The sequence below is a fragment of the Canis lupus genome, chromosome 9, assembly GCF_011100685.1.
Source record: "Canis lupus familiaris isolate Mischka breed German Shepherd chromosome 9, alternate assembly UU_Cfam_GSD_1.0, whole genome shotgun sequence".
In the NCBI taxonomy this organism is placed as follows: domain Eukaryota; kingdom Metazoa; phylum Chordata; class Mammalia; order Carnivora; family Canidae; genus Canis; species Canis lupus.
Window position 1 is genome coordinate 43,193,323 of NC_049230.1, and position 129,701 is coordinate 43,323,023.

Below are 129,701 nucleotides of genomic sequence, written 5' to 3' on the forward strand. Positions count from 1 at the left end.
TTCCCAAAATCCATTTGCTTCTTTTCCTAATCTAGTCAGATCATAGATATGGTGCAAAACATATAAAAATTTATTAAAATGTGGAAACTCTTTGACTCTTAATCCACCTCAAATATAATTTGCCTGGATGGTGTTGAACCTTAATATCCTTTTTGAGTTTTTTGGTGTTTTTTTTTTTAAACTGTCATAGCTGACTTTTGATATCTAAAACAAATTCTATCTGCACATTTAAGTATTCCACTGGGAGATTTATGTCACTGACTTCAATTGCAAAGCACACATCCTTTTTTGGAATCTCCCTCATGTATATGACCCATCACTAGGGTTTACACTACAAAAGACTCAATTTCTCTGTGAAATTCCTTCTAAACAATCTAGCCTCCTTGTTAACTCCAAAATGACTATTGCTCTGGAAATCACTCCTCCCAGATCAAATCCCAGAGAACGGGGTCTGGATTTTTCCGTTATACTGTAATGAAATTAGACTGAGGTGAATATAGCTTAATGTATGCATTCCGGGCCATGTGGAGCTGTTACTCATAGTGTTGGCACCATATGCATGAAGCACAAATGTGATAATGTATGGAGGATGTTCTGAAAATTGTAAGGAGCAACACAAATGTAAGGTTGACATTTCCCCCCAAAATGCCAAGAAGCGTTTCCTTACTTAGGCCAAGCTTTGGTGAATACCATGCACACAGCCATCAGAGAGGAGGATCGTGACAGTGATTCTTGGCACTCTTTCAACTCCCTTTATCCCCTGACAAGGCCAGAGCAGCTGGGAGATGCTTGGCCCTTTGCTAGAACCAAGCTGAGGATCCTTTTAGGATACACATCACCTCTTGGAGCCTCAGGGAGAGGACATTGCATGGTTGTGATAAAGGTTAGAGGACATAGTAAATGCTCAGCAAATGGGAACATAGTAGGTGCTCAGCAAATGGGAACTATTGTTGATTTCATCTTCCTCCCCATCCCGGGGGTCACTACTGACAGGCGACAGGTGGGAAAAGGTACCCCTCATTGGGAGCTTCTGCCAAGGACCTCCAAGAGCCCTCAAAAAGGCGGGAAACAGTAAGGTCGAGTGGCTGACGGAGACCGGTCCTCACGCAGAGGGAATCCTCGAAGGGCAAGGCTGATGGGCTCGGGCCAGTCAACCGCTTAGGAACCTTCCGAGCGATGGCAGTGGCTTCCTGGCTTCGCGGAGCTGCGGGAAGACCCTTCGGGCGGGGGCGGGAGGGTAGGTGCTCTGCAGGCCCAGGGCGGGCAAATACTATATGAACATGTTAATACAGGGCTCCGGGCGGATGGGAGGGCGCCTGCCCGGACTGGCCGAGCCCCCGGGGAAAACCCAGAGGGCGCGGGGAGAAGGCGGAGGAGCAGCCGAGCCGCTGGACAGGGCCAACCCCAGACAGACAGACTCGCCCGGGGAGAGGACCGCCTCCCCCAGCGCCCGCCGCCCGCCGCTCCCGCTCCCTCTGGCTCGTTACCGAGGGGGATGAAGGGGGGGGGGGGAGGAGGGTCTGCGGGCAGCAGGGAGGGGCTCCCCCGAATTTAGGAGCCAGGAGGTTCTTGCCAGCACGACCACCTTGTTTTACAGTTGAGGACACTGAACCCGAGAGATTAAGCCCCTTCTCCCAGGTCTCAGTGCTAGCGTCAGGAGCGCTCCTGTAAGCAGGTTTTGGCCACTTTTGTATTTTGTTTTTACCACGGCACGTGGCCACGACTTCTGCAGGTGAAAACGCAGCAGCCCCAAATGCAGCAAAACTTGGTGCATTATCAAGCAGGTCCTGGGTGGCCCAGCAGGCTGGGGGATTTAGTATGGACTACTTCCTGGGGAAGGATGAAAGGAGTTGGGGAGGCAGCCAGTAGCAGCAGCAGGCAAGGACAAATTACCATAGGTTGGTCTGGAATGTGTTGCTATGTAGAAGGTGGGGATGAGTTCCAGCTTCCCTGAGAACCAGCTCAGAGGAAATGAAAGGGGAGCGGGAGGATTATGGTCAGATTTCAGGCAGTCGTTTCTCTGAGGGATGACAATGGGGCCCTTTGTTCAGGGGCCAAGGGAGGCTGTGGACTCAGCCTCCCCCCTCCCCCGTGGGAGGCCTTTGGGAACCCATTTTCCTCTAGTCCCACAGAGCCCAGCACGGAGGACAGGGATTCATGATTCACTTTGAAAAGTTCCCACCGTTCAGGTAGGAGATCCTTCTCCAATGGGCCTCCTGGGCTCTTTGCTGAGGATGAGGACAGCAGAAGCGCAGGCTCGGGGGCCCTGAGGGGAAAACAGCAGTCATGGCATCTCTTGCTACATGCTCACTGCCAAATTGATTCAAATTGGCTTGGATATGAACATATGATTAAAGGAGCTGCGCGATTCATTTATCAGGAGAGATTAAAGAGCTGCATCTGCGCAGCCTAGCCGGGGGACAATTAAGGAGCAAATCGCTAAGTGTCTGTGCCACCAGGCATGGGGGCGGGGCATGAGGGGGCACAGCTGGGATAATCTGCCAAGAGGACACAGGACAAAGGAGGGAGTTCAGGAGTCCCTGTGGGCCGCTCTTGTCTCTGGGCATAGCCTGCGCCACCATGGGGAGCCTTTGGTCCTCACCTGCACCTTTCACCCAGGAGTTAGAGCAGTCCTGAGGGTCTGAGATGACAGAGGAGACGCTATCAAGGCAGCTTTGAGCCTGGCACAGGGGCAGATTTGCTGCCTGTTTTTTGAGAATCATTTACATCTTAGTGACCAGAGCTGCCATGAGTGTACAGTGTACAGGGGAGGGCTCTGAAGGCGCACGCAAATAAAGTTGGGCTTTGACAGCCCTGCAGGCACCTGGACTCCCCTGGGGAGTTGATGCTGAGGGCATTGCCTCCTTCCCAGCCTGGAGCCTAGCACCCTGGCCGAGGGGCTTTGTGGCAACCTGAAGTGTTGGTCATGTGAGGCTAAGTCCGGCTTCCTTAGAAGATCCCTGCCTGTGGAGATCCCTACCATCTTTTCCTGCCTCAGGTCCTTTGCTTAAGCTCTTCTTTTTTTCCAGTAGCCCTGTGGAAGTGCTATCCTTTCTTTAAGCCCCAGTTCAAAATACCAGCTCCTTTTAGAAGCCTTCCCATCCTCCTCCACCTGAACCCCACACCCCATTCTCTCCCCATAATATGCCCAAAGCAACTTTTTTCTCCTTCTGTTTTCTCATGTAATTATTTCCACATGGGTCTGCCCATGTCCACAAACCCCTAGATGACAAACACTATGATTTACTCCTCTCTACTCACCCAAAGCCTGCACATATTATATTAGTAGGTGCAGTACCTACCTATTTTGTATGTCAGCATCTCCACTAGAATATCTGCTTTATAAAAGAAGGAAACTCATTGGTCCCCAGCACTTAGAACAGTGCCTAGGCCATAGCAGGCAGTTATGAAATATTTGTCAAGTGAATGAATAAATTAGTAATATAAGTTCTCTGACTTGAATAATAATAATAAGCCTTCTGCCCCTAGACTACTAGATAATGATGATGGACTTTCCAGTTAGCCAGAGGCCTGAGTCAGTGTGGGTCAACAGAATTGGGATCTTGTCTGAAGGTGGGAGGTACTTTGTCATACTAGTTCCTGCAAGAAATAGAAAACACACCCATCTAACTTGAGAGGACAAGTAAAAGATGAATGTGAGGAGCCAGCAGTTAAAAAAAAAAAAAAGTTACTTTTACTACCTTCTCTATTCAACTGGAGCAGTGGAGGGGGAAGTCTCTTTCATTCAAGATGGATCCATTTGACACTCCTCTCCCACTCATTCTGGGGGACTTTCCTCCCTCCTTCCCTTTCTTGACCCTTTCTGGGTGGCTGACATCACCAGAGCCTTGGCATTAGGGCTGTCTGATACCCTTTCCTGACTATCTGTACAAACCAGGGGAGCCTGACTGACCAGCTGTAAAAGAAACTTTATGAGTGCAGGGATTATAACTGGTCACATTACAGAAGGTAGAGGAGGAGGAGGAGGAGGAGGAGGAGGAGGAGGAGAGGGAGTCATTTGTTTTTGCCTTTCTGCAAGAGCTGCCTCTTAGCTGTCAGTGAGCAGAGTAAGGGTGGACTGAGGCATGAAGGCAGGGACTGAGTGGGGCAGAGAAGCCAGAACTCCCAGCCTACTCGAGTTGCCCTATGGCCAATGGGGTTGGAGGCCAAGGAGAGTTCTGCCATGTTTTGAGCAAAAAATCATATTTGGAATGATTAAAAATAAATCTAAAAATTTTGCCTAGTAAGGACTTGCATCCAAAAAAAAAAAAAAGACAGGATCTCTGATTTAATAACCAGAGGGATGTCCACATTTCTGAGTGGAGGCCAGGGTAGGATGTGGTGTGGATGGCTCTGATTACAATCCACAGGCTCTTAAAATAAAAGGAGGGGTTTGTCCTCCTTGATCAACCTTTTCATCCTTCTACCTTTGCCTGCCCCAAATGACCTGCCAAAGCTGTGAGTGGCACCGGTCTGGTGTGGGAGTAGGCTAGAGACCCGGGCACTTCCCCAAGTCCCCAGCAGAATCCTGATTCTGCTCTCCAGTGAGCACCCAGGACTTAACCTGAGCCTGAAGGAACAAGCGGGAAAATTGGCAGAGCCAGGAGGGAAAGGGCATTTATTTCCATACATCAGGTAAACAGGGAAGAGAGAGCACAGCCCAATGAGTACAAACCAATTGCGGGAGAGAAGGGGGGACAGCAGATGGGAGAGGCACCAGGCACTGCCCTTGGGCCCCCAAGCCTGGTGGTTGGTGGGATGACCTGTAGGGTGGGGGCTGGGACTTTTGGGCCTCATGTTGTCATGTCTGGAGTGAGCGTGTGGGGGCAGGGCAACTGGAAGAAGAACAATGACTTGGGCTCAGGACACATGTGAGGACTGGTGTCTAATACACACCAGTACTGACCCAAACCCCCATCGTCAGTTTTTCTGATCACAAGCCCTCAACTCAAGGCCTTCCCTCTCAAGTTGGGCCTGTGGTGCAGGAAACTTGGACAGAATGGCAGGGAGGCAATGCTTGGATAAGCCCTGAATCGGTGTAGGTGGAATAGGTTTAGTCTTAAATAAATCATTGCACGTAACACACTGATGAGACGATGGGGGGTGGGGGCTGGAACTGCTGGATAGTACATATGCACCCCTGTCTGTGTAGGCATGCTCAACCCAAATCCAGAAACACCTGAGAGCCCCACCTCGTGCTGACTTAAGAATCTGGACCCAGCTCCACTTACTGGTCTCTCCAGCTGCACAGAGAAAGGACTGCTCTCTGAGGAGTGAAGATGGAGATGAGATTCCCCTAGTCATTCCCGCAAACCCCAGCTGCCACCACAGCCCCCTCCCACTCTTTCAGGGATGCAGCTGTGAGGGAGAGGTTGGCTATTTAAATTAAAAGGAAAAAGACAGCAGGCACTGAGAAGAGAAAGCCCTCAACCCAGGGGGCGGGGGGGAGGGGGGGTAGAGAATTGCTGTTCCTGCCCCATCCCCTGACTCTTCCCCATGGACCCAGCAACCTAGAGTGTCCCATCAGGCCATCTGTCCATTGTCCCTGAGCAGGGGGCTGAGATGGAGGTCAGCTTGCTGGCTCCATGCAGTGCCAAGCCACCTGCCACTGCCCACAGTGGCCCAAGGTAGAAGCCAAGAGTGTGGCATTCTGGAGGCAGAAGGAGCAAAAAGTTCTCTTTTCGAAAACTCCTCTCCCCCTCCCCCCCACCTCTTTCATGTGGAGACATCAGACACCCACAGCTTGGAAAGCCCCCTGACCCAACGGGGCTGGGTGTTTCCCATGCAGATCAGCAGTCAGGTGGGGGAGACCTGTGCCCCGCCGTTTCCTGGGAGAGGCGCCGTGGCAGCAGTAGCCATTGGGTGCAAGGGGTACAGACCACTCCCCTGGGCTATGCGTTGGTCTCTGTTGGTTTGGCCTCTGTGTCGCTGTCACTCAGATAGTTATGGGAGTATCGCAGCCTGGAGGTGCTGTCCAGAGGGTCGTGCTCATCATCTGACCGGTCAGGGGCAAGGGACTTCCAGTAGCTGGTAGGGCTGCAGGGAGAGAGGCACAAGGTCACTGGAAAGATGATCTTTACCTTCAACACCAAAGCCTTTGGGTCTGGGGAGGCTCCCAAGGCCCTGTCACAGCATTTCCCAAAAGCCACAGATTGAAAAGCAAATTCAATCCCTCACACTCAGAGTAGTGAGAGAAAGGAGCATATTGTCTTGATTCTGAAAACTTTTGAAACTCCCAAGAAAGCAGTGCTATAGGGTATGCGTAAGAACTGGCTACAGACTCCTGTGTTCCTCCCCAGAGAAATTCTGATTTGCTGGCTTCTGTGTGGGACTGAGGAATTTTGCTGTTTTTTTTTTTCTTTATTTATTTATGATAGTCAGAGAGAGAGAGAGAGAGAGAGAGAGAGAGGCAAAGACACAGGTAGAGGGAGAAGCAGGCTCCATGCACCGGGAGCCTGACGTGGGATTCGATCCTGGGTCTCCAGGATCGCGCCCTGGGCCAAAGGCAGGCGCCAAACCGCTGCGCCACCCAGGGATCCCGAATTCTGCTTTTTCAATTCCTCCCCAGAAGATTCTGATGCAGGTGGTCCATGGACCATGCTGACAGGTCTCGTAGATTACAGGGCACCAGCCTGCCTAAGGTAAATTTATCCCTAAACAGAAATCCTTCCCTACTGGATACTCCCAGACCTGAACCCTTTCCCCTCAAGTTTTCCTGAGGTCTCTGAGACTTTCTGCCCTTGACCATGGCATCATCCATTCATCACAAGGAATGGAGGCTCAGGTTGTAGGGACTGGCAAGACCTCTGTTTTGGAGTAGCACAGGCATCCCTTCCTTGGCACCATAACCCAACCCTGGAGAGTTTTCATCAGGTCGCTGGGAGCCTCCAACTTCCCCTCACCAGGAGGTGAAGAAGCATTATCCCTGGAAAAAGCAGGCTCATGACATTGAGCAAGGATGGAAACCTCTTGCTCCAATCTCTTTTTTCTTTCTTTCCCAAAGCCTCAGGGCTGCCTGCCCCTGCCCCTCCCACCTCTGTTGCCTTTGCAGGTTCAAGTGCACCATAATTTCAGCACTCTTGAACAAAATGCAGCTCAGAGGCGCTCCACCCCTACCAGTGCCCTGCACTCAGAATCCCTGCCCACTCCGCTCCCGAGGACACCACTCTGCTTCCAGATCCTAGAGAGCTTCCGCCAGGATAAACAGGAGTTTGGTAACTCTTCTGCTCACAACTCTGCTTTAAGAATCTGAGCGGGGACCTTGTTTACTGGCCCCTTCGAAGTTCTTCTATCCTCAAACCAAAAGAAGAGGAAACAGGGTTCTGCAAGAAAGAATCACATTCTTAGCTTTTCCAACTGTGTCTGAAGAAAGGGTTTGGCTATTGAGTACTTCCTGTGTGCGAGACTGTCCCAGGCACTCTGGATATGTGTCTTACTCTTCAGGACAACTCTATGAAATGTCAGCGGGAAGTCGGTTCAAAGAGAGGAAACATCTCCCTCAAGGTCACACAGTCAGTAAGTAAATTTGAACTTGGACTCTTAAACCTCAAGGCCTTTTGCTGACTCCACCCTGCTGCTAGATTAGGTGACCTGAAGAGAAAAAGTGAACAAATCTGAATGCTCCTCGCTGACCGGGGTGAGAGCCCAGGGGGTTTGTAAAGATAGGTCTCTCTCTCTCTCTCTCTTTCTCTCTCTGTCTCCCTGGGGAGAAGGAAGAGCCTGATAGAATACATGTTCAATTATGCAGAATGGTTCAGGAATGGGGCAGTCTGGTTAATAGTTATCATATTTCTCATGAATGAATTACCATTTTTAAAGGAATCAGAATAGCACAAAACACATTTAATACAAACTAGACTGAACATAAATGAGTCTTTCTTTGATGGGCCAAAGGCACTTAAGGACTCTAGGGTATCTCAGGGACAAAATTATAAAGCTCAATGATGACTGTGCAACATAGAAAAAATTGGGGTTATTTTAGCTTTTGGGTTGTTTGAATTCTAAATTAGTGGGAGCCTGGTTTTATTTTCAATGTTTGGACAGAGTTTCTGGGCACCCAAGTGCAAAGTTCTGCTGTTGGGCAAGAGGACTTTGTGGAAAAACAGTAGGGTTATTTTGGGGGCAGACAGGGGGGCAAGGTGGATGCCAGGGCTGCAATCCAGATGTAAACAGGGCACCACAGGGTAGGGCTGGTCTGAGATCTTTTCCATTCTCGTGCTTCTCCTGAGTGGGGCGGCAGCCCCCACTCCCACATTCCTGTGCCTGCCAAGCAGATACCTGGATAGATGATAGCCAGGTTCTAGCACTGCTCCAGATGTGGGACAAGTGACAGAGGTGGCTGGAGAGGGGGCCAACTCCATGCTCCTCTCTGGAGCTCCAGGGAGCTACAAAATACCTTGCTCCTCGCTGGGTATGCTTCAGCCAGGCTCCTTGGTGGATTCACAGTGCCACAGCTGAAGAGCCAACAGCAGGCAGCTAGCCTCCTCCCCAGGGCAAGAGTCAGGGCTGGCAATTTGAACATTTTAACCAAATTGTTCAAAAAGCTTTCCTCCCCACAAGCCAGCCGTTTCCTGCACAATGCTGTCACAAACAATTTGGTGTATAAGCTAATTCATGCTGGGTGAGCCCAGGGTGGCAGCCCCCTCCCCTTGCCTTTGCTATGGATGAGTTCGCCTTCTGAATTCTCACCGGTCCCCGCCTTGCCAGATGGGAAGCTAAGCCACCACTCAGCCCCTGCCCCACACTTGGCAGTTTCTCTACCCACAGCCAGTTTGTGCAGAGCCCGGCCAGGTCGTCCCTTCCCTGGCCCTCCTCTTGCCGGCTCTGTATTGGCCGGCTAGCTTCTTCTGGCTCAGTGCCCACTCTCCCTGCAGTGAATCCAGTCCTCCTTGGTGGTGGTGTGTAGGGTTTCGGGACTACTCCGGTTTTCCTGGTGGACAAGAGGGACTGTGCAGGTGGCTGGGGGAAGAAGCAGGCATCACATGTTTTTGACGTTGGGCTGAAAGCACTGGGTCTGAAATACACCAGTTGCTGGGTAGCATGGGAGGGCCTGGCAAGGCCGGAGGCTCCCTCTTCAGGCAGGGGTGCAGTGCTCAGAAGGGCCTGGCCTATCAACTCACTTCCTGCACTGGGGGAGCAGGGCACTTGGCAGGGCTGCTGAGGGGAAGGCTGATGTGGTAGACACAATATTGTGACTCCTGTCTTTTCTCACTGTGGGGTTGAAAACAGCTCCCTAGTGCAACTGAGATGTTTCCGCTCTTCCCAGAGCACCCTGCAACCATCTGCCACACAGGGGAAGCAACAGAGGTGTGCTGAGCCCAAAGACTTGGTTTCAGAGCAGCTCAGGGTTTGAGGAATCCAAGATGGCCATGAGCCTGGTCTAGGTTTAAATTCCACCCTCTCCCCACCATCCCCTCACCCATTTCCAAGGAGTGCAGATAACATTCACTTCTACTTGTCCGTTTCTTAGATCATAACTGGTCCCTTTGGGTAGAACTCCACCAACTCGCTGTTACTTGCTCAGAGGCTCCAGGGCACTAGAGGCCCAAAGGCATGCAACAGGTGTGTGTTAATTCATGCACCTGGGAAGCAGTGCCCATGCTCCAGGTGGGGGGCTGCACTCTGGGGTCATACCTCCTGGGAAGCAGCAAGCTTGCTCTGGGAGGTACCATGCCGAAAACAGCTTCACATAACCAGGGTGATCCAAGTGTCACCACCCACCAGGGAAACTGGCAACAATGGGATTCCAGTGAGTCAGTCTTTGCCTTTCTTCTGAGGTGGGGGTGTGGGCATAAAGGGCCTAACTGCTAGATCTCCCTTCCCACAGAGAAGGCTGGGGGAGGCAGGAGAGCCAGGAGGGGGCTGTCACTCAAGCAGCTGGTAATTTCTATTCATTATAACTTTTTAAGATGAGCTGAGACGAGGTGACGCCCATGTGTGGGCTTCAGGTGGGAGGGATGGGGAGGGAGTCAGGCATCTCTGGGTTTGATGGAGGGTGTGGTACTGTGGGGGCTGCAGCCCTGTAAGCCTTGCACTCTGAGGCTTGAGCTCTGTGCCGGGGAGGAAGGTGGTTTTGCAGGGCAGGGAAGAGCTGAGCCAAAGGCCTCATAATAGATGATAGCCACTAACGCACCAACTCACACCCAGGAGGTCCACTAGAGCCCTCTCCCAAGACCAGCCTGTTGGGGCCATGGACAAAAAGCTCCCATATTGGTGCTGCCAGGCACACACAGCAAACATCTCACCCATGTGCTCTGCCTTGGGCCATACAGAAGAGCAGTCAAGGGTAAGTTGAATAGACTCCATTCTGATCCCAGCAACATCACTTCCCAACTATGTGACCTTGGCAAGTGACTTCGCGTCCCTGAGCCTCAGCTTTCTCTCCTAGAAGATGGAGCTAGTCAGACCTTTGTTACAGAGTTAGTATGAGGATTAGGTGAACGAAGTGTGGCAAATATCTAGGAGGGCCCCTGGCCTGTTATTAGGGACTTAATAAGTGTGACCAATCATCCTAAGCACCATCAGGTGACTGGGCTCGGAGCTCAGATGGACTACCTGGCCCCACTCTCCACGGTAGCCAGAAAGCTCTCGGAGGCCAGGCTGGCTCATCTGGATGGGTTGGACGGAGAGGCCCAAGCGGTGAGAGGTGAGGTGGGGGCACATTAGTTAGTTCACACCAAGGGGCACACTCCATGCTGCACTCCATGCCGGGTGCCACCTACTGCACTAGTCGCTCTCAGGTCGGTACAGGTACCGCATCATCAGGCTGTCCACCTCCTTCTTGCGCTTCTTCTCCTCCTTCCGAGATTGCCGGCGTGCCTGCCCGGCCTCCTCCTCTTCCACAGCTGGGCCCTTCTTCACGCTTGAGCGGCTGTGGCCTGACACGGTAGAGCCACTGGATGTTGATGAGGACTCTGACTCTGTCTCTGTTCTCTTTCTTCTCGATTTGGACTTCTTCTTGCTCTTTCGAGAGCGCCCCTTCTTCCGCCGCTTGTGCTCCGAGGAATCCTCGGAGCTGGAGCTGGAGCTGGAGCTGCTCCTCCTCCTGCTGCGGCCCTTGCGGCCGCCCTGGGCCCGGGACACGTCAGCGGCAGAGGCCGAGCGGCGGATGCTGGTGGCCTGCGCTGGGAGGTCCAGCTGGACGCTGCGGACGCTTTGGATGCTCTTGCGGTCGTCCTCCTCAGAGTCGGGCTCCAGGCTGCTCCTCTGGAACGGGACGGGTTTGTAGCTCAAGACTTCGTTGATGGCGGCCTCCAGGTCTGGGTCCAGGTAGGAGCGACGGCTGGCAGGGCGGATGCCAGAGCCTAGAGGCTCATCGGTGACAGAGGCTGAGATGCGGGGCCGCGGAGGCACCGACAGACTGCGGGCCAGTGACGGGTGGCTGTACTGGGAGTGGGCCTCGCTCAAGGCCACGCTGGCCGTGTCATCCCACGCATCCAGGCAGCTCTGGCCCAGGGACAGGTGGGAATCAGGGCTGTCCCGGCCTAGGCCTGAGGCCCGGCTCAAGGAGGGGCTGAGGGTCCTGGACACGGACAGGGTATCAAGCCGGGAGGTGCTGCGCCGGGAACTGGGGGAGCCCGAGAGCGAGAAGCTCATGGAGGAGCGGGCCCCGTCCTCACCAGAGCCCCGGGAGCCACGCCGGGTGGCCGAAGAGGCCCGGCTGGTGGGGGCAGAGACGGTGGAGGCCCGGTCAAAGTCTGAGCCCCACCTCTTCTCCAGCCCCCGGCCAGTGCGGCGGCTGGGGGCCTCGGAGAGGGTGGAGCCGCGTTCATCCAGCTCATCCCTGGGCCCCGGGCAGGTCTTCCGGGGGGGCCTCTCGGGGGAGGCCGCCCGCTCGCTCAGGGTGGTGAAGAGCGAGTCCTCGTCCCCGGTGCCCCCGATGGAGTCCTTCAGGGTGAGCCGTTTCCGGTAGCTCAGGGAGCTCAGTGCTGAGGCCGGCCTCTCCTCCACCCCCTTGCCCTCTTTCCCAGAGGTGTTGAGGGCCGTCCTAGGGGAGGGAGGTGAGGCCAGGAAGAGAGAACCAGTAGTGGTTAGAGGCAGCACAGACAGAATGAGACAGGGAGAGAGAGAGAGAGAAAGAGAGGAGCCAGCATTAAACCCAGAGAATAAAGACACAGGGGGCGGGAGGAGACAGGAGGCAAAGGGAGCACCCGGCAGCACCCTGGCAAAGTGGCAGTGAGAGCATTGGAGGAAATGAAGCAAAATAATTTGCGTCAGTGAAAATAGCTTCATGGAGAATGTCATGTAAATTAGACCATTGTTCTATTTCATCACTTTTCCCCCTCTAAAACGTTTAGTTCAATTTATTTCATTGTCAACTACCTGGAGCCTTGTGCCATGCCATGGTGAACGGCAGTGGGGCGGGGAAGGCGGCATTATCTGCGGTAACAAAACGTTGTTTGGCTGAATAAATTAAGCCAATTAGAGGGGGCGGCTGGGTGCTTATGGTGTGGGGGCTGGACTTGGGAAGGGGCCTCAGGGGAGTTGGAGGAGGAGGGGGGATTACTTTGTTCTTCCAGCCTGCCAGCAGCCTCTGGGAGGGGGTGGGGAAGCAGGGATGGGGTGGAGGGAATCAGGATGGCTCTGAGTTGGGGAGAAGCTGGGAGGCTGCGGAGCCAGCAGGAGGCACTGGAGCAGAGGACAGAGGATCTCCCTCCCTGCTGCCACGCTGGCTGGGGAAGTGCAGGATGGGGAATGTGGAGCTGGATTTCAGGGGTAGGGTCTGCATGATGGGAAGACTGACCTGGCTGGACAAGAGAGGAATGAGTTCCTCCAGTGGATGGGTGCAAGCAGAAAGCGTGGGGTTGCGGGGAGGGTGAGGGGACGTGGTGAAAAGATCAGAGGAAGGAGAGAATGGGCAGAGAAAGAGGAATGTAGCTGTGTCAGGGGAGTCAGGGGGAACCAGTGCCTTTTCTGCTGCTATTCCCCTTAAGATTTCAGAGGTCCAGAACCGGCCCAAGCCAGCCCTGTCCAGGGTTGTGGGATCCAGAGTCTCCTTATGCCCCATTCCAGCCTTGATTCCAGTGCTCAAACTTGCAAGTGGTTCAACCAACATTTGTTGATGCATAAGCGGGGATGAATTCAAACCTACAGTAAACCAAAGCCCCAAGCCTGGTAGGAAAACATTTCCTGGGAAGAACAAGGGTGCCACAGACCCTAAGAAGACACTGAGACTCCTGTGCTCATTCCACATGTCAGGCAACAGATGCTGGGAGCATGAAGCCTGGTCTTTTTGGGATCAAGGCCCTACTCCATTATTCCTGGTGCATGAGGTGGCTTTTCTTCCCAGCTCAAGGCCACATGCTCACCTGGAACTCTTTAAGCTGCCATCATCGGAAGCTGCCTTGGAAGGCCCCTTGTTTTTGGACAACCATGACTTGACTCCGTCGACGCGGTCCTCCAGCTCTGAGTCCACATCTGAGTCCCCCTCGCTGTGGGATGAGGAGCAGAAAGGTAGGCAAGGCAGGGGAGGAAGAGATCACCCACTGCCCAGCAGGGAACGCAGAAGTGGTGGCAGGTTTGCCTTGGGTGGGTGTGGGGGTAGGATGCGGGGTGGCATGCACATCAGTGAGTCAGGGAGAACAAGAGAGGTTAGATGGGGCACACAGTTCACAAAGACCCGGCCCCACTCAGCAGGCCACACTGTACAATAGCCACCCCCAGGGCCCTGAGGAACACGGAGGCGCCTCCTATTCTATTTCCTGGGACAGGCTGGCTGTTCGGTCAAACAGAACCAATGAGGATGACAGGGAAACCATCCATTGATGAGTTATGGCTAAATGGCCGTCGGTTAAAAAGAGGAGTCCAAGGCCCTACAGTTATTCCCTGAGGTTGACTCCATCTCGTCTGCCCACTCCCAGAAATGGGGCCACAGCAGTGGCCATTTCCCACACTTTTGCTGCGAGAGCTAGACTGCTAGCCACAGGTTGGAGAAGGGCATCGTTATGCCTTCAGGTCAGCTTGGACTGGAGGCTCATCAGCCAATGGTGGCGCTAACCTGAGCATGACAGACCAGATCCCAGATCCACCCTGATACTTCCCTAAGAAACAGAGGAGGATGAGGACAGGGCATCAGCACTTCCTGAGGTGGTGGCAACAACTCTGGGATTCAAACTGGGCCCTGGAGATCCACTTGAGCCCAGAAAGTCCCAGACGACGCGATGGCTCCGTCTCTCCAAGTCTCCTCTTCCCTCCCTCAGGCAGCTGCCAGCTCTTGCTCCCAGTTGCACATCTGGTCTGGCCAAGCCAGCCTGAGCCCTCTCTACTTGCAGAAAAGCCCAAAGGAGTCAGATTCTGAGGCTGGAGTCATGGTGACTCCTTTACAAAGCAGTGAGGGCTTAAAGAGGGCTTCTGAATGAGAATGCTTTTAGAATTCTGCAAAATGTCTGCTCCCACATTCCCCTGCTATGGACATGCTAGGATTTCTCCTTGATACAAATCTCCTTTCATCTGTGTCAACAGGAGCAGCCCCATTCCTGAATTATGTTCTTGAATAAATAGCCGCACAGGCATGCGCGTGTGTGTGCATGCATGCATGTGTGTGTGTACACACATGCGCACACACACAGAGGAAACCACCAGACACTGTACTGAGGACTGTAGGGAGCATGACCTGTTGGGAAGGGAACAAAGCCCATATTTTATGGGTTTCCATCAAATACAGAATTAGAACAAAGACAAGGCTAGCTGATGCCCGGGGTAAACAGGAGTTTAGCAGACAGCCCAAAACCACTAATGCAAGCCCTGTGCCTGTCCAAGCCTGGCAGATTTACTATGGTACACAGGCCCCATGGAACGCCAATACCACCTGATTTATACACTCGTGCAAAAAACCTCCTTCTCTAGCTTCAGAGCCTGTAATTTATCACCACCGTTCATAACCATATTGATTGCCTTTAGAAAGGAGGTGCTGTATGCATCACAAAATCTATGTCTACATGTTAAAAGTGTTTCTGTATAAATCTCCCTTAATACTGCACTGTTTACTGCTTTCATTAAGGTTATGGCAATAACAACTGTATCTCTAAGTAAATCGAAACATTATTTTTCTGCCCACCTTAGCACACTTACGCGCTCGCTCGCTCAATAACTTGGACCTGAACCCAGCTGCTGAGGATGGAGCCACGGCCACCTCTGGCATCAGCAGGACTGTGGTGAGGACCGCATGCCCCAGCACACCTGTGTGAGTGCACGCGCATGTGTGTGTGCACACATGCATGTGCGCACATGCCCTTGCCTTGCAGTGGTCTAGAATATGATCTTAAATGTGCATTTTATCAGCCCTCGGAGCTCTCTACAGCCCAAGGATGGCAGGGCTAGAACGCGCAGGGGACACATAGTAGCGTACCCAGAATACGAATTTTCCTCCTTACATTCAGGGCAGCGAATGGGTTGAGAAGCTGGCCTCCCTGCCCTCGCCTTCCTTTTAGTTTCAAGCCTATAGATGATGTTTAGGTTCTTTTCCTTAAATAATCAGGCCCGTAAACAAACTCCAGGGGCAGGCAGGCTCAGGGGGCAGTTGAAATTTTAAATGGTCGGAATTAAACCTCGAGTCAAATACAATTTATGTCCAGGCTCATGTGCTATTAGTTAACTGGGAGCCGAATCGCAGGGGAACAAACAAACGGAGACAGAATGGCGGGGGATATTAATTGTGTGTGACAACCGGGCTCCAGCGGCCCTCTATCACTGTTACACACTATTACATTTATCATTAGCTCTCACGGAGTCCTCTGCGCTGCCGCTAGCCCATCCTGGCCAGGGGAGGAGGCCTGCCAGGCGAGAGAGAGCAGGAGAGGAAATCCAATGCCACACTAAAAAAACAACCTCCAAACAAACAGTCCTGGCGAACCTAACGGAGGATCACTCTGATCTGCCTGAAGGCCTGTGCATCTGCACCCGCCGTCCAGCTCCCGCCCAGAAAGAAGTAACCGAAGAGCGGGTGGATTTCCTGGGCTCGCTGCCACCTGACAAGACAGCACCAGCACGAACACCCGGGGCCCCCCCTCTGCCCAAAGTGCCCACAGGGAGTAAATACATCTGGCTGTGTTCCCTTCCCGGGCCACTGCCGGGCAGCCTGTGACTAGCTGGCTGGATGCCTTCTCCAAACAAGGAACTGCAGGGTGGCAGTTCCTCACCTCGCACCTTTGTCTGCCATGAGAAGGTGGGGGTCCTTTCAAAACGAAACGTACCTGCTTCTTTCTGGCAGCTCGGGCTCCAAAGGAGCCCTACAGTATGGACAACTCCAACCCAATCAGACTTTTCCCCCTAGAGAAAGAGGCCTGCAGAGGCAGCTCCTCTGGCTTTGTGAGGGAGGACAGGGCTGGCTCTCAGGAGGGCAGACTGTGGTGCTCCAGACTGAGGCTGAGCTCTTTTTTCTGCTGGAGGGCTGCTCTTCCCCCTGGTCCTGCCCACCCAGGGCGTGAAGGGCCAGCAGCCTGAGCCTCCCTGGGGGAGCATGCCTCGCTGCCCGCCCTCTACCTCTGAGGCAGGGCCCAGCCCCTCGCCTGGCCTCCCCTCAGGACAGAGTCAGCAGTGTTAGCATGAGACCAGCTGGGAGGAGGTGTGAGAGGCTGTGTCCATGTGCAGCATGCGGCAAGGGCCCTGGGGGGGGTGGGGAGCCAGAGTTAGGGGTGGTTAGACACCATGGGGAGAGGCAGAGAGCGCATGCGCTCCAGTCCTCACGGTTTATTCTTTCTTTTCTGATACTTTGTCACCATGTCCTGCAAACTGGAAACAGAAAGAAAATGGTAGGCAAGGGGGCCAGAAAGAAGGGGGGCAAACCAAAGAGGATGACCTCTCAGCTCAGGACCCCTTTTTCTTCAGCAAGAGATGGCTCTGATTGGCTGAGGCCAGCGGCAGTGGGGCCAAGTGACAGTGCTGTCCTCAGAGGGAGGTCTGGTTGCCCTGGGGCACCTTTTTCCTGCCCCAAAGGCGCAGGCACCCTGTGTGGGCCAGGACCCAGCCTGCAGGATGGGGCACCCGCGCTCACACAGGAAGGGGGCAGGTCTACAGGGCCTTGGGAGCTTCTCCAGGGCCCGACCCTCAGCCCCCTAGAGCCGATGGTCTACCTGCCTTGGGACTTCTTCCTCAGCCTGAGACTACAAATCTCTCTCTCCCTTTCCTGAACCATTCCCTGAGTGGGTTTTATGAGAGAAAATCTCTGGCACGGTAACAAGGCACCACAGGCCTTAAATCTCTGCCTTCCCCAGAGTGGGGCAGGCACCATCGGAAATGCAGCTAAACAGGAGAAATAACTCACTGTGAACAGGCAGAGCTGGAGAGGCAGGTTCCTGGGAGGCCCGGGGGAGGGAGGACAGGGAGGAAGAGGGCAGGCCCTAAGTTTTGTGTGTGACAGGACAGGGTCTGGTCTGTGCTGGGGTCTGGTGGTGAGGGAAAGGTGGGCTGCTGGCTCAGTGGCAGGGGGACAGAGGTCACAGTTGTTCTACCTCGTGGCCTGCTCCAGAGGTGGTCAGAAGGCCTCGGTGTGGCCACTGTGGCCACAGAGGCTGCCTCACCTGGTGATGAGGTCCTCATTCTCATCGCTCTCCATTTCATCCTCGATGGCAGCCTGCAGGTCCCCAATGCGCTTGAATGCCAGTTTTAGATCGGCCTGTAGGCTCTGGTTAGCAGCCTCCAGGCTTTCCAGATCCATCTCCTAGGAGGCAGAGTGGGCAGTCCAGTTCACAGGAGGGCTAGTCTCTCACCCAGATGCTCTAGAAAAATCCCGCTTCACGTCTCTCCCAGCCAGGCAGGAGCTCCATGGAGGCTACTGCAAGCCTGGGCTCATCCTTGGGTACCACCCTTGGCCCTCTGGCCTGCCTTTGGGACTTCCTGGACTGCCTCCTTGACATGTTCCTCTTCCTTCCAATGATCTAAACTCTGGTTTCTTGGTGGCCCACCCCCCACCAGCCCAGGGGGTAGGTGTGTGCATAGCAGCGACTCAGCCAGCCGCCTGCTTGGGGCCCTGGGGGTCAGGGTGCATTACCAGTTCATGCTTCTTGCGGCTTGCCTCAGCCTCCTTCCTGGCAAGCTCGCCCATCTCCTCCTTGGTGTCCCGAAGCTGCCGCTGTAGCCTCTTGTTCTGCTCCTTCTCCCGGTTCTCAGCTGCAGTGCGCTGATCCCGCTCCTCCGTCAGCTTCTCCATGTTTTCCTTGAGCCGGCTGGCCAGGCTCTGTGCAAGGAGGCAGGGAGGTGGGGGAAGAGAAGCCCATCAGCTAGGCCCAGACAGGGGTGTGGCTCTGACTCTGAGCTCTAGAGTCAGGAGGCGTGGGGTCCAACTTTGGCACCACCACTCACTGGTAGGTGGGCAAGAACTAGAGCCCTCTGAAGAGGCGTCCTTTGCCTTTCTATAAAATGGAAGAGTAACACCTACTCCCTCAGGGTCTATTAAAGATTGAATAAGGTCATGTACACGAAGGCAATTTGATGATGAAAGGTGCTATTGTCATCATCATCATTACCACCACCACTACCAAGGTTGGAGGAGTGCTCTGGCTACAGCTTGGGCCTACCCATACTGACACCACATGTGGCACCTCCATGGTCAGCAGGGCTTCCCTCAGAGACCCTGAACCCAGCAGCCCCAGAAGCTAGATCCTGTGCTCAGAGGTAAATGGTTCATTGAGCATTTCTGGATCAGGAGGCTAAACAGTCATCAGATTATTTTTTTTTTAAATTTTTATTTATTTATGATAGTCACACAGAGAGAGAGAGGCAGAGAGAGAAGCAGGCTCCATGCACCAGGAGCCCGACGTGGGATTTGATCCCGGGTCTCCAGGATCGCGCCCTGGGCCAAAGGCAGGTGCCAAACCACTGTGCCACCCAGGGATCCCCAGTCATCAGATTATAAGCACAAAGCCATCCCTCTAAGCCTGATGAATTTCTCTTCTTCTGGAAACTTGAACAAATTTTCTCCTAGCAGGCCAGAGGATGCTGGGCAAGAAATGACCGGGAGTTTTGGGACAGAGTGTGACGGAAAGACCTGCTTCTGGTTTGACCTCTAACTGGCCACGGGGTCTCCACTTCTTGGCCTCCCAACCTCTGTGTCTCTAAAATAACAGCACGAGGCTATCCGATCTCTAAGGGCCATTTGTGTTGAACATTCTATGCATCTAAATGACAAATACTGCCTTTCTGAGCAGAAGGGATACAGAGACAGGGCTGAGGAAAGGGATTGAGGCCCAGAAGAAAAAGAGACCTGTGCACTGATCTGCCCTGGGGCCACCAGCTCAATGGCTTCTTCTGCCCCTTGACAGCTGAGTAACTTAGGCAACCTCCTTAACCCTGCCCACGTGCAACAATGGGATCAAAATATTACCAACCGTTATGGGGTTGTGGTGGGCAGAACAGGAACATTACTAAGTCTCCCCTAACTCTCCCCGGCTCTCCTGAGGACTGGCACCTTGTCCTGGGGGGGGGTTTAGCCATATTCTCTTCCTAGGCCATGGGGACTAATGCCCTCTCGATGCCCACTGCCAGCCCCACGGTCACCTGTTCCCATCCCTACTCGGGTCCCTGCTTTGTGGCTTCAGGGGCTGCTGGGGAGGCAGTGGGGATGCTCCCCAGTTCATGCACCTGTGAACACAGTTCTCACGGAGAATGGCCAGTGCTTAGACACGTGTAAAAGCTCGAGTGGGAGGAGGAGAACTTAAAAATAGGACGAGAGGGGTGTTCACCCTGAGACAGTTCTGTCTGCTTCTTTCTTCCTACCTGCTCCACGGGAGAGGGCAGGGCTGCGCACACTGGCTTTGGGAAGCCAAAGGGAGTAGGCTGCATGCACTTGGAGTATGGAGGTTATGGGTGGAAGGGAGAATGAGAGAGAGCAGAAGGGGGGGAGCAGGAGAAGGAAAGAAGAAGGAGTGGCGGGAGAGCAGGGATGGCATGGGGAGAAAGAGAGAGGCTGGGAGCAGCTGAGGAGGAGAAATGCAAAGGGACAGGGAAGAAGGGAGCAGACATGGAGACAGCAAAGAGAGAGGAGGCAAAGCAGTGACAGGAGGGGCGGGAAGAACTGAGGAAAAAAAGGCAATAAAGAAGGGAAGGGAGAGAGTCAGCGAGCGAGCAGTGAGATGAGAGAACAGACTTCAGCCCTCACAGAAGTGGCGCCATCCGCTGCATATTTATGACCCTGCCAGAGAGCGAGTGAGGGGACCGGCGGGGGGAGCCCATGGTGGAGGAAAATATGAAGACAAAAAGCTAAGCTGCTCTGGTCCCTTGGCAGAAAGCAAGCACGGAAACAGAATGTAAAGCAGGCAGGCTCCACGGTGCCCAGAGAGCAGGCGGGGCGGGCGGGGGCGGGGGAGGCACCCGCCCCCGTCAGCTGGCCTGGCAGCTTGGCAGGGGCCTCCGAGGAGTGGCCAGGGCCTGCCCGGTGCTGCTGAGCATGCGCAGCTCCAGCTGCCAGGGCAGCTCTGCCCTGCTCTCGGCTGCGGACCAGGACAAGTGTGTGCCCACCTCCAGCCTCTTCACTTGGGTCCTTTCGAACTCCAGGCGGGTCTCCAGCTCCCGGATCTTAGCTTCCTGCCTGCTCACCAGGGACTTGTCCACCATGGACTGCTCCAGGAACTCCACTTGGCTCTGGAGGGCTTGGAGCTGGGGGCCAGGAAAAGAAAGAACTGAGCCCAGGAGGGAGGGGGCAGATGACCGGAAGGCTGAGGGAGCAGGGATGCACAGGGGAGGTGGAAGGATGGGGCCCTGAGCCAGAGGCATTCCCCACCTGTGCTCTGATGCTGGCACAGATTTTGCCCTTTGTAGAGAAAGGTAAAAGCCAAGGACCAGAGAGGGAATAGAAATGTGAAATGAGGCAGCTGAAGCCAAAATGTCTACTATGGTGATATGGCTCAAAGCCTAGGCCTTCACAGCTTTGATGCTGCTCTGGATTACTAATGACTGAGGGGAGCGCCTACTATCCCATGAGCTTGGGGGTTCATTCCCACATACAGTGGCCCCGCACCCTCTTTCTACCACGAAAACCCTGGTCCCCACCTTCTCCTGCAGCTCTTGCTTCTCCTTATTGGCTTCTTCTAGCTGAGCCTGGAGATCATTCATCTGCGCTAAGTCCCGCGAGGCCTGGGGAAGGAGTGAGCGCTGCAGCAGGATCCACCACGAACACAAACCCCAGCCAGCCACACTGCACACCGAGTGCTGTGCCGGGGCACGGAGGCTTGCCACTCCCAAAAGAAGTGGCGTGTGGGGGCCTGTGAGGAGGACCACAGGGACAGCGGGGTGTGGAGGAGCACCTGAGCCACAGCTGCCTTGTGCTTCTTCATCAGCTCATTCATGTCCTCCTGATCCTCTTCCAGCCGGCTTTGGATCTCATTCTTCTCACGCTGAAGACGGCTCAGCTGCTCCTCCAGCTGGACGGAGGCAAGACAGAGCAAAGGGCATCAGGCCTCAAGCGCCTGATGGCACGAGGTGGCAAATCTGAACCTCCCCACGCCACCTCCAATGGGAAGGGGGTGATGTCGGAGCCAGGCCCAGCCACTAGAGTGGCGTCCAGACCAGAGGCGCACAGGGAGCTGAGGGAAAGCTGTCTTTGCAGCATAGGCAGACCCTGGGCTAAATGACAGCTGCTTCCTGGCAGCTCTCTGAAGGCTAATGAGAAGGCAGAAAAGGTCTACCCAGAACAGAGCAGCCCGGGTGGCTCAGCGGTTTAGCGCTGCCTTCCGCCAGGGCGTGAACCTGGAGACCCAGGATCGAGTCCCGTGTCAGGCTCCCTGCATGGAGCCTGCTTCTGCCTCTGCCTGTGTCTCTACCTCTCTCTCTCTGTGTCTCTCATGAATAAATGAATAAAATATTAAGAAAAAAAAAAAAGGTCTACCCAGAACAAATGACCTATCATCCTGGCACCAGCAACCTAGGCCCAACCTGCATGCACTCTGCCCCCTTTAGGCCTTGGGGAAGGACCCCTCGAATGTGCAAGGCTCTCTTGGCTTGGATTCTCATCTCCCACAGGACAGCCTGCTCTCTGGCCACTGGGCCCCCCAGTCAGTTCTCTCCTGGGGGGAGGGGAGGAGACCGCCAACAGCAGCTTCAGGAAATGAATGAATCTATTAGCCTGTAATTCCAAACCAAAATGACTGTGTTGGCTCCTTCTCGGCCCCATCCATCTTGTTACCGGGCTGTGGGGAGCTGGGGAAGCCTCCGCCAAGAAATTTATTAACTCGGATTTAAATAAAATGGTAATTTTATAACAGCCTTTTTTAACACAATTAAAGAATTTGAGTTACTCACCTGAAAACTGCTGAGGAGCACAAATGTCACAGGGATAAATCAGGCCTGTGAGATTGGCATCTCTTCACAGACAGGTGACCGGCTGGGGGGGCCACAGAGCCCGGAGCCAAGCCCAGCCTCACTCCTCACCCCCACCCCCCACCCCCCCTTCCCCTGCCCAAGGAGGTACTGGTGTCTGCATACCAGTAATGAATTCTGGGCCAATGGATGGGCTGTGGGAGAGGTAGGGAATTAAAAGGGAAGCATTAAATAAAAGGTCTAATTAGCTGCCGCTTGGGCTTGTCAGTGGGCTGGCCAGGGGAAGGGGAGGGAACTGGAGCCATCCCATTCTCTTATCGGTGCTTCGGCTAATCTCTAGGCACCTGTTTACATCCCTCAGCCATATTAGCTGCCTTTATTTATGGTGTCGGGGCCTGTGGCCAAGCTCCCACAGGCAGGTGGTTAAATAGGGAGCCAGGCTCTTGCTGGCTCCCTCTTCCACCTTGCCCCCCATCCTATGCTTCTGCTCTGGGTGGGGAGAGGCCAAGGAGGGGTGGCCTGCTCTCTCTGCCAAAAGCCCTGGCCTGAAGGGAGTGGACCAGGGAAGGGCCCATATCTGGGGGGATGGGAGCTACAGTCATGGCTCTATCCTCCCTCGGCACTATCCTCCCTTGGCCCACCAAGCCCCGACCTGCACAACCCAGCTCCTCACCGCTGTCTTGGCTTTGGCAATGTCATCAATCTGCAGGTGCAGGTCTTCCATCTCCACCTCCATTGCTTTCCGTGCTTTCACGGCTGCTGCACAGGTGAACTCTGACTCCTCCAGCTGGGCACAGAGCCACCCCCACCCCAGGGAGGGGTGTCAGCCAGTCCCTGGGGGTGGGAGGGCCAGACAGGGGGCTCACAGGGGAGAGGGAGCCCAGGCGCTCTGGTCACTTCAGACCCCGGGGGCTGTGGCCTGCTGTGATGTATGCAGGCATCTCCTGTGGCAGGGTTGGCAGATGCAGGGACCCAGCCCCACCATCCTGGGGCTTGGCATTCAGGCTGTACGGCATGCACAGATCCTAGGAATCTGCTGGCTATGAGTGGCTTCTCCCCCTCCCCCGTTACCTTCCTTCTCAAGGACTCCAGAATCCCTGAGAGGAGGAGGCAGGAAGAGAAAGCACTGAAAAAATAAGCTTTGTTGCCCCTTGGAGCTGATGACTTCCTCTCTGGAAAGATACCTGGTTCTTCAGCTGGGCGATCTCCCTCTTGCTGGGTGCATTGTTCTTCAGGTGATCCAGCATGATCTGGGCGTCTGCCAGCAGGGCCTTGGTACGCTTCAGGTCTTTCCGGAGCCGCTTCTCAGACTCCAGGTCCCGCTGGCTCACCTGGATGGACAGCAGAAGGTGGGGCTCTGGGCTCTACTGCACAGCCTCTTCCTATCTTCCCCAAGCCTGTGGCTCACCCTTGCCCTCATCCTCAGGGTCCCCTGACAAGCAACAACAGAGGAAGTGCCGGGGTCATCATGCCAGCCAGTGAGAAAAGCCTGGTGTGCCATGTGTGGTGACACCCCCCATTCTACATGTGAGGATGGTGGGCTCTACAGAGCCTGCCCCCCACCCCCAGACCCCACTCATGGGCCCAGCTTTGCATTGCTGAGATTCCCCTCTCAAAGGCCGAATGGCATGGGCTGTGGGCCAGGCCCCATAGGCCAGGCCCCACCAGCAGGCTCTGCTCACCTGTTCGCTCAGCGTGGTAAGTTTGCTTTCCAGTTCCCGCTTCTCTCGCAGCACCTTCTGCTTATCCTCGTACTCCTCCTCAAGCTGCACTTCCATTTGTTTCAACTGGAGTGCCGTGGGAATAGAGGCCCATCAGTCCCTTCAATGCCTGGTACCAGCTGGTCCCCTTTCCTGGGGGATCCCATCCCCCCACCCGCCACCACCACCCTGGGCAAACTGGGGGCAGGCTGAGCCTGGGTGACCCAGAGGGGTCAGACTGAATTAAAAGTTCTCAGGGTTTCAAAGCAGCCTGGGAGGGAGAGCAGGTATTGTAGGCCATGCACAGCAGCCCCAAGCAAGACCTAGAGCTTCGTGGGAGAATGGGCAGGCCCCGCTGGGCTGGCCCAGCTGACTGCACAGAAAGCAGGGAGTATTCATTCCTCAGAGGACTGAGCTTTCTCTAGAGTCCCTGAAAGCACACATCCCAGTCAATGGCAGGAGCTTGAGCAGAGGTTGTTGGTCCAGAATGGCAATGGATGGATGGATGGATCATGTAGCTAAGGTAGGGCAACAGAAAAGCCCTTACTTTAAAGCTGTGATGAGGGAACCAGGGTTTGTACTGGACATGCTAAGTGTCCACTGTCCTACCTTCTTCTTTTTTTTTTTTTTAATTTTATTTATTTATGATAGTCACACACACAGAGAGAGAAAGGCAGAGACATAGGCAGAGGGAGAAGCAGGCTCCATGCACCGGGAGCCCGACGTGGGATTCGATCCTGGGTCTCCAGGATCGTGCCCTGGGCCAAAGGCAAGCGCTAAACCGCTGCGCCACCCAGGGATCCCAGCCCTACCTTCTTCTGACATGACTGCCGAGCCTCCTCCACCTCCTCATCCCGACTTTCCACCTCCTTGGAATGGGTCTGCCTCATCCTCTCCATCTCCATCTCTAGACGTAGCTTGGCCTGGAGGTGGTTGGGAGTATGGACTGGGTTCCTTTCTCAGCGGCACCCTGACCCCTGCCCACTGGACCCTGATGGCCAGTTCTCCCTAGGCTCAGGAGCAGAGAAGAGCTCTGCCTTGCTTGTGGCAGCCAGCTCCTCCAGAGAAGCCAAATTCCCTCACTAGATGTCTGACACAGGCCCAGAGAAGGCTGCCAGACATGGGGACAGTTCTGCAGACTTTCCATTTGCCCTTTAGGCTCTAGCTCTCTGAATTGACATGGTGGCTCAGTTGCAGGCTCGGTAGGCTCGTGGCCTTCTGGCTGCCACGCGTCCCGAGCCCCTCACCACTAGAGCTCAATCGAGGTTTGTTTTTGTGGAAGCTGCCTGAAAGCTTAATTATTTTCAAACTGGGGCTGGCACAGATCAGGTGCTCATTCAACACGACTGCATGTGGGAACGTGCCCTTCTCTGGCTACCCCCGGGTTAGCTGTGGGGACAGTGGTGCCCTCCCTTGGCCAGACCCTGTGGCACCTGCTCCAGCATCTGAATGGTCCCCGCCTGCTCATCCAGCTCCTCTTCCTGATCCTTCACTTTGGCCTCCAGGTCTCGAAGCTGTTTCTTGACCTTGGCTAGAGAGGCCTCATCCTTAGACTCTTGGGAAGAAATGTCTTGGAGCTCAGCCTCCAGCGAGACAACCTTCTGGGTGAATCCGGCAATGTCCATGTCTTTTTCCTGGAGTAAAAGAAAAGATGTTGGTCCCATGTTGGTTTGGGACCAGCTGTTGCCCGTGAGGAGGATGGGGCACGGGTGGTGGGTGGCTCACGCACTTCCAGTTGCTGCTTCAGGCTGAAGGCCTCAGCAAGGAGCGTGTCCTTCTCCCGCTGCAGCTTCTCCCGCTGCAGCTTCTCCCGTTGGGCCTCCTCATGCGCCTGTGAGAGCTCGCTGTCAAACCTATGAGGGAGCCAGGACCACCAAGGTGACTCCGTCAGGGGAGGGAAGAGTCTGGGTTTCCAGCACCCAGAGGCTGCCAGAAAGCAGGGCCATGGACAGGGACAGGACGCAAGCAGAGGGGGACTCACACAGCCCAGAAGTGAGGAATAGCCCAGAAGTGGGGGATATCCAGGATCCCAGGCCATTGAGGCCCTGCTGGCAACCTGGTCTAGGATGGGGGGGGAGCATCTCACTGAGTGGGTCTAAGGAACCCTTATACCAGGTGAGCCTAGGAGGGACCTGCAGACTGCTTTCAGGGAACAGGTAGACAGGCTCTCCTCAGTTTTTTCATTTCAAAAGATCAAAGAATGTAGGACCAGGGTGAGGGCAGAGAGGGCACTGGAATATGCAGAAATGGATGTCCTGCCTCATCTAACTCACTTTCCACAGTTCAATTTGGCAACTCCAGATAAGCAGCTGGCTCCAGCCCCCACCTCTGGGTGCCAGTCCCTGGGCAGGCCCATGTGCCCCAGCAATACCCGTGTCACCACCAGGACCCCTTCCCGCCACCCCTTCAACCAGGCCAGAAGCCAGCAGTCCCACTATGCCCAGCTGGCAGTGCGCATCGGCAGGTGCATGGTCCACAGCCATGGTCGGGGCCTCTTCCTTGGCTCCTCTACCTCCCAGCCTATTTCCCTGGCCCAGTGACTCTAAATAAGGAGCAAATTGCTGAAATGCCTCTTAACATCTTTTCTGAATAACTAATAAGGTTCATGTTGGAAAATTGGAAGGCTCCCCCCAACCCAATCCCACATCAAAAAAAAGGGAAGGAAACTCTGGGCAGCAGAAATGAAACCCAATAAGGCATTGCCCAGCAGGGAATGTAGTGAGATGGTAACTAGGCCAGGCTGGCACTGCCATGGGTGGGGGGGCTTGAGAGAGGGGTCCCACTAAGGGTGCCCCCCTCTACGTGAAAGGGAGGATGGGGGTAAAGACAAGAAGTAGGGTGGTGGAGAGGCATAGCCGTCTCCCCTCACCTTCTTCAAGTGGCACCCAGCTGGCAGGACAGCAGAGTACCAAGGAGGCCCAGGGTCACCGGAAGGACTCAGCTCTGCCCTGCTCACCCTCAGGGGTGGGGCTGTCCCTTCACGAAGGCACCTGGGACCTCTGCTGAGAAGCCCTCCCCTGCAGAGAGGAACCAGGAGCTCTTCCCACTCCCTGGGGCACCCTGCTGTTCCCAGGGTGTGTGGGTTCCCCGGTGTTGCTAATAAAGGCAGCCCATTCCCATCCCCAGCCAGGGAAATTAATTTAGATTGGATCTGATCCTGTGAGGGCTGCTTCCCCCTCGCCCCCCCTCCCCCGTGTCATTACCATAATGAGATGGAAGTGGCACAGTAGTTCAACAACATTAGTCAGGAGAGTGTGTTTGTGTGGCTGAGGCAAGCAAGATATGGGGGCAGGGGGCAAGGGGCAGGGGCACAGGTGCTTTCTGCATAGGGCTTGGTTGAAGCTCATCCTCACTGGGCCCAGGCAGGGGTGATGGGCACACACTGTGGGGAGCATGTCCAAGAGCAGAGGCATGAGCAGGCCTTCGGAGGGGGTGTGGCCAGAGTGCTCCTCAGAGGTCAGGGGTGAGACCTGTTCACATTCTGGGACAATAGGCCATGCAGGCAAGGCTCCTGGCCAAATTCAAGCCCTCTTTCCTTCTCTCTTCCCTGGCGGGGGGAGGCAGGGAGCCTTGTTTGGGGTTGTGCTAGGAAGTCTTCTGTGTCCAGGGCAGGGGATCCACCCACCTCCTCTGCTTCTTCTCCAGCTCGTGGTTGCGGACCTGCTGGCCCTCCAGGTGCAGCTTGGTGTCCTGCAGCTCTGCCGTTAGCCGCTGGCATTTCTTCTTGAGCTGCTGCAGGGCCCGCTGGCTCTCATCGATGTCTGCCTGCAGGTCCCCAAGCTAGGGCCGAGATGTGGTACAGGGCCAGCAGCCAGTGAGGGGCCAGGAAGTATGGGGGGAGAAGGTGAGGAGAAGGAGGGGGTGGTTAGTGAGGGAGAGATCCAGGGTTGAGGGATGGAAGTCAGGGACATCCAGGGAACCACACCTCTCTAACAATGCTTTGCCCTTGGGCATCCCCAGTGAGAGGCTAAGGCATCAACCCTACCCCAGTGCTCCCAGGGCTCGCCTGGCCCTTCACGGCAGCAAGCCCCTCCCGGGCATAGGCCTCCCTCCTTTCACCAGCCTCACCCGCCTCTCCAGCTGCCTCTTGTTCTGCTGCTCCACCTCCAGCTTGTCTTCAAACTCCTGCTGGAGCCGCTTCTTGGTGAAGTCCACCTCCCGCATGGCTCGCTCGTACTTCAGGCGCCACTCACCACCTGGAGGGTCAGGGGCAGACAAGGGATGGCTAAGCTGCTGAGGGCCTCTGAGAAGGGGCAGCAGGGGGAGACAGCCAGAGAAGGGACACAGAAAGGTCTCTGGAATGATGGCTTCCTCCCAAGCCAGGAAAGGACTAGAGAGGGTGCATGGCTATGTATGCTATCTACTCCCCGGGGACCATCACACCCCGGCCCCCAGACCCTGTCCTTATCACGGCTGTCATGGCTCTCCACGATAACCCCCTGCATTCACTGCCACCTCTACTTTCTCATCTATTTCTGTCACTATAGCCTTCTGCCAGCCTACAGAAGAGAGACAGGTCCAGGCCAGGGGTGTGGCTGCCCAGGGTGGGGAGGCCGAGCACCTCTGGCCTCAGACCCACCTGTGTCATCATCATCCACCTCCCCGTTGATCTCAGCTGCCCGGATGAGGCGGGCCTCCATCACCTCCATCTCCATCACCTCCATCTGCTTCTTCAGTGCATCGTACTGGGTCTGCAGGAGGGAGGCTTATGAGGTTACCATCCCTCTCCCTTGCTCAGTATCCACCATGGCCCTGAGCCACGCAGACCCTGGGCACGTGCTTACCCCAGGTGGACAGGGGTGCAGGGCCATCTGTCCTTGGGGGGCAGCAGATGGACACTGGAGCGTGGTGGTCACCAGCACGGCTGTCTCCACCCTGGCCCTGCCCTCACCTGCAGCTCTTTCATCTCCTTCTCGGCTCGGAGCCTCTCCGCGGCCTCTGCGTCCAGCAGCTGGGAGGCGGACTCTCCCGTGTTACGTTCATCAGTCAGCTCCGATGTCAGCTCTGAGATCTGGGGTTGGTGGGGGAGGGAGTCACCACCAGTTGAAATTCCTGCCTTACTCAGCTGGAACCCCCAGGGGACCTTCTGGGCCTGGCACTCTGCACAGGTAGGCCAGTCAGCCTGGTGCGGGGAGTCACTCACCCGGGTTTCCAGCCGGTCATTGCTGAGGCGAAGCTCGTTCCGCTCCTTCTCCACCTTCTCAAGCTTGCTCCGTAGCTGCTGGATCTCCTCCTAGGGTGCCGTTAAGGGGACAAAGTGAACTGGAGGCTCTGAGAGGCTGGGGCCTGGAATCTCCACCATTGTGGGTGAATGAAGCTGGGGAAGCTCAGGCCAGGACACAGGGGATAGGAAGCCACTGCCTCCCAGGGGCTCCTATCCCAAGACCCTTTCCTAGATGCTGGGGATGCCTGAGATTTTAGACTGAGAGGCTACCCAGGAGCTTGGCCAGCACCCCACAGGGAAGCCTTCTGTTTGATGGGCATCATTCAAGGCTCTCTGAACTATAAATGAAAAACACTTGGGAGCCCAAGACGAGCTGGCAAGAATTTTGCCCACATAGAGGAACTCATCCTTTTCCATTGATGTGGCCCTTCTGGAGCTGTTACGTACGTCTTTGCTCCGGATCTGCTCCTCAGACAGCTGTACCTCGATGAGGGGCCGCACGGTGGTAAAGAGTTTCCACCAGGCCCAGTCCTTCACCCCTTTGTTCTTTTTGATGTTCTTCTGCACACAGCGAATGGCCAGGTCCTGGATCTAGATTGGGGTGAGGGTGGTGCACAGCAGGGCTCTCAGTCCTAAGCCCTGCCCCTGGCCCTGCCTCCCCCAGCACAAAGGCCAGGCTGCTTCTCTGGCCACCTAACCCATGGTTCAAACATTCCCTGTGCCACCCCTCGCTTCCAGCTTCTCCCATCCCTCAGAGAGCGGGCGGCAGAGAGCCTGGCCCTGGGAGCACTGCACTGGGCACTAACCGCTCTGCCGTCATTAGGAATAATTTCATCTGCTTTATTTGCTGCCTGATTATTTCCAGCACCCTGGCCTAGATGTGCTATAAAACCTAATCTTGCTGAAACACAAGAGGCGGCGGTGCTGGCTGTTTTATGGACTTGCTAATAAGAAAAGGAGTCGCTGACACAGCTCCTTAATCTTCATGGAGCAGCCTATGATACAGAGCCCACCTTTGCCTAGGCGCTGCCCCCCATCCCCGCCCCAGGCCCAGGCCCCATGGCCCCCTGCTAGGTATTCCAGCACGTAGGCACCAAGGAGCTCAGAACACTTCCCCGCCCTGGCCCAGGGCATGGTGGCCCCAGGAAGATCCTGCTTCTCCCCTAGGTGACAATAACTCATAGTCCCAAAGCCTCCTGCCCCAGCATGTTCCCTTGGACTGCCCCCCACCCCCACCCCAGGAACTCTGCTCTGCCATCTAGGCTGGGGACTGGGATGGAGATACCCCTGGAACAGCACCTTTTTCTTCTTGAAGTGCTGGCGGGCCAGGTAGCCTCTGCAGGCTGCCTGGAACAGGGTTAGGTTCCTGCTGGTTTGTTCATCCCGCTGCTCCTCTAGCCGGGCCAATGTGCCGGCCCGGAAGAACACCTGTGGAGAGGCAGTCCTGATGAAGGCAGGAGATGTGCTGAGGGGAGCCCAGCAGAGAAACAAGCAGCTGGCACAGGAAACTAGCCAGCTTGGGAGGTGGCCCTGGGAAGAACTTGAAAATCCAAGGGAACAAGGGAGGAGGGAGGGAGCAAGGAGAGGCCCCAAGAAGGCTGAGAGGGGAGGGCTAGGCTGGTGGCTGGGGAGGGTTTTTGGGAGAGGAGGAGTAAGGTGGGAAATCTAACTTCAAAGAGAGATAAAAGGAGAAGGAAGTCAAAGGGAAGGTATCTGGGACAAGAAGGAAATACAGCAGCTACAGTCAAATGGGGACAGGACACCCCTCGGCAATATCTAGGGCGGTTTCTTCCCCGAGGACGGCCCACAGCCCACTGGAGCACCCAAACACAGGGGCCAGCTGCTTGGGTCAGGTGGAGTGGATGTGGTGAAATTGTGTAAGGAGAGAAAGGTCCAGAAGCCGTGCACAGAGAAAGGGCCCCCCCCCCCCCCACTCAGTCTCCTCTTTAGACAGTCTCCTCTTTCATTTGCCAGCATCCCGCCCCCACACACACACCCAGGTTTCAGCTCATGAAAAAGCCAGGGGATGGGTGGGGGTTGGCCCAATCAAGAGACCTGTCCTACAGGTTTGGGGGCTGGAGGGCAGATGGGAGAGGAACCAGCTGGGCGCCCCCACATCCAGCATTCCCTCTCTCTCTTTGGTGCTCCAAACTGGGACTGGGTAAAGTTTTCCCTGCTAAGGGAAGAAGAGGGGGGAATTTACAGATGAGAAGACTCCAGGATCCTCACAGAGGGCAAAGGGATACCTAGGTATATGCCCACCTCCACCTTGCCCAGGACACAGAAAGTTCCCTTCTGTGGGGCAAAGAGAAGATGTGAACTCCGTGGGAAACACTCAGAACCAATACGTACAGTATCCCTAAGGCTCCCTTCAGGGAAGAAGTGGGGAGAGGGCCTACACTTTCTGCTGAGAAAGCTTTGCCTCTGGCGACTCCACAGAAACCTAGTTCCCTGGGGATGGCCTAGGAGAAAGCCAGCTCCGGTCCTCAGCAACACTTCCTCAGATCCCACACTGGCACTGAGTGCCTGGGTTCTCCCATGGGCCTCAAGCCCTACCCGAGCCTCAATATCTCACAATGCGTGAGCCTGAGATTCCTCCAGGGGTGGGGAATATCTGAGTCCCCCCAGAACTGCTCCATCTCCCCCAGGTGACAATAACTCATAGTCCCAAAACCTCTTGCACTAGCATATTCCCTTGGACCCCCCCCCCCCAACCCCACCCCAGGAACTCTGCTTTGCCGTCTAAGTTGGGGACTGGGATGGAGATACCCTTGGAACAGCACCTTTTTCTTCTTGAAGGTAGACATAGGTGCTAGTGGTCAGCACACACAGCTGTCTAACTAGGGCAGAAGGGAGGTGGCCTAGGGGATGGAGAGTGGTCCCTAGATGGCCTAGGGACTGGGGCAGGGAGCCTGAGACCTCTCTTGTGCAGCTATGCATTAGTGGGGGTGAGTGGGGGTAATACTCCTTTTGAGTATTAGGTGAAAGTTCAGGACCTCTCTTCCCCAGCATACCCATCCATACAATTTTACAAACAGAATCAGGAGGCTCTCAAGATCCTCTAACACCCTGCCTGAAATCCCCAGAGTTCTGTGGGCTCAGACAGCGACCCCCTCCTTGAAGCAATGCCACAAATATGCAGAATCTTTGCTCACCAGCCATCCAACCACAGCCTAGAAGCCCTGAAATTTCTCTCCCAAAATCAGATGTGAGAAAACATCCAACTTTGCCTCTAATTTCTGAGTGTGAATGGGCCCTGGGGCTCGCCTGCCTCGGCCAAGCACCTGGGATGAAGCAGAGGGTCTGAGCTGCAGCTGGGAAGAGGACCAGCCTGTACAGGCCCTCTCCTGACCAGGACATGCCTTGGAGGAGGTGCCACCCCAGTGCCAGCCAGCAGCAGCCCAGCCTGCCGGGGGGGCAGGAGCCCGCCCAGGAGCCGGAGAGGCTGAAGTGAAACTTTGGCTGCGGGTTTCCCAGGGAGGAAGTTCGGCTGGCAGCCCCTGAGCAGGCAGATAGTTGGGGATGGGGAGAGGTTGAGTCAGATACAGCAAGAGACCAAAGCCAGAAAAATAAACAGAAAGAGTGAGGCCACAGAAGACCCAGAGAACAGGGAAAGAAACAGAAAATGACAGAGCCAGAAACCAAGGACTAGATACCAGCAGGAACTGCCAGGGCCACAAGGAAAAGGGAAAAGCAGCAGAGACAAAGATACAGCCAGCGGATAGGAAAGAGAAGGGCCAGGCTGGTGACTCAGGATACAGAACAGAGAGAAAAGAGTGGACAAGCAACACCAAGCCTTCTTTGCGAGCATCTCCATGAAGCCCTGGCACCCACAGTTCCCTCCGTCCCTGCTGACAGGTAGACAGGCTTAGAACCCCTCCCTGGCTTCCACATGGCCTCCCTCCCAGCACAGCCCTTGGAGCACATACGTGGACGCCACCTGTCAAGCCTCCCAGTCTCAGGAGAGAATGGCGAGCAGGGCTCCTGCCCGTGGGAGGGACGCTCGCCTGACCCACTGGCGCAGAGTGATGCGGCACACTGGCACCCGGGGCCGGGCGTGCCTGCCTCTCATACACCACGTTCCATTCAGGTGAGGAATTGGACTTGTGGGCAGGTGGCGGCGGCACAGCCTCGCTGCATCCTGCTTGCTCTGCTGGGACCCTGGCAGCCCTCGGGGAGCCTCTGGAGCACTCTGCCTACTGCCTTCCTGCTTTGTCCAGCTCTCCTCCCTGCTGTCTCATCCTCCCCGCTCCCCACACCAGGACTCAGGCCAAGTTCAGGGCCACCTTCCAACCCACTCCCTCTCCCCGACGTTACAGAGGTTCATGGTCCTGAACGAGTCATTCCTTCAGAGGGTGGGAAGTCAGGTTTGCTGCAGAAGGGGAGGGCCAGCCATTTGGACAAGGGTAACCAGAGTGGGTGCCGGGCCCGGCCACCCTCACCCAGCTGGGACTGCTCACCCGGCTCAGGCCCATGCAGCAGCTGCTCTTCTCCAGATCCAAGGACTCCAGCAGCTCCTCCACTGCCTGCAGAGAGAGGCCTCTGTCAGGAAGGCCAGGGGCTGCTCCCCCCACCCCCGTCTCTATGCAGGGCTTTGCCTAGGCACGAATCCCTCCCCAGCCTCTACTGAGGCAGTCCATTTCTTATTCAACAAGTGCTCTTGGGCGGGCTTCCACTGCATCAGGCACTAGGTTAGATTCTGGGGACGTAAAGATGACTATGAGGGCAGTAAGTTATCTTGTTGGCGAGAGAGGTAAGTGAATTAGTGAAGTATACAAAGGAGACGGCACCTAAGTCAGACAAGAGATCACGGAAGGTGTCCTGGAGGACGGGAGGTGTTTGTGCTGAGTTTTTGGTTCTAAGGAAGAATTAGGCAAAGTAAGGGAGAGGGCATTTCAGGCAGAGGGACAAGCACAAGCAAAGGCATGGAAACACGAGACAAGGGAATGTACTGAGGAAACCAGGCAGCTTGGGAGTGAAGGGGGTGGGGTGGTTAAGGTACTGCTAGAAAGGTGGGCAGTAGCCAAAAGGGGTGGCGCCTATATGGAGACTGGATGGAGGCCCCCTCAGGCAGCTACTGCAGGCGTTCATAGGAGAGGAGGCTGGAGCCTGACCCAAAGGGAAGAAAGAGGCGGAAATGCCGATATGAAGAGATAGAACCTTGCACCTGCAGGTGTGCAGAGGCAGGGTGGGTGACAAGGAGGAACCTAGGGACACACCCAGGTTTCTGACTTAGGAAGCTAAACAGACGATGGTGCCGCTCTCCACGGTAGGAAACAGAAGAGTGAGACTAGGTTTAGGAGGGAATGGAATCTGTTTGGTCTGAACATGCTGAATTTGAGGTGTTACAAGGCATGTAGGTGGAAAAGTCCAGAAAAAAGCAGCCAGATAGAAACACACGTCTGAGGTTCAGGAGAGAGGCCTGGACTACAGGTATTGAGAGTCGTCAATATATACGTGGTGATGGAAGTGACGGGTGTGAATGAGATTGCCCAGGAAGAGGCTGTAGAATAGAATGCACAGATGGCCAAGGGCAGTGTCTGAAGGGAGAGAGAGACCTTTCCTGCAGGGGCAGGTGGAAGAAGGGAAGCTCAGCAGGAAGAGAGCATGGCCAGGTGTGGCAGCAAGGAAGCTGAGCAGAGAATGTTTCCTTAAGAATGGAGTTGTCAATGGAGTCACATGTAGCCAAGAAGCACAGTAAAGGGCACCACGGAGGGCAACGGGCAACAGATCAGTCCCAGGGTGTTAGGGCAGGGATCTGGGCACTGGAGGGTGGAAGAACGGGTTGGGGCAGGCAAGAGACAGACAAGGGTCCCATGTGAGAGAGGGTTGATGGGAGGCTCCTTTCCCAGCACAGGATCTGCAGAATGTTTCTCTCCTGAGAGAAAAGAGAGCCTGCAGCAGAGTAGAGGCTGCAGCACCGATGAAGTAGGACTCCAAGGAGCCACAGGAAGTGGATTCCAAAGCACAGGAGGAAGGCCTCTCCCACCCAGACAGGAGGGCTGAGGAAGAAGGCACCCGAAGAGAACTGAAGAGAACATACAAAAGGCAGAGAAGGAAGCCAGAGCCTCAGTTTTATTACCATTCAGAAGCAAGGTCAACTGTTGGGCAGATGACCTGGGGAGGTACAGCAGGGGGGAATTCAAGGAGAAAGACTGAATGGCAGGGAAGGAGCTTGGAACAGGGGCCAGGGAAGGATGCGCCATATGAAAACCTTGCCAGGACACATCAAGGGCAGTTGAGGCTGGAGACCATGAACCCATAGGACTTCCAGTCCGCCTGGTTGTATAATTTTCTCCATAGCCCTTGGGAACCCCAAACTCCATAGCCCTTGGGAACTCCCAAAGGAGTGCAGATACCTGAAGGCTGGCCCTTCACTGTGGGGGGTGGGGGACGTGGACAGGTATAGGGAGGCTCAGGAGAGCTGAGGAGCATGGAGGCCAAGTGACCAGAGGGCTGGACCATGGCATCAAGGCGGAGCAGAAAAGAAAGTCAGAAGGGAATGGACACAGCAGAGAAAATGGAGTGGGGTACAGAAAGGAGAGGTCTCAACAGAGTCAAAGAGCAGGTGTCCTGAAAGGAGGAGAGAAGTGAAGTGTGCAGGTAGGAGGCTGTGGTCAGAGAACGCCATGTTGGAATTTATGATTTCTCAGGTGAAGCATTTCCAGGGCTGACAAGGTCCTGGGTGCAGCCATGAGTGGGAGGCTGGAATAAAGGTCTGGGGTGAGAGAGAAGGGGGTTGTGGGTGGCTCATCTACACGCACACCAAGGTTGCTCAGGACATTGGCAGGTCCTGGATGGAGAGAAGTTTTTGAGGTCTCTGTGAATGTGGGTCTGTGACTTGGGGGGCAAGGGAAGAGGGGCTTTCTGCCCCATTTTGCACAGCATTCTCCCTTTGGGGGAAGCCATCCTAAGGTCTGAGATACCTTCAGAGTCAGGCTGGGTGCCTGAGGCCAGAAAACAGTGAAGGAGGCTTCCTCTGCTCAAGGAGCCCTCTGGCTCTCTGAGGGGGTGCTTCTGGGGGTTACAGCCATGAGTTTCTGAAGCCATGAGTTCACCAACCTGTGCTGACAAGAGGCCGGAGCCTTCGGCTTACCCTGGCGCTGTATCAATCTTGCCCCTAGGAAGGATGCTTGCCCCACCTCTGGACAGCTTTGCTTGCTGCAGGAACCCGAGTCCTTGATGTGGAAGTGAAGGCTGAAGGGCCCGGGTGCTACCAGTGGTAACACCCCAAATACTAGTTCTTATCTGCATCCTGAAGGCTCTTAGATGACTGGCTGACCAGAGAGCAGAGACCCCCAACTCTAGCCTCCAAAGGGGGTGACTCTTCTCTGATTCCTATGGGTCATGCCCCAGGCTGCCTTCTCCCCACTGGCATAGCTGGGCTATTACATGTCCCTGTCCTGGCCCCTGGGTGGCCAAATCCAGGAGCCTGAGCAAGGGCCAGCCCAGCTCTCTCCAGGGCAGGGAGGGTAGGTGCTTGGAGGGATCTGTGCAGAAGGAAGGGGGTCTGGTAGGGCTCTGGGGCCCAGACCTACCCGCCTTTCATCCATCACAATGTAGTTGCGCCCATGCTTCTTGGTCAGGTGTGGGGCCAGGACGTCGAAGCGGCGACGGAACTCGGAAAACACCATGTGGTCTGGGTAACCTAGAGAGAGGGCAGCCCCGAGCCACGTCTGTTGGCCCCTTGCCTGCTCCTGGCACACCAGATGGCCACTGGTGCCCCAGGTTGCACACAGGGACAGTCCCTGAAAGGGGAAGAAGCTACGGGGGAGGAGAGCCTGAGTGTGGGGCAGGCCTGGGAAGGGAGGGTGGAGAGGGAAGAGGCAGGGGTGTGGGACAGGAGACTGCAGGACACTTAGGGCTGCCCTCCGGGGGGATTGTAAGGTTACAACGGGTACAGGTTCCTTTAGAAGGAAGCAAGCTCCTTGTCAGTGAGGTGTGTGAACAGAGGACGGCTGACCACCTGGGGATAATACTATGGCTAAGAAAGATGCTTTCTAGCCTCTGTGTCTATGACTCTGTTAAACCCAGAGAGAACAATGGCTTCAGGACTTAACAATGAAAAAGAAAATAGGGTAACAGACCGTAGCAAGAGGAAAAGGGTACAGACTTGGGGTCAGAATCCTGGCCCTGGCTCATGGCACCATGTGACTTTGGACAAGTCACTGGAATCTCAATTTCCTCATCTTTATTATTTATTTTTAAAAAGGATTTTATTTATTTATTCATGAGAAACACACAGAGAGAGGCAGAGACATAGGCAGAGGGAGAAGCAGGCTCCCTGCGGGAAGCCCGATGAGGGGCTTGATCCTAGGACCCTGGGATCATGACCTGAGCTGAATGCAGATGCTCAACCACTGAGCCACCCAGGTGCCCCTCGGTTTCCTCATCTTTAAATGGGGGACCTACCACTTATCTTGTATGATAGTCCTGCGGTTTGAATGAGAAAATATGTAGAAAGCACGTTTGGCTCACATGGTGGGTGTTCAATAAAATGCTCCCTTCCTTTCTTCAGTCCCCGGAAACAGGATACAAAAAGGGTGGCCCTTCCTGCTCCCATCCTGACCTTGAGCCCCAGGCTGCATGACCAAAAGAATTCTAGATTCTCTTTCCCTGCGGAGCGTTACCTCTAGCAGAGACGTCCCTACTGTTTAGGCTTGAGGCCAGGGCAAGTGGTCAGACGGCTTCTGGCTCAGAGCAAGGTTGGGATGGAGGCTGGTAGGAGGTCACCCTGAGCCCATGGTAGAGGACACAGTCACAGAATTTCAAACTGAAAAGGGGTCTTAGGCCAGATACAACTCATCTCCCAGGCATAGGAACCGAGGCCAAAGCAGTGGCCCAACTGGCTGACTCAAGGTCACAGGGTTGCCACCAAAGGCAGAACTGGACTCCAAACCCGGCCTCTTGAGAGCCTGTTGGGGGCCTGCTACGCTATGCCGGCTTCATGAGCTCCGGGAAACCCTCCAACTGGGAGATGAGGCTGATGCATGTGCCCGATAATTGAAACAGGAGGCGGGGGCCGCTGAGGGGCCAAGACAAAGTGAGCTATTGATTGTATCTGAATTGCAATTAAATTGATGGGCCAGAATAGCAGGTCTGGACGCCTGGCATCTTAATTAATCATCAGCGCTATCGATGGTGGCGGGGGGCTGGGCCAGGGGAGGGGGGCCTGCTGCTGCTGGCCTCATCGATCTGCTTGTTTGAGTAAAGCACATTGATTTTGGTTCAGAGCGGTAACAATCTGGTTTTGAAATAATAAACACCAACTCCATATCAAGACGTGGGGACAGATCGATGATTTATTTGGAGCAGGGCAGGGAGCCTGCTTTGTGGCTTTGGCTGCTAAGGAAAAGTGATGGTGTCTATGGGGATACCTCAAACGGACCTGGCTATGGGTGGGTGGGACCCTGCTGGCTCTCCTATCAAAGGAAAAAAGGGCAGAAATCTGGCAGCCCATAACTTCTCAGGCAAACGAACCCCCTACTTGAGAGGCACGAACTCAGAAGCTGGTCTGCCTGGGTCCCATCTTGCTCTGCCACTTGTGAGCTGTGTGACCTTGGGCAAGCTACTTAACCACCCTGAGCCTCAGTCTCCTCATCTGGGGATGGTCATAGTATCAATACCTCATGAGGCTGTTGTGAGCATTAAGTGAGTGACGTTGTATGGTGAGTTCAGAACAGTGCCTGGTACACTGTAACTGCTCTAATAATGTTAACTACAGTTGATCCTTGAACAGCATGACATGAGTTAAGGGTGCTGGCCCCCTGTGCAGTTGAAAATCCAAATGTAAATTTAACTCCCCCCAAAACTTAATGACTAATAACGTATGGTTAACTGGACATAACAGCGGGTTAACACATTGTTGTGTGTTACATGGAGTACATACTGTATCATTACAGTAAAGCTCGAGGAAGGCAAATGTTATTAAGGAAGTCAGAAAGAAGAGAAAATATGTTTATCAGAGTGTATTACAAAAAGTCCACATGTAAGTGGACCCACACAGTTCAAAGCCATGTTGGTCAAGGGTCAGCTGTGCTATGACTCTCACCCTTTCCAATCCCTCCTCCAGATGGGTCTATAAAAAGGATCTGTCTGACCTTTCTTGGGAAATTTAAGTACCTCAGAAAGATTTAGCACCTCATCTCTCATTCAGGGGTATGGCCCCGCCACCTGGCTGCTCTCAGAGGTAGTTAGCACCACTGAACAGATGGCTCTATATGGGCATGGGTCTGCTGCCCCGGCCAGGCCAGAGCAGAGCAGGGAACAGGGGAGGGGGAGTTGTGTGAACGGGGCCTGTGGGGCAGGGCGAGGAGGGGATGAAGAGGACTGGATGCCGAAGGGAGAGGGGGAAGAAGGGAGTCCTGGGTGGGAAGGAAAAAAGAGAGGACCAGACTGGGCTGGAAAACCACCACCAGAGCAGGTACCAGAGCAGAAAAGAGATCTAGAGCCAGTCCAGAGACAGGAAGGGAGTAGTACTCCTCTAGCCCCATGGGTCCCACTTAGAAGGTAGAGAGGGGCAGGAACAGCCCGAGAAAACAGAAGCAGGAATTGAGTGGGAAGGAGGCCCCACCTTGGCGGTACATGCGCATGGCATCAAGCAGGCGAGAGCCACGGAGCTGGGCACGCAGTAGAGGCACGTCCAGCTGCAGGAGCCCAGCCTCACAGTGGTCTCCTGAGGGCAGGTCCAGCTCACTGCTGCTGCTGACTCGGCGGGAGGATGCAGACCGGGGCTCCCCGGCCCAGCCCTCTGCTACAGGCAGGAAGCAGTGCACGAAGTGCAGCTTTGACTTCTTGATGGTGTCAATGAGGGCGTCCTGCCAAAGGGAAAGAGATGTGCCTCAGTGGGTTCTGATGGCCCGGCCAGTGTCGAGGAGAGCCGGGACCAGTGGCAGCCACTTGGCTCCTCCCAGGATGGCAGGTGTCCTGCCACTGGCCAAGACATGCCAAGCCTGGACAAAGCCACCCTCACTAGGCCTGAGTGGTCTCTGAAAAGAGGACCCACCAGCAGCAATCACATGTGAGAGTGGGATGCTGAGTGGGTACTGGGTCAGTAGGGTGTGCCCAAAGCAGCCAGAGAAGCCCCGAGAGGGCCCTAGGGCCTGGGTAGACACACTCACCACCTGCAGCTTAATTTGGATGCACAGTGACTTCTTCTTGACAGCCGCCATGCCCGTGGTGAAGGTCTTCCGCATGCTGGTGGCCCGGCGCAGCGCCAGCTGTGAGCCACCCTCCAAGCCTGCGATGGAGCCTGACAGCACTGTGGTGCCGCCTGCCCGGCCCAGAAACAGGTTGCTAATGATTTTCCTACCAGAGGTGGAAGGGCAGAGGAGGAGAAGTAATTTTGAGAGAGTAGCAGAGGGTGTCTTCCCAGTTTCTGGGACACCCCCAAAATCCCCATATTGCCATGGCTGTAGGCCTGGATTATCTGGCCTGGGGCTGCATGTCCCACATCCTGGAGAGAAACTGGAGGGAAATCTTTGAATGGGAAGAAGAGAAAACTAGTGGGGGGCAGGACAGAGGTCTAGAGTAGGCAGGGATTGAACACAGCAGAGTGATCTGCTCTTGGTCATCACTGGGGAGGGCAGAGGTCCAGTGTGGCAGGAGGGATTAGAGCCCAACAATCTACCACGCCATATAATCTGTGTATGATATTTACTGGTTGTTCTCTGCCTCTCCCCTTGTCCCCAGTTGGGCAGGGAGTTTTCTTTTATTCACTGCCATCTGCCAGGCACCTAAAAGAGTAGATGCCCAATAATTATCTGCTAAATAAATAAACGGATGACAGGCCTTATGTGACTGACGGGTTTCTAAAGCTACTCTTGCCTTCTTTTAAGTTTTTTATTTGTATCTTCTTCTTCTTATTATTATTATTTGTTAATTCTTATTATTTTTTAAAAGTAATCTCTATACCGAATGTGGGTCATGTCAAACTCATGACCTGGAGATCAAGAGTTGCACATTATTCCCACTAAACCAATCAGGTGCCCCGTTTTTTAAAGTTTTGCTTTTTGTTTTTTGCTACTCTTGCCTTCTGTGAAGAATGTGGAAGTGCTATTCAAATTTCAAGGTGCCTCCAACCATATCCATAATTGGATAACCATATCCAATTTATAGGTGCCTCCAACCATATCCACCCCACTTCTACTCCAGGAGGCTGCCCCCAGGCCCTCAAGACCAAACTGGGCTTGGCTGTCACCTCTCAGGAACCAGAGGCTATCAAGCCTGCTGGTGAGGGGGCCTCTGAGACCAGGAAGCCCAAAACCAGCCCTGGGGATTGGACATGGCAGAGTGAGTGGTGTTCTTACTTCTGGGAGTCCTGCAGGAGCCGGGGGGCATTCTGGGTGGCCGGGTTCTGTTTGGTGTAGCTCAGCCAGCCAGATACATTGTACTCAACCCAGTTGGTGCCGTGACTGTGGCCCAGGAGAAAATGGTGTGGTTTGCTGCTGCGTAGGAGGGGTCTTTGGCCTGAGGGTGGGAGAAGTAAGGTTCAGATCATCAGGGTACAGGCCCAGAAAAAGCCCAGGCACTCTGGGCTTTCTAGGCAGTACCATCTAGACCCACATAAGTGGGTCCTCAGGAGAGGAAGCAAAAGAGCCCTCCAGGGGTATGACTCACCTTTTTTGTCACCTTCCTGAGGGCCATAGTAGGAGAAAAGGCGCTCCAGGAGGGCATCCTCAGTGGCCCCTGGCACTAGTGCCTCCTCTTCCAATAGCCATAGTAGGCCCCTTGCCTCATCGGTGCGTGCCAGTGAGCGGACCTATGGAGAAGTGAAGAAATGCCACCATGTCACATGGAATCCCTGGCCCAACCACACACTATAAATATGCTACACATATGCACATGCACTACAGCCCATGCCACTCACGGCTGACAGCCGTGACTAGAGAGAAAAGCCCACAGCAAAATCTATTTCCTAGGAATTGTGTCCAAAGCCACCAAAACCTGAAGGGCTCTTGTTAGCCATCCTTATCCTCTTGGAAATCAGCAGGGCCTTGGGTGAACCCACATTGCCCTCACTCTCTGGGCATCACATCCCAGGCAGATTAAAGGAGATGAAGTCTGGAAGGCCTGGGGCAGGGTGCATGGTCCAAAGGAAGCTCTCAACCAGCAATGGCTATGGGGTTAATCCTGGTCCCCCTGACAGTGGGGAGCCAGAAATGGCTTCAAGCCCTGCAGGTGGAATCCCTGCAGGGTCAGAAACTCAAAGGTCAAAATGTAAGGCTGGTGATTTAATAGATATAAATAATAATAGGTGGAGCCAAGGTGACTGAATCACACCTGTCCCCATCTAAAGGGAAGAACCACCAGTTGGTGGCCAGCTGCTTTCCTGGAAGAACACTGGCCTAGCATTGGTAAACGCTCCAGCTTTTCAAGAGAAGGTGGAAACACAAAATTCTGATTTCTAACACCCTGTGTGGATCACACAAATGAGGCCTGTGGTTGCATCTGGTCTCAAGGTGCCTTTTCCAAAGCATTTCCAAGTCTTCCTTGAGCAAGAAGGACAGAATCTTCTCCACACCCCATGCTTGCCTGGCCTTTCAGGAGTGGGGGCCAAGAGAAGTAAGAAAAGTGCCATTTTCCCTCTCTTTGAACCCCTCTGCTTGCATCTCCACCCACCCCACGGCTGCCCAGGGGAGTCAGTGTGACGACCAGGAAAAGCAGAAGGTGGCCAAGAACTGATGGCAGCTAAGGTCTCAGAGTGGCTACAGCTACCTGGCGTGACTGGGCAGTGCAGCCATTGGACAGTGAGCAGCAGGCTCAGCACTGAGGGGCCCCTGTCCCCAGAGGGGCCAAGGACTATCAGATAAGGAGAGCAAAGGGGAGGGATAGCCAAGTCCCATCCGGACACTATCTGACATGCCCCGCCCTCCTAAGCCGCATGCACTGTCTTCCCCACACCTCCTGGGAATGGCAAAGGCTCTCCAGGAGGCTGGCATGGAGACCCAGGTGTCAGGAAAAAGAAGCCAGCTTCCCAGGGGAGACACAGAAGTTGCGCACTTTAAATACTTGTCCCAGAGGGACAGTCTCCCTGCCCCCCACCCCGGCTGCCCACAGGAGGAGGTGGGGCAGGGCTCAAAGCAGAAGAGGGCAAATATGCCAGAAGAACCTTATGCAACTTCTCTGAGGATGATCAGTAAATGCCAAGTGCTCATCAGGCCAGCCAGGCCCCCAGGCAGCAAATTGCCCGAGATACAAGTCCAAAGTGTGACAAAGCCTGTCCCTAAGGTTGAGGTGCCAGGGCTCACATTCAGAGCTAGGTGTGGATTCCCTATTTGCACAGACTCCTTGCCCACTCTGCTCAGCAGCATCAGTCTCTTGGGGACAGCGGGAGGGATTACTATGTCCTCGGGGCCCAGCCCAGCCCTTGTGGCCCAGGAGGAGGAAACACCAGGGCTCCTGGCAGACATACACAAGGCTCAGCCAGTCACGGGACAGGGCCCGTGTAGGAGCAGGTATGCCTCCCCCACCCGGTCAGACACCCTGGGGCTAAGGCTCTCACTGTACCAGGGCAGAAGGAAGTGCCACTTCCTGGCCAGAGCAGCGAGAGCAGCAGCAGTTCACACGGTGAGGGCTCCACCGAGGGAAAGGCCCAGACAAGGGGAGAAAAGGAGAGCCCGGGCCCTGGCTGGAATTCCTACCAGGGACTGATGGGAGGCTTGGTCCACAGCTGCCACAGAATCATCCGTGGCTGGCTCCAAGTCGTCAAACGCCAGCTCAATGTTCTCCTAGGAGGGAAGGGTGAGTGGTGATGAGCACAGGCCACTTGAGGGGTGCAGCCCTACGTGAAGGCCAGGAGGGGGTGCTGGGTCAGCAAGTCTAACCTTCCATCCCTCTCAGGATCTCCCCTCCAGCAGCCCCACTGACAAGTGTTCACAACCTCCCAAGGCACCACATGGCATTTTGGGACAGCTAAAATTTGTTTCACCTTCTTGAATACTGAGCTAAATCACATAGTACTGTTACTTGGGCCAGGTGATGAGACTACACCAAATAAGTCTACTCTCAATTTCACACAATCATCCTTGAAACACTTGAAGATAGCTGTTTGCTTCCTGAATCTTCTCTCCAGGATAAATATCCTCCCCAGTTCATTCATCTCACCTGCACATGAAGTAGGATTTCTAGATCTTGTCCCATCCGAGACACCCTTTTACAAAGGAGCCCTACATAATCAGTCAGCATTGTAACAGGTCAGGAGCCAGGGGGAGGCCAGCAGAGGCCAGGCCTGACACACATGGAGGCTGGAACTGCATGGTGGCAATTTGGGGCCTACGTGGGTGCCTTGAGGGTGGGCAAGGAGGGGCTCTCTGTGGCCCTGAATGCATCTGCAGCTCCTTGGAGAGCTAACTCTCTGCAAAGTAAGAATATAGTCTGGGGCAGGACAAGACTACTAGTCTGGAGAGCATGGGGAAACAGAAATGACAAACAGCAGAAGTGGGGAAGGGAGCCACCAGCCAGGAAGCTGGAGCCTTCCCACTCCCCAGAAGTCCTTCCTCCCTGTGGGTGCCAGGAAGCTGAGGCTGGGGGCAGGGGCTGGGGGGTAGGCAGGCAGAGGCAAGGTCAAGTGCTACCTCCTTGTATCTTTCTAACTCCTGCACAAAGGTGCGCTCGTGGAAGAGTCTCTGCAGCCGGTCCTGGGCGTAGTTGTGGCACAGCTCCTCAAAGGAGGCTCCGCGGGCCGACCCACCCTGTTCAGGGTTCTGGAAGCCCGGAGTGTCCACAATCATCATAGAGCAGAGTGAGTGCTGGCTGGACTTGAGAGCCCTTCACAGGGAGAGCCTGGGTCAGAGCTGGCCCCACTGGTCTGCCCGTGGCGCCCGGGCAGCCCTGTTCTGCCACAAACCAAATCTCCATCCCGGCCCAGGCGCCCAGGACCCTGGTGGGGAGGCTGTGCCGCTCCTCGCCCGCAAGGACAGTGAGCCCTCTGCTGGTGGAGAACGGCTCTGCCTCAGCAATCACACCAGCTGAGAGGCATCAACTCCACCTTTGTCAAGGCAGGAAGCTGATCAGCTCCTGGGTCCTGCTGGGCACTCACCTGTTCACCAGGGAGACGAGAAGGGTGAAGAGCTCACTGTAGAGGCCAGACGCCATGCCCTCTAAGCACTCCAGCGCAGTCAGTTTGGGGCCTGTGGGGCAAGAGCCTCAGCTCTACCTCCTGCCCACCCTGGGGATCCCCACAGGGTATGCTCTCTAGCCACCCAGGGTCAAGTCAGCATGGGGCACTGGGGCTGGGCCTCTTCCTCTGAAAGAAGTATTTATTCACTCCAAGAGTCTCCCCAAACCAGAGAAGAGAGCAATGAGCCCTGGGTGAGGTCTCCCAATCATAGCCACCAGCCAAGGGGCTCAGTGTACCTGTGCCATCTCCCAGGCTGCTCTCCTCAGGGCCCTGGCGGAAGGAGGTGGAGCGCTGCAGGGTGCAACCCTTGTGCTGATGCTTGAAAATGGCTGAGGACAACTCTTCCAGGCTGCAGCCCAACAGGTACGCGGCCTTCTGGGCCCACTCGTGGCGGGCAAACTGCTTGCGTCCAGCTATGGGGTAGAGAAAAGGATCTGGCATCTTGGGTCTTTCTCCTTAGTCCGTTTGATGACTGCTCTGCCCTTTGGCTCCCATGGCCAAGGACTAGGGAGTGAACATCTTGAGTTAAAAATAGTCCTGATGATGCCAGAAGGGCTTTAGGCAAAACAGGGACAGCCAGGAGCTGCCAGCACTTCCGGGGTCCCCTGCAGTTGGAGAGAATGAACAGGTCCTAAAAGAGGGGGGGAATGCCACAGTGCTGCCACCGGAGGGCACCCAGGCAGCTTGGAACAACCCTGTTAGAGGGCTTAGCCTCAGGAGTCCCAACTTGGGGAAAGACAGTCAGAGGAGGTACAAGCCCACCTGGGATGAGCATGAGAACCACTGTGCCCATGGGGGACACATCACAAGAGAATCCTAGTGCCTCCCTCTCCATGAATACATGAGGACCCTCTCCCTTACCTCCAGGCGTCTGCCAGGGGAGACCACGAACACCCACCCATGGCCCAGCAGCAGGGAACGTGGAAAAAGCCTCAGGGGGAAGGGAACAGCCCACGCAGACAGACGTGCCTCAGCCAACATGTGTCTAATCACAGCAATTAGGGAGAGCTAACAAGAAACAAGGTTTTACCTTCAGCAGCTTCTGTAAGGCAAAGGACCAGCATGCAGCATGCAAAGAAAAACAGTGTGTTAGCAAACAGTCATCAACTGAAACTGCCAGGCCCACGGGAAGGGACTGTAGGGGGTGGGGGTTTGTGAGGATGAGCAGGCGAAAGAATGGAGCCACATTCTCACAGACTCAAAAATACACACAAGCACACGCACACAATCTGAAAGGAGTATGTTTATGGATGTAATCACACTGACATACACACACACACAGACCTATGAAGACACTATACATGCATGCACACACATGTGCGCATGTACACACATCCTCTGGAAAATATTGGAAGCTCTGAGGAGGTAACAGACCCTGCTCAACCAGGTCCATGTGTTGACCACCCAGAGCTGTCTGCCTGCGGTCAGTGCTGGGACAGGGTTAGAGGAAACCTGCTCTTGTCACCTCCTCAGAGTGAAAGAACTTCCTCAAGACACAGCCAACACGCCTACCCGCCTGCCCACCTACACAGTCTGGAGACAACTTCTTTAGCTTGGAGCCTGCTTCCTCTTTGGCAGGGATGCCACCTGCTGGGATTGTAAGGAATCTGACACCTAACCGTCTGTTCCTCCAGGCACCCACCCACCCACCAGTGCCTTTCTCCCTTCTGCTAAGCTGTCTGGGGCCCTTCACGTCCCAGAGGAGGAGGAAGCCAAAGCCCAAGGTGCTGTTCAGAGTCAGCATCCCTCTGAGAAAGGGGAGAAAGGGGTGAAGAGGTGCTCGAAGTGCCCGCCCATCAACGTCATCTCAGGGGAAGGCAGCAGTGCTCTTCCAGCCACACCAAGCTCTAGCCATTCACAAGCCCCCAGTGCAAGTGCTGAAGCTGCAGCCCCTTTGTTACCACGGTGCCTGCTGCCCCCTAGTGGTCTCCACCTTACCATGCAAGAGGAAGAGAGACACCTGCTACCAAACCGTTGGTAAAGAGAAAGCAAGACTGGGGGGTAGGGGGGTACTGGCCTCAGAAAGCCCCAAGAAGCAAGCCCCCCCCACTCCATCTAAGCCCCATGGGGGGGGGCATCCCAAGATGCAAAACAAGTCGAAGCAGCTATCCCTGGGATGCTGAGAAGCCTCATGGCCAGCAGACCCCCTCTCCACCCTCAACCAGGAGCTTCTCCCAGGCCAGTCCCCTCCATTATGGCAGAACAAGTCCATTCCCCAGAGAGAGAGCCCCAGCACCAAGATGGGACAAGGTGGCCTCTATACCCCAGGGAGGGGCTGAGGTCAGTTACCCGCTTGCTCCTCAGGGGCCTCTGTCAGGAAGGGAATAAGAAGAAGAGTTATTTCAGGAGGACTGCTCTAAGTTAGAACCCTTTATCCCCTCAGCCTCTGAACCGCTGCCCCCTTGTTCTTCGTAATGCTCTGCATCACTGCCATCCAGGTCCAGTGGTAGAGATGCTCCTCTGCGTGCTTGGAGCCTTCTGCTCTGATGTGGGGGATGGGGAAGAGGCACAAGCAACAGAGGGGTGTCTGATAACAGAGCTGTGCTGGGTGAGGACAGAGTGGCAGGGCCTCCACAAGCTCTCCCAGGAGAATAAGCCAGGCTGTTGGGACCCACGGTGGGTTACCTTTGGTGGCACCTGCAGCCCCTAAGTGGTAGATGGCAGCCAGGATGAGCCAGCAGGCTTTCTGTTCATCTGGGGAGATGCCCAACACCTTCATGGCGGTCTGGAGCTTACTGAACTGCTGAGCTGCCTTCTGCTTCTCCTCAGGCTGTACGGACAGACAGGCATGCTGAGACCACATCTCTGAGGGGCAGTCCCTCTCAGCATATCCCCATGCTGCTGAACCCTCAGAAAGGGCACGGCTAGGGAGAGCCATCCAGCTGGAACTGCGGTCCTGCTCTGCCCACATGGCACTCCAGGCCACTGGAGGCGTCCTCTGCTCCCAAGGCCCAGGACTGCCAACCCAGGCCCCATAGGCCCCTCACCTTGGCCAGTGGCACAATCCCAAACACATTGTTCTCTGCCAAGTGGTTCAAGTGGAGCTCTGTCCTAGGGGGTACAAATGAGGCATCAGCACAGTGCTTGGCCCCCATGCCAAGGGCCCTCTCTCTACCAGGGTGGACACAGATCAGCTTCCAGACTCTGAGTTCTATCTGCCCATCATGCCCTATCAGGCCAGCTGCTGCCACTTTCCCTAATTGGCCTGGACGCCTGGTCAGAGCACTAGCCTCCCTAGGACAGGTCACCAGAGATGCTCTGGTGAGAGTGTCCAGTCAGACCATTGAAAGAGAGCAAGGAATCTGCCTGTGGAGTGAGTCCAGACAGGACAGACATGCTCTCAGTTACAAGAAGAGCTAAGGAGGATAATATCCTGGGGCTGCTCCTCAGCCTCATCATTTAACAAAGACAGGAAGTCAAGATGCCTGGATGGCTCAGTGGTTGAGTGTTTGCCTTTGGCTCAGGGCGTGGTCTTGGAGCACGGGATCAAGTCTTGCATCTGGCTCCCTGCAGGGAGCCTGCTTCTCCCTCTACCTATGTCTCTACCTCTCTTTCCATGTCTCTCATGAATAAATAAACAAAATCTTAAAAAAACAACAACAAAGACAGCAAGACTAAAGGTCTAAAGGGAAGAACCTGGCAGATGAGCCAACATGGGGACTGTGGGGGGTAGCCCAGCTTAGAGGGCACTTCAAAAAGGCCCAGGCATTCAGCTCCAGTGTGGACTCAAACAACAGCTCTGCCCCACACTAGCCGTGTGACTCCAGGCACGCCCCTGACCACCTGCATCTTGGTGTGCTTTCCTCTGCAGCCCTGGTTTCAGGGGGTAGCAGAGGTCCTGGTGAGGCCCTGGGAACATAGAAGGGCCAATTTTGCCTCTCATACATAGCCAGATCTCCACGCCCAGAGCTCGGGAGCTGCTGTGGGGTAGAGCCTATGGCTCATTCAGCAAACCGGTCTGTTACCTCCGAGCCTCACAGGTAGCAAGCACACAATATAAACAACCAGGTGACAAGACCAGGAGCCATCAGTGAGCTGGAGTCCAGAGCAGCGTTCCCATTTCCTCTGTCCCATCTCACCTGAGCGTGCCATCCGCACAGGCCAGCAGGTAGTAGAAGACATTGAACGTGGCCTCACTGGCTGGGCGTCGAGCCACGCGCAGCTTCTCCAGAAGCATTGTCTGTGGCACAGCATGGAGGGTGTGGGCAAAGAGGGCGATGCCGAGTCAAGCTTCCCCCATCCCGTACCAGGACGAACCCGGCCCATGGGAAAAGCGGCTACAGCTTGCTCTCAACCAGAGGCCAGATGACCCCAGGGTCAGACCTGGGGCAGATACAGGAGCCAGGGGAAGACAGCCCAGCTCCTGGAGGGGTCCTGCTGCCCTTTGCCTGGGCCTCCAGGCAGAGTCTTCATAGGGAGCCAGGCACCCGGTGGTGAGATGTTTCATTTAGCATGGACGGAGATCAGCGTCAGCTGGACCTTACTGTACTGACAAGCCAGTCTCACCTGGGTGAAACGAGCCTGAGAGAAGCCCCCGGACACAGGGCCAGGGCCCCAGGAGTAGGGAGCAGCCAACCCCAGGGAAGGAGGCAAGGGGGTGGGGTGGAGCAGAATGGTGAAGGCTCGAAGAGGAGCAAACCAGCCCTGCTGGAGCCAGGGTCCATTCTGTTGGGGTAGGATCCCAGGAAAACGAGGCGCAGGAGAGAGCTGAGTGCCAGGGCGTGGAACCAGGCAGCCAGTCTCTAACCACCCTGCATGCCCCTCACCTGGATGGAGGCTGAGGCCACCTGGCCGGCTTGGTCAAAGTCCAGGGAGAGAATCTGGGAGAAGCGGGTGGCGTTGCCATTCATGATGGTGGGGCTGTTCCCAAAGGCTTCCAGAAGGCTGTACAGAGCCTGCCACTTCTCAACTGCAGGAGACAGCCCAGAGCCATGAGGAAAGCCTCCAGAGGCCCAGCCCAGGCCTACTCCCCCGGCACACAGAGGCTCTGAGTTACTCAGACCCAGGGGTAGAGAGGTTTTGAGGGCACAGAGAAGGCAGGGAGAAATAAAGATGACACCTACAGGGCACTTCCGTTCCCGCCCCTCTCAGTTTTTCCAGGTGTCCTGTCTCACCAGAAAACACCTTGTTCCCACTGGTGCCTGCGATGGTAGCCAGGTACTGCACCAGATGCTGGCAGCTGGTGGTCTTGCCACTGCCGCTGCTGCCCAGGAGGATGACAGACTGGTCCTGGCGGCTCATCAGCATTGCCCTGTATGCGGTCTGGGCCACGGCATAGATGTGGGGTGCCATGTCCTCCCGCCGACACCCCTTGAACATGTGCATCACCTTGGGTGGGAGGGGGATGGAGGGAAGAAGAAGGCTCTTAGCTGGTCTCACTCAGACACCCCTTGCTCCACCTTTCTGGGCCTTTCACTGCAGGTGGGGAGCAAGGGATTTTGAGGCTAAGGCCATGTGTTGGAATGCAGATTCTAGCCCAATCCTGGTTTCTGTTAGAGTTTAGGGAGAGGGCCTTATGTCCCCACCCCCTGAAGCAACTCCTCTTCCCAAGTTCAACTTTGAGAGTGGACCAGAACCCAGTGGGATGCCAAGGGAAAGGGGCAGAGCCAAGGAAGGTGGGGTAGGTAGTACATGGGTGGGTCCCTGAGGCAGCATGGTAGCCTAGGGGTCGCCATACCTTCTCAGAGTACACAGCAGGGGCCCCACGGGGGCTGAGGACGAGCAGGCTGGGGCCAGCGTACGTGTGTAGCAGGCTAGCACCATAGCGCTGGCGCAGTGTGTGAAGGACACTGGACTCGTTGAGGTATACCAGCGAAGCCAGATCTTCTAGACGGTCGCAGGAGGGAGCATTAGCCTGTGTGATAGGACAGGTGGGCAGGCGCTGAAGAAGCAGAACCTGTCTGTATTGCCAATCGACAGGCCTGCCCTGCCCAGCCCACTTCCTGTGCCCTCCACCTGCAAACCTTCTCCACATCATCCTCATCCACATCCAAGATGGCGCCATCATGGTCTAGCTTCACACGCACCTTCCCTTCTGGCAAGCTGAGCTCCTCGGATTTGAGCTGACTGCCTACAGAGCGGGGACAGACAGTCAGACACAGGCCTGGGAAGCCTCTGCTACTGTCTTTGGGCCCTCTGTGGTCTTGTCTCCTCCCCACTATATCACTAGCCTCTCCTCACTCACCACCCAGGCTTACCAGACCCAGAAGGCACACTCAGCCCTGAAACCTGAGAGGCCCAGGCATCTCTCCCCTGGGCCTCTCCAGACTCACCCAGTGAGAAGCCATCCTTATGGACCAGCCACACCTTCTCTGTCTCATACCAGGCCTCCTCAGCTGCAATCTGTTCTTCTGTCTTCACCTATCAGAGGGAGGGGGGAATAAATAGTCAGACCTTGCTCTAGAAAACAGAGTCAGGACAGCAGGAGAGAGGAGAAATGTGAGGGGAAGTGCTTCCAGGTGAGACACTTGGGAAGGGGGCAGTTGGATAGCAGATACAGAACAGGGGATGTCGGAGGTTCAGAGGAAGAAGGTGGGGAAGCCGGGGGATGTTGGTGGTCCTGAGGAGCCCTGAGAACAAGGACACAGAGTTAGGGACCATGCTAGCCTTGAATGTCAGGAAGGACAGGGACACTCAGAACTCGAGTCCAGAAGAGAGTAGACCACAGGAAAACAAACCTGATTCTACCTTCGGCCACCCTCTTCCCCACCTCCCTATGAAGCCTGTAGGATCAGTGTCCTGAGCCCGCACAGCTCTGCCTGGTCCACTGTCCACTGCTACTGTGACCTCTCATGCCCAGCTTCTTCCCTCAGCCAACTAACAACAGGCCCTCCTCCACCAAGCTGGGAAAGGGTACTTCCTCAAGACCTGAGAAGTGTCTACTGAGAACTCTGTACTGCAAAGTGACATGTGGGTCCTGAGTCCTAGCCTCAGCCTAGCCTTCCCTCCAGAGGATGCTCCACTGGATGCACAGGCCAGCCTTTCCACTCCTCCTTCATGCCTCCCCAGGACAGGCTAAGGCCATGCAAGAGCATGAAACAGCACAGACAGATATGTAAGGAGGGGGCAGAGTGCTGTGTCAGACACAGGAGAAGACTGCATGCCACATGGATAGACCTTGGACTAACTGTGAGCTACAATCAGTCTCTGAGTCCTCCACCCTCAGGAGACCTGAGGCAGAGGCGCAGATGCTGTTTTGTGATCCTGACCTCCTGGGTGAAGGATAGGAAAGGACAAGAAAACATAGTAAGTCTTTTCTTTGTCGCTGAAAGAAAAAGAAATCTGGGTTCTACTCCCAGGTTGGATTCCAGCTTCAGATAACTTCCTCTCCCTTGCAGACTGCCCTTCCCTGTTTGAGAGACAAGCATGGACTATACGTGGCCCCCAGGCTCTGGAAATCATGATCAGTGAAATCACCCTTCAAACAGGAGGACCAGGGATCCCTGGGTGGCTCAGCGGTTTAGCGCCTGCGTTCGGCCCAGGGTGTGATCCTGGAGGCTCAGGACTCGAGTCCCACACTGGGCTCCCAGCATGGAGACTGCTTCTCCTGCCTGTCTCTCTCTCTCTCTCTTTGTCTCTCATGAATAAATAAATAAAATCTTAAAAACAAAAACAAAAAAAGCCCAGGAAGACCACTATAGGGCTGGCAACATTTTAAATTGTTAAATGACATTAAAAAAAAAAAAAGACGGGGGATCCCTGGGTGGCGCAGCGGTTTGGCGCCTGCCTTTGGCCCAGGGCGCGATCCTGGAGACCCAGGATCGAATCCCACGTCGGGCTCCCGGTGCATGGAGCCTGCTTCTCCCTCTGCCTGTGTCTCTGCCTCTCTCTCTCTCTCACTGTGTGCCTATCATAAATAAATAAAAAAAAATTAAAAAAAAAAAAAAAAGACGGGATCCCTGGGTGGTGCAGCGGTTTAGCGCCTGCCTTTGGCCCAGGGCGCGATCCTGGAGATCCGGGATCGAGTCCCACGTCAGGCTCCTGGTGCATGGAGCCTGCTTCTCCTTCTGCCTATGTCTCTGCCTCTCTCTCTTGTGTGACTATCATAAATAAATAAAAATTTAAAAAAAAAGTAAAAAAAAAAAGACTAATTCTTTATTATTTGAAGAAATCTAACTTCGTAAAAAAAAATCACAATGTTTTATTTTTTTTTCCCAAATCACATGATACAGGTGAAAACCTCTGTCTCAAATGGTTATGTTTTATGGGTCAGGTGTTTGGAACCTGACAAACAAGGAGACATCAAAGGGTCATAGAACTAATCCTTCCCATACTGGCCAGCAGGTGGAGCCAGAGAATGTCAAATCTTGAAGTTTGGGCCTGAGGGTGGGGAGGTAGGAGGGGCTCAGCCTTTCAGCTTTCTCTACCCAGAGTGAGCAGAATTGAAACACCTAGAAACCATAACTCTAGCCAGGCCCTTGGGCTCCAGTGGTTAAAAATCATGTGCCATGGGACACTTGGGTGGCTCAGTGGCTGAGCAGCCGCCTTCGGTTCAGTGATCCTGAGGTCCTTGGATGAGTCCCACATAGGGCTCCCTGCAGGGAGCCTGCTTCTCCCTTTGCCTATGTCTCTGCCTCTCAATCTGCATCTGTCATGAATAAATAAATACTAAAACAAAAACAAAAACAAAAACCAACCACACACACCAAAAGAAACATGTGCCACAAGGCCAAACTTGAGTGGTGACACCCAGTCTAGACAGTCCCTAAGGGCCTGACACAGAACTGCCGTATCTCAAACTTCCAGCACTGCCTCCCCCAAAGATCCCCCCAGACACCGGGTGGAGCCAGAAGGGGGAAACGGCCTTACACTCCAGCACGAGGCCCGAGCACAGACGCCAGCCCAGGTATAGGCCAGGCGTGGAGGGTAGTCACCAGAGGAAGCGGAGGGCTCCAGAGGGGGACAGGAGCACCCTACCTGGCTGTGGGCAGGAGAGGTGGCCTCAGGGTCCAGCTGCCAGCAGCAAACAAAGGAGAGAAAGAGAGAGAGAGAGAGAGAGAGAGAGAGGGAGGTGAAGACAAGCAGACCATTGGCATGTCCCCTTCAGCAAGCACTCTGGGCCAAGTGGGTGGGCACTCTGGCTGCCTGAAGTGCAGGGTGGAGGTTAGCAGGACGTAGTGCCAGGATGGGAAGCCGGCCTGGGCAGGTGGACCGTGCCCAATCGAGGAGAGGCAAGAGTAGGAAGGAGAGGCCCAGCTTGGCAAAGAGACACTTGTCTCTGCTAAGTCATGCACTGTGGCCTGGGCAGGAGTATGCTACTCTGCCCCCGGCCACAGTCTCTGCTGGATGGGATATCCAGTGCACTTTGAATTAGGCTCCTCTTCTGTGTGCTTGCCAGGGCAGGCTACCACAGCACACCCAGGGCCTGGGCCCCTTGGGTGGCTCTGGTCTTAAATCTAGGCACTGGTCAGCCTCAGTCCCCTGCAGCTAGCAGATCCCAGAACAGGGCTGTCCCTGGCCTCCAAATACACATAAAGGCACAGGGCCCAGGACCAACCATCCTTCAGAGCCATCATCCCTGTGCAGAACAAGACCACCAGCAGCTCCAAGGCCAAGACCCTTTCCTCACCCCTTACCCCCACCACACTCCTGTACCACTGACAGACAAGCATGCTGCCCCATGGCAAGTGGAGGTACCACTCTACCAGGTCCAGCTGCCACCTGCCCACAAACTGAGGGGCTGTGGGCAGACCTGTGGCCAGACCTGACCTGTCTGATGATTTGAAGACCTTTCTGAGGAGAAAGTGGAGTTGGCCTTGGACCTTGCCTCTAAGGAATAAGCAAGGAGTTAACAAGCCCCAGCTGGGTCAAGAAAGCCAATACGTCAAAAAAGGGGAGAGTTAACTCCTTGCCTCACCACCCATCAGGACCTGGCACCAAGACCCGTCCTCCAGGGCAAGAGAAAGGGGCTAGATCCTCAGCCAAGAGGGGTCCCCTCCCACAGGCAGAGGGCTCTGGGTCCCCTAGAAGAACAGCCCTCACTGCTCAAGCCCTCGGCAGAGCCCTCAGGCCACCACGGAGCCATCCTTCCATAGTCAGGTGCTGCTCCCACTGCCCCCCTGACACCCACAATCTGGCCAATAGCCTCGGGAAAGAGGAGCACCAGAGCCTGGGGAACCATACACGAGAGGTGGCATTACAGAAGCTGTGAAGATCCTCTCGAGCCGCTGCTGGGCCTCCTCTGCAGGGGTCAGCCGGACCTCAGGAATGGCTCCTGCCTAGAGGTTAAACCACTATTAGTCCTGGTCTTGGGCAGGAGGGGTGAGGTAGGGCACAGCATGCCAAGCTTCTAGCCTAGGAAGCTGCTGGGACCTCATGGACAAGTGGAGTAGGCTCAGGGAGGCAAGCCAGGCATGAACTTTAGTTTTTAAACTATGATGAGAAAAAAAGAACAAGTGCCTGGAAAGTCTGGGGTTCTTCCTTCTCATAGTCCTAACCACTTCGGCACCAGGGTGGCCCTATTCCCCCCACGCCCCCTGGCCCCTGCCCCAGGCCCAGGTGACAGGTGGGTGAACCTCAGGTTAGGGCACATCTCAGCCCCCCATTCCATCCTACTGAGAGGGACAGGCAGCCAGAGGGAGGGCAGCTAGGTCTGGGAACAGGCACATGACACTCTTTGGCTACTTAGAGGGTTCTACTCAGGGGCTGACAGTTCCCCTCACAGCCTGCCCATCAGGCCAAAATGCCCCTGCCAACTCCTGTGTGCCAGGAGGCGATTTCCCTGATTCAGAGAGCAGGCCAGCAGGGCCAGGAAGGCTGCAGCCATTATTTTCTCTAAGTTCTGTAAAACTCAAGAAGAATGGAGTAGGTAATAAGGCAGGTTCTGGGACCCTAGGAATCCCAGGAGGTAGCAGGCAGGGAGGGCCTGTAGGCTGTGCCCTACCCCCACCCCTTCCACCCTGCCCTTCCAGCCAGAAGAGCATGCAACAGCCTGGGAGAAGCAGTGGTGAAATTTGACTCCTCCCCTCCCATACTTTATGAGGTCTCAGAAGGCTCCACAAAATGGGGAAGTTTGAAGAGCACTGACCCTGACCAAAGGATCAGCCATATAGGCACCACCTTCCAACGTTCTCCCCTCTACCTCTCAGCCTCCTGTCCCACCTAGACGGTACTTTGTGAACAGATGGGGCCCCAGATCCAAAGGGGGCCCACTATGCCCATTTGCCAGCCAGGCATAGGGCTCCTCAAATCCTGCTGCCAGAGGGAACTGCTGGCCAGGCTTGAAGAAGATAGTGATGGCAATGATGGCATTAAAACCACTGTTATTAGCATCACTATCCATGCTACCATTCGTGGAGCACCCACTATGTCAGGGACTGGGCTCAGAATGTTCGTTATCTGTACCATTCCTCATCTTCACAGCAACCCTTCAAAGCTCGGATTATCCCTCATTTGTAATTCCAAAATCCAAAAGTTCCCCAAAACAAAAGATGTTTTTCTTAAGTATTTTATTGGCAAAACTTGTTTGTAGACTATCCCCTTGCTCCACCTATAGTGTGAGTGGTCATAGATTTTGCTGTGAAAGTATTTATGTTTGGTTACAGGTTGCTGCTCATTATGTATGACATTCTAAAATACAAAAATTAATTACTACCTTCCCAAACACTTCTGGTCCCAAGGGCTTCAGAGAAAGGATTGGAGACCTGTCCCATCCCCACTTGGCAGATGAAGGCTCAGTGATGGGACCTTGCTGAGATCCCACACAGGGTGAGCAGCTGGGGAGGTAAACAAAGGTCACTGGACCCCAGAAATTCTTTTTCTATCCTAGCACTGATCTGCTAAGACTCTGAACCTCTACTTGGGATCTGGAGTCTCCAACCAACACCATGCAGCCTGGGAACAGGCCCCATTCCCACGCAAGAGTGTCGAGTAACAGCAGCATGCTGGTTAGCGGTGCCCATCCCAGAGCAGAGGCCACCATGGGCTCTGGCACTCAGTTGAGGAAAGTCATGCAGCCCTGCCATTGGCAATTGGGCGGGCCCAGCTTCTCGGACATGCGGCCGTGTTGACGGAGCAGGGGGAAGCTGGCTGCGAGGGTGCCTGGCCCTCAGACAAGGGTGGTCAGGGGCGGGGGTGGGGGTTAGTGACACACTCGGGTACCTCCTGCTGCACGTCAGAGGCTGGTGACTTGGGCTGCTGTAATCCAGTGAGGGTTGACTTCAGGCCAGCAGAACCTGGGGCTGCCAGCTCTTCCGGTGGGGCCGGGGAACACTGCTTCTCTGGGGTTTCAGGCTTGGCTGGGGAGCCTGGCTTCCCTGAGGGGCCTGGCTCCTGGCTGGAGGGCTTCTCTCCCTTCCCAGGAGACTGCCTGCCACGGGCCTTGTGGTCCTTGCTCCTGCCCCGAGACATCAGGCTCCGCAGTCCCACAGAGAGCTCATCTTTGGCTGCCTCCTTCTTTGATTCAGGCTTAGGTGGGGCAGGGGGAGGCGGAGGAGGTGGTGGCTTGGGTCCAGGCACTGCCTTTTCTCCCCTCTTGCCTCTAGCTGGGTGCTCAGGGGATCTGACCCCTCTGCTTGAAGGCTCCTTGGCACTCCCAGGCTCCTCGCCAGGCAGCACCTTGCTCACCACCTTCCTAACTGCATTTGCCACTCTCTTCCGGGACAGGCCTTGGGCCTCCTCACTTGGGCTTTCTGCTGAGGCAGCCTCTGGGCCATTCATGGCGAGTGTGGGTGCAGGGCTCTTGGCTCTCTGGGAGGTCTCTGAGGGTACAGGGCTGGTGGGAGGCTGAGGACTCCTAGATGGGCCACTGCTGTCCTTTGAGCTGCCCTCTGGCTGCAGTCACACAAACACAGGTAGACATTAGCATCAGCCCTTGCATCCCTGCCCCACCCTGTGCAGAGGAAGTGAGAGGTGTGACCTCACACCTAGCCCTGGAACAGATCTCCTATATTCATCCATAGCTCAAAGAGGAAGAGGTCCATCTTCCAGATAGGATGATTGCAACTAAAAGTTTGGCTTCTCTCTCCCACACAGTACAAGCAGGTACTGCTGTCACCCTCTCTCTATCCCCAGCCTTAACCACAGAGCTGTGAGGTACCAGCACAGAGTGCCTGGAGGCCCATGAGGTGGCCCAGACTTACTGGTCTATGTCAGGGCAGCAACCATGCCCTATCCAGGTGAGCCTATTCCCTCGGAGCCCAAATACAGCAGCTATGGAGCATGGAGAGGCCAAGCAACCAATTCCTGCCATTGATCCTAGGCCTAATTCTGGTGTGTCCTGCCTTTGTGGCCCTGGTCTATCATTGTGCTTTCGGGGCAGCCAGACCCAAAACCTATCCATCCCAGTAAAAATAGTGGTCAGGGAACAACTTTCTGGCCCCAAGATGTGCCAACGTTTGTCTCTCCTGCTCCTCTGGTTTGTGGCCACTCTCTCCCTATCACCTGCACTCCTAGGGGCTACAGAGACCCGGTGCTGGCCTAGGAAGCTTCAACCTCAACCTGCTTTCTGTCAGCCTCTTTGCAGTTTTCCTTCGGCAAACCTCTCAAGTGTATGTGTACAGAGTAATAGAATGGAAAGGAGGCAGCTGGGGCCCACAGAGGGTTAAGCACTAAGGTGACCACAGATCCACTCTGCCCTAGAGCTGGGGCCCTGGCTCAGCCAGCCTCCCAGCCTCTGGGTGCCTAGCTGGAGGATGCTGGCACACTTTGCCTGACATACCCACCCTTCCCCCAACACTAGTGGGAACTGTCTGTGGTCCCAAGGGACAGTCACTTGGGAAAGCCAGGCTGGCTAATAGCAGGGCAGAATTTCCTGCAAAGCCAGCCACATTGCCCAGATAAGCAAGGTCAACCTCGGGACTCCTTGCTGGTCAGGCAATGCCCTGCCACTAATAGACCATGCTTGAGTTCCTGATCCCCAAAACAACAGCATTAGTTCCAGGGTACACCTGGGCACCAGGACCTGGAAGTCTGGCTTTCATCTCTGCTTGGACGCAGGAAAACACTCAGAGTGGACAGACTTCTCGCTGCCACACGGAGAGATTGCCCCACATCCTGAGCAGAGCTGAGGCAAGTCACCTCAGCTGTTGGGGTGGGGAGAGGAGGACCTAAAGGTGCCTCTTCCTCTACCTCTTGGACCAAGAGTGCTCCATGGCATGCCAGGGCACTGTGGAGCTGGCTAGTGCCTCCTCCCCATCCCCCTTCGGGCTTTCCTCCCATCCCCCCTGGCTGAAGATGGTGGCGATGAGGACAGTAACCATTGACACTCACACAATGTTTACTGTGTGCCAGGAAGTCTTCCAAGCACTTCACCTGTGATTTTTCACAAACTATCTGGATACTCTGAGGACCCTCCCTCCACAGATATCTCAAACACACATCTTTGAAATCACAAGCTAGCCTTGCGGGATTAACTACAGATCAGGTGGGAGCCACAATGTCTGGATGATCAAACCTCCATCTAAGGAAGTAGGGGAGTGGGGACAGGCACCATCTGGGATAGCGAAGCACGGATCTGCTTCAAGACCCAGCTCTGTCCCAGGGCCCCTGGCACTCCCACCCCCTGCACTAATAGCAGTCCTCTACTAAACTACACATCTTCAGACCTGCTATTCTGGAACTGTCTCCCCTATCTTGCCTCAAAAGAGTCCAGCCTTACTCAGTGTCCCTATCTCAAGGCAGAATGACCTGGGGGAGAGGCTGGGGTCATCGGGCAGCTGGAGCCTGCCTCTGGGTCACCCACACCAAGCAGCTGACAGGGTCTTGGGAAGACAGAACAGCTGCAGTGAAATCCATCCCTGTGTTGGTCTTGTGCCACCCAGAGGGGAATGAGGAGTCCCAACAGCTGAGCTCTCTTTTGGTGCTCCCCAACCTAAGCGTTTGCCCACCTAGGCCTCTCTAGCACCCAAGAGTTCAGGAAGCAAGAACTAAAGGTAAGAACTAAAGAGAGGGGTTGGAGGAGGTCTCCAAAGCACCTTGGTTTTCCCATCTCCTCCATGCACCCCAAGTTGGCATCATACATGCTGCACTTTCTACCTCATTAATGGCATTCCCTCTGGCCACCCCAGACAGGAAGGGGCACCCCACCATGCCTGCTGCTCCATGGAACTGCCTTATGAACTAGACTAGGGCTGGCAGGCACACCCACCCAGGCACACGCACATGTGCACACATACACACGCACACAGGGCTCAGAGAAGCACTTACAGCCCCTTCCTCCTTGCCAGGAGGGCCAGGCTTCAGCAGAGTTTTGTCTTCCTCTTTAACCTGAGGGAGTAGACAAGGAAGTCAAACTGCAGGTCAGGGCAGAAACTCTGCATCAAAGGCACAGGAGGAAAACATCCAATGGGCCCTTCCCTCCCCAGAAGGCAGAGTTCCTGTGTGTTCAGGAATACCAGCGGTGAAGGACATGGGCAACTTATCCTGTGCCAGAGTCAAAACCATCCAGTGAATGAGTAGTCTCCACAGAGCGGGGAAACCAAGTACCCTTGCCGCCAGTCCCCATCACGTGTCCCACTGGGGCTGTTTAAGAGTATGCCATCATGGCCTTGGTTACAGGGTGGACAGAAAGATCCAGATAACTCAACTCCTGCTGAACTCCACGAGTCATTCCCAGCTCAGAGAAGAAGCATCTGAACAAGAGCCGCCTGACCCAATGAGTGTGGAGGAAGGCTTGACCATGCTGTGGGGGCCCTGCCTGCTACGCCAACGGAGGCTGAACAGGCGACCTCTAGCAGGCTGGCTCCAACTTACTTCTAGGCCCCTGTGACATCCCCCAGCCCAGAGCCTGAATGCTTTCTCAGCCAGACAGCTGAGCAACGTCTGGAGGCAGGAAACAGGGCAGAGGTAGGAGAGGCCAGATGTTTTGCCAACCTCAGACCCACCAAACGGCTAACCATGCAGCTGAGGGAGGAAACCCTAAGGTTATAGGGGCACAGTGTAGAGGAAGGAAAGATGCCTGAGCTCTGGCTGCTCTGGCCAGGGGGTTGCACTCAGCCTATGAGCTAGCTGGCCTATGAGAGGGGAGTTGCAGAGTCGGGAAAACAGCAGCCACCAGACTGTATCTGGAAAAAGAACAGACCATGTGGATGATGCTCTGAAGGTTCCTTCAGTTCTGAGACTGGCTCAGAACAGACCCAAAGGGGCCACGCCTGAATCCAAATGAGTCCTCTGCCCACCCCTCACTGGCATCTCTCCCTCCAAAAGCTCAGACAGTCTTAGTGGATTTTTCTCCTCTTTGCCCTGTCACTTAGGACTATGGGAAAAAAGGCAGGTCTGTGAGCACCCCTACTCAGCTTCAGCATGCCCTTTTCCCCCCCAGACACAGTGGAGTAGTTGCACGGGAAGGTTTTCTTGATTCCTAATGGAAAAGATCCTTAGAAATTCGTCCAGGATCATGTTAATTATCCACCTCAGGGTGGGGGTGGGGACTCTCTATTTGTACCCAGAGTCCTTGGCTACTTTTGATCTCTAATTAGCAGCACCTAGGGCACTGACCAGCATGATGGCCGCTGAAGTTTTAAAGTTGCGTCTTGTCTAGAGAGCTATTTTCAATGGGCCTAAGCTTCAAAGTTAGTTCACACTGTTACAGACAGAGGGAAATGGCAATTATTCATCAGAGTGGGCTCTACTACTTTAGAAACTGGGATTGGAGCGATTAAAAGGAAAGGAGGGGCTGGTAGAGAGGGAACGAGGACAAGTGGCAGAGTCTGGGTCTGTGCCTACTGCCCCCCACCAATGTCCAATAGTTGCACCCTCCCCACACGCCCAAGGATCACACCATGCATTAGCACCTGAGCACACAGGTCAGGGGAACATCAAGTGTTCACAAACCACACAGACTTGCTCATTACTGCACGCAGTGCTGTTAGCTCAGGCTCAGGGATGGCCCAGATTCCAAGTCCACTCCGTGTCCTTCACCAGCTCCAATTCTGTGCTCCCTCCAGGGATGCGAGCTTGGGACCCCAAGTGTCCTGCCCAAGTGGTGAAGCACTGGGGATAACACTGACTGCCCCCCAAAATGCCTGGGACACTAGGCCCAGCTCTGAGCTCAGCTCTGGATTTAGCCTGAGGCTGACTCACTGCCACTCCTGCCCCCCCCTCCCCCCCCCAGCCAAAGGCTCTGTCTGTCATAGGTCATTGCCCAGCTGGGGACTATGCACAGCACAAAGGCACGCCCAGGTCTGCAGTCTGAATCACCCTCTGGAACCCAGGCAGCCAGCTAGCTGGCCTGGCTCCTGACTCTTGGCTCTTCTCCTTCTACCCACCACCGTCCCCAGACACGGGGAGACCCAGTTCCAGAGACCTCAGAGCCAAAGCCATTCCCAGCGGCAACTGCCACAGCAGCCCAGGTTCCCAGGGGTGAGTCAGAGCAGCAGGGGGAAGGGAAGGGTGTGGAGGAGTTAACTTGGAGGGGCACCAGGGGGACAAAAGGCAGCTCAGCTTACCAGAGGTGGAGCTCAGAGGAGGAGCATGACTCAGCGCAGAAGCCCATCGAGGAAGAAGAGTGAGTTCACCAGCCCCCCTGGTCATCCTCCCTGGCCCCCAGATCCACACACATGCGCCGTCTTTAGCTCCCAGAACTCCCTGGCCCACAAGCCAGACTCCTGCCTGCACAGACCATGCCAAGCACATCAGAAAAGCACAAGGATTTTGAGACCCAACTTTCCTTTTGCTCCCAGAAGGCGAACCTTGATGAAAAGGCCATGGCGCCGAAGGTAGCCTGCACTCTGGGTCAGAGAAGACACGGGGGTGGGCAGGGTCGCTCAGGGAATCGGAGTCTTCCTAAAGGTCACGACCTGCTGGGACAAACACTGTGGGCGACAGGTGACAGGAGGGAGGAACTGGGGAGGGAGGCAGATAGCAAAGCTCAAAAGGTCAGAGAAGGAGTAAGGAATAAAACATAGGAGGAAAGAGATGGCCAGGTGGGTTATAGAACATAGAACGTCCTGCCCTTGGAAGCTGTGCGTCCTTGAATAAGCCACCTCACTTTTCTGGGCCTCCCTGTAGAATTAGGGGATGGATTAGTCTAGAAAATGGCTAAAGTCCTTCCCAGGTCTGCACTCTAGGGGTTTGGGTAGGAAGAGGCACTCTAGCCCTCAACTGGGTGAACCAAAGTTATGGGCCTGTGAAGGCATTAACAAAGCTTCTCCAGGACTGTGGTGACATTGCCTTCTGCTTGCCACATGCCACTACTGGCCAGGGGCAGGAGGGTGGGAAAATAGTAAAGCCACTCCAGCTACGGGGGAGAAATTAGAACGGGTCCTCTTGAGAAGCAACAGGCCGAATCTGCCTCAACCCAGGGAAAGGCTTTGTGCAAAGAATCTGTTAATTCAGTGGAGTTTCAAAACTGGCCCATCCTTCTTACTGCTTATCATGAATGACCAGTGAAAAATTAGAAATTGGGCAGCCCAGGTGGCTCAGTGGTTTAGCACTGCCTTCAGTCCAGGGCGTGATCCTGGAGACCCCAGATCGAGTCCCATGTCAGGCTCCCTGCATGGGGCCTGCTTCTCCCTCTGCCTGTGTCTCTGCCTCTCTCCCTCTCTCTCTCTCTCTCTCTGTGTGTGTGTTTCTCATGAATAAATAAATAAAATCTTTTAAAAAAAAGAAAAATTAGAAAATTATTTTGTCTATTTTATTATTTGGGTCATATGCCAGATATAAATAATTTCAGTCATTTGGTCTTGGATCTCCTGCTCAAGTTCCCTGGGAGCAGGGAGAGGTCCATTCATCTGAGGCCGTGAGGACACTTGGCCATTTGCACTTGGGCCTGTTCCTCTGCACCAGCTCCTCCTTAGGAATATCACTCTGAACACAAATGTGGGGTTCTCTCCAGAGGACATTATCTCTGTGGCTTTTGTGAGGAATTGCCTGGCTATTTCTGTTCTTGTCCTTATCACTGGCTTTTAAAGATTTTAAAGATTTGCTTAGGATGCAAAATAACCTAGCTTTAGCCGATGCAGAACAGGTAAGGAACTCAGCCCCAAAGATGGTAGTGACATCTTCACCACAGCCATTGCCAGAGCTGGGAATGACTTGCTTTGTGGAGCAAGGATACCAAGGCCTGTCTTCGCTGACCTGCTCTCTCTAGGGATTTCAGCCATTTCTGACAACATCATTAATTACTGTATATGGAACACCGGTAAAAGTATTTAACACTTTTTTATTTATTTATTTTTAAAGATTTTTATTTATTTACTCATGAGAGATACACAGAGAGAGGCAGAGACATAAGCAGAGGGAGAAACAGGTTCCCTGTGGGGAGCCTGATGTGGGACTCAAACCCAGGACCCTGGAGTCACAACCTGAGCCAAAAGCAGATGCTCAACCACTGAGCCACTAAAGCGTCCCTAACACATTTTTTTTTAAAGATTTTATTTATTTATTCATAGACACACAGAGAGAGGCAGAGACACAGGCAGAGGAAGAGAAGCAGGCTCCATGCAGGGAGCCCGATGCGGGACTCGATCCTAGGTCTCCAGAATCACACCTCAGGCTGCAGGCAGCGCCAAACCGCTGCGCCACCAGGGCTGCCCCCTAACACATATTTTTTAAATCTGTCTTACAACAGCCTCAGGACACAGGAATTACTTTTATTCTCATCTTACTGATGAAGAAAAAGACTTGGAATGAGATTAGGTCACAAAGCTATTAAGTGGTGGACCTGGATTTGAACCCAGGTTGCTCTGACTGCAAAGCTCCCTTACAGGCCCATCTTTTTTGCTAGTCACGTGTGGTCAGAGGGGCTAGGTCATCCTTAGTAGCCAACTCTGGCTAACATACTGTGTCACTGTCAATGTTTAGGAGGTCTGGAGAGGTCTGGATCAAGATGAAGCATGGATTGACAGTGAGGTATTTGTTCACTAGTGTTTACTAGTGACCCCACCACAATCCTGTCCCTCTGAAGCTCCAACTACTCTCTGACCAGCCTCCCTGGCACTTTTGGCCTCGTCTCCCTTTTTTTTTTTAAGATTTATTTATTTATTTTAGAGAGTGAGAGAGAGAGAGCATAAGGGGGAGGGGCAGAGGGAGAGAGACTCCATGCTGAGCCCTGGCATGGGGCTCAAACTCATGACCCTGAGATCAGGACCTGAGCCAAAACCAAGAGTCAGGACGCTTAATCGACTGTGCCATCCAGGTACCTCTCTGCCCTCCTCTTTGTGGGGGAAGGGAAGAGAAACCAATGTTCATTGAACCCTTACTATGAGCCAGTCACAGAGGCAGGCATTTTACACTGCTTCCTTATTTCATCCTCACAAAACCCACTTTCTAGAGGGTATGGATCTCACTGAGGGCCCCAGAGCTACTAAGTGGCAGTACTAGGATTCACGAGCAAGCAGGATGTGAGCCGTTTGTGCATCCACAGCATTCTCTGGACTGTGGTTTCCTCATGCACAGGATGCTATGTCACCCATCATACTGTGGGCCTTAATAAATAAACATTTACCGCATGACAGCACTGAAATGGGGGTTCTTTGGCAAACTCTTATTCCCATCTGGTCTCTTCCCTCAACTGTAAACTACAGAAAATAACACTTGCCAATCCTGATTCCCAGGGATGAGGGGGAAAAAAAGGAGGTAATACTCGCTCTAAACTTAGCAACGATAAATAGATGGAACACTCAATGCTGTAGAGTGGAAAAGGAGGGTGGGACACTCTGAGATTGCTGAGTAGCTCTTAGGGAAGCAACAGTAGCCATAAAATGCATCATCTTCTGGCCCTAGCCCTTCCATCTTCAGAAACCTATGAGCAATGGGCTGATTTAAAGAAAGGAGGGATCCCTGGGTGGCGCAGTGGTTTGGCGCCTGCCTTTGGCCCAGGGCGCGATCCTGGAGACCCGGGATCGAATCCCACATCGGGCTCCCTGCATGGAGCCTGCTTCTCCCTCTGCCTATGTCTCTGCCTCTCTCTCTCTGTGTGACTATCATGTATAAATAAATAAAATCTTTAAAAAAAAAAAAATAAATAAAGAAAGGAAGAGAAAAAAAAAAAAAAAAAAGCCCACAAACCCATGCAGAGACTTTTAATGATGCACTCTATGCCCCAAACTGGAAACAACCCAAATGCCTAGCATTAGGGAAGTAGCTCAGCAGTTTAGTGCCGCCTTCGGCCCAGGGCAGGATCCTGGAGACCTGGGATCGAGTCCCATGTTGGGCTCCCTGCATGGAGCCTGCTTCTCCCTCTGCCTATGTCTCTACCTCTCTGTCTCTCTGTTTCTCATGAATAAATAAATAAAATCTTTAAAGAAAAAAAAAAGGGAAGTAGGTAAACTATGATACTTCGGTACATACAATGTACCATTATGTTGCCATTTAAACTAACAAATATGCAGGCAAAACTCCACCTAAGGGATCCCTGGGTGGCGCCGCGGTTTGGCGCCTGCCTTTGGCCCAGGGCGCGATCCTGGAGACCCGGGATCGAATCCCACGTCGGGCTCCCGGTGCATGGAGCCTGCTTCTCCCTCTGCCTGTGTCTCTGCCTCTCTCTCTGTGTGTGACTATCATAAATAAATAAAAATTAAAAAAAAAAAAAAAAAAAAACTCCACCTAAAATAATACCCATCAAAGAAACCAAAACCTAAATGGTATGCAAACAGTGATCATCATAATCTTGTAAATTGTGTAAACTAGACACAATAGCGACATTTGGTATTTATTTTGTTATGTATTTGTTACTTACTGTTTATTTCTATTGTAAAGATAGCTAAATAGTCAATAAAAAAGAAAAAGCAGAGGAGATAATAGCTGCAAGCATTTGTTCTCAACAAGGAGAAATCCAAGAAATGTGCTGAGGGACCTTTTGATGCCCAGCCTGGGAAGGCTTCCAACACTCAGGGGACAGACCAGGCTGGGTTTTACCCACTGCATGGACCAGCAAGGACCAGCCACCCTTAACTTACCATCTTCTGTGCCCCTGCAAGAAGGAATGGGGGGCACGAATGCCCCCAGGGCAAGCTTTCTACTCACTAGGCTCCCCAAAGGCACGGAATTGCAAACTGGGAAAAATGCCTCAAGGCTCAGGAATCCAAGCAGATATCCACACACAGGGAGCCCCAAGGGCAGGGGGAAAAAAGAGATCTTGCTGTCTGAATTAGGGAACTCACACCTGTTCCCTCTGCCAACACTCATGCACATTCAGAGGAGAAAGAGGCATGGCATCGTCCTCTCTCTCCTTTCCTGTTCTAAGGAGCAGAGAGTAGCTCCCAGGAGACCCTTTCCCTGCCAGCCCCCCCCCCCCAACCCCAGCACCTACTTGTCTAAGGAGGAGGGTGGGAAGAAGGAACTAGCAGTAATAACAGCTAACCCTTACTGAGCATGTCCTAATTGCCAGGCACCGTGCTGAATCCTCTGCACGCATGAGCTCATTTAATCCCCACAACATTTCTCTGAAGGAGATATTAGCATGATTCCCACTTTACAAATGAGCAAAAGGAAGCTCAGAAATGACCTGGCCGAGCCCTCAGCACAGCAAATCGCAAATTAGAACTCACACCCAGGTCTGTCCTCCAGCAAGAACCTTCCAGGCTCACTTTAAGGGATGGAAGCAAGCCCTGCCTCCACCTCCCCTGGTTCACCTCCACAGTTGAACTTGTATGATGTCATCCACCAGAATAACAGCTTGGGCAGAAACGCAGGGGTTTCCAGAGATGACCTGCCCTTCCACCATGACCCGAATAAGCTTTGCACAGAGGTGCTTGAAAGGAACAAGGCCTCTGCAGGGAGTGGCCTGAAGGCCATGCTGCCAGCCAGAGGAGGAGGGGAAGAGTTTGGCAGGGACACCCTGGCTCCTTTGGTCCAGCCTCCAGTGAGAGCCCTCCCCCACCGGGGGGCGGAAGAGAAAGCGGCCGAGTGCCCACAGTCACTGCCGAGTGCCCACAGTCACTGCCGGCCAGCCCAGAGGAAGCAGGTGCACTGGAATGGCTTCCTGCTGCCACTGCGGTTGCAGACGGGCCTGGGGTTCCTCCTCCAATGGCTGGACCTGCTGGAGGCCTCCCTCCCCTGGGGACACTCGCTGCCCCACTGCGGGGCCCTTTGCCATCTGCCTTGCCATCATCACGCACGCCCCCCACCCCCCAAATCTGACCTAGTGCTGGTGGCCTGCGGGCTGGGGATCAGGTGGGGAGGAGGCTAGACCAGGAAGCATGCACCTCTCACAGCGAGGAGATTCTCGGGCCCCACCCCTGGCTACCCACACACACCTCAGCATTGGCGCCAGTTCTGTGGCTGGGATGGGGCAGTCCTGGGGCCCAGGGAGATTCAAATGCTCACAAGCACAACTCAGGCTCTCAGTATACCTCCGTGCTGGGCCAGCCCACACGCTGCCAACTGCTGACATGATGAAAACCTGACCCTCAGTGGCCAGGAGGGGTTGACATGGGGGAGTAACGGAATGACTGGGAGGCAGCTATGTCTCTCCTCACTTGCTTTTTTAAGGAACTTACTTCTCTAGAGTAATCTCTGCTGAAAATGAGACCTACAGACAGTCAGGGTATCCCCAAGATGCCATCTGTGCTCCTTCCAAGTGTCTGAGCCACAGAAATGCAGGAGACCATGCTGAGTCCACTTCTGGCCACCCTGACAGCTGGAGGGATGACCCCTGTATAGTGCCTTTTCTCATCTACAAGGAGGAAAAAGGGTGGAGGGCTACGCTGGTAATACGAGCCTTCCGAAGGTCCATGAGTTACTGGGCTTCCAGGCCTTGGAAGAAAAGAGTGTTCCAAGAAATGAGGGCCTCAGGCACCAATGGTCTGTGGGGAAGGCGTGTCACAGCCTGTGGGCAAGCTGATGCAGTCCCATGACACGGAGGTCTAGAAAATGGTGCCCCCTCCAAAACTCCCAAAGTCCTGAGTCAGGCCCAGGAGGTTTTGGGAGGTTGCCTGCACTGGATGATTCTCTCCCCACCAAGAAGCTCAGAGAGGGGCCCCAAGGCAGCGCCCCCTTCACCACCACCTCCTTCAGCCACATCTGGGGAAATAACAAAAAGGCCCCTCCTTTCGTAAATGAGGAACCGGCATGAGGAGCCTGGGACATTTCCGGGGTGGGTGGGGGGTCACAGGGACACTCACCCGCATGGCCTGGCCTGGAGCAACCCAGAGCAAGGAGTCTCCTCTCCGATGCTGCTCCGTTAGTGGCTCAAAATAGCACTGGCTTCAGCCCCGCCCCTGGTCCCCTCCCTCTCCCCAGGCCCCTCCTGCTGGCAGCCTGAGCTGCCCAACCCTGGCCAGAGCCAGTCCCAGACAGTGAGTGGCCTCCAGGACTGCGGATACCAGGTATGCCGGGATGGAGAGGGTAACACAGCGTGTGTAGATGGGGAAGAGGAGGCACGGAGAGTGAGGGGGCAATGGGTGGGGGGCGGGCAGTGTTGAAGGGTCAGGGGCAAGGGACAGGGAGGGTGGGGCTTTCCTACTGACACACACCCCGGCTCCCAAACAGCTGAGCTGATATGGCCCCTAAAAATAGCAGAGGAATTTGAGACCTGCAGCCCCCGGCCCCACAGGCCAGGATGAAGACAAGCACATGCACGTTCTCTCTCTCTCACACACACACACACACACACACACACACACACACCATCATGCATGAACACTCAATCACAGCACAGTGTTCTTGAGAACACACAAATCATAAGCTCACCCCAGCCATCTAATTACTGCGGCAGAGGCCAAGGAAACCACTAACGTCACATCCAATCCAATATACAGGGCCCGCTGCACGCTGGGCCAGAACGACAGCCATGCAGCCATCCTGGAACGTCTGGCAGGAATAGAGTGAGACCCACACGATCAGTCTGTGGCTGCCTTGCCGGAAATACACTGGGGACATGCAAAGAATCAACTGCACTTTCTGTGTATACACCTCTTGCCCTACACAGCTAGAGACTGCACAGGCACACAGGAGGGTGTGGTGGGTGGGCCTTGGCCCTGCAGAGGAAATTGTGGGTGTCTGGCCAGTGAGCAAGGGTTGCCCATGAAAAGCCAGTGCTCCTCATGAAGAGAAGGCCTTGCCTTGCTCTTCAGTTAGTACCAGGGATGTCGGGACTGGGGCTGGGGACCCCCAAGAGGCTGAAATGGGAGCTGGGGGCAGATGGGGAGGAGCCAAAAGACAGGTCTTTTGAAGCTGTCTCAGAAGCTGTAAGCTCTGCAGAAAAAAGGAAGCTGGCCTGTTTTTTTCCTCTCCAGGAAAAAAAAAAAAAAAAGAATGGGGTGAGGTGGTGTTAGGAGGGCCTGAAAAAGAGCTTTCACCAAACCAGTGTCCAACCACGGTGGCTGGAGATCCCCCAGGCCTGTTACCCCAGATAGTCTTATGAGCCCAGTAGGTCTTGTAAACAGTATGACTTTCTCTGTTGAAAGGTTGATAAGCACTGCCTGGGAGGACCAAAGCCCAGCTCTGCCTCTTCCCTACCACACAGGACCATTGGGACGTGGGGTCCCGCCTCTGGTTTCTAGGGACTGGTGTGTCGTCCCAGGGAGATCGTCTGGCCCTGCGGGGGCACGTGCTGTGTCAGAGCTCTTCACATCCCCAGGACTTTCTCGACACGCTGGTGCCAACCGTGGCTGCAGCTGAAATCCCTCATGGGACTCCAGAAATACTGATGCCTAAATCCCACCTTTTCCCCCTAGTTTCTGATTTAATTGGTCCGGGAGGGAAGCCTGGGCAGTAGGATTTGTAAAAGCTCCCCCAGGTGATGCTTATAGGTAGACAAGGCTGAAAACTGTTCAATATGAAGGCAGCAGAGGGGTCCCTTTGTTAAGTCACTGAGTGCCTGAAAGAATGAAGGGATGAAGCACGTAGCTGTGTGATCCCTGGGCCTGGGCCTTAAACGGCCCTCATCTGCAAAATGAGTGTTCTGCACCAGTAACTCTTCTCTATGGTCAGTATGAGACTGGTAAAATCTCAGTGAGTGAAAAGGTTTGGTTCTCAAAGCATGGTCCCCAAACCAGCAACCCCTCCCCCTTCCAGACCTACTGAATCAGAAATTCTGCATCAGGGCCCCAGCACCTGTGCTCTAACCAGCTCTTCAGGTGATTCTGAGAACCACTGCTCTGAAGGAATTATTCTTGGTGTCCCGTGGCTGACAGTGAGTCTCCCAGGTCCAGCCCACCGGGTTCAATCGTGGCTTGTCCATGCGGAAAGCTACACAACTGAACCCTGTGCTATGATTTCTTCACCTGTACAAGGAGGGCAATGAAAGTACCTACCCAGTAGGGTGATTGTAGGCATTAGAGGAATTAGTGCTTGCAAAGCTCTAGGAACAGTGTCTAACACAAAAATTTTCAATAAACTTATCGGAAAAAAAGTTTTCGATAGTTTTAATTTTTATCATCTATCTGTGATCATTGTCGGGGGATGGGGGAGAAGAGAAAAGCAAAGCATCACAAGCAAAATTTCCAGGTAACTGAAGACTATCCCCTTTAAGGCACAACATATTTTCTATTTTAAGTGATTTTCGAAATTCTATTACTAACTTATAAATCATAAAAACACACATTTTGTTGGTTCTCTTCTATTTTTTTTTTAAGATTTTATTTATTTATTCATGAGAGACACAGAGAGAGAGAGAGGCAGAGACACAGGCAGAGGGAGAAGCAGGCTCCATGCAGGGAGCCCGATGTGGGACTCGATCCTGGGACTCCAGGATCACACCCTGGGCCAAAGGCAGGCACTCAACTGCTGAACCTCCCAGGCATCCCTGTTGGTTCTCTTCTTAAGTAAAACACTCAGAACCCATCTCAAACATCTCAAACTCCTGAGCTTCCTCTCTTGAACTCCCCTCATTTCCCTCCTCTACAGATGAAAATGAGGGCCCATCATCCCCATTGTGATGACTTTGGACTTCCCAGCTTGGCTCCAGGCCAAGTATGCCCCTCGCCATACTCAACAGGCACCAGCCCTGTCCTAGGCGCTGCAGCCAACCTCGCTCCATGCCCGTGTTGGTAAGACCAGATGCCCTCTGTGTCCGGATTATCTGCTTTTTCATTCTTTTGTCCCCATCAGCTGTCACTCCACCTGTCAGCATGCCTGTCCCCAACAGTCTCACTTCCTTCTAATGAGCAGTTTCTGCCAAAGGCTAGAGAACCAGATAACCGAGCCTGATATAACAAAGTCCAGAGCAGAGCAAGTGGAATACCAGAGAGCTACTCTCCTGTGAGTAAAGGGCCTGGGTTTTCCCCCCAAGACTTGCTGCCCTCTATTTTGGTCACCTGAGGATCTTCTAGGCCCTCCTTCCATTCAGCAGTGCTCTGGAAGATGACCAGGGACTGGTATGTCATCCCAGGGAGATCGTCTGGCCCTTTGGGGGCATGTGCTGTGTCAGAGCTCTTCACATCCCCAGGGCTTTCTCGACACGCTGGTGCCAAGAAAAGTTACTGGTGCACCCCTTATGGGTGACCGAGGTGTCACTTTACTTTCAGAAGCTTGTTCTGAATTATTAGTAACCATGTGTCAATCTACTCTTTTATATTCAGACAACTAGATCCTGGTCATTCTGTCTCTGAGTTGACTTGTGTTACTGATGGAGATCATCTCAAAGCACTTTCTTCCCTCCGTGACAAGGGCAGACCTCTTCATTCAGAGAAGAAACCTGAGACCTGACAACCCACTCAGTGTCACACAAAGCCACCACCAGTACCCCTCCTGCCCAAAGGTTGGTGCTGCCTCAGGCCCCAGTAGGTCTTAAGTAAGCCCAACCTATAACCCCAGGGGGCTGGGCAGTCACTCCCACAGCCAACCAGACCACCCCTAGGCCCCTGGGTCTGCCTCCTGGCACTTCCCTTTCCCCTTTCTCCCTTCTTTTCCCCAGCTCCCCTCATGCTCTCACTTTCTCAGGCAGATATTCCCACAGTCCCCTGCCCTCATCACCACCAATGACTTAGAAATGCTTCTCTCTTCCCAGGCTCTGGGATTGAGACCCACATCGGGCTCCTTGTGGGGAGCCTGCTTTTCCTCTGCCTGTGTCTCTACCTCTCTCCCTCATGAACAAATAAAACCTTAAAAAAAAAAAAAAGAAAGAAATGCCTCTCTCCCTTGCCCAACTTTCCCATCTGTCAAGGTCGACAAGTGTCACCTCCCTCATGCAGTCTTCCCCAGACCCCAAGGCCTGCACAGAGGCATACTGCAAAGAGCACACCTTCGCAGTCAGGCACCCCAGTCCTGGATCTCAGCTCTGCGTCTATCTTGCTGCCTGACCTAAGGGAAAGTTACTCAGCTTCTTAGGGTGTCCACTTTTTTTGCCTTATAATACCTATTACTACCTTCTGGGTTGTTGTGAGAATTTAAAAAAGACAGTATATGTAAAGTACCTGGCATTAGGCCTGGCAAATTGTAGGTAGTGATTAAATTATTATCAAAAACCACAGTCCTGGGCAGTCCCGATGGCCCAGCAGTTTGGCGCCGCCTTCAGCCTGGGGTATGATCCTGGAGACCCGGGATCAAGTCCCACGTCGGGCTCCCTGCATAGAGCCTGCTTCTCCCTCTGCCTGTGTCTCTGCCTCTCTCTTTCTCTCTGTGTCTGTCACGAATAAATAAAATCTTAAAAAAAAAAATTAAAAAAAAAAAAAAAAAAAAACAACCAACCAACCACAGTCCCGTCTATACCCAGATATCACCATGTACACATGGTGGTTTTTTAATACTCAATATGGCACTTTGCTAGATACAATGGAATGAGCATAGATACTAAATGGGATTAGATTCTAAAGTCATCCTGTAAGGCAAATGTAAAATATAGCCAAAATTACTCTCGAAAATCCCTTAAATTGCTCACAAAGTATAGCACACATTGTTTTATATATTCTACGTATCTGCAGGAAAGCATAGCATGGACAGTCATGTACAGCCTACAATAAAAAGAAATACACAAAATGCAATGTTTAAATTTTTTCTCACACAAACATAAGTGGAATTTATTGAATTTTGATGTGCATGTGCCACAACTACACAGCATAAACTAATGTTTTGAATGGTAATCTATTTGTGATATGTCTAAATCTTATCTCCCTGAACAGGAGGGACCATTTCCTATGTCTTTTAAATCTCATCCCCCTCCCCAGCACTAGACACACAGTAGGTGCTAAGTATCCACTGGATTTAACTAACTGACCTGAAAGGTAACTGTTGTGAGATACATGGTGTTGAACACAATAGGGAAAAAAGAGATATCCACATAGAGTAACAACCTCGACTACCCTGCGGTGGTGGTGTGTGTGGTTGTTGGTGGTGTGGGGTGAGTGAAAGGTCCTCTGTTACTGGCACTGGGCCAGGCAGAGTGGCTAAGCAGGGGGGCAGGGGCGGGCTACACAGAAGGCTCTGAAGAGTGAAGCCATTCACATATTCAACTAGCAGTTACCGGTAATTCCTCAAGGTGAGCACCAGGGAGAAGCACCAGGCCGGCTTCTTTTTCTGGCACTTCACAACTGGACTGTGAGCTTCTCAAGGAAGAGGCTGTATGTCTGTGGTTCAGTCTGTGTGCTCTGCACCTCCCGAGAGCATTGGGTCCTGCTCAGAGGCAGTGCTCCATAGATGGATGAGTGAGTGATTGAAACAAGATGATGCGGACACAGTTCTGACCTCAGCAAACATACAGACAGGAAGAAGAGAAACAAAGCTACCCAAGTAATTAGAATTGGTGTAGGATCTACTCCATGCTCCAACAGGGTCACTGATAATGTTCTAGGGAAATTCAGAAGCAGAGATCTTTTCCTGCTGGGGAATAAAACAGAGAGCTTATGGGCAGCTTGGGGCTAGGGCCATGAAAAATGGAAGGAAGTGTAATGAGATGAGAGAAGAAGGGGATTCCAGGGTAAAGGAGTAAGATAATAGAAGCATGAAACATGAAGCACAAGCAATAAGTCTGGATGAAGTGACACAGATAGGTAAACAATGAGAGGCAAAGCTGGGAAGGTAAGTGGGGCCAGATCAAGAATGCCCACGTGTCATAGTGGACAGGTGTGGTTTCAGCTGTCCACAATCCATTCCTCTATTCTCTGATTGCAGCACCCCAATTTTTCCCTGGGGACCTACCCCAGCATGTGACTTGAATCTGGCCAACAAGTATGTCATATCCCCAGGCTACAGGGACTAGTTCATGGAAGGCATATGATCCAATCAGTACCGAGGCCATTGAATGAAACTTTGGATTACTGAAAGAGTCACACTTCTCCCATAAGACCTGAACCTGGTGCTGTGCCATTTTGTCATCAGTTGTCTGAGGACCAAGCCAGTATGGAAGATGAACTGAGAGACAGGAAAGGCCTGGTTTCTAGATGAGGCTGAACTTACAACCAGTTCTACCCCCTGAATGTTTCAGATGTTTGACCCCAAGCATTTCTTCTTTTTAAACCAGGTCAGCTGGGCTCTGTCACTTGCAATTGAAAGGGTTGTACCTGAGGAAAAAAGGGAGGTAAGCAGCCTAAGCACAATGCAGGCACATTCTGAGCACTAGCCACGAGTCAGGGCTGGAGTCAGGGATCGTGCTGCTTGTTTTCCTCACAAAACTCTGGGAGGTGAGTGCTGCAAAAGAGGAATCATGGTCTGGGAAACAGGCTTACAGAGGTTAAATGACTTGCCCGAAACCACATAGATAGTGATTGGCAAGACCAGTTAGGACACTAGTCATTCTGACTCCAGAGCCCTGCTCCTTCCACTCTCCCTCCTGCCTGGAAAACAGTGGGGGTCACAGCAGGCTTCTGGATAATGAAGGGACATGATTAAACCATAGCTTTAGGAGTGCTGATCTAACAAAAGGATGCTGGGAAGCAAAAGAGGCTAGAAGCTGAAAGACCACTGAAAGTCAAGGAGATGGCCAGAGGACGGATGGGAGCGGGGTTGGTATCTCCTGTATGCTGATGGTGGGGAAGAGACAGTGGGTGATGCAAGACAGAGACTCAGCAACTATGCGGGGAGGCTGGGAAATGGGCACGGAAGTTGAAGGGTGGGGTTAGGAAGAAGATGTAAAGCCTCCAACGTTTCAAGCTGTCAAGATTTCAAGAGAACAATCTGAAGCCACTATCTAAAACAGGAATGTCAGATGGAGATAGCTTGGAAAACACTGAGCCTGGTGTTCTACTTGACATCCTAAAAGAATATCTGACCTTATCTCTCTAGTTCCTCTTTAATTCAAAACTCCTTTAAAGAGAAAGAAAAGGTTTATAAACACTATCCCACAGTGCTTGTATTAGTACGAATTTGCAATGTACAAACTGTCATTAACAGAATTTACGGAAGCTAGGGGACATGCACTGTTTCAATGAGGTGGTGAAAAGGGCAAGCCCAGGTCTGGGTGCAGACACTGCTGCCCTCCAGGCGGTCTCGGTGGCCCGCCGGGCGGGAGTGGGAGGTGGGGGGGGGAGCCGGGTGGGCCCCGGGCCCCGGCCCCGGCCCCAGCCCCAGCCCCAGCCCCGCCTGCGCTTCCAGGCCCAGCCCACCTGCCGGCAGGCGCAGGGGCGGAGCCTGGGAGGGGCGGAGCCGGGGAGGGCCAGCTCCCGCACATGCGCAGTGCGCCCGGAGCCGCAGGGCGCACCCGCCCTGCAGCGCCTCGGCAGCCCGGCAGAGGGCGGCCGCTCCCTTCTCGCCCGCCCTGGCCGCCCGAGCCGCGGGATTTCACCTCAGCGGGGCAGGCGTCCAGGCCACGCCCCCGAGAGGCGTCCCCCGGGAGCTCGAGACTGAGGGGGCTGCGGCGGCAAGATGGCCTCTCGCTTTATGCTGGAAGGGTACGGTCGGGGCGGCCGGGCAGAGCGCGGCGCCGCCTTTGTCTAATCACCGCTCCATCCGCAAGACCCAGAACGGCCCCTGCATGTAGCGGGCACTCAATACGTGCTCACTGATGGAATAAAATGGATGCATGAATGAATGAGTACGTGCATAAACAGAAGACTCCGGGGACGCGACGCTTTAAACGTGTGCTGGGGGGCGAGGCCTGCGACCGGCAGTCTAGGAAAGTCAGGGGAGGCGGCAGCCCCGGATCACCACCCTCACTGCCACTGAGGTTAGGTCTCCGCACTCCGCCAGCCCCTGCCTTAGCCCTCCCAAAGCTTTGCTCAGACCCCGGCGACAGAGCCCAGGTGCATGTGGGCTTGTCCTCTCTGCTAAGACCAGGTCTGTCCCTCGCAGTGGGACCTGGCTGCCTGCACAGCCCACTGCAGTAGGTCTGCTGCTCCCCAGACTCTCGGCTTCGGGGGATTTCCTCAGGGTCCCTGGGGATTTCCACATTGCCTCTGCTTTGCCAAGCTCCCACGAGGCCCAAAGCCAAGCGCCTGCCTTGACAGAATCCTCCATACCGCTGCCCAAATCCTACCCAAACTTGGTTCACCCCTGAGTCTACCAAATGTACCACATACACAATATTCCCATCCCCAACCCCCTCTGGCAGACATGAGAGAATAAGCATAATGAACTATTGTTCTCTTTTTCACATAAATGACAACTCTTTTCTATTTCCACAGAAGAAAAAAAAGGAAAGCCAGTTTAAGGGTCGGCCACACAGATTTAAATAAAACATCAGGAAGGTCTTCCCGGGTATGAGAGATGGAAACACATGGTGCTTATTCTCAGCGCCAGGGAGGCTGCTTCAGACAAGCCTCAGGTTCCTCCAAACACTGGACACTTGATACATAGTTTGAGGATCTGTGTGTTCACCTCTGGAGGCCTTTTTTTTTTTTTTTTAGCCTGTTTCTAGAACCCTTTAAAGTAAAAATAAAGCTCAAATTCAATCTCCATAGAAGTAGGAGGAATGAAGCAAAAGCTTCTTTCCTACCAACCTACCACCTCCACATTACCAGCCTTGGCCAAATCCACTGGGGCATGTGAGCACCTGTGTGTTACAGAGCTGGGCAGAAAACATGCTTGGCAAGGTGGGGAAGCACTGCCCCAGTTGTGGTGGCTCACAGCCAGGGACCTGTTGGCCCTGGGGCATCAGGATTCCAGAGCTGCTGAAGTGTAGAAATTGCCAAAGAGGACAAGCCTTCCTTCCTGAGAGGAAGGGAAAATGCCACCATCCCCAGCCTCACCAGGAGGGCTGCAAGAGGAGAGAAGCCTTCAAGAGCACCCCACCATTGTTTTCTGAGAACTCTCTGAAGCTGCACTGTTCAATGTGGTAAGCCCGAGCCACATGTGGCTACTTAAATTTAAGTTAAATTGAAACAATGGGAATACTTCTGATTAAATTAAAACCAAAAAAATTTTTTTTTTTTAAGATTCACTCCCTCAGTCATGCCAATCACATTTCAAGTGCTCAGAAACCACCTGTGGTGGCTAATGGCTACCAGGTTGGAAAGCAAGGACTGCTGAACATATCTTTTTTTTTTTTTTTTTTCATAAGAGACATAGAGAGAGAGAGAGAGAGGCAGAGGGAGAAGCAGGCTCCATGCGGGGAGTCCCACGTGGGACTCAATCCCAGGTCCCCAGGATCAGACCCTGGGCTGAAGGCAGCGCTAAACCGCTTAGCCACCGGGCTGCCCTGAACATACCTGTTTTGGCAGAGCCTCCTGTCAGACAGGTCTGATGGAGAGAGCCCCCTTTCAGCTTGTCCTGGTCATCCTGTCCAAAGACTCTGTCAGGTGTTGCCCCCTGACCACCTGCTGTTCTCTCCTACCCCTGCCCCAGATTATGCTTAGGCTCCCGTCCAGTCCCTGTGTACCTTGCCCTGACCCCTGGGCCTCAGAAAGAAGTGGGGGAAGGGGACACAGTTTAGCCACAATATAACAACTAGCCAGGGAACAGAAGCCAGATGCAGAGGGGCTGAAAAGGCAAAGCTGAATGGAAGCCAGCCCCCACTCCAAGGCATCCCAGGCCTGGGAGAAAGCCCCTTGGTGCCACACAATCGTTCCTTGTTTCTACAGAGTCTCTGGACCATGCATGGGTAAGACATCTGGAATGTAGTGGCCTGAGGGCTTCCCCGCACCACCCGCTGCCGGACTCATCTGATGTGAGTGCTCCCAGAGAGAGATGTCCCAGCAGAACCCTGAGTTTTCAAGGGCAAATAAGGCCAATAAAGCTTCATTCTGAGCAGCATGCCAGGAGTTCTGCCCACGGAGCAATGGGGACCATAACTGGACATCTCCCTGTGTCACTCACTGGATGAACCAACTGAAGAAGGTAAGGAGGAGGACATGGCGGAAAAGGACTTTAGGACATGCCCGCCAGGCTAGAGAGGCTCAAGCAAGCTCCCCAAGCCTTGGATCCATGGAGGAATAAGGGAACAGGACATGGGTCTGACAGCTACCACAGTCTCTCACAGGCACTTAATATGAAAGGTTTTACTTAGAAAATCCAAGTGGGAGAGTCTGGGTGAGCTCATATGTGTGGTAAAGGAGCAGAAAATAGACCCAGGAAATTGTAGGTCGGGGCTGCCTCTCTGTTCTGTGCCTCCATTCTGTCCTCAGTTCCTGTTTAGCCCTAATCCAGATGCAAGATGGGCGTGAAGAAACAAAATAAGTTGTGGAGAGACCACAAAAAAGTGAAGTCTGTTTAACTGGAAAACAAACAGGTAGAAAGAAGCCTGGTATTCCGAAGTTGCTGGCATCGGACAAGAATTTGACTGGAGGCATTCATGGGAAAAGGAGCACAATTTTAAAGATGCATTGAACTACAGGCTAGTTTGGATAAACTCTGAGGCTGCCATGTGGCCCTGAGTCAACCTGGGGACTGATCTGGGTCTTATTTCCCCATCTTCACTTGGAGGCCCTTTGGGGAAAAGCACCATTCTGGAGACGAGAGTAAAGTGCCCTGTACTGTGCCCCCTTCATCCCCCCACCACCATCAGCAGAGCTGAGTCATTAACAGGCCTGTGGCATTCCTGGACAGATGGCCCATCAGGCTCCCAGGCACCAAGTACCTCCCAGCACCTTACAGACAGATTAATGATGACGATAATGCTATTCTAAGTGACTTGTGTGTAATGATTAGTTGAATCCTTAAAATAACCTTACAAGAAAGTAGTAGTAGTAGTAGTAGTAGCAGTAGTAGTAGTAGTAGTAGTAGTTTACAGGTGAGGAAAGTGAGGCACAGAGAAATTAAATAATTTGCCCAAGGTCACACAGCTTAGTAAACAGTCAGGATTTGAACCCAGGAGTCCAGCTGCAGAGTCCATGTTGTACCCAATATACACCAATGTATTAACAATATATACATAATCATCAGCATCTTCTGATTTGTGGGCTCTTCTGCCAATGCTGCCTGCCTCCTTTTTCTCCTCCCCAAATGAGCTGGAAGCAGTTCCACAGCCAAAACCAGCCCTTCCATCCAACTTCATATTTGCCAAGCATCTGTTTCTATAGCAACAATAAGATCTGCAGTTTCTGGATTTTTGAAGAGAATATGTGGGGCGGGAGAAGAGGGGACCCTTTATAGCATGGGTCCCTCTTTCAGAGGCACAGAAGAGAGACTGAAAACAGGTGTGTTAAGGAAGATGCAGGGGCTGAGTAGGGAACCCAGGGCTATGATAGAAGCCAGAAAACTGCTATGCCTTGCCTCAGAGACTAACTCCTATGGTCTGGACAGAGAAGGGGAAGGCCAGTTAGAAGGATTAGAAGCTGACGGCAGAAATGCTTTGGAAGAGTCTGAGAGAAAAGGACACCCAGACTAAATTTTGCAGTGTATGTGTGTGTGTGTTCCAAGCCATTTCCAAACTGGGTATCCTATCACAGAGCCTGGTTCTGCGCCACAGGTCGAGGCCAAGGAGTGATGGATGGTAGCAGGGAACAATAAAGGAGTCCTGGAAGAGGAACGCAGACCGGCATCTGAGTGCCTATATCGGGTGGTTCACCTCCACCGGAGAGGGTGAGAGTATTCTGGGTGGGGTGGTCAGGCTAATACCCCTCACCTTCACAACACCTAGGCCTCATTCCAGCCTGCCACCCCCAACCTCATTTATACAAGAAACACCTGTCATTGTCCAGAAATCCTGAGGCCAGAATCCAGATCACTGCAGGCCGCCTGTGCAGTGCAGGATCCGCCAGGCAAAGCCAAATGCTCGGGGGAACAAGAATGTTTGCTGGTCCCTTGATTCTAGGAAGACAGCCCACAGCCGTCTCCCAGGCTTCTCAGGCAGTAGGCCTAGTTTCCTTTCAGCTTCTATTGAACTTGATGCATGGCCAAGTGAGTGGGGACTCAACCTTACCCGGTGCCTGTGTCCTCTATGTAACCTAGGCCACCTGCGGGGGGAAGATCCAAGGCTGTACCTAGCTCAGCATGAGCTGAGTCCCCAGTGCCTGAAGTACCAGGCACATGGGCTTCCACAGCCTGGATGGCTCCAAGTAGCTGGAAGATGCCAGCTACTCGGGGAGGAAACCTTCCACTGTTCTGAAGCCAGCTTCTTCAATTGGCTCCACAACTAGACCAGTCGACTCACAGATGTGGGAGGCGGGGGCCAGGAGAGGCACGACCAACTGAAAGGGCTCCCAGCAGAAAGAACCAGTAGGGAGACCATTTCAGACCCTGTTCCTCACCCTGGCCTTGGAAGGCTCCACTGGAATCCCCAGACACTTTCTCCATGATGAGATGGGGCTGGGCATGAAACTGGGTATCAGTCATGAGTGTCTCATGCTGCCTGACAGTGCTGTCACTGCCTGGCCTCTAGCCCATGCCACCCTGGGCTGAGATCTATCTTTTTGCAGATGTCTTCTCTTCTAGAGAAAGCACAGGTTCCCTGGTCATAGGGATGGCGTATTCAGCCTTTCTCCTCCACAGAACTGAGCCCACAGGGTGACATGGAACAGGTGCCCTTCAAGGCTTTCTGACATCCCACCTCAATTGTGCCAGGCTCCATCCTGGGCTGTTCACATTGGGCCTTCCTATGGCCCAGAGCCATGCTCCCCACCCTCACCTCCCAGCCCTCCTCTGCCCAGGGCCAGGGCCAGCCTCAGTCTTAACTGCCAGGAGAAAGAGCCTTGGAAGTACCCTCTGCAAGAAATCTCCCCTCCCTATGGGTACCCTGCACACCATAGGGCCTGGCAGTGAGAGAAACTGGGGAGGGAAAGAGGAAGTGAGTCAGCTCCTTGCAGAAGTGGGAGTGGAAGGGAGGGGCCAGCAATACTGAGGTCAAGGGGCAAAAGGCACAGAGGCCAGAAGGGTCACTAAAGAGAGGGAACCAGGCCCTGGAGACATTACGGGGGCCCACTGAGAAGGGGTGGGTAAGGGGGACAGACTCAGCAGTGCCACCTCCTGCCAAGGCTGGGTGGCCCCCACAGGCCAGAGAACCTGGATCTGGCAGCCACAGCCCCACCTGAGGATGGAATCTGAGGCAGCTCCCCTTCCTGACTCACTCACCGGGTGGAGGAAGTGAGGCTTGTGGGATATGGCCAGCTATGTTCTCTCCTCACCAGAGGAGTTTCTGGTGCCGAAGGCCTCCCTGCACCACCCGCTGAGGCTCCGAGCATAGAGCAGTTGGGATGCCCTAGCATGTTCCCTGGCCCTCTCTGGCAGCCCCTGCCCATGGGGGAGCTGTCCCCAGGCTCCAGCTGGAATCTGTTGCCCTGACTGGGAAAAATCCTTGCTGTGAAAATTCCCAGCCTGCTGACATTCCAGCACGCAGGCAGAGCAGGAAAGCAGCAGAAGGAAAGAGGAAGTCTTGAGCCCTGCTGAGCTACATCCTACCCCCTCAGAGACTGCAGCCAGTATGACAAGCACATTTCTCCAAGGACCCCTGGGTTGGACGCTGTGTGACCCCACATAACTCCAAATCTGCTTCTTACCTGAGCCCAAGCTTCTCACCCAAAGACATCAGTACAGGGCCGGGAGGCAGGCCATCCTGTGACCTGCTCCTAGATGCCTAGAGTCTACCTCTCCTCCATTCCTGTGGGACATGCTGAGTGCCCAGGCACATAAGAAACAGGGAGTAAAGCTAGGATATGTCCTGCAGACAAGTCACCAAGGCAAGTCAGGGTGGGGAGGGTTCTAGAAACCAAAACTGAGGTACATGAGGAAAACCATGTAGAAAGAATAGGAAATCAGTTCCTGACCAGGGAACCATCTTCTTTCCTTCAACAAATATCATGAAGTGCTCCAGAAGCACCAGAGAAATAAGATAATGAATTAATAACAAGCTTGATGAAAGTTATCAAAGAAAAGGATGTGACAACTCAGAAGGTCAGGGAAGGCTTCCCTGAGGAAGTGACATTCAAACCAGGGCCAATGTGTATGAGGGCATGAGGATGGGCAAGGAAAGGCATTACAGACATAAGGAACAGCAGGGACTCCATGGGAGAAGCCAGCACGAGTTCTTCGTTGCTACCTACTACCTGCTAGGCCCTCTGCCAGGCCATGCACCTCACCTTTCCCCCCACAGTGCACATGAGGAAACAACAGGATGCAGTCCCCATGTGACAGAAGGAGACCTGTTCTTAGTCAGAGGTGACACTCTGAGGATCTTGCAACCTCAAGTACTGCAGAGGTCAGTACTAGCATGTCAGACCCCTCCAGGGTCTAGCAGATGTGTAAGGGGCAAAGTGTGCCTCTATATCACCTGCTAGAAATCACACTCAAACACCACCAAGACAGATGCTACTTCTCTTCCTAAGGCTTTCCCCAGCCACGCTTCCCAGTACCTCTCTCAGCTAACACCTGCTGCCACCTGGGCTCGCTTCCTCTGGCCAATTAATCCTCTGGAAAGACAGAGCAGCAGTCACACCCTTCTACAGCTCACTATCCACAGAGCAAGAGCAAGAATGGCCACTTACTCCTTGCTTCTCCTCCCTTTCTGGAGGAGAGGCCTACAGGGGCAGCAGGAGTCAGAAGGATGTAGGCCTGGGCTGGCCAGTGGATTTATGAGAATATCCAGACACCGTGTTCCCCTACCCTATATAGCACACAAGTGAAGTGCAAGGAGCTGATGCCCTAAATTCAACTCCTGATAAGTTACTTCATAGCCTTGAAACCTTCGGCCACATACTTATCCTTAACCTCTCTGTAATCCGGTATCCTCACCTGTGAAATAAAGACTATACTGCCTGTTTCAGAGGGTTGTTGGGCAAATTAAATGAAAACAGGTGGAACAGTGCCTAACGTAGAGTGAATGCCAGCCACAATCCTCATCCTGGCTAGGACCTCTCAGGCCTGGCCCCCAAGGCATTCCTGTGCAACAGAATATTTATCAGATCAATTAAACACCACTTAGGGAGCATGCAGGTGCCGGACACCGTCCTGGGGGCGCCACACAGGATCCTGGACAAACACCCTACATTCTTCCTGACCCGAGTCCGGGTGAAGCCGCTGGGTCGAGCCCCACCAGGGAAGAATGTCATGCCCTCATTCAGAGAAACCTATGGCGGGAGATTAAAGCAGCGGAGTGGTGACTCGGGTCTGAGGAAATAGTTTCCCAACCAACCCAGAGCCAACAACTGAAAAAATAAGCTTTGCTGACACTATCCCCTGTATTTAACAGAACAGAAGCTGCTGCCAAACACCACGCAGGGCTCTGGGCTGGGCTCCCTGCAGCCCCCCCCAAAACTGCACAGCAGGAGGGGTGGGGAGACAGAAGACTCCACTCCCTCTCAGCGCCCATCTGGCCCAGGGGGCGCCTGCGGTGATGCCAGAGGCCTGGAGCACATCCGCACCCGCTGCCTGGCACTAAGGATGGAAGTGCCAGGCAAGCCCCCTCCCCAACTGGGTCTTGGGCCGCAGCCCCCACAGACCCAGGCTCCCCAACTTAGGCTACAGTGAGGAAAGCCCAGCAGCTCAGCATGGTGGGGTGGCGGGAGCACTGCTGGCAGGCAGACCGCGTGCTTGTGGTTTCTGGGAAACGCAGAGATCGGCAGCATTTTTAAAATACTTGTGTTCCCACCCACCACACACCCCCCTTCACCCCACTCCTCAACCCCCCCACCCCAGTCTGGGTGTTTGCATATCTGGTATTTTCCAGAACCATCTCAATGTAAATAAGAGATTAGAAGGGAGCAGAGGACAGGGTGGCCAGGGGCAGCAGGGTGGGCCACGGGGCCTCTGGCCAGGGCCAGAGGGGCCAGCGCAGGCCACCTCAAACCCAGGCCCTGCCCCCACACCAGGGCTCTGAGCCGTGCCTGCAAAAACAACCAATGACCATGACATGTACCCACACCCAGTTAGTTCAATGTGGCCTGGGCACCATGCCCACCACCCACGGGCTGGGTGGCCAGGGCACTCTGGGGCTGCGGTTCGTCTAGCAGCTCATGGGGAAGAAGGCAGAATGTGCCTCTGAGGGCAGAGAAGGGAGACCTAGTAGAATAGAAATGACCTAGTCCACCACTCTATGCTGCTGGTCCCATGTACCCCACTAATCCAGGATCAATAACTCCCAAAGACCTTTCAACCAACATTTCTCACACACTTGACACCTACCCACTGGCACCTCATTCATTACCAAAAGAACTCAGTTTGGGTTCTACTCTGAGCCCCCAAGCCAGAGCTCTCACATGGTGAGGCTCTGATGTCAGAAGTGCCTAAAGCTTTGGCACAAAATGAAATAAGAATTTTCTGTTTAAAACAAACAAACAGTTACGATAACTCTCTCGGGTCCCCTCACTCTTTGGGAGCTTTTTACCAACACTTTACTATTACCGCTCAATAAACTTTGCTTTGCTGCCCCCCAAAATGAAAACAAACAAACACCAAAAACCTCTCCAAGCATCATTTGGAGTAACATTAGGAACAGAGGGGGTTTAGAACACTGAGCCAGGCAGCACCCAGCAGCTCCAGCAACACCAGAAGCCCCAGGAAAAGCCCACTGCTTAGCAGCTGGCCTGCCAGACCTGAAACAGTACAGTCTTCTGTCTCTCCTTGGTACCCTGCTGGTCCCAGTTCTGGAAGGCCTTGGGGGCCTGGGGCAAGGTTGGTGAGGCTTGTACAGCTTCTGTCCAGGACTCAAGGGCTTCCTGGCATAGGGGCCCCTGCCCTTCTCCCAGATGTAGGCATCCCCACCCGCCAGTCTCCTTTCTCCCATCGGCAGTCCTGAGATGCTGGAAAGACCTAGGGGAGCACCCAGCACCCCAGTTTTTCCTTCAGATGGTTGTCTCTGACGACAGGGCTGCAGGGAAAGAGTCTGAACAAAAGCATCATGAGTTCCCACTGGAAAGAAAACTTTACCAGGAGCAAAGATGGGAAAGCACAAGGACGGGCTAATTAAGGAAGCAAACAAAATTACCTTCCCTGGATGGCTTGAGAGACTGGGCAGAGGGGAAGGTACTGATCTTCTTTATTTTTTTTAATATGTTTTTTTAAGATTTTATTTATTTATTCATGAGAGACACAGAGAGAGAGAGAGAGGGACAGAGACACAGGCAGAGGGAGAAGCAGGCTCCATGCAGGGAGCCTGATGTGGGACTCGATCCAGGGTCTTCAGGATCACACCCTGGGCTGCAGGCGGCGCTAAACCGCTGCGCCACCGGGGCTGCCCAGGTACTGATCTTTTTTTATTTTTTTTATTTTTTTTTATGTTATTTTTTTTATTTATCATAGTCACAGAGAGAGAGAGAGGCAGAGACACAGGCAGAGGGAGAAGCAGGCTCCATGCACTGGGAGCCCAATGTGGGATTCGATCCTGGGTCTCCAGGATCGCACCCTGGGCCAAAGGCAGGCGCCAAACCGCTGCGCCACCCAGGGATCCCGGTACTGATCTTCTTAAGCATTTACTACCTACCGAAATCTACGAAAGGTGGTTTACACAGAGGTGACAACCTCTTCAGGAACCTCATAGCCCTATAGGCTTTAAGTACAAACCCCAGGTCCAGAGGGAGAAGAAACTGTATCACAGATCTCTGGTAAGTGCCTGACAGCTGCAGACAGCCTAAGAAAATAGACCCCACTGGAAGGGGGTGGGTGCAATGTTTTAACCACTGCTACCTCGCCCCTCCCACCACAACTTCGAAAGCTCAGGGAAGCAGTGCTTTCTGGGTAGAGCTCCCATGCAGGCTAGTTCCTCTGACTCTTGATGGTAGGACAGCCACATTAGCCAGGGTTTAGCCAGGTGGGCTCTTCTGAGCTTAGAAACATCCTACACTACTGCTTCCTGCGATGGGCCCACTGAGGATACAAACAGAAGGGCCTGGCTCTCCTCTCTCCCAGGCCTCATCCTTCTCAGTTGGCCCTTGACTTTCCTACTTGGATTTATGGAGCAGGAGAAAGGGATTCTGATCCAACTGGGACTTAAGATCCTCATCTGTACCACTACCTCCTTTCATCTCACTAGACTCAGGGAATGCTTTGTCTTTTGACAGACAATGTAAGAGTAACTGATCCAAAACCAAATACCCCAAAATGCTCTCCCTGAGGAGCCAAGAAAGAACTTAGTGTCTTCCTCCAAACCTGGCATCCTACTTGGCTCTCCTCTTCTCCATCCCCCCAGCCAGTCAGTCACCAAGGCTACAGAGTCCCTTGGTTGCTCAAGTCTGAAATCTCTCTCCACCTCCACTGCTCTACCCAAGTGTGGGCCTCTGTTCCAGGATGACAACGGTCGGGCCCTCACTGTTTGCTCCATGGCTGCCCTTGCTACAGCCAAAAGCATTCTCCACAAGCAGCCAGAGAGATTTTCTAAAATCTTTTCCTATCACTCCCTGCTTCCTGACCTTTGGTGGAAGCTCGCATTCCTTAGGCTGGTTCACACGGGGCCTTCATGACCTGTCCCCTGCTTGCCTCTTCGGCCACTTCTCTCAGTACTCATTCCTCACGCACTGTGCCCCCAGCCTTATCCCCCAAATGCGTCATTCTCTCTCCAACCTCTAGGTCTTGGTATGAGTCTCTTACAGCCCTCCCCTTCCTCCTGCCTCCCCTGCATTCACATCCCACCCAGATGTCAGCTTTCCCTGTGATCACTCCCAGGACTGTACTGGAAGTCCCTCTGCTGTGCCTCTGGGACCCTGTACCGGCCCCTGTTGGGGAGCATCTCAAGCAGCACTATCATCATCTACTACTTGACCATCTCTTCTGCTAGACGATGAGTTCCTAGGGGCTGGGGTTATGTGCTACTCACTGCTGGATCCCAGGATCTAGCACACAGCTTGTGCTCAGCAGATATCCGTTTAATGAGTGGAGTGGAAGAACAGATGGTGGAAGAAGAGCTGCTTCTCCCAGGCCTGCTGAGTGACTTCTATTGGGCTCCATGTCTGTCCTACTACTGTGGCTCACCCCTACTCCCAATGGAACCTTACTAGCAGCTACAAGGACATGTGGAGGTGTGAGCCAAGCATTCTGGACACACATCATGTGAGAAGGAAACCTGAGGGGCTGTCTCTCCCTGGGGCCTTCTCAACAGGCCAAGGAGAGGAGCCACGAGGCCTGGTCTCCATCTGTGTGCAGAAAGAGAACAGATGGCTAGCCAGTTCCCTCAGAGCTCCCTGGGGACAGGCAATGTGTGGACACAGTTGATGGATGACCTGATGGGCAGGGTGGCCGCCAGGAGCTGTCCTCGTGGGGCCAGAGTTGTCAGGGTGCCCCACCCAGAAGCCTTGAGGAAGTGGGAAGACTCTTCTTGGCATGGAACTGGGCTTAGAACTGCTGCCAAGAAGAGAAGCCAGAGTGGGAGGAAGAGGAGGATAGAGAGGATGAAAGCTGCAGTAGAGGCCGCAGCACTCCCACACCAGCTCCGGGTCTGTCCCAGGAGGTCAGGATGCTGGGCTCCCTCTGTTCCTCTCTGCTGTGGCCTGAGTTCCTGCCACCTGCCAGAGAAGAAAAGATGTGGGGCTTCCTCAGCCCTATGCGTCTCACTGCTCTCTCAGATGGCTCTTGGAAACTCATGAGGTTGGAGCTTGCTATATGTCCCCTGCCAGATCCCCCAGGCATCAGCCTGGGGAAGAAGTCCTCTGGGCACCATGGGGCTTGGCCCAGGGGGACTGGGGCAAGCCAGCATTTCAGGGATACCAGCTCTCGCTGTAATATGGAATCTACTGGGGCCTCTAAAGCTGAACCATTCATATCCCCAGGGATGGAGGAGCAGCAGCTCGTTGGAAAGGGAGAGTGGCTGAGAAATATGAGATGCCAGGATGATTCCTAGACTATAGAGAAAATGAAAAAGCATCTGGGATGTCAGGCCCAGGGCCCCACAAAGGTCTGTGCTGTGGTTCAGCGGGGGAGCTGGCAACAGTCCCCCAGGGGATTCATTCTTTAAGAACAAAATTCCATCTGTTAAAAATGTTAGCCTGGGAGTACACAGACATGGCAACATAGTATGGGCTTTGATTCTAAGATAAAGACTGCTCCTTCTACCCTGTGGTTCCCTGAGCTCAGTCTAGTTTGGTGACTGACACACAGTAGGTGTTCTATGAGAGTTTCTGGAATAAATGAGTCCTGGTCTTCCCTGGATTTCACAATAGGCTCCCTCCGACTCACTACCCTTCCTGACTAGCAAAACTGCTTGACTTCCACTGGGCCCAAAGTAAAGGAAGGTCTGGAACCCACCTCTGGTACTTCCTGCCAGACTTTGACCCTGCCGCTCCCAGGCTCTCCAGGCCCTACATGCTGCTAGGCTGAGCCATCTGAGCATCTACTTCCCCTCCCCGGGAGAAAGCCAGCACCAGGACTCTGCCTGCTTCCTTAGCATTTCCTCCCACTTCTGACTTTGATACATCTGGCCAGTCACTTAGTGCTGAAAGGTCCTGGCCAGGCTGTGCAGTGGTCTCACTGCAGGGACCAGATGAGCAATCCTAAAACCCACAGTTGGGAAACAGGGATGGCCAGAAGCCAACATGTTCTTCATGTTCTGTCTCCAGGTGGAATATTCTAAACTGATATGTTGTAGCCACCCTATCCAAAGACCCCAGGGTTAGAGATCACTGTTCCCCTGGAGACCCTCTCATACACATCATCGAAATCTTTTCTGCTCCTATATCATCCCTTCCACAGCTGTTTTGTGACAGCAGGATAACAGCTGGGGTCTCAGGGATAGTCAGATCATACTATTTCTGCAGGCTTGATAACTGTTATGTTTCCAGAGTGTTTTCTTCCAGGAGAGGTAGTGAAGACTCTTAGAGCCCAGGTGATCTTTATAAATCAGGTCCAGTCACTCCCCTGCTTCAAACCCTACAATGGTCCCATTTCACTGGGACAAAATCTCAACTCCTATTATGACTTACAAGGTCCTCCATGATCTGGCTCCTGCTTATCTCTGCAATCTTACCTCCTATTCAAGTCCTCATTCAAGTGCAAGAGGAGACCTGAAGTCATCTTACTCCAGAGCTAGCAAAAACAGTTGCACATCCCAGATATTCCGTGACACCCTTGCCTTGAAATAATTCATCTTTTTCTTTTAAGTCTAATGGCTAAAAAACATGGAAATCCTATATTTTAGTCCAGATACCAGGCTGGACTAGTAGTCCAGACTGTCTCTCATCTGAAGTGGCACGTGTTTAGCCTCCATGCCCCAATTTAGAGCTCAGGAAACATGGTGCCCAGACCCTTAACCCTTGTACCCTGAAGCTTATGTCACCAAGGACCACCCCATACTAAGGTCGCTACTCCTCACAGGTCAGGTAAACCATCCTTGGGGCCAAGGAATGGCATGACTTCACCATTCCTGGCTACCCCAGTCATCCCCCCAAGCACAAATCCCAACCTCTGCTCCTCCCCACCTCCCAGGGGGATATACTCACATTGGCCAGCTCCCTGCGGGGTCCTTCACCACTCCGCAGCCAGCTCCGGCTCAGCTCGCTGAGCTCTGGAATGGGTTGCACCTTGAGCCGCACGCTGTCCCCAGACTGCCGGATCATCTCCACGATCTCATCCCTGGACTTGCTCTCCACGTTGTGCCCATTAATCTCCACCAGACGATCACCCGGCACCAACCCCAGGGCCAGGTCCTTGGTGCCCGCGCCTGGCTCAGCAAAGTGTACCACCCTTCGGTAGACCTGGCCCTCGGGGCCCCGATCCAGCATGGTGGTGCGTCGCAGGGAGAAGCCAAAGTCACCAGTGGGCCTCCTTTGCAGCTCCAGCTCCCGGAGGGCAGGTGGTGGCAGGTGTGCCACGGGGGGCAAGCGCAGGTCAGCAGGGAACCTCTTAGTCACAAGCTCAGGGCCTCGGGACCGGGGTCCAGGCCTCGGGATGCCTGAACCAGGATGCTGTGCCAGCTGTCCCTCCAGAGTCCTCACCTCCACCTGTGGGGAGGGGGCTGCAGAGTGCTCAGAAGGGGTGGAGGTTTCAGAGGCGCTCTCATCCCGGCTCCGCTGGGAGAAAGAGAAGCGTTTGACAATCATCTGGGAGTTCTGCTTGGCCAGGGAGCCAAACTTGGCGGCCCGCTGCAGCACGGAGCCGCGGAAGCTGCCCTCCTCACCCTTGAGGTCATCGCTGGAGCTGGCGGTACTCAGGTGGCCCGAGTCCAGGATGACGCTGCCCCTGTTGCTGTCGGAGTCAATGTCAGTCAGGTGCAGGTCGGAGCTGCTGGCCACCTTGATGGGGATGGGGTTGGAGATTTCCAGGCGTGTCTTGGATTCGCGCTTTGAGGAGCGGTTCAGATTGAAGAAGCCGCGCCGCAGGCTCATCTCCTCCAGACTCCGCAGCTCCGCTGCCGACATCCGCTCCTTCTTCTCCTTCTTCTCCTTCTTCTCTTTCCGCCCACCATCTTTGTCCTTGTCTTTCTTCATGAGGTTAAACATGGTGGGGTACTGCTTGGGCAGGGGGCAGCACCCCCAGGGGATCACAGGTGCTTAGTACAGGGCCCTTGCGCCCCACCTTGCTGCTGCGAACAAAAACAAGAGACAGAGAAAGGATTATTCGAGCAGAGCCTCTTCCTGGGTCTCCCATCCAGACAAGGCCAACTAATGAGCACAGCTCCCCTTTCCCAAGAGCAAGCTCAGTATGTGCCAGGTGCTCTGCTTTATACAATACCGTCTCTGTGAAGTTAATCCTCGTCACACTGCTATGGGAAGTCTGTGATCACCCCATTTGACAAAGAAGGAAGCTTGAGGTTTAGAGAAGGTTGTAAAAGTCTGTAATGGCCTTTCACCATGATAAGGTGCTTAGTTAGCGGTGGTGTCTAGGAGACCTGCCCTCCTGGCAGGAGGGTGCCATCAAAGCAACCTTGTACCCGACGTCAGATTGAAACACAAAGCTGGGACGCCTGGGTGGCTCAGTGGTTGAGCGTCTGTCTGCCTTTGGCTCGGGGAGTGATCCCGGAGTCCTGGGATCGAGTCCCACATCGGGCTCCCTGCATGGAGCCTGCTTCTCCCTCTGCCTGTGTCTCTGCCCCTCTCTCTGTGTGTGTGTCTCTCTCATGAATAAATAAATAAAATATTTTTAAAAAAAGAAGATTCAAACACAAAGGAAAAAGGAAAGAGACTTCACATACCATCACCTCCCCAGAGCCAATATCGCCTTAAAGCAGCAGTCATCACATGCAGTTTGGCTCTTTGCTCAGCCTGCTGCCCCCCAGAATCAGCCTTAGCTCCTGCCTGACAGAAGACCTCGAAGAACCAACACTTTTTTCACGAGTTCCACTTGCCAGGCACTTGACACACACTCTCATTTGAGCCTCACATCATCCCTGCAACATAGGTATCATTATCTCTCCTTTATAAATGAGAAAATGGGGCTCAGAAAATTAAGTATAGGGATGCCTGGGTGGCTCAGCAGTTGAGCATTTGCCTTCAGGGAGTGATCCTAGAGTCCTGGGATCGAGTGCCGCATTGGGCTCCCTGCATGGAGCCTGCTTCTCCCTCTGCCTGTGTCTTGGCCTCTCTCTCTGTGTCTCTCATGAATAAATAAATAAAATCTTAAGAAAAAAATTAAGTATATGATAGTTGTCACACAGCAAGTCAGCAGCAAATCCTGTTTTCTTTCTGGGGCCTTGGCGCCCTGAGTGAAGCAGGGAAGGAAGGGGAAGTTCCAGACTGAACCGATCCTGAGAAACTCACATCCCTTCTCCACCCCACCCCCCCAGACCAACAACTAAATATAGCCCCGGGAAGAAAGTTGTGGCAGCCTGAGAGAAAATCTGGCTCCAGGGCACAGGGCACGTGCGCCTGCAGTGCCAGCCTACTCCTACCCCTGCGCACACCTGACTGGGGACAGGACCGAGAAAGACCTGGTGGGGGTGGAGTTGCAAGCCAGGAAACAAGTTCTAACCAGCAGGGAACAAAGAGTGGAAGTAGGCCATACCACCTAATTAGAAATTAAATGCAATTTTTTCTCTCTCCATGAAGGCCTCCCGCTCTGAGTTTGAGACACAGGACCTATAAGCTCACTTCCAGCAATGACCTTTTGCAAAGCCCTGGAGAGGCCTTTCCTATCTGTGTCCCACCACCGCCACAACAAAGGATGGCCCTCCAGGTTCCCCAACCTACTGAGATGGACCCCTAGCCCCTGTACAAATGCCGAGGAAGACGTCAAGGCCAGGAATTCCCAAAGGTCCTGGTGGCACTGTCTATTGCCTCCTCCCCACCCAGCACCCTGACCCATGTGGTTCCTGAGAGATCAATGTATCCGTCCCAGAGCAGTGCTCATCACAGAAATACAATTCAAGTCATAGGTGTGATTTAGAATTTTCTAGCAGCCACACTAAAAAAGGTAAAAAGAAACAGGTGAAATTAATGATAAATCTACATGAAAAACATTGAGACTATTTTACATTCTCTTTTCCATATTAAGTCTTCAAAATCCAGTGTGAATTTTATACTTACAGCACATCTTAATTCAGGCTAACTTAATCCAGGCGAATTTTAAGTATTCAACAGCTACTGGCTATTGAACTGGGCAGTACAATTCTAGAGAAATCTTTAATTGTAGAGCATATCCAAAGAGGTGGGGAATCTGACCCAGTTACTAGCTCCCTGTGGACCTAACAAGCACCCCTTTCCCCCTCTGATCTATTTCTACTTAGTAAAACAAAGTTCCCTCTGAACTTTTTGGTTCGAAATGCTCCATGCACAGTGCCTGGGAGTAGGAAGACAGGGCATATAGAGCCCAAGAAGTGCAAAGCCAGGGGCAGCCTTGTCCAGCTGAGTCTGGACTGATTTGGGATGGGGGGAATACCTGGCAGCAGGCATCCTATCTTCAGGGCTCTATTTTGACATGGGGAGTCTCTCTCTCTCCCCTCCTAAGCATTGATGGGGTATGGCACAGACCTACCACATATTAGGACGTGGGATATTTGGTTGGTCATCACCCACCCTATCCCTCACCCGTCACTACCTGTACCATTTTAAAAGGTTGATTTAGGGGCACCTGGGTGGCTCAGTCAGTTAAGCATCTGACTCTTGATTTTGGCTCAGGTCATGATCTCAGGGTTGTGAGATAGAGCCCTGCATCAGGATCCGGGCTCCAGGCTCGGCATGGAGTCTGCTTAAGATTCTCTCCCTCCCCCTCTCCCCATCCTGCCCCATGCTCCCACTCTCTTAAAAAAAAAAAAAAAAAAGGCTGATTTAGAAGATGGCTCCAAAGGTGTGGGAAATGAAGAAAAAAACCTATCTTGGGGACCAGAAAGGGACAAAGGAGTTTCTTGGCCTCAGCCTCAGCCCAACTGCAAGAACCCAACTGCCTACCACACCATCCTACCAAGACACCTCTTTTGGTCTTCAATTCTTACTCTGCAATCCTTACCTTATCCTGGCTCCTTGCTGGGGGCTAGCCATCTGAGCAGTGTCAACGGAAAACAGGCCCCAGAATTCTAGAATCTTTGGGCTGGAAAGGTCCCTGAGAAGTAAGTTCGTGGAAATCCCTGTCTTGGCAAAAGCTTGCCCCTCACTGCGACAGGCAGGAACCACACAGTCACTGCTACAGCAGCAGCACGAGTTGGGTAGCGTGGCTGGGAAGATTAGCAGGTCTGCTATCTAGGCCTGGATCTGCCAATAAATTGCTAGGGGACCTTGAGCCTGTCACTTTGCTCAAGGTTGGACTAGATGATCTAGGTTTCTTCTAGTTCAAAAATTCCAAATATCTAAGTCTCTTGTGGACACAGGTTACTTATTAACTTTCTGCCGAAGCTGTCCCTCTCATCCCAACCCTGGAGCCTTTGGAGGCTGAGTCCATTTCAGCCCTCCCCTCACCATCCCTGTCCTGCCAGTTATGCACACAGCTCACAAGGCACCCCTTCCCCACCATCATCCCTACAATTGCCTGGCTGTGGCTTGGGTTCTCTCCCATACCACCTGCCTGGAGCCACCTGCAACCTCCCTGTCCAGGGCCAGACCCACAGCACAGATGTCTCTGCTCCTCAGAACCCACTCTGCCAGCCACCTGGGCTGTCACCTTCCTATAGACCTTGGACTTTGCAGCATCTTCTGTCCTCAGGTCCAAAGTCTCCAGCAGCAATGACATCAGCACCTTCCCACTCTTCATTTTGGGCTGCACTTTCTATCCACCTCTCCTTCATCTCTTACCCTCCCCAGCAAAGGTTAACTTCCAGTTTTCTGACCTCCTGCTCTGCCTTTCTCCCCTCACCATATTCCAGGAAGCCTTCCCTAATTTTACATGGAGGAAAGGTATGTATATAAATTAGGGTATGTACCTACATCATCTTGACCCTGCTGCTCCCCAAATCAAAGTGAAGTACAATCAACTTAGTCAACTCAGCTGCCTTATTACTTAAAGATGGAGAGCATCTTGACGGCAAGGACCATTTGACTCATATATGCATCTATCTGTTCATCTATAGGAGAAATGATATACATATCCATACAATGGACTATGACTCAGCAATAAAAAGGAAGCAACTACTGATAGACACAACAGGAATGAATCTCAAAAACATTATGTCAAGTGACAGCAAAAGAAGGATTTGACAAAAAGAGTACAAGCTGGGGACACCTGAGGTGGCTCAGTAATTGAGCATCTGCCTTTGACTCAGGTTGTGATCCTGGAGTCCTGGGATTGAGTCCCAAGTCAGGCTCCAGGCTGCTTTTCCCTCTGCCTATGTCTCTATCTCTCTCTGTATCTCTCTCATGAATAAATAAATAAAATCTTAAAAAAAAAAAAAAGAGTACATACTGGTATGGTATTATTTATATGAAGTTCTAGTACAGATGGTCCCTGACTTACAATGGTTCGACTTATAATTTTTTTTTAATTTATTTATTCATAGAAACAGAGAGAGAGAGAGAGAGGCAGAGACACAGGCAGAGGGAGAAGCAGGCTCCATGCAGGGAGCCCGACTTGGGACTCGATCCAGGGTCTCCAGGATCACGCCCGTGGCTGCAGGTGGCGCTAAACCGCTGCACCACCGGGGCTGTCCAAGACTTATAATTTTTTTAAAAGATTTTATTTATTTATTCATGACAGAGAGAGAGAGAGAGAGAGGCAGAGACACAGGCAGAGGGAGAAGCAGGCTCCATGCAGGAAGCCTGACATGGGACTTGATCCCAGGTCTCCAGAACCACACCCCGGGGTTAAGGGAGCACTAAAACACTGGGCCATCGGGGCTGCCCTAGACTTATAATTTTTTTACTTTATGATATGCATATGTGAAAGCGATTTGCATTCAGTAAAAATCACACTTCATATTTTGACTTTGGATCTTTTCCTGACCTAGTGATATGCAGTAGGAGACTCTCATGATGCTGAGCAGTGACAGCAAGACGCAGCTCCCAGTCAGCCACACATTCACAAGGATAAACAACTGATACTTACAGTCATTCTGTACCCATGCTGTACCATTCTTTCACTTTCAGAACAGTGTGCAATCAATTACATGAGATATTCAACATTTGACCATAAAATAGGCTTTGTGCTAGATGATTTTGCCAACCGTAGGCTCATATTAGTTTTCTGAGCTCATATTAGTTTTCTGAACACGTTCTGAGCCATTGGCGAGGCTAGCCTATGATGTTTGGTAGGTCAGGTGTATAAAGTGTATTTTCGACCTACGATATTTTCAAGTTACGATGGGTTTATCAGGAAGGAGGCAAACTCACGGTAAGTCAAGGAAGACGTATATAGACAAAGCTAACCTATGGTGGAAAAAACCCAGAATAGTGATTACTTCTGGAAGGTGGGGATGGGAGTAGGGACAGGAATTGCCTGAAAAAGGGCATGAGGGAACTTTCTGGAGTGATGTTCATGTTACATTATCTTGATAGGGATTTGGGGTGACAGGTGTTTACATTTGTTAACAGTTATCAAATAGTGCACATGAGATTTGTGTATTTCATTATGTGAAATATTCACTCAAAAGAAAAAAGAACTCTAAACAAATACTCAAGTCTAGTTAATAATATGTGTACTACAGTATTTGGGGCAAGATACGCTGATGTCTGGGTGGTTCAGTTGGTTAAGAGTCCAACTCCTGATTTTGGCTCAGGTCATGATCTCGGGTTCATGAGATAGAGCCTCGTGTCCACACCAAGTATGAAGCCTACTTGATATTCTCTCTCTCCCTCTGCCTCTCCCCTCCTCTCAAACATAATTAATTAATTAATTAATTAATTAATTAATTTAAGATAAGTGAAACTAATGGAAGAGCTTAGGCTTTAGATGTCAGGTAGAAAACTTAGGACCATACCCAAGGTAATAACTATGCAATCTTGGGAAAGCCACTTCATGCCTCTGTGCCTCTGTTTTCCCATTGGTAAAATGGGGATAATAGCACCTAACACATATGGCATGGGGACTAAATGAAATTGGTATATAAGCCCAGAGTAGGTGTAGCCCAGACACCTAGCCCAGAGTAGGCCCTCAAAAACGGTAGCCAATCAGAGGCACATTCTTATCATCGAAATGGGATGGGAGACAGCATAATAAGGTTTACAGTGTGTACCTCAGCCCAAGTGTGACTAAAATAAATACAAACATAAAATCTTAACGCTGGACAAAACCTTTGTATATGGAAAGTAAAGCCCAAAGAAGTGAAGGCAATCCTGTGAGCACATGGCCAGGACAGATCACACTGGCTCAAGTCCAGAGGCCCCATGTAGCTACTGCCAAGACTAAGCACAGGCAATTCATAGCTGCAGAAATATGAATGGCTAACAAACACGAATAGGTATTCAGCCACAGACATATGGAAGAAAACAGAGGTATACTGTTGTTCACCTAGCAGTTTAGTAAAAACCACCATTATTAATAACATCAATCAAATAGAAGAAGATAGGAAGCAAGATATCTCATATGTGTTGCTGAGAGTATAAATTAGTGTAAGGAGGGAAAGTCGGTGGTATCTATGAAAATATTTAAATGTACATATTCTTAGACTGGGCAGTTCCACATACAGGACCTCTACTGATATGTTCACACAATAAACATGGCTAATCTTTGCATCACTGTTTGTGATTGCAAAATTCTATCAATATAAAGGTCTGTCACCAGGGGAATAGCTAAATTATAGAACTGGGCAGTTATCAAAAAGAATGGAGATTTGTATATACTGACTTGGAAAGAATCAATACTATATTGTTAAGCAAAAAATATCAAGTTGCCAGATAATATATAATTCTTATAATTATATATTTTTAAAACTGTTTATGTGTACATATGTAGCCATGCACATTATGTATGCACAATATTTGCATAATGTATAGAAAGATGTATGCTCTGGGGAAGAGACAGGGATTTTAGAAGAATCAAAATAGATTTGTGTTTCATCTATATTGTTCTAATTTTTTACAATGAGACTATTTAGCTGGTGGAGGGGTGTGTGTGTGTGCGTGTGTGTGTTTATCTAGGCATAGGGGCTTTAGATAGTGGGGTTATGTATAATATTTCTCCTACTCTTCTATATGCTCTTTATTTTCTACAGAAAAAAATGTCAATATTTATATTAAATTATATCTATGTAACATAATGTTATATGTAAACATATAGTATATAGATATATAATATATAAATATACCATATCACATGCTATATATGAATATATATAAAATATATATAACAAGCTTTTAAAGCTCCATTACAAAATTTTATCTGTAGTTTTCTCCGTGGAGTTGGGGCAAACAGGAGTAATAAGACTTTAGCTTTTTACCTAATAGACTTCCTGGGGATTAAAGCTTTTCTCAGAATATGCTACTTTTGTGATTTTAAATATTAAAAAGAAAGAAAAAGAAAGACTTGACAATCCATTTGGCATTAAGGCTGTAAACCAAGTGTGCAATGGTAAGTTCAAGGCTTGCCATCTCATGCCTCGGAAAAGTTTCAGTGACTTGGGGGACTTGGTTAAAATAGATCTTACTAGTGTCTTGTGTCTTTAAGTGGGGACAGATTTAAATGGGTCACCCTGCAGCTGGCAAAGCAGAAACCCCAGGAAATGGAAACTATAACATTAGACTCCCAAGACAAGCGCCCAGACTTGCCTGCTGTGGGTGGATACTTAAAAGGGTCAGTCTCCCCCCACCCCACTCCCAGACCTCACTCATAAATAAATACAAAGGAAATACTTTCCCAAGAGAGCCGGCCTCTCTCCCTTGGCCTCTGACCTCCCTAAGCGGCCGTTTCCTACAGCCCAGGGGCCTTTGTCCCGTGCAGCCTGCACCGGGGACTGCAAGAGCGACCCGGAGGGGCACGCCTGGCACCTGGCCCAGCCGGCGGAGTGGCGCAAGGTGACGCTGGTCGCCCCCGAGCCTCTCCCTGGCCGGTCCTGCTAAGAGCTCCGCAGTATCCCGTGACTCACTGCCAGGTCACACGGAGCTTATCTGGCTCCAGGTGCGCTCCCTCCGCTCCCTCCGACTGCACGCTTCTCACATGACATCAGCCCGCCGGCTCCCGCTCCCTCGGAACCGGCCCCGAGCACTTGCAGGCGCGGCCGCAGCCCCGAGGCACCTCCCGCCGCAATACTGTCTCCCCAGGAACGCAGCGATCCCGCAGGCCCCGGGAGGCCCCGGGGGGAACGACAGCGGCAGAGGGGCCAACAGCGCGGCCCGGTCCCCGGCCGGTCCCCGGCCGGTCTCCGCTGCTCTTCCAGGTGCACCTCCGCGGCTCCCAGGCGGGGTTTGCCACAGCCGCTGTCCGCTAAACTCAGCTAACACTACCCGCCCCTCCCCTTCTGTGTGACCTTGAGCAAGTCCTGTCCCCTCTCTAGGCCTCAGCTATTCCAACTATAAAACCTCCGTGGGCCTGAGAGTTCAGATTTGGCCCCAAGCCCTCGCCTTTGCTGGAGAGGTATTCTGCTCAACTATAAATTGCTAGTTCTAATCCTGCTCTGCCTCTGACTCATTGTGCGACCTTGAGCCCATCATCTAACATCTCTGAATATCAGAGAATAATAAAAAATAATCCCTTGTAAGTGAGGGTAAAGTACCTGGCGGAGAAAAAGGGCCCTGGGTCCTGTAAAATCCTCAGTCCACAGTTTAAACTGCTGCCTGACCATAAGCTCTTTGAACCATCAAGGGAATATGGATAATTTACAAGCCACACAGTTCCCATCTCAAGGAAAGTCGAGGTGGGGGGAGGAGTGGAGGCTTTCCAGTTCTCTGCCCTGCCCCTCCCAATCTATCTCCAGACCCCACTCTTTAATTCAGGCTACAAAGGGTAATGGGGGGGTTAGGCACAATGAGTACATCTTAAGGCACCCCAGGAGCCAGACCCAAAGGAGAACTTCAAAGCTCCATCAAGCCCCAGCCTCCATCCTGGGGGAACCTGTTAATCACAGCATAGGGTGGGCTGGGCCTTTAAACTGAGCCCTGAGCCTTTAAACTACACCAGGCCAGAGCCCCCCAGCTTTACCCACCACACTCAGGAGTGGCCTGGGACAAGGCCTGGGGCCCAGAGCCACCAACAGGACCCAGCTCACATGGATGATCTAGTTCCAGTCTGTGGCATCCACTTCAGGTCAGGAGTGTCCGGCTGGAGACAGACCTCTGGTTTGAAGGAACAAGAACAGCTCTGCTGCTCTGGAGACCTGTGACACACCAAGTGTGGATCAAGGTTTCCTGAGTTCCAGCAACTCCCTGCTCCACCCGAGTAGGGTGGATTCTCCCTTTCACATTAGCCCCAGTTGGGCCCCACCCAGTCCACTTTCAAGCACCTGCCTCTGGGGGACCCTGGAGACTTCTGCCCAATTTCTGAAGACACATGCACCCCTTGATGAGCACCCCCAAGCTAGGCCAGTGAAGGAGGCTCTAGGCAACAAACTGGCTGCCCAGACTGCCAGGAGTGCAGCTGAGGGACCAGGCAGGAGTTAGGAAGGGCACAATTCATGTGAGGGCTTCCAAGGAGAGCCTGGGGCACCCGAGGAAGCCCTCAGGCACACACCCTGGCACCTGAGCCAGGCCTAGAGCATAAACAAACTAGATACTCAGAGCTGCCAGGCACCAGGTCATCAACGGTTCAAAGTTCAAAGCTTTCAAAGGAAGTGACCACCAGCATTCCATCCCTCCCACACACCCCCTCCACCCCCACCTGCGACCCTTCTCACTGCCTGAACCCTCCAACACAATAGCTTCCCTCGTCATCTTCCTGGAATTGAGGCCCCAACCCCAATATCCCCGACCCCAAATGGACAAGTACATCTCCACCCGAGGCTGTATATAATTAGTCATGTCCAGCAACCAGGAGGATGTTTCCTGGAAAGTCCTCATCACAAAAGGACAGAGGGGAAGCCGAGGAGATGGCAGGCGGTTGGCAAAGAGCCAGTGAGGTCTGTCAGGAAGCCAGAGACCTCAGGAGAGCAACTTTCAATATCCCCAAATAGAAAGTAGCTTCTGAACCAAAAGGGTGGGGAAAGCTAGACAAGGCCTGGCCCGTTGCCATAACAACAGGAAACCAACCTGCCCAAGAAAAGGGCTCCAGATCTCATAAGCACATGGAAAGGCAGCCAGACCCTCTGGATTCAATGTCTCACTAAGGTGATCTTGCCCTGAACTGTCTGGTTGACCTTCCCTCCCTTCCAGCATGGACCCACTGCACACATACTTCTGGCAGGTCACTCTCCTTGGGTGGATTAACAAGGCCTCCTCAGCAACAGACATGCCAGGTACTTCAAATGAGCCCACACAAACCAGCCTGGATCATGGGCCAGGTAAAGGAAGGAGGGAATCCGATTCCATAATTTTGGGGGGTCCATCTGAGGGCAGGAGGGCTCTAGGTAGGAGAGCTCCTCCCAGGAAGCATGGTCCCAGGCCTCCCTACACAGACACAAACAGGGAGGACACTGCCAAACACATGCCCATTGGCCAAGTGACCAGGCAAAAGGAGTACCACTTAAAAAGCAGACCAACTGCCTTCCCCCACCCCCACCCCCACAGTTCATTCTGGCTGGCAGCCTTTCTAACTAATCAGCAGGACACATGTGCCTCGAAAAAGGGTGACATCCCCATCCCCCTCCCTGCCCCCAACAAAGCCCCAATGTGTTGTATGTCCCTGCAGGCCTTATCTCAGCCAGGAACATGACCCACTCCTCACCATGCTTGGTACCAAGCAGCACCCTGCCGCCCTTCCCCAACACGGGGGTGGGGAGCAGCTAACCTTACCACCTCCCCTTCCCATTGGCGAAACAACTGGCATGACAGGTTAGCAGGGCGGGGCGTCAGGGCAGTCTCTCCCAGAGGCCTGGGGCAGCCAGTCCGACCTTCCCACACACACCCCACCCCTTTGCAGGGAAAGGTGAGGTGAGCAGCCAGTCTCGGGGGACAGCCAGCACTCCCTAATCCTCCAAGCCCCGTTCACTCACCCCCATCTTCGTCCCCGGGAAGAGGGTCTGGGGAAGCGGGGTCTCCATTGTTTTGCCAGCTGTCTAGCAGCTGCTCTTTTGAGAGGAGCCCGCTGTCGGCCTGGCAGTGAAAGGGTGAAGGCCGCTGGGAGGGATAAAGGGCTCGGTGGAGGTGCTCGCCTTCCCCGCTGCTTTGCTCGGAGCCTCGCTCGCCGGCTCGCTCGGTCTGGGGGGGCCTGGGCCTGGCTCCGAGAAGCCCCCCTATCCCGGAGGCTGCAGCCTCTAGCCCGCAGCTCGGGGCCACCTGGGCGCCCCCCAGCCCTCAATCCCCCCAAACTGAGGGCCACCCTGCCCTGCCTCCGCGCGTCCCCGAGCTGGCAGCAGGGGCCAGAGCTCCCCTCCCCGCCCCTCCCGGCCGGCCCCCATGCCCCCGCGCCCAGCTCCGCGGCGCGGCCGGGGACGGAGCCGGGAGTCCGGGCCGCCGCTTCCAGGGGACAGTGGGGGAGGAGGAGCCGGCGGGCCCCGCCGCCCGCGCGCCCGCCCGGCCCGAGCCCGCCCCGCCGCCCCACCGGGCCCGCGCCGCCCCCGAGCGGCCGCCCCAGGCGCCCCGCGCTCACCGGCCGCCGGAGCCCGCCCGGCAGGCAGCAGAAGCGGAGACGCGGCATCCAGCGGCCCCGGCCCGGTCCGGGCTGGAGCGCAGCGCGGCGCAGCGCAGCGCCGCCCCCCGCAGCCGCGCGAGCCGAGCCGAAAGGGAGCTCCCTGCTGGCGGCTCCGGGGATAAACGCCCGGCCTTCCTGGCAGCGCCCGGGCGCGCCTCCAGGACGGGCCATGTGGGCCCGGGCGCTGATCCGGAGCCCTCTTTCCGCGTCCGAGGCCCCGCCTGGAGCTCCGGGTGCCCTGGGCGCCGGAGGCCGCTGGGCGCGCCCGGGGCAGGCACCGCGCCCGCATGTGCAGAGCAGGTTCCCTCCAAGGCCGGCCCCGGCCCCGGCCCCGGCACGGGTGGGGCGGGGGGCAGTGCTGTCCGGAGGAAGCATTTGAGACTTGCTGGTCACATCTTCCCAGGGTGGCTCCGCAGAGGCGGACGCTGGGCGCTGCTGGACGGTGCCAGATGGTTCAGTCCAAAGCAGGCTCTGCCCACATGTCCAAGGTGGCATAGTCAGGAGGTACTCCCCTACGTGGACACGGGCTTGTGGCAGCTTGGTCTGAGAGAGCCCTGCCTCGAGGGGAGCTGCCTGAGGGGCACCAGAGCCCAGGAGGCAGCCCCCAGTGGCACTCACTCACTCCCAAAGGAGTCCAACAATGCTAAGATCAACACCTTTCAGAAGCTTTTTGGAATGAGGTCTGCCCCTAGGTCCTCATGTCCTGTAAATGTCCAGTGAACTGCTACCCACCAAGAAGGGATTTTAGGCCACCTGGGAGAGGCCAGACGTGTTTAGAGACAGGCCCCCAACACAGGTGCTGTCTTGAGTTTGAAGAGGGAGAGGTGGACACTTCTACAGGCAGTGTCCATACTGGAGTGAGGTACCCTAGAATGTGAGAGACTGAGTGGGGCAGAAGGGCAGCTGCCTCCACAGTTAGACCAGCTGAGAACTTCTGCAGACAGGGGTGGCCCAAGCTGACAGATCAGGGAAGGTCAGAGCAAGGCGGCTCAGGAGCAAAGAGCTGAGTAAGAGCTCAAAGATCCTGAGGGATACACCACACCCAGGATGTGCTTTTTGAATAAAGGAATAGCATGTCCCCTAAATTCAGTTAAACAAACTTTTACTGAGAGGCAGCACCAGGCACTCAGGGACACTGAGAAATCAGACATGGAGCCTTTCTCCACAAACTCACATGGAAGCAAGCTGTGACTGTAGCAGGGTACACCATGCTGTCATCCCTAGGATGAGACAGCGCTATGATGGCTAGCTTGGCTGGAGGAGTGAACGAGAGCTGCTCTGGGAACATGACATTGGGGGCACCTGGGTGACTCAGTGGTTGAGCATCTGCCTTTGGTTCAGGTTGTGATCCCAAGGTTCTGGGATGGAGTCCTGCATCCAGCTCCCCACAGGGAGCCTGCTTCTCCCTCTGCCTATGTTTCTGCCTTTCTCTGTGTGTCTCTCATGAATAAATAAACAAAATCTTAAAAAAAAAAAAAAAAAGAACATGACATTGAGTGAAACCTTGTAGGCTGGGTTGGACAATGCTATTGTTACTATTGTTACTGCTTCCTGAGCACTTACTATGTGCTAGACACTATCTCTGCCACAACAAACCTATGGCAAAGAGACTATTATTTTATTTTATTTTTTAATTTTCTTATTTATTTATGATAGTCACACACAGAGAGAGAGGCAGAGACATAGGCAGAGGGAGAAGCAGGCTCCATGCACCGGGAGCCCGACGTGGGGATTCGATCCCGGGTCTCCAGGATCGTGCCCTGGGCCAAAGGCAGGCGCCAAACCGCTGCGCCACCCAGGGATCCCGAGACTATTATTTTAGGTAGAGATTGAGTGAGTGCATGGACTCTGGAGTCTGATTACCTGGGTTCAAATCCCTATCAAGTACTAGTTGTTTTACCCTGGATGATTTATAAAACTACTCTATGGGGACACCCAGGTGGCTCAGTAAAGACTTTGGGTAAAGACTCAGTAGTGGAATTACTCAATCATATGGTAATTCCATCTTTAATTTTTCGAGGAACTACCATACTATTTTCCAGAATGACTGCACCAGTTTGCATTCTCATCAAGAGTATACAAGAGTTCCTGTTTCTTCACATCCAACACTTGTTGTTTCTTGTGTTTTTGATGCTGACCATTCTGAAAGGTGTGAGGTGATATCTCATTGGGGTTTCAATTTGCATTTTCCTGATGACAAGTGATGTCTAACATCTTTTCATGTGTATGTGGACCATCTGGATGTCTTCTCTGGAGAAATGTCTGTTCATGTCTTTTGCCCGCTTTTGAATTGGATTTTTTTTTTTTTTTTGGTGTTCAGTTGTATAAGTTCTTTATATATTTGGGATACTAAGCCTTTACTGGATATGTCATTCACAAATATCTTCTCCCATTCTGTAGGTTGCCTTTTAGTTTCACCATGCAGAAGCTTTTTTTAAAAAAGATTTATTTATTTATTTATTTATTCATGAGAGACACAGAGAGAAAGAGAGAGACAGGCAGAGACACTGGCAGAGATAAAAGCAGGCTCCATGCAGGAAGCCCAATGTGGGACTCAATCCTGCAACTCAGGGATCATGCCCTGAGCTAAAGGCAGTTGCTCAACCGCTGAGCCACCCAGGTATCCCCATGCAGAAGCTTTTTATTTTGATGTAGTCTCAATAATTTATTTTTACTTTTGTCTCCCACCTCAGGAGACACATCTAGAAAAATGTTGCTATAGCCAATATCATGGTGATGATATTTACATACAACATTGAAGGCATGATTCATGAAAAGAAAGAATTGATAAACTGAACTTCTTAAAAACTAAAAAAATTCTGCTCTGAAAAAGACAATACTAAGAGATCACAGCGACAGATTGGGAGAGAATATTTGTAAAAGACACATCTGATAAAGGACTGTTGTCTAAAATATACGAAAAATTCTTAAAACTCAACAATAAGAAAACAATCTGGGACACCTGGGTGACTCAGTTGGCTAAGCATCTGCCTTCGGCTCACGTAGTGTTCCCAGGGCCCTAGGATTGAGCCTCACATTGGGCTCCTTACTCAGTGGGGATCCTGTGTCTTCCTCTACCTGCTGATCCCCCTGCTGTGCTCTCTCTCTGACAAATAAATAAATAAAATTAAAAAAAAAAAAAGAAAAGAAAACAAATAATCCTATTTAAAAATGGGCCAAAGACTTGAACAAACACTTCACCAGAGAAGACATACAGATGGCAAATAAGCATTTGAAAGATGTTCTATGTCACCAGGAAATGCAAATTAAAGCAACAGTGAGATTCCACTACACACCTATTAGAACGGCCCAAATCCAGAATACAGACAACACCAAATGCTCTCAGAAGATCTGTACCAGGAAGTCTTACTCATTGCTGTTAGGAATGCAAAATGGCACGAGTTACTTTGGAAGACAGTTTGGTGGGTTCCTACAAAACTAAGCATACTCTTACCATATGATCCAGCAGCTGCACTTTTTGTTATTTACACAAATGAATTGAAGGCTTACATCCACACAAAAACCAGCACACAGATGTTTATAAAAACTTTATTCATAATTGCCAAAATATACAAGCAACCAAGATACCCTTCAATATCTCTGAATGGATAAAATGCGTAGATCCAAACAATACAATATTATTCAGCACTAAAAAAAAAAAAAGCTATCAAGCCATGAAAAGACAAAGAGGAAACTTTTTTTTAAAAAAAGTGTAGTCATGAGAGACATGTAGTCATGAGAGACACAGAAAGAGAGGCAGAGACATAGGCAGAGGGAGAAGCAGGCTCCATGCAGGGAGCCCAATGTGGGACTCGATCCCAGAACTCCAGGATCTCGCCATGGACTGAGGGCAGATGCTCAACTGCTGAGCTACCCAGGGATCCCAGGGAGGAAAGAAACCAGTCTGAAAAGGCTACATAACATATGAGTCCAGTTCTACAACATTCTGGAAAAGGCAAAACTATGGAGGCAGTAAAAAGATCAGTGGTTGTCAGGAGTGGAGGGAAGGGAGAGATGAATAGGTAGAGCATAGAGGATTTTTAGGGCAGTGAAACCATACGATATGGATATATGTCATTATACATTTGTCCAAACCTATAGACTGTCCAGCACCAAGAGTGAACTCTGATATAAACTACAGACTTTGCATGATGATGCTGTGTCAATATCAGTCCCTCAGCTCAACAAAGGCACCACTGTAGTGCAGGATGAGGATGCTGGGAGAGCCTGTGTATTCGCGGGGCAGAGGGGATATGGGGACTCTGCACTTTCGGCTCAATGTTGTTATAAACTTAAAATTGCTTTTAGAAATAGAGTTTCCGGGATCCCTGGGTGGCGCAGCGGTTTAGCGCCTGCCTTTGGCTCAGGGCGCAATCCTGAAGACTCGGGATCGAGTCCCACGTCGGGCTCCCGGTGCATGGAGCCTGCTTCTCCCTCTGCCTGTGTCTCTGCCTCTGTGTGTGTGTGTGTGTGTGTGTGTGTGTGTGTGTGACTATCGTAAATAAATAAAAATTAAAAAAAAAAAAAAGAAATAGAGTTTCCTGGGGCACCTGGGTGGCTCAGTGGTTGAGTCTCCACCTTCGGTTTGGGGCATGATCTCAGGGTCCTGGGATCGAGTCCTGCATCAGGCTCGCTGTGAGGAGCCTGCTCCCTCTGCCTCTCTCTGTGTGTGTCTCTCAGGAATAAATAAATAAATAAATAAATAAATAAATAAATAAATAAATAAATAAATAAAATCTTTAAAAAATAAAGTTTCTTATGAGACTGGGTGTCATATACAACTGAGGAATCACTAAATTTCACTCCTAAAACGAATAGTAGAGCATATGTTAACTAAATTGAATTTAAACTAAAAAATTAAAAAATATAAAAATGTTTTAAAAGTTTCTTAAGTTTGAAAAAAATGAAATGAATTAATATAGGAAAAGAACAGTGCCTGGCACATAGTAAGCATTCTGTAACTGTTAGTTTTATTATCACATCTTTCCTAATTCATAGCTATGGAAACTAAAGCACAGACCGATTTACACACAGCCTGCAAGCGGCAGAGTCAGGATTCAAACTGAGGTCTCCAGGACTCCAAAGCCCACATTCTTCCCCCTACAACATGACAGTGAATGAATAGACACACTAACATGTTTTATTTATGTGTGCCCACATCTAGGGCACTCCTGGGGTAGCACAGAGTGTTCCTAAGAGCTCCTCTAGCCTGACCCAGGAAGTAGTTTCAGAGACTAGGATGGCTTGAAACACCACAACAACACCCATGTCTGGTTGGTTCACAGTCACTTGGTGTTTAATCTTTTACTTCCCAAAGGTCAGACTCTCTCCCCCTCATAGAAAAATGTCAGAGCAGTGTCCACATAGAATAGCCCAGATGACCATGGAATGGTCAATTTTTTCAGAAGATTCCCGAGCTTCTAAAGCAATCTGACTTGAATCAAGGCTCCCCTCTGCCCCCAGAGAGAAACCTGGTGATAATAAAAGTCTCTGGCATCAGTTGAGTCCTTATCATGTGGGCAGGTGCTATGCTAACCCCTTGCCAGGCGTGGTCTCTTTTAGTCCTCACAGTCACCCTATTAGGGAAGTGCTGTTATTATCCTCATTTTAAAAATTAGAAACTAGGTTTAGGAATATGAAATAACGTGCCCAAGGCCACGTGACTAATAAATAGCAGAGTCCTGAATGCTTGCTTGAACCACTCTGTTGGGCTCTGTCCCGGGTGGAGTGGAAAGCGTATGAGCTTTGGAGCCACACAGCCTGGGAGGATACTTGGTCTAGGAGCTGTTAGCAAATTCCTTGGTCTCTGTAAACTTCAATTTCCTCATCTATAAAAAGGGGATAATAATAGTGCCTACTTCATAAGGGTGTGCAAGGATAAAACAAGCAAATTCATTGAAGGCAATTAGCCTAGTACTTGATACATAGTAAATGGTTAACAGATGCTAGCCCTTATTAATCACTCTGAACCTCCGTTTCCTCATTTGTAAAATAGGGGCTGATAATAATATGTAAGTCACAGAGTGATTGTGAGGCTTACAAGAATGGGCAAAGGGCAAGTAAGATGAGACTTGCCACGTGGCAAGCTACCACACCATCACTCTCCAAAATGGGTCGCAGATAAGCAAGCCAGCTTTTTTTTTTTTTTTAAAGAATTTATTTATTTATTCAGAGAAACAGAGAGGCAGAGAGGCAGTGACACAGGCAGAGGGAGAAGCAGGCTCCATGCAGGGAGCCGGATGTGGGACTCAATCCCAGGTCTCCTGGGCCGAAGGTGGCGCTAAACTGCTGAGCCACCCAGGCTGCCCATCAAGCCAGCTTTTTAAAAAGCCCATGGAGGAGCTCCTGGGTGGCTCAGTTGGTTAAGCTTCTGATTTTGGCTCAGATCATGATCTCAGGGTCCTGGGATCCAGCCCCATATCAGGGCTCCTCGCTCAGCAGAGCATCTGTTTCTCCTCTCTCTGCCCATTCCCCCAGCTGTGTACTTTCTCTCCCAATAAATAAGATCTTTTAAAAAATTCTTTTTTAAAAATGCCCACAGAATTGCAAATCTACCTGATAACAGGTGTGCTCAGATGACAAAGGCACACTTTAAATATTGTTCTTCAAAATGCATTTATTAACTTAAGATCCTTTATTTCTTTGCGTAGAGGCTTGGAGTATGGATGGAAAATGCTCTCCAGGACACTCAAAGCTAAATTCTTAGGGGAGAACACAGTCAGTCCAAAACAAAGGAGCATGTCTCTGATATGACACTAAACAGTTTTATTTGAGGAAAGTTCAAACACCTATGAAAGTAAACAAATAATATGACAAGGTCCCAAGTATCCATCACACAACTTTAATAGCTACCAACCCACGGAAAGCTTGTTTCAACTATACTATCTCATACCCAGTAGAGTCTTAAAACAATTCCCAGATACCATATAATTTCATCTGAAAAGATGTCAGTGTTTATCTTTAAAAGATAAGATACTTTTAAATTTTTTTTGAAGATTTATTTATTTATTTGAGAGAGAGAGAACAGGGGGAGAGGAACAGAAGGAGAGAGAGAATCTCAAGCAGATGCCACACTGAACACAGAGCTGGATCCAGGGCTCAATCTCATGACCCTGAAATCATGACCTGAGCCAAAATCAACAGCCAGCACTTAACTGAGTGAGCCACCCAGGTGCCCCAAGATAAGATTATTTTAAAAACAAACCACAATAGCATTGTCACACCTAATAATTTTAAGCAATCATTCCTTAATATCACCAAATAATCAATGTTCAAATTTCTAATTGTCTCCATAAATGTTTTTTTTTAACTGCTGCTTCGTTTGAATCAAGATCTACACATTGCAGTTAGCCGATACAACTTTAAAGTATCTTTTAATCTTTGTTTTCTGTTTTTTCCCTCTGCAAACAAATTTATTTGTTGAAGAAACTAGGTGTTTTTCCCTACAGATTTTCACAGTCTGGATTTTGCTGATTTCATCCCCATGGTATAGTTTAATATGATGCTCTGGTCTCTGTATTCCCTATAAATTGGTAGATAAACCTAGAGACTTGAACGGATTTGAATTTAATTTTTTTGGCAAGAATACTTCATATGTGGTATAGTCTCAGGAGGCACAGTGTCCTGCTGTCTCTGAAATGACACTTTAAGACATCAGAAATATGATTGTCTTTATTAGAAGTGTAAGCATATAAAAAGAACCCATCCATCCATAGATGAATGGATAAACAAAATGTGGCATTTACATACAACAGAATATTATCTAGCCATATATGATTGAACTTTGGGGTCATTATGCCAAGTGAAAGAAGTCAGACACAGAAGGAAAAAAATATTGTACAATTCCACTTACACGAGAGATAGAAAATGTAAATTCACAGAGACAGAGAGTAGAATAGGGGTTACCAGGCACTGAGGCAGGGAGAAAATGGGAAGTAATTATTTAATGGATACAGTGTTTCCACTGGGGATGATAAAAAAGCTCTGGAAATGGAGAGTGGTGATATTTGTACAATAGCATGAATGAGCTGAATGCCACTGAAATGTACACTTAGAAATGGTTAAAACGATAAATACTATGCCGTGCATATTTTACCACAACAAATACTCCCACACAATGGATAACTCTCAATATCCATAGCAAACAGACATCACTCTAGAGGCTAGCGCAGTACTTTCACCATATCTTGCAAATATCCCAAATGACTCATGTCCAGGGCCAAATGTACAATCTTCCTCAGCGACTTCTTCCTTTAGGGGATGACCCTCACCCTCAGTGAGTGAAGACAGCAGTCGGCTCTCCTTCCTCCTTTTATCTCCCTCCACTCAGGCATTGAGTCCTACTGGTTCTACTCCACATGTATCTCTTCAGTCTGTACCATTTGCTTATCCCCACTGCCACAGCCTTATTTCGGGGTTCGTCAGCTGTCTACTGGACAATTGCAACAGCCACCTCACCATGACCTGCTTCCACCTCATTCCAACCTGTCCTCCTGACGGCTGCCAGACAGATGCGAGCTTGTCTTTCCCTGGCTTGGAATTCTTCAAAGGCTCCCAATGATGGCCTACTACAAGGGTCAGTAAACTTTTTCTGTAAAAGGCCTGATAGCAAATATTTTAGGCTTTACATGCCTATCAGCTACATAACTCTGTGACTGTAGCACAAAAGCAGCCATAGATAATACCTAAACAAATAGGCGTGACTGTGTTCCAATAAAAATTTATCTACCAAAACAAGTGGTGAGCCAGATTGGGCCCGAGGGCCATAGTTTGCTGAACCCTGATCTACAGAATAGAACCCAAGCTTCTTAGTGTAACCCAAAAGAAAGGCAACTGCCCCCTCTCTTCTCAGGACCTAGACATCAACAGTCTGGGGCCCGAGGAGGGCAGCTTCCACTGCAGCAAGCAGGACTCTAGTTAGACCTTGGGAAGAACTTAGCTGTTAAAGGATTGTTAAAATTGGCCTAAGTTGTGGAAGGAGGTGGAGGAATGTCCATCTGTCTAGTTTTCTGACAAGCCCTGTCTGGACCCACTCCTAATTCTGGCATAAAGATATCAAAACTAAATTAAATCAGTATATATGAGTGAGCCTGTATCCCACACAAAGCACAGCATCACTATCCTGTCCACCACTAAGGTGCAAAGACCAGTTGGAGACACAAAATGGCAGGGAGTAGAATGAAATAACAGATCAAGGCGGCAGCAAAGGGGAAGCCATGCAACAGTGCTGATGAAGCATTAGGTGGAATCCTAATGGAAGCTCAGAGGAGGAAAAGACCAGAGGCGGGAGCAAGGAAGGCTTCACAGAAAGAGGCTAGTGTTTGAGTCTGTAATCGTAAAATTTATGATAATAACGGCATCCACTGCTTGCTGAGGAATAGTGGGCATCCACCACTTTATTAACATCGTCTTGTTGAATCCTCACAACAACCTCGTAAAGCAGTGTCATTAGTGCCTTTCTGTATAGTAGGAAATTGAGCCTCAAAACTTGGAGCAGGGATCCCTGGGTGGCGCAGCGGTTTGGCGCCTGCCTTTGGCCCAGGGCGCGATCCTGGAGACCCGGGATCGAATCCCACATCGGGCTCCCGGTGCATGGAGCCTGCTTCTCCCTCTGACTGTGTCTCTGCCCCTCTCTCTCTCTCTCTCTCTCTCTCTCTGTGACTATCATAAATAAATAAAAATTAAAAAAAAAAAAAACTTGGAGCAGTTTGCCCAGGGTCACACAGCCCACTAGCAGCAGAGCAGGACTAGCTAGTTTGGCTCTGAAGCTTACCAGGGCAGAGCTCCCCAGGGTGGGGGGCACTGGCAAAGGGATTGGGTGAAGGTCTGGGGCACAGGTCCTGATGTGGCTAGAATGGGAAAGAGTAAATGACCAGCTTGGAAAGGGAGATCTGGGCTGGCTCATGGGTGACACTGGAAACCAGGCCCAGGAGCTTCAAGTGGTAATCACATCTGGATTGGGATGGAGGTAGGGGGCAGCGTGGGCAGGAAGGCACCTGACACGTTCAACATGGCAGTTCAAAAGAGTGAGCTATCAAGTCTACGCCAGAGGGACGCTGTGGGGACAGGTATGGGAGAGACAAGGAAGGATGATTCTTGTGAGGATACAGCTACCAACAGCCATCGGAGCAGGGGAGGGAGGAGTTGCCAACTGATTCAGTTCTGAGTGGACCAGGCAGCAAGGCCAAATCAATACCTAGAGGGCTAATGTTTACTGGACTTGCTACTGCTGGCAAGCACTTCACATGTAGAAACTCACCCCATCCTCACAACAGTCTCAGGAGGGAAGATCTATTATTATTCCCATCTTTCAGGTAAAGGAGCTGAGGCACAGAGAGGTTAAGCAACTCATCCAAAGTAACACAGCTGGTAAATGGCAGAGCTGGAATTTGAACTCAAGGAGTCTGCTTCCAGAAGCCTTGCTTTTGATCACTTCATTTTACTATGTAAATTGAGGTAATGATTTCAGGAGGAAGCAGGGTTCCCACTCCCTGCCACATTCCCTGCCTTCAACGATCAAGCAGGAGTGATGTTGATGGCAGGATTTTTTTTTGGCCAGGTGGCACTGCCTAGGAGGATCTCAGGTGTCTTCTGCTACCTTGAACCAGCTGTCTCTCACCATTGGGCAGGGGCCTATACCGGGGTCTGTGCTGTGCAGGCACTGGCCAGCTGGAGGGAACCTGGAGCTCAGTCCTGTCCTATCAGAGTGGGGCAGGGGGGAGGGTAGGCAGGCCACCCCCAGAAGTGGCATCAGCTGGTACAAGCCACAAGCAGGGGAAAGAACCCAAGTGGTACAGCTCCACCAGGTTCAGGAGGAAGGAGCCCACCCCCTGTCTTGAACTTGAAGTCCAAGTAGATCATCTTCTCCTTTGCCCTGGACAGCAGTCAGTACCAGTGGGCCAGGGGTAGGAGCATCAGTGATACAAATACAGAACATCAAACTCAAACAGGCAGTATGGACCCACCGGGAGGGTCAGCTCCATAAAGGTCTGCAGCACAATATCACATCATACATGGACATAACCCTGTCCGACCTCTGGCCATGGGTCTGGGCCGTAGCCGCAAGGCATTTGGGGAGATTCCTCACTCCTACGGGGACCTGTCCCTCTAGGAAGTGAGCACACCCCAAGAGCCCCACTTGGGTCCCTGTGGACACAGTAATCAGCCACCCTAAGGAAGGAATTAAGGTAGGGGGAAGAGTAGGAAAGGAAGGGGGTGAAAATATAAAGCCCCAGCAGGCAGATATTTGCATGACTATTTCTGGATCACAGCAGAGAGCTCCGGTTCCATCTGTGCCTGACGCCCAGGCGTGCCACTCGCTGCCTGACAAGGACAAGAATGAGCTGGCAGAGAAAAGGACAGTAAGGAGAAAAGGATGGAAGCAACAACTCTCAGAAGGAACCTGATGCCACTCCACATTAACCAAAACCATCTGCATGCTTATGCTGCAATTTGGCTTCTGCTAAAATGCTTGTAACCAAAGGGGGTTTTGAAACTTCTAATTGTCCTGGGCATTTTTTTTCAGACCTCCATATCCCCAGACACATTTCTCCCAAGATGCCACAGCAGACTATTTTGACTTATGTTGTTTTTCCTCCAGGTCCCAGGGTAACATATTTGGTCACTATGCCAGGATTTGGAAGAGAGGTCTTGAAGCTCCTGGTCTTGCCCAGTGGATGCTCCTGCTTCTAAAAGGGATCACGTTACAAAAATCTCATCTTGGGACGCCTGGGTGGCTCAGCAGTTGAGCATCTGCATTCAGCTCAGGGTGTGAACCCGGGGTTCGGGGATCGAGTCCCACATTGGGCTTCCTGCATGGAGCCTGCTTCTCCCTCTGCCTATGCCTCTGCCTTTCTCTGTGTCTTTCATGAATAAATAAATAAAATCTTTTTTAAAAATCTCATCTTAACTTTACATTTCTGTTGCTCCTGATCTTGGGAATTACTGCAAACCTTTCCAAGGCATAGTTTGGGTGGCATTTACACCAACTATCTCTATCAGCACCCTCTTTCCACCTCCCAAATCCATATACAGTCTAAATAGAGCAGTGGCAGGCTCATGGTGGAAATGCAGGGTCAAGACAGAGCTCCAGTCTTTACCACTGACTTGATCGCTTTCCCTAATCTCCTAAACAGATTCCTGGAGCTGCCACTGGACCCCCACCCGCTTCCCCTTAACTTTCAAAAAACCAGGCTCTCTTGATTCTTATCTCCCTGGCTGGTTAACATGCCTTTCCTCAACTTGCCAGGATAAAAACATCAACTCTCCTCGAGGTAAGTTCAACCCCTTGCCAATTCTGGAGGATGTGGTCTGTTAGAATGGCCACAAGCATCTCCAACTCAGCATGTCTGAACTAAACTTATTCCCTCGGGAAGGAATGGCATTGTGGCCACAGCACGGGCTTGGATTTAGACACCCAGAGCTGTGTGAGCTTGGGCAGGTTGCTCACCTTCTCTCTGCTTCCGTTTCCTCATCTGCAAAATGGAAATAATAATGGTATTTACCTCATAGAATTGTATGTGTTATCTGAGTTAATATATGCAAAGAGGAAAAGTAGCACATATAAGTGTTTCATGAATATTAAGTGTTTGTGTTCTTTTAAGGTTTTATTTTTAAGTAATCTCTACACTCAATGTGGGGCTTGAACTCACAATCCTGAGATCAAGAGTCACATGTTTACTGGCTTCGCCAGTTGGGCATCCTGGATATTAGCTATTTTTATCTTTCCCCTAAACCTACTCTTCCCGTCTTAGTGAATAGCACCATGACCCAAGTCAGAATCATGGTCATTGCCCATAATTCCTCCCTTTTGCTTCCTATCCACTTCTAATTGCTGGCTGAATCCCCCAAATGCTACCTCCTTACTCCCATGGGCATTGCCTTCTCATCAGCCTCTGGCATAACCTCAGTCCAGACTTCTTCTCCACCCAGAATCTCTCCCCAGCCTCCAGTTTTGTGCCTCTGGTCTACTTGCTCAATGGCTGCATTTCTAAATGATCATTTCGTTTCCCCGCTTAAAACCCTGCAATGGCCACCCATTGCCCTTAGGATAAAGTCCAACTCCCCAGGATGGTATATAGATGACCTTTGCCTACACCTCCAGTCCTGCCTGGCTCCTACCTACACTCCAGCCCTCATAATTCCTAGAAGTCCAACACATCCAGGCAGCTTCATGCTTCTGAGCAGTTACACTCTTCCTTTGGCCTCACCAGCCCCACTGTCCTTCCAGCTAATTCTTATCTTCCAACATTCAGCTCAAGTAGTACCTTCCCTAAGAAATTTACCTCACCTCATCCCAGAAAGGACTGACCAACCTCTGGGCTCCTGCTCTGTGCATTATCTGCTGTATATAATGTCGTCATTTCCATTTATTTACATAAAATCACATTTATTTACATAAAAACGTAACTCAGTTACTAGAAATGAATAATTTGATGACAGGGACAATTTTTTTTAAAGATTTTATTTACTTATTCATAGAATACACAGGAAGAGAGAGGCAGAGACATAGGCAGAGAGAGAAGCAGGCTGCATGCAGGAGCCCAATGTAGGACTCGATCCTGGGACTCCAAGATCACGCCCTGAGCCGAAAGCAGAGGCTTAACCGCTGAGCCACCCAGGCATCCTGACAGGGACGATATCTTATTTTTCCCTACTCCTACACTTAACATGTGTTAGGTGCTTGATATATGTTTATTGGATAAATAAGAGAGGGGCCTGGTTTCAAATCCAGTCTCCTGTCAATTGTTAATTATGTGATTGTGGTGCTGATTACTTAACTTTTGGGGCTGTCCTCTTATCTGTGCAGTAGAGATTTTAATATGGAATTGCAGAGACATAGTGAGGCTTATAGATTATGTGTTTTTTTTTTTTTTTTTTTTTTTTAGACTTTTTTTTTTTAGATTATGTGTTTAAAAAGTTGCATGGGGAGCCTGGCTCAGTCTGTGGAGCATGCAACTCTTTTTTTATTCAGAGAGAGAGAGCCAGAGAGCTCAAGTTGGGAGGAGTAGAGGGAAAGGGAAAGAATCCCAAGCAGGCTCCGTGCTCAGCGAAGAGTCTGATGCAGGGCTCAATCTCACAACCCTGGGTCATGACCTAAGATGAAATCAAGAGCTGGATGCTTAACCAACTAAGCCACCCAGGTGCTCCTGGAGCATGCAACTCTTGATCTCAGGGTTGTGAGTCAGTGCCCCACTTCGGGTGTAGAGATTACTTTAAAAATTTTTTTGTAATTATTTTTAAAAACTGCTTGCCCCAAATTCACAAAGGCAGAAAGTAGAATGGAGGTCCAGAGGCTGGGGGAAAGATGAATGGGGAATTATTGTTTAATGGGTACAGAGTTTCTGTTTGGGACAAGAAAATGTTCTGGACTAGGGCACCTGGGTGGCTCAATTGGTTAAGTGCCAGACTCTTGATCTCAGCTCAGGTTTTGATCTCAGGGTCGTGAGTTCAAGCCCTTCATTGAGCTCTACCCTGGGCACAGAGCCTACTTACAAAGGAAAAAAAAATGTTCTGGAGATGGCCAGTGGTCACTGTTGCACAACATTGTGAATATACTTAATGCCACTGAATTGTAAACTTTAAAATGGTTAAAATGGGGGCACCTGAGTGGCTCAGTCTAAGCATCTGCCTTCAGCTCAGGTCATGATCTCTGGGTTCTGGGATTCAGCCCCGCATTGGGCTCCCTGCTCATCAAGGAGTCTGCTTCTCCCTCTCCCTCTGCCTGCCACTCCCCTGCTTGTGCACTCTCTCTCTCTCTCTCAAATAAATGAATAAAATATTTTTAAAAATTAAAGTAAAATGTCGAACTAGGGTTGGTGGAAGGGGAGGAGGGCGGGGGGTGGGAGTGAATGGGTGACGGGCACTGGGTGTTATTCTGTATGTTAGTAAATTGAACACCAATTAAAAAAAAAATTAAAAAAAAAAAAATAAAAGAAAAAAAAATTAAAGTAAAATGGTAAATTGTATGTTACATTTTACCACAAAAATATTTGGATCACCAAAGGGAGTTAAAAAAGAAAACCTTACTTAGGGCACGTGGGTGACTCAGTCGGTTCAGGGGCCAGCTCTTGGTTTCGGCTCAGGTCATGGCCTTGGAGTCCTGTAATCAAGCCTCAAGTCAGGCTCCGTTGTTAACAGGGAATCTGCTTGAAATTCTCTCTCCTTCTCCCTCTGCCCCTCTCCTCATCTCTCTCTTAAATGAATAAATAAATAAATAAATAAATAAGCCTTAAAAAAAAAAAAAAGAAAGAAAGAAAAGAAAACACCTGGGCAGCCCGGGTGGCTCATCAGTTTAGCGAAGCCTTCAGCCCATGGTGTGATCCTGAAGACCCAGGATCAAGTCCTGCATCTGGCTCCCTGCATGGAGCCTGTTTCTCCCTCTGCCTGTATCTCTACCTCTCTCTCTCTCTCTCTCTCTCTCTCTCTGCCTCTCATGAATAAATAAATAAAATCTTAAAAAAAAAAAAACCTTACTTAAGTACCTGTCATCTAGTAGGTGTTTGGTATAAATGGAAAAGATACTGAAAACTCCTAGTGAGGGTATTAAAACTTCTCCCAGGAAGCTGGCATGTAGCTGGCAAATGTCTGCCTCCTCAGTCAGGGAGGAGGCACCTAAGAGATGGAAGCCTCTGGAAACTTTCTTCTCCTCCTGACAGGACAGCCAGTAGTTGGTAGCAAGAGGAAACTACCGGTCCCCCCACACTCAAATCCGAGAAACCAGAACTAAGCTCCATCTCTTTTGATATACCCTGGCAGAAGGGTAGGAGAGAAAGAAATCGGTGAGGCATAGAAATAATTAGGGGGAAATGCCAGCTAGTCCAAGAGGAGAGTGGGGATTGAGAAACTTCTTTTCTATCTCCCTTGAAAGCTAGAGGAGGAAAAAGTTGTCAAATAACAGTGTGAGTGAACAAGCATAGACATTTCTGGTTGCCAGGGCTTTAAGGCAATGAATGAGAATGTAGTCTCTCAGAAGAGCTTTGAAAATGGGGCAGAGATCTCTCTGTGCAGGCCAGGGCTTCTCAACCTCAGCACTGACATTTTGGACAGGATAATTCTACACTGTAGGGGGTTGTCCTGTGCATTGTAGGAGGCTTAGCAACCTCTCTGGGCCTCTATTCACTAGTTGCCAGGGGCATCCAACCCACTAGTCAAGACCATTAAAAATATCTCCGTTGCCAAATGCCCTCTTGGAAACAAAACTGGCCCCCGTTGAGAACCACTGGTCTAAGCTAAGCAAAGTATTTTCCTACTTCGAGGCAGAAGATAAAAGAGTTGATGTTTAGATTCTAGGATCCAAAAGGGAAAACCCCAAAAGGGATAATCAAGATGCTGTGACCAGCTAGAAGTCAGGGAGAAGACTATGGGTCCCATATCAGAGGAACTTGAGATGCTCCAGCCAGCCACCAAGATCATGTAGCAGAGACCTTGCAGTCATGAATAGTGGTGAATCCTCAGCTTTTTGACCACTAACAGGCCTTATACAAATCAGCACCACTGGGCCCTGCTCCTCCTCTGAACTCAGATCTTCTGGTGTGAAGGTAGACAGCTAGGCAGATTTCTCTGGGCCTTCCTTGAAGCCACACAAATCATAGAAACCTGCGAGAGGAGCCAAGGCCTGGAAATATTTTCAGTTCCAAATCTCAGAGTATCTCCGCCCTTCCCCAGGCCCTAGAACACAGGGACAGAGAATGGCCCTGATGGAAGGTTCCTTAGGTTCTTCTAGTCCCAAATCAATATTATGGACTCTTTCTTTTGTCTCAGGCTCCCACGTGGCCAGGCCCAATACTGTTACTGGCCCTGTTTTCATAGAAAATATTATTATTTTGTTCATAGATTCTTTTTGGTATTAGTTTTCATCTTTAAAATATTGTGATAAAATATTCTTTTTTTTTAAAAAAAGATTTTATTTATTTATTCATGAGAGACACAGAGAAAAAGGCAGAGACATAGGCAGAGGGAGAAGCTGCCTCCCCACAGGGAACCCGATGCAGGACTTGATCCCAGCCACCCAAGTGTCCCTAAAATATTCTTTATCTAGATTATTGAGTGTTTTGGCATCTCTTACATTTTGTTCTGGAGGCTAGTGCCTCACTTGCTTCACTCTCTCTTCCTGGCCCTGCTCACTGAATCCTCAACAGAACAGCCCATGAGACACATTATGAAGGCACAGGTCACAAATGGAAGCCCAGAGGCTGAATTCTGCACATAAATGTGTTTTGTTTGGCTAGCGCTGTGTGTTTGGAAATGTCCTGATTTGTTGCCCATTTTTTTAAGTCGAGAGAATCACATAAAAATTCACATTTCTGACTCTTTTTTTGGAAAATTGGGTGATCTGGCAACACTTCAAACCACACACAATAACTGTCAGGACCTGGTGAGTGGCCTCCCATTTAGGGCAGGGGCGCTGGCCCTCCACAACATGCAGCCCGCTCCCCCCACTTACAAGGACCACCTCATCTGCTGCGTGGTGGTGTGCCAGAGCCTACTTGCTCCGGCTCACAAAAGCCAACTAGCAAATTTCTGGGGTGAGTTGTTGAGCAGAGCCACTACAAAAAATAAGTTATATAAGCTTACAACTAGATTACATTCAGAACAAATCTCCTAATTTTCTAATTATTTTACCACATTTTACTATTATCTGTGCTCTTGGGGTTATATACATCTATTGTACCCAAGAGGTGGAAATATGTATAGTGGCACACTACTACATGTCTCATCCCAACTCTGTACCCCATTACGTCACATGGGTGGCATTTAAATCGGCCACTGGAGGAGTATTTCCATGGCATTTTTGTAGCAAACGCTACAAAACAGGGCTCTATTTGCTGTTAGGTGCATGGTCTGGACTTAAGATATTGACAGAGAAAATATTAATAGCGTGTCAGGTCTGTAGCAGTTACATTGTGACTAGCACAACAATGTGAAGAAATAGTCTTCCATATTTGAAAACTACAATGCAGTTCAGCAAAGAAATCACGCAGTCACTGACTAATGCCTGAAGTTCAGACAAGAATCATTATTCCACTTTCATCTTGTGCCTTAACTTAGAAATGTCAACCAGGGCTGCCTGGCTGGCTCAGTTGGTAGAGTGTGTGACTCTTGAGCTTGGAGTCATGAGTTTGGGACCCACCTTGGGTGTAGAGATTACTTAAAAATTATATATTACAAAAAAAAAAAAAATACCAGGGGCACCTGGGGAGCGCAGTCAGTTGAACATCTAATTCTTGGTTTCAGCTCAGGTCATGATCTCATGGTTATAGGATTCAGCCCTGTGGGGCTTGAGATTCTCTTTCCCTCAACCCCTCCTGCTCATGCTCTCTCTCTCTCTCAAATAAAATAAATAATTCTTAAAGGTGAACAAACTTTCGGGACGCCTGGTGGCTCAGCAGTGGAGCATCTGCCTTTGGCTCATGGCGTGATCCCGGGGTCCTGGGATCGAGTCCCGCGTTGGGCTCCCTGCATGGAGCCCGCTTCTCCCTCTGCCTGTGTCTCTGCCTCTCTTTCTGTGTGTCTCTCATGAATAAATTAATAAAATATTTTTAAAAATATGAACAAACTTTCATACCAAAACTGTACTTGGTTATCATCATGGCTCTGGATTCTGGAGACCCCCAGAGCCAGACCCACCACTCTTTAACCTGAAGGGAAGTAGTTGTCACTGAGAGCTGGAGGCAAAAAGAAATCTGCCCAAGGTGGCAGGATATAAAATCAATGCACAGAAAGCAGTTGCATTTCTATACACTAACAATGAGACAGAAGAAAGAGAAATTAGGGAGTCCATCCCATTTACAATCGCACCCCAAACCATAAGATACCTAGGAATAAACCTAACCAAAGAGGCAAAGGATTTGTACTCAGAAAGCTATGGAACACTCATGAAAGAAATTGAGGAAGACACAAAGAAATGGAAAAACGTTCCATGCTCATGGATTGGAAGAACAAATATTGTTAAATGTTTATTCTACCTAGAGCAATCTATACATTCAATGCAATCCCTATTAAAATACCATCAAGGGATCCTTGGGTGGCGCAGCGGTTTAGCGCCTGTCTTTGGCCCAGGGCGTGATCCTGGAGACCCAGGATCGAATCCCACATCCGCTCCCGGTGCATGGAGCCTGCTTCCGGTGTCATGGAGCCTGCTTCTCCCTCTGCCTGTGTCTTTGCCTCTCTCTCTCTCTGTGACTATCATAAATAAATGAAAATTAAAAAAAAATTTAAAAAAAATTAAAAAAAAAATACCATCATTTTTTTTCACAGATCTGGAACAAATAATCCTAAAATTTGTATGGAACCAGAAAAGACCCCAAATAGCCAAAGGTATGTTGAAAAAGAAAACCAAAACTGATGGCATCACAATTCTGGACTTCAAGCTCCATTACAAAGCTGTGATCATCAAGACAGTATGGTACTGGCACAAAAGCAGACATGCAGATCAATGGAACAGAATAGATCTGTTCTATTCAAGCCAGAAATGGACCCTCAACTCTATGGTCAACTAATCTTCAACAAAGCAGAAAAGAAGATCCAATGGAAAAAAGACAGTCTCTTCAACAAATTGTGTTGGGAAAATTGGACAGCCACGTGCAGAAGAATGAAACTGGACCATACACAAAAAATAGACTCAAAATGGATGAAAGACCTATATGTGAGAAAAGAATCCATCAAAATCCTAGAGGAGAACACAGGCAGCAATCTCTGTGACCTTGGCCACAGCAACTTCTTAATAGACACGTCTCCAGAGGCAAAGGAAACAAAGGCAAAAACGAACTATTGGGATTTCATCAAGATAAAAAGCTTTTGCACAGCAAAGGAAAGAGTTGACAAAACCAAAAGAAAACTGACAGAATGGAAGAAGATATTTGCAAATGACATATCAGATAAAGGGCTAGTATCCAAAATCTATAAAGAACTTACAAACTCAACACCCAAAGAACAAATAATCCAATCAAGAAATGGGCTGAAGACATGAACAGACATTTCTCCAATGAAGACGTACAAATGGCCAAGAGACACATGAAAAAATGCTCAATATCATTCAGCATCAGGGAGATGTAAATCAAAACCACAATGAGATACCACCTCACACCTGTCAGAATGACTAGAACGAACAAGTCAGGAAACGACTGATGTTGTCAAGGATGCGGAGAAAGGGGAACCCTCTTACACTGTTGGTGGGAATGCAAGCTGGTGCAGCCACTCCGGAAAACAGTATGGAGGTTCTGCAAAAAGTTGAAGCTAGAGCTACTCTACGACCCAGCAATTGCATTATTAAATATTTACCTCTAAGATATAAATGTAGTGACCCGAAGGGGCACCTCTACCCCAATGCTTATAGCAGCAATGTCCACAATAGCCAAACTATGGAAAGAGCACAGATGTCCATTAACAGATGAATGGGGATACCTGGGTGGCTCAGCAGTTAAGTGTCTGCCTTCCGCCCAGGGCGTGATCCTGGAGACCTGGGATCGAGTCCCGCATCCGGCTCCCTGCATGGAGCCTGCTTCTCCCTCTGCCTGTGTCTCTGCCTCTCTCTGTGTGTCTCTCATGAATAAATTAATAAAATCTTTAAAAAAACAACAACAGATGAATGGGTAAAGTATATGTAGTGTGTATATATATATATACACATACATACACAATGGAATATTAGTCATACATCAAAAAGAATGAAATCTTGCCATTTACAAGGATGTAGATGGAACTAGAGGGCATTATGCTGAGCAAAATAAGTCCATCAGAGAAAGATAATTATCATATGATCTCAGTCATGTAGAATTTAAGAAACAAAACAGAGGATCATAGGGGAAGAAAGGAAAAAATTAAACAAGATGAAATCGGAGAGGGAGACAAACCATAAGAGACTCTTAATCATAGGAAACAAACTGAGGGTCACTAGAGGGGAGGAGGGGAGGGAGTTGGAGTAACTGGGTGATGGACATTGGGAAAGACATGCGATGAGCGCTGGGTGTTACATAAGACTGATCACTAACCTCTACCTCTGAAACCAATAATACATTATATGTTAATTAATTAAAATTAAATAAGAAAAAGAAAATCTGACTCTGCTCAGGGATGCTGTGGACCAGAAAACATGCAGAACAGGGATGATTGGGGATCTCTGGGTGGCTCAGCGGTTTAGTGCCTGCCTTCGGCCCAGGGTGTGATCCTAGGGACCCGGGATTGAGTCCCACGTCAGGCTCCCTGCATGGGGCCTGCTTCTCCCTCTGTCTGTGTCTCTGCCTCTCTCTCTCTGGGTCTCTCATGAATAAATAAATAAAATATTTAAAAAAAAAGAACAGGGATAATTATCCTCAGCCATGGGGGCCCTGCAGGAGGAAAACTCAGAAAAGGCTGGGAGACATAATGGGCATCCCTCCTATTCAGAATCCTGTCTTTTTTTTTTTTTTTAAGATTTTATTTATTTATTCATGAAAGACACATACAGAGAGAGAGTGAGAGGCAGAGACACAGAGGAGAAGCAGGCTCCATGCAGGGAGCCCGATGTGGGACTCGATCCTGGGACTCCAGGATCATGCCCTGGGCCAAAGGCAGGCGCCAAACCATTGAGCCACCCAGGGATCCCCGAATCCTGTCTTTTCAGTTCAAGGTGAGGATATTCTGAGTTCAGAATATCCTCACCTTCCAGTACTCAGGACCTAGTGGTGGGCACAGCCTTCCAGATTTAGGAAATTCCCTCCCCAGGTGTGGATGCTCTGAGGCTCCTATCTAGTCCCCCATATGGAGGGGCAGGTGAGGTCTGGCCCAGAAACCACCTGGCCCCCAGGGCAGCTCGGCTGACATTGGCAGGAACGAATCAGGAGCTGGGTCTATTCCACCCCCAAAGTGAAACCCTTTTCTCCCAGCTCGGTGGAGGGTCTTGGGAAAGCATGGGGATGAAGTTTAGGAGTGCCTTACCAGGAAAAAGTCCCCTTCTCCAGGAGGCTTTCCCAGTCTATCCGGTGCTCCTGACCTCTCAGCATCTGAGCCTGCAATCAGGGGCCTCAGGCTCTCGCTGCCTGTGTGGCTTTGGGTGACTCACTCTGCCTCTCTGCTCCTCATTTGTGTAACAGATACAACAAATGCTAGATGGCTTCCCACGGCCAGACACATACCTTGCCTCATTTATATCTTTTCTCCAAGCTTGTAAGGTTGCTATTAAGATCTCTATTTTGTAGCAGAGGAAGGTGAAGAGCAGAGGTTAGGTAATTTAACTGGGTTACTCAGTGGAATTCAAACCCAGGTCTGGGTGACTCCAAATCTGCAGCTCCCCATCATAAACTTTAAAGGACTTGACACAGGACAGCAGGAATGACCGTGTCCTCTACTGCAGGGTGTGGGAAATAGACATGAATTTTATATCTGCACTAAACTGCATAGGTTGGTTTAATTCTCATCCGTTTTAGGTTCCCCCTTTGCCTGCACCGGAATTTTGTCAAGGTGTCTCAGGGCCAGGGTGCAAACACTTAGCCCTCTGTCATCTGGCTCTGACTGGCATCACTGGGCCATCCATCGTCCTTTCAGACACTGACCGCGTGTGAGTAACTGCTGAGATGCCCTTTATTTCTTCGCTGGTGGTTTTCTTTGCTACATCAAGGCCAGGCCTGTGGGCCCAGGGTGCCTGGGAGCCAAATTTCCATGTGTTCCACCTCCCTGTCCTGCCATTCCCCCTTGCTTCCTCAGGCCCTAGCCCCAGTACACCACAGGGTCCCTCTTACTGGGACTCAGCCAGAGATTGTCATTCCTTACCTTGTGTCTCTTTTTCCCTCAGCCTGGAGGCAGCTTCTATAGTTTCTGGAGGGAGCCCATGCCCCTCAAACTCACCCCACCCAGCTATCACTTAAGGTATGTTCCTTGAATTGCCAGTCTCTGCTCAGAGGTACTGTATTCCCCTGAAGCCTAGGTTTCTGGAGAGTTAGGCCAGAAAGCAATTTTATTTCTGAGGCATCATCCCCTGTGGCAATGAGCACAGGACACTCAGCTCCTCGAAAAGAGGGCAGTGGTGGGGATGAGGTGTTAAAAAAAAATGAGTAAGCGCACTAGAAAATTTACATGAATAATCATGTACAAACATATTACTATTCTTTTTCCCATTCCTCTTTCCTTGGAGTCAGAGATGTTACAGACTTGCAGGGCTTGGTTGTAGTAACAATAAACAAAACCCCCAAAAAACAACTCAAAAAAACAAAACCAATAATGATAATAATAATAGCTAGTATATGTTGAATGCTTATTATGGGTCAGGCACTACGATAAGTGCTGTCCCCTATTTCACTTAATTGTCATAGAAATCTTACGAGGCAGTTCTTATTATCCTGTTTATACATGAGGAAACTGACCCTCTGAGAGCCTTTCCCCCAAGCTCACACAACCTGTAGGTGTAGAGCTTGGTTCTCACCCAGTTTTCTGACCCCAAAGCCTATGCAGCAACCACTGAGACACAGAGTTCAAATGCACTGTAAAGACTCGTTCAACAGCTGGCCCCTGTCACTCAGTTGCCTATTCACCACACTGAGAAATCCCGCATATGGATAAGTCTGCAGGTGAGGATATGACGGACTGTTGGTGTGAGCTGTCTTCATCAGCCAGAAGCAGGAAGTTGGTGAGGAAGGAGGTTACTCCCAGGGACCAAAAGACCAGACTGTAGGTCCTTGGCTTACCTGGCAAGGGCTCCTCAGGCTAGGCTTGGAAGCATTGCCCCAGGTTCCAGGCTGGAGCCACCTCCTGCATGCCTTCCCTCTTGTTTGGAGGATGCTGGAAATCGCCACCCTGTCCAGGGTCCCCTCATATCTTCCCAGAAACGAAGGTAGGTACCAGGAAATAGGTGTTAGGGGTAGCAGGTGACAGCAGTCTGGCCCTGGGAGGCAACAGATCAAGTGCGCAACAGATCAAGTGCAATAAAACTGAATATTGCAAGGCCAGCTGCTTCCTGAACACGGGCACGCGTGCATGCACACATAGTGACAGAGCCTGCTAACCTTCTCCTAATACGAGGTTGCTTTTCTTCTATAGTGATGGAACTTTTTATTTATAGCTGGGCAATTTCCACCCAGAATAAAGACCTCTTTCCCAGCCTTCTGTTTGGGAGGCGTGACTACATTCTGGTCAATGGATGCATGTGAAACAACTTCCCAGCAGGGCTCAACTGGGCAATTTTGTCCCCCTTGAGCCATTGACTGAGGTCACCTGGTGGTGTTTGGCGGGCACGTGGGTTGGCTTAGAGGGTCTGAGACAGCTTCATCATATGTCTGGCATCTTGGTAGGAGCAGCTGAAAGGCTCAGCTGGTAATGTCAACTGGAGCACCCATGTGACCTCTCTAGCATGAGGGCCTCAGGAGAGGATTTCTCTCTCTCTCTTTTTTTTTTTTTTAGGAGAGGATTTCTTACATGGCAGCTCAGAGCTCCGAGAGCTGTGTTCCAATAATCAAGACAGACACTCCCAGGCCATTTGCAGCTGAGCCTCAGAAGTCACCTGGCACCACTTCTGTCTACTCTGTTGATCAAAGGAGTCACAAGCCACCCAGATTGAAGGAGTACTTCTCAATGGAAGGAGGATCTGCAATCTAGTTTGAAAAACACAGCACCAGCCCTGGGCCACTTAGGTCTGGGCTGGAAGTCAGATAAAAAGAAACTTTTATCTTGTTGAAACCACTGTTATTTTGTTGCTCAACGCTGAATCCAATCCTAGCAGACACACATACGGATACAGACTCATTCACAATACGCAGTGTACATGTAGCCCACAAGACATAGGGGTAAGGAGACACCGAAATCTCACGGGAGTAGGAGTACCCACTCAGATCCACTCATTCAACACACCAAGTTCATAGCTGCCTTTCCCTGAAGCTCTTACATCACTCCTTTCCTCCTCATCATAGAGCTTCCCATGACCTATCATAATTACCCATCTGCCTGTCCATTCCATCCTGGCTCTACTCCTCTCTGGTACCATGTCTGTCTTGCTCATCATCATTCACTTAGAACCAAGCACAGAACCTCAGTGAATATTTGGCCAGTTTGCATCTTATAGTCCTGAGGTAATGCTTTGGACTGCTAGAGACTGGAGATAGAACGGAGAACAACAGTAAGACTGGCTTAGGAGTCTGAAAGGCGCCTGGATTGATGAGTCCCTGGACTGAGGTACCCAGTAGTAGATGCAATGGAGAGAGGGCAGGAGGGGAGCCTGTGTGGCTCAGTCTGTTAAGCGTCTGCCTTCGGCTCAGGTCATGATCCCAGGGTCCTGGGATCGAGTCCCACATCCAGCTTAGCAGGGAGCCTGCTTTTCCTCCTCCTATCTGCTTGTGCTCTCTCTCACTATCTCTGTCTTTCTCTCGGATAGAGATAGATAGATGATAGATAGATAGATAGACCATTTGTTGAAAGAGAAAACGTAAAAGAAGAGTAGACAACTGGGAAGAAAGTAATGAGCTCAGTTTTGGCTCTCTGTGTTCGAAAGCCTCAGAGGCAGTCAGGTAGAATCAGGCGGGAAGTAGTTGGACACACAGAGCTGGACAGACCAAAAAGACAGGTGAAGACATGAGTGCTCGTTCAGTGGCATTCCCACCTGCACGCATTCACTGTTCATTCAAAAATGTTGGAAGAAAAAAAAATGTTGGAAGAAGCAGGGCCCAAGGCAGGGAGGGCTCTTGGGATGGAAGCTGGCGGACCACATTCCCATCTCCACCACAACCCAATATGTCATCTTGAACAAGAGACTCTGCCTTTCTGGCTCATAATTTTCTGCTTTGTTGTAAAAATGGGAGGAGTGCCTCAGACCTATTTCCTTCCAGCTATTGCATGCTATGATTCTTAGCTAAATATTTGAAATATTTGAAGGTCTATTCTGTGCATATTACTCTACTAGACACTGACCCCATTTCTGCTTCTCACAAAAACCTAATCAACAATAATAAAAAGAAGGTAAAAAAAAAAAAAAAGGTCAGAGGTGCCTGGCTGGGTCAGGCAGTAGAGCAATCAACTCTTAATCTTGGACTTGTGAGTTCGAGCCCCATGGTGGGTGTAGAGATTACTTAAATACATAAACTTAAAAAAAAAAAAAAAAGAGGGCAGCCCCTGTGGCTCAGCGGTTTAGCGCTGTCTGCAGCCCAGGGTATGAGTTGATCCTGGAGACCCGGGATGGAGTCCCGCATCGGGCTCCCTGCATGAAACCTGCTTTTCCCTCTGCCTGTGTCTCTGCCTCTCTCTCTCTCTCTCTGTGTCTCTCATGAATAAATAAATAAAATATTTAAAAAAATCTTTTTTATTTTATTTTTTTAAGATTTATTTTTATTTATTTATGAGAGACACACACACAGAGAGAGAGGCAGAGACACAGGCAGAGGGAAAAGCAGGCTCCATGCAGGGAGCCCGACGCGGGACTCGATCCCGGGACTCCAGGATCGTGCCCCGGGCCAAA

The 129,701-nt window shown here is 51.8% G+C and overlaps 1 protein-coding gene and 3 long non-coding RNA genes across 39 annotated transcripts; 3 read left to right on the forward strand and 1 right to left on the reverse strand.

Annotated features, from left to right (window-relative positions):
- Positions 1-1,553: 1,553 nt before the first annotated feature.
- LOC111097447 lies at positions 1,554-15,561 on the forward strand. 3 transcript variants are annotated; one of them, XR_005364717.1, is made up of 4 exons: positions 6,421-7,515; positions 10,971-11,268; positions 13,289-13,452; positions 15,061-15,561. It is a non-coding gene; the product is annotated as an uncharacterized LOC111097447 (long non-coding RNA). The 3 variants fall into 3 exon arrangements; XR_005364719.1 differs by lacking the exons at positions 6,421-7,515; positions 10,971-11,268 and adding an exon at positions 1,554-2,189; XR_005364718.1 differs by lacking the exon at positions 10,971-11,268.
- Positions 4,592-103,361, reverse strand: MYO18A (myosin XVIIIA). 33 transcript variants are annotated; one of them, XM_038548306.1, is made up of 49 exons: positions 103,247-103,352; positions 100,773-100,880; positions 90,715-91,796; positions 60,377-60,436; positions 57,332-58,003; positions 55,372-55,449; positions 54,041-54,184; positions 51,505-51,592; positions 51,196-51,302; positions 50,910-51,086; positions 50,347-50,560; positions 49,999-50,141; positions 49,312-49,412; positions 48,220-48,283; positions 47,858-48,002; positions 47,522-47,542; positions 46,263-46,274; positions 45,469-45,645; positions 45,152-45,242; positions 44,688-44,880; positions 43,755-43,841; positions 41,731-41,872; positions 41,421-41,580; positions 40,233-40,419; positions 39,686-39,929; positions 36,651-36,760; positions 33,573-33,638; positions 30,412-30,540; positions 29,560-29,703; positions 29,092-29,181; positions 28,840-28,959; positions 28,528-28,639; positions 28,017-28,144; positions 27,574-27,728; positions 25,678-25,801; positions 25,382-25,582; positions 24,761-24,871; positions 23,931-24,035; positions 23,433-23,579; positions 22,922-23,035; positions 21,237-21,353; positions 20,983-21,066; positions 20,452-20,589; positions 17,987-18,172; positions 17,517-17,656; positions 16,684-16,728; positions 13,308-13,430; positions 10,722-11,986; positions 5,901-6,036 (listed from the first exon to the last, which is right to left on the reverse strand). In XM_038548306.1, exons 3-48 carry the CDS (start codon positions 91,711-91,713, stop codon positions 10,726-10,728), a joined length of 8,256 nt encoding a protein of 2,751 aa, XP_038404234.1. In that variant the 5' UTR covers positions 91,714-91,796; positions 100,773-100,880; positions 103,247-103,352; the 3' UTR covers positions 5,901-6,036; positions 10,722-10,725. The 33 variants fall into 33 exon arrangements, with proteins under 33 accessions (XP_038404258.1, XP_038404261.1, XP_038404259.1 ...); XM_038548309.1 differs by having other exon boundaries at positions 90,715-91,793; positions 100,710-100,880; XM_038548307.1 differs by having other exon boundaries at positions 100,710-100,880.
- On the forward strand, positions 69,217-73,651 carry LOC106559316. Of its 2 annotated transcripts, none has more exons than XR_005364715.1 (3): positions 69,217-69,438; positions 71,960-72,812; positions 73,062-73,651. It is a non-coding gene; the product is annotated as an uncharacterized LOC106559316 (long non-coding RNA). The 2 variants fall into 2 exon arrangements; XR_005364716.1 differs by having other exon boundaries at positions 71,960-72,313; positions 72,634-73,651.
- LOC111097448 lies at positions 76,810-80,888 on the forward strand. The gene is made up of 2 exons (XR_005364720.1): positions 76,810-78,257; positions 79,003-80,888. It is a non-coding gene; the product is annotated as an uncharacterized LOC111097448 (long non-coding RNA).
- Positions 103,362-129,701: the final 26,340 nt, after the last annotated feature.

Coding starts and splice junctions, on each gene's coding strand:
- MYO18A (XM_038548305.1), bottom strand. CDS start 91,713: ATGTTTAACCTCATGAAGAAAGACAAGGACAAAGATGGTGGGCGGAAA. Junction 55,450..57,331: donor CCTCTGACGTGCAGCAGGAG/GTACCCGAGTGT, acceptor TTTAACCTCTAG/GCAGGAGCCATTCCTGAGGT. Junction 40,420..41,420: donor CTCCTGCAGGACTCCCAGAA/GTAAGAACACCA, acceptor CACCTCTGGTAG/GAAAATCATTAGCAACCTGT.